This window comes from Chelmon rostratus, chromosome 3 (assembly GCF_017976325.1).
Source record: "Chelmon rostratus isolate fCheRos1 chromosome 3, fCheRos1.pri, whole genome shotgun sequence".
Taxonomy (NCBI): domain Eukaryota; kingdom Metazoa; phylum Chordata; class Actinopteri; order Chaetodontiformes; family Chaetodontidae; genus Chelmon; species Chelmon rostratus.
Window position 1 is genome coordinate 20,384,226 of NC_055660.1, and position 104,966 is coordinate 20,489,191.

Below are 104,966 nucleotides of genomic sequence, written 5' to 3' on the forward strand. Positions count from 1 at the left end.
CTTCTGGTCAAATGTTATAAATACTGAGAAAGAGCTATGCCTCACTTAGCATGTCTTTCAGCCCCTGTCATGCAAGCCTATTGCTTTTTCAAATGTTTACATTATCTCAAATGCCACCAGCTTTTAAGTAATATTTCCGTCTCCCAGTTGTCAGATTCAACACCTACTCGTCATGCCATCCTGCTATCTGTCAAAGTCCCTGTAAGTGGCAAACATAGAGTAAACAGTACTCAGCATTTTTCCATGTACAAAGCCAATGAAATGAACATATAACATTAAATGTGTTATGATTACTGAAAGACAGATGAAAGACACACCTAAATCCTGATTGTAAATTCAGTAATGTAACTGGATAAGAATACGTTATTTTAATTTAAATTTTTTAAGTCAAACGTGTTTTATTTACAGCACAGTATGTACAAAACAATGGTAGCTAAGACATTAGCAGCGTACACTGTAGGCATAGAATAAGGGTTTTAGAAGAACAGAAATGGAAATGAGGAGAAGTAAATGGAATTTAAAATGATGATGAAAATGAAATTTCATGAGACGGTATCACTGCCAAAGCCATTTTATTGCTATTTATAGTGACTACATCACATCAGATAGCCCTATTAAGTTAAAATTTAAGAGCTACAAGAAATGAGTTTGTGACAAATTTTACAGCTTAATGTACCACTTAATTTTTTAAGATCTAGAACTTTCTAGAGCAGCTATAGAGTGAAACGATTTGTGAAGCAAAACAAGACACAAATCAGCAGGTATCGGTAAATAAGTTAATATTGCTCATAATGCTCACCATTTAGTTAAAGTTAGGAAGACAGTTTGCAACCATATAAAAAGCCGGTTTAAAGCAAATTGAATAGCAATGGATTCACTGTGACTAACAAAAACATTGAGAAATGCAACAAAACATCCCCCACTGCATTAAAAAAGCACTACCTTAACAAAATATTCTCAAAATGCTAACCTGGCTTGCGTACCATACAAAGCCTTGTGCTATATCGCTTTTCTAACAGGACACTTAAGCAACCACGAGTTCTTTCTTGGTAAAACTGTATAAAATAGTTATCATAGTATCAATCTGAAAAAGAGTGGTGAGTGGCACATGAATACAAATTATCACGATATAATTACAACATTTACAATTCAAGAAAATATGTCAGACATAGACATAAAATGTAGCTTCAAAAAGCTATGTAAATCTATAGCAACATCATCTTGAAAAATGTCCTCAAAAGGCACAGACAGAAGAAAATGTGAACCATGCAAAAGGAAACAACTTTTTTTTGTGCAAGGAAGCAAAACTCAAGTTTAGAATAATTACATAATACAGCAGATTGTAATTGTTTCCCCTCTCAAAAAAATGCCCTCTTCATTACAGTACTGAATACTGTACATGTGTGTTACAACGATTCTTAACCAATTACAGCGATTTTATGTCAAAAAGCCATCTGGCCACACAGAAAGGGAAATATCCAGTTGTACATTCAGAATATTTACAGTATTAGAGAGCTTCAGAGAGCTATCTGGGTTTAAAAACAATCTGCAACCTGTAGGCTTCAATGAGATTGCTAATCCAGTCTTTTGTACCAAAAAGTGAGTCTCCTGTGCATGCTCACGGACAATATCTGAGATGATTTCGCTGAGCATAGAGAGATTATTCAGTGAACCATATTACAATGGCTACCAGTCACGTCAACCACACATCCTGTACATTCATAACATTTCTGTGCAACATCATTGGGTCTATTGCTAGCAACAATGTACCATTTTTTCAAGCTCATGTACTGCTAGCAAACAGCAGCCGTGGAAGTTACAGTTTAAAGACACTCCTTGGTTGCACCTTCTGCTCAATAAAGTGACACTCGACTACTCACCTGAACCATCTAAGGGCCACTTCTAAGTGAAAAAGATTCACTATTGGACTGATTGACACTGCAAGCGCTGTTGCAAGGTTACTGGAAGACATGTTCTCAAGAATAAACACAATTCTTCTCTTTCGATTAGCCATCAACGACTTCACTGAAACCCTCCTTTGCTAGCATACCTGGTCTATCATCTGACTTCCCACCTCTTCAAGGGAAGGGATGCTTTACTCTTTCTTTCTGACTGAAAATCTTCGGCTTCCCTCGCAGTTATAAGGGTTCACATTGTTTTCTTTCTCTGACCGCTTGCCACTTTTCTCTAACTTCTCTTAAAACGTGCCTGTCCAAATACATCATCAACATGCATTCTTCAGAGAACACCTACATGACAGAGGAGAAAGGATGGGCAGTATAGGGATCAGGCGACACTCGACTGGTCTGCCTTCATGCCTCTGAGAGTCTGGTTTACAGTCTGGTTGCCAACTTGTTTGTCCGATCATCCGATCGCAGCAAACATTCTGTCTGTGGATAAAACATCTAATACTACACCAGGATACAGAAGACCCACATTGGGTTTGTTATATTATTCCAGTCTCTATGCTGAGGTACATATGTCCAGTGTACTACATCGAGCGACATTGTTGATCCTCAATACACGTTGAGTGCAGGATATTCCTGCAAAAAAGATCACCAGTTCAAAGTTGTGACAGTAGCTACAGTTCACAGCATCGACAGCGAATAAAAACAGTGCAGGGTAGATCAAGTTAATGAGTCATGGTAGTATGATCTACAGTCAGAAAGCAATCACTGGTTGAGAAAACTCCCTTTAGTTCTGCGCAGAATCCCATTTTACCTTCTCTGCAAGATAAGTTCTTTTCCCTGACACAAACAGCAGGGGGCGATGCATGTCTATTTATATGGTCCAGTTTCTAAGACTGGCTCTGGTTCTCTCTGCTTTCCTTTACAGATTCCTGACCCAGGTTCTGCTCTAAACAACTGGAATGATCCTCATTCTCCTGAGACCGGGAGCGATTCTCATTCCAGTTGAGTTGCTGCTAGTTCTTGATCTCCAGGATGGAGGGGTTGTGGTCCAGGATGGACAGGATGATTTTGTCCATGTACTGTCGCAGACGTAAGTTGATCTCTTCCTGCTCCTTCAGGGCTTCCATTAACTGAGGAGAGAGAAGTCCGTCAAACGCATTTTCACTATAATCTCATCAGTTGTAAAGTATTATAACACAAGTTTCTTAGTTGTACTTTGGAAATTTTGTCACAGCTGGAGCTAATATATTTTGTTAAAGCTAAAGCTAGGATATCCTGTTGGCTACATGCAACTTTTACACGGCTACAACTGCTATGATCAGGTGCATGAATTGTTGTAATTAACAATTATTATCACTATGATTGAACAGTCAATTATTGGATGTATACAATGTCACAAACTAAGAAATGATGCCCATCACAATTTCCTAAAGCCCCAAGTAATGTCATTATTTTGCTTATTTTATCCAACTAACAGTCCAAAACACCAAAAAATTCAGTTTTCTAAGCCATAAGACAAAGAAATCAGCAAATCATCAGTAAATCCCCACATTACAGAAGGTGGAGCCAGAGAATTTGGGGCATTTTTGCTTAAAAACTAATTGTTTCAGCTCTAATGCTGCTACACGGTAGATACAATGTTCATGGTTATTCGTTTTAGGCCTGGCAATCTGTGAGCCATATTAGATTCAAATCTACAATAATGCAACATCTAGAACACTGCTCTGCTGTGATATGTCCTAGAATTACAGTTATGCTGCTCCATGCGGTTTTACCTGGTCTCTGGAGGCATTATCTATCTCAGCAGCTAGAGACTGGGCCTTGGTCTGTGTTGCAAACAGGGTCTTGGCTTCATACAGACTGAGGCTGAGGATCTGACCGTTCAGCTCATCGTTCTGCTCCCTCAGCTTCTGGTTCTCCTAAAACACAGATTCAGGTAGAGGTAGAGGAGAGAGGTAGGATGAGAATGTAGTAAATATATAGACCACACAGTTATCAGGAGTGATGATGCTGTTTAAAAAATGGCCGCTACTCAAGCCTCACTCAAAACATAGACAAAAACACTGCACTTGGTGCCTCATCCAGCAGCAAACACAGCATCTATTTTGGCAACACCTACAGGACACAGCGTGGGTTATGTGTGTTACAGAACAAACTGCTCCCCTGCTTTGTCTGGTGTGTTATGAAAGCTCCATGATTAAGTTGCCTTTCAGTGCTGACCAGGGGTCAGTTTGCTTTTCCCTTGTTCTATCCTGAACCATTAGTGAGGGAATTGCAGCACTGACCCTAATTCAGCTCAGGCAAGTTCACTCTACTCCATTGTGATTAGTGGTTAATCGGGCGGTCAAAGGTCACAGAAGCAATTTTACCATCAGACCAGGACGGAGCCGAGCCCCAGATAACACCAGGTGCTGGAATTCAGGGGGGAGAAAGTCCTGGGACACAAATCGCTGGACACACACACACATATACAGACATTTACAGAGGTGCACAGGCAAGCATAAGATAGTGAGCTTATCCCAATGGGTGTCACAGGCAGTGTCTCTCAAATTAGAGCTACTGCCTACACAGAGCTACTTAATTTGTCCAACCACGGGCCAACTTGAATTGTTCAGTATCTAAAACTGTCGGAAGTAGCCCAGTATAGGAAGTTGATATACTGAGAGAGAAAGACATAGACAAGAAGTATCTGCAGATTTAAGAAGGTGTTAAACAATTATTAATATTGCCATTCTTGCTGCCTGCAACGAGTGTGACAACTTTGGTCCAAGGCTGGACCTTATCATCTCAGTCCCTGATAGGACGCACATACACTGTGTGTGCACACACTGTGCAAATCAGCAATTCTAAGTGACTAGCTTTGCAGAGGCTTGCCCAGTTAATTAATGGCTTGGTGGTTTTAGTAACTTATGTTCTTTGTATTGTCTTTTCTGTTGGGTTAAGAAAAACTAATGTCTAATGCAAATCATCACTTGTCATTAAAATGAGTGCGACACACTGAGTGGTCTGTACACTTTACAGGACCGGAAACAGTAACATGGCATTTGAATCTCTCACTGTGGAAGGCAGAGGGAGGTGTCACTGTATCTATGCTTACTGAAACTACTAAAACAAATGTACTCTGCAGCTATTCCCATAAACTGTGATGGAGCACAGTTCAGCTCCGCTGGGCTCCTCGCTCCATTACCAAGCTATCAGTACAACACGTCGAGTACAGTGGGCTGTTTTTAAAGGGGATTTTAAAGGAACAAGAGGTGTCAATGTGATTGACTGTGATCAGCCCCTAACCTGACTCAACCCCCCCTTTTTCGGTATGTGTCCCAGGTCCACCTAGAATCTGCAGCCACAAATATAACAAACATGTGGCCTGATTTATGAAATAAGTGCACTTCCTTTGGCAGTACATAAACCAATTAATTATATCAAATGGAAACTGTTCTACTTCCTGTGAAGCAAGGTTAAGTGCACTGACTTCTGCAGGGACAACTATAAATTGAATATAAATCTGTGAAGTGTTTCATCTTAATCCATCTGAATCATCGTGCAGGTACGTCCTCCCAGGACCTTCACAATGGCTCAGAATATAAAAAGTGTGCGTGTGTATTGTGTTGCTATTCTGCGACTATACCCTTTTACAAAAACAAAAAAACACCCCAAACACATCAGTGACAAGGCTCCATTTTGGTGACTGCGTGTGAGTTAAGTGTTCCTAGAAAAAAGGGCAGGGTTTATCTGAATTCGCATTTATTATGATGATTACAAAGATGCCAATTCCTGAAGGTGCTGACAGAGAGTCAGAGACTTGGAGTAACGAGCTTGATGCTCAGTCAAACATGTCAAACGGTGAAAACAACACTTAAAAATGTTTCAATTTACGACACGCTTTAGAAATCAAGCATAGGAAAACAAGTTATTTGTGAATGTTTGAAATGCTGCTGATTTTAAAAAAAATCAACCATCATGATAGCCAGTATTCAATCTGTGAGGGTATAATTATGTAGCTTGCTCTGAGACTTTGAGACTCTGTGCACTCTTCAGAACATCCAAACCAAAGCATCATCTTCTTATAACAGCGCAGCCTTTCCGGTTCACTGTGATTACCCTCTGATGAAGTCTTATGCTTTTCAATGCCTTTCATTCCTTATGCATGGCGGCCTCCCTGTAGACTCGTAGTTGTGCAGACACCAACAGACTTTAGACCACAGGCGCCATGTTGCTTACCACTCTCTAAAATCAATGTGAAGGTGTTTTATGTGTATCTCTGCATCTTAATACACACTCAGTTGCTACCGTATTTACTGAACCATGCACAACAAAGACATTTGAACAGAACCTCTCATCAGTACCTGCTTGAGCCTCTTGACCTCATGCTCCAGCTCCACCTCCCTGCTCCTGCAGCTGAAGTCAGCCAGCCCAGAGGAAGAGCTTCGGCTTCGGCTCGGCCTTTCCGTCTCCAGCTTGAAGAGCTGCAAATGCTCCAGCTCTCGACGCAGGTCTTCTATCAGCTACACTCAGAGAAAGGACAGATGAGCAACGTTATATAAGGCGGCTGCAGTATTTTGTGGGTGTATGAGCCAGCATGATTTCAGTGAGAGAGATAAGAGTGAAGGAGAGGAAAGAGAGTGAGCAGTAGAGCAAACAACCCACTCTGTGCATGTGTCTGATTGCATAAAATAGTCCCTCCCACCTCCTGCATTTCTTCCTTCTCTTTCTGGAACTGGTGTCTGTTCTGTCTCAGTTTGTCCATCATTTTCCTGTAGAGGTCCATCTCATCCTTCAGGCGCAAACTGGTGTCCTCCAGCTTGTCTGTCATCCTTTGTTTCTCCTGAGGAAGGACACATACAATCAGTTTGAAGTTAGCTTTGTGATATTTATGTGTTTCAGTTATGTCAAATCAGAAAAGCACACATGCACTCACACATATTTATTCCATGGTTATTTGGTTTGGTGTCATTAACATAAGACAGGGACTTGGAACCTCTGGAGGAACCCAGTGTGTCTCTATCGCAGGGACCAGGGTCTAAATTAAGTTCAGGGGACATGATTTCACCCTGCTTGGGGGTAGTATATTCCAAAGGTACAGGAAGTTTGGGGGTGGAGTTTCCAGCGCTGGACATTTCTGATTGGTCGACTACTCGCAGAATTTCATTTAAAAAGATCTGCAGCTGCACAGCAGTTTGTTTTTTTGTTCATTAATTGTTCAATCAGTGTGGCTTAGTTGTATAGTCACATGCAAAAATGACGTGTGAAAACATATGTCAGCAGACTAACTTGCCTCATCTTCGTGGGTCTTAAGACTGCAGTGGAAATGCAGACAAACAGGACGAAGGAACCTTTTAGTTTTTTAAAAAGATGCTCCTTGGACTAAAGGTTGTGGATACTTTGGGTTGAAACGCAGCTATAGGTACAAGAGTGGTTCAAAACCAGAAGGCTGCTTCTAACACCTCCTCTTGTAAATAAAATTACAGTTCCTCATTAATCTTTATGTGTGTGTGTGCACACGCACATGTTGAACTTTACTTCATTTACGTCCTTAATCATTTTTAAAAGGGCATTTGGACTAGGTTGACAAGTGTGGATATGGAAATTACAAAGACCTTGCATGTTAGAAAGGAAGAGCTTCAGCTCAGTACCTGATTTAGCACTGCACTCTTATGAAACTCTGACTCATAGATTAAAAAAAGCATCCAAATCGATGCAGCGGAACCAGAGATGTTGTCTTTTTTTATTCCAAAGATTGTTGTTTCTTGTCAAAACCTGGCACCTACGTTACCCACAATGCATAGCCCCTCTATCACTGACAGTTCAGTCTGAGATTTGGATGTGTTATGCTAGTAGCGGCTAATGTAGCCTTGAGCCGCTAGACTCAAACAGAGATGAGGCCACAAAGGTCTGTTAAACTCACTTCTTTCTAGCTTCACAACCCAGATTTCTTTCATCTTCAAACTTGTAGTCACCTCGTCTGACTCAAGTGACATCACTTAAGGCAATTAACCAGATTTCACACAGACCCTCTGGAGCCACAAAAGGCTTTATACACCTTTTACACACAATCTGGCTTTGATGTATAAAATCTGAGGAGTTACCCATTAAATGTACACATAAGGCCATAATAAAGAAAATACAAATGAGATAAAGGACAGCAAATATACAACGAAAGACAAAAAGTAAATATGGCTTACCTCATCCAGTTTCTCTGTCTGTGATTTGAGGCGGCACATGTTAACAGAAAAGTCATTGTTCTCCTCCTCCAGCAGCTTAACTCTAAAAACACAAAATCCTGTTCATCAGTTTATTTTTACATAGAAGCTGAGTTTGGCTCATATTCCAAACTATATGGTGCAGCTCCAGCGGCAACTGACTAACCCCTGGAAGAATTTCTGAGCTCTGTGTCGTACTCAGATTTACATTCTGCACTTTCTCTTAACAGGCAGGCACCTCAATGTCCACATCCAGGGGATTTTTGAGATTTATGCTTGACTATTTGTGTTTTTCTCACCGACTGGTCAGCAGCTCTATCTGTGTGTTCTTGTCTCGCTCCATCTTGCTGTAGGCCTCTCGGTGTCGTCTTAGCCCCTCTTGCAGATTTTGCTCTGCTCGCGTCTCCTGGTCTTTCAGCTGCTCCTCCAGCTCATGAACCCTGAGATGATGAACACATCACACACAATTCAAGACCTTTCAACAATGAGAAGTTACAAAGAATGATCTGCATAACATGGTGCTTGACTGGTCATTTATTTCTTCTAAAATAGACTGTGTTTTTCTGAAAGCCAGTTCTCTGACTCTACCTGTGTACTAGTTGTGTGTTCTCCTGCTTCAGCTTTGACTTGAGATCACCGTTCATCAGAATCTCATTCTCCAGTTCTGCCACCTTCTTCTCCAGAAAAGTCACCTGACACAGACAGAGACAGTTTCCTAAAACTCGAATTTACACCATAAACATATTTACATTGAGGGATATCCCTCAAAATAACAAGAAATATCACAATAGGTAAAACTAAAAGCAATTCTCTAGTTTTCAAAGGATTTAAAATGGTAAGCCTATTCCTTGAATTTGCAAATGATAAGAGGAACTGACAGGGCTCATCCTATGGATTATCATTCTCAACTTAAGCTGTGCATCCACCATGAACAACTCTTAACCTCTGTGATTTAGAGCATTAAATATGCTGAAGGTGAGAGATATTTAATGGTTTATGAGTTTGAAGTAGTCGCACAGAAACAGGAAGGGCTAGTATTACTTCCCATAAGCATTTGTTCAGTGCTTGAAAGTTAAATAGTAGTAGTTAAATTATCGCATATGGACACACGAACACATTCATACCTTCTCATTGATGTCGATGTCACAGGAGTCGATGCTGTCTCGGAAAAGGTCCTCTGTGCTGCCGTTACTGCTGCTCAAGTTGCTGTTGTGAAGCAGCTGCCTGCTCAAACACACACAGAGACACACAAACTTAAAGAATCTGCCAGGAATAGATCCAGGTGAAGACCAGCTGGTCACACACACAGTATGTGTGTGTGTGACCACACACTCTCACACACACAGTATGTGTGTGTGAGAGAGAGTAAAAGGAAGTGTGCTCTATCCTTCCGTGATGCAGATGATACAGGACTGTAAGGACAGTACCGAGCAGAGAAGCTGGCGCAAACAGAATTAAAATAAGTACACACAAGGCAGGCCTGCATGCACGCACGCACACTATTAGTGTGACCGTGTCACTCAACAAAGTGTGACATTCAGGCTGTGATGTGACTACAACTACACCCCTATTTCACTGATGGAACTTGAGAACAGCAAGCTCATCCATTACTTTAAATAGCAATATGGAGAGGAGAGGAGAGCTGAGGAGAGGAGAGGAGAGCTGAGGAGAGGAGAGGAGAGGAGAGCTGAGGAGAGCTGAGGAGAAAAGAGGAAATGAGAAGTTTTTTTGAGACGTTCAGAACAGGGTTTATAAGCCATTAAATCTGTCAGCACTAGTCTGGGTGTCTTCAGCATTTGGTAAATGTCTGTCAATATACAACTTGTATGCTGTTAAACTGCCCTGTTGCTTGACCTACCTTAAATATGAGCAACAGGACAACAGCAGCACTGTCTTTGCTTATGTTGTTTTTGTGAGGCTGTTCTGTAATTTGCTTGTCATGTCTGTCCTTACTTGTGTTTGTTTGCTGTATTGTTTGTTTTTGTTTTGTTGAGCCATAATTTGCTCTGCTGTTATTGCTGCACAAGTCTGTGTTCTACTTATATCTGTCTGTGTTCTGCTTATATCTGTCTGTGTTCTGCTTACAACTGTCTGTGTTCTGCTTACAACTGTCTGTGTTCTGCTTATATATGTCTGTGTTCTGCTTATATATGTCTGTGTTCTGCTTATATCTGTCTGTGTTCTGCTTACATCTGTCTGTGTTCTGCTTACATCTGTCTGTGTTCTGCTTATATATGTCTGTGTTCTGCTTACATCTGTCTGTGTTCTGCTTATATATGTCTGTGTTCTGCTTACATCTGTCTGTGTTCTGCTTACAACTGTCTGTGTTCTGCTTATATATGTCTGTGTTCTGCTTACATCTGTCTGTGTTCTGCTTACATCTGTCTGTGTTCTGCTTACATCTGTCTGTGTTCTGCTTATATATGTCTGTGTTCTGCTTATATATGTCTGTGTTCTGCTTACATCTGTCTGTGTTCTACTTACATCTGTCTGTGTTCTGCTTATATCTGTCTGTGTTCTGCTTACAACTGTCTGTGTTCTGCTTACAACTGTCTGTGTTCTGCTTATATCTATCTGTGTTCTGCTTATATATGTCTGTGTTCTGCTTATATCTGTCTGTGTTCTGCTTACATCTGTCTGTGTTCTGCTTACATCTGTCTGTGTTCTGCTTATATATGTCTGTGTTCTGCTTACATCTGTCTGTGTTCTGCTTATATATGTCTGTGTTCTGCTTACATCTGTCTGTGTTCTGCTTACAACTGTCTGTGTTCTGCTTATATATGTCTGTGTTCTGCTTACATCTGTCTGTGTTCTGCTTACATCTGTCTGTGTTCTGCTTACATCTGTCTGTGTTCTGCTTATATATGTCTGTGTTCTGCTTATATATGTCTGTGTTCTGCTTACATCTGTCTGTGTTCTGCTTACATCTGTCTGTGTTCTGCTTATATCTGTCTGTGTTCTGCTTACTGTAACCAACATGCCTTAGATCATAATTATATATATATAGATCATGATTATTGTAATAAACTTGTTTCTTGAATTAAGGTTGCCAATGTCACACCTGCCAGGGACTGCAGATGAAAACTTGCCTCTTGGCTAATTCTGGCCTTTACAGTAATGTTTAAAGAGTAGAGGAGAGGAGAAAAGCAGAGAGATGAGGAGAGAAACAAGAAAAGGGGAGAGGAGATACATGGAAAAAGAGGAAACAAAAAGGAGAGAGAACAGAAGAACGGATAAAGAAAGCAATAAAGTGGAAGAAGTAATCAAACCAGACAGAGAGGACAGTAGAAGGAACAGGGGGAGAGAGCCAAACCTTATATTGAATACATAGATCAAGTCCGACAGGCCACTTTCACTCTGTCACTGTAACTCAGTTACTGTGGGTGGAAATAGGACAAAAGCCTGGAAAACATTTCACCCAGTACAGACCAGCAGGCCATGAAGAGGGCTACATGGCTGCCACTGAAGAAGAGCGTGTCCGAACTCCTTCTTCTCAACTCAAAAGCAAAAGATTTTACATTCTGCTTGGTTTCAGATGAGATTAGTTCCATCCAGATGTTAGTTAGTAATTAACTGGCTGTTAGAGTACAATGGTCGGGAAGCTGACTGATAAGGAAGCAGTAACTAATCTTGCTGTGTGTGTTTGTGTGTGTGCGTGTGTTTCCTTATGTCAACAAATAGAGCAAACACGTGCAACACAGGTTTTATGATTCATAAACACACACAAATGTACAAATGAGTGACAGATACACACACACACAGGTGAGTGGCCTACCTTCCAAAAGCAGTGCTGGAGATTTTCCTGTTGGGGCTACAAAGTGAAAGAACAAAATGACAGACATTTTTATTACAGAGAATTGCCATGGATCCACAGCTCAACAATGCACTGGAACTAACTGCTGATGGCAATAAAGATTTTGGCTATTCAGTGTGGCAGACATATAGGAAATAGAGAGACACACTGAAGGACACGTCAATGATAATACAGTTTCACTCCTGGTTCAGTGAGCGGGGGTTTCTGTCAGCTCAGCAACTGTCTCAGGGGGACAAAAGCCCAAAGACTCTTTCAGTCTGATGTGTCTGTCTGTGCTGGGTTTCACATCGGATTAACAAAAATGAGCAAACACACTGCTGGGTCAAACAATGACAGCTAAATTAATGCAGTACAGTGAAATATACAGTATGAAGCAGACGCAGCACTATATGGTAAAACAGGCAAGTCTTACATAAACAATCAATTACCACTGTTGCATCCATTTGAAACACCTTTCAGCGTGTTTGATCTGTTGCGTCAACCTAAATTTGTTAGATGCTAATGATTATGGGGTTCGTGGTCGAGCATGTCATATACTGTTCTCATTATTAAAAAGTACGAGAGTAGACTACACTTTCTAAAATTCACTCACCCTGCCTCAACAGCCATATAAACTGTGAAGCTCAAAAGAGACGTACAACCCTGATTCCAAAAAAGTTGGGACGCTGTCGAAAACTTGATGGATGCAATTTGAAAACAGTACAAAGACAATATATTTAATGTTCGACCTCATCAGCTTCACTGATTTTTGTAAATGTCTGCTTATTCTGAATTTGATGCAGCAACACTTGTTAGAAAGTTGGGACAGGAGCAACAAAAGACTGGGAAAGTTGTGGAACGCTCCAAAAACACCTGTTTGGATCATTCCACAGGTAAACAGGTTGATTGGCAACAGGTGATAGTATCATGATTGACATACCATCAGAACCGGTGCTAAAAATAAAAAATACATTCTAGCCATATCTTGTTTCTGCCCACAAGTTCAATGTGCAGATTTTATCTTAAGTTAATGCACAGTGAGATATACTACACTAGCCACACAATATTTTACATGAATGCATGGACAATGTTTTTGTCAATGAGACCAAATATTCAGTGTTTTACGTGGACTTTGGTTTGGACGATTGCATGCACGTCTTCCTCATTCTTGCTCTATTTTCAGACGAACCAAACTCCACTCATTAATTTCATGTGTTTATTAGCCAAGCTTCACTGTGGCCAGTTTAATTAAATTAAGGAGCTTAACATGCACAAGTGATCCTTTGAATACTGCATACTGCTTAGTGGAAAAAGCTCTTCTTCTGTCCTTTCTGAATCCATTTAGTCTTGCTTAAAATCCTTAATTCTTTGGATTAATCTATATGGTGCCTTGTTTCATTTTTTCAGACAGTTTCATATTCCTCCACATGAACTGCTACCCATGCATTAATATTAATCCTCCTTCCTCATCAAAATCTCTTCCCACCACCATCCTATTGGGCCTGTATCCACTTCCTGTGAACTCACTCCATTCAATGTAATTTTCCAATTCTACTCTCCAACTCTTTCTTTCTGCCCATCTCTACTTTACATTATTCACAAGGGGAAAGCATGGGTCTAATTAGGAGAGCCATGCTGGATTATAGGAGCATTTCTCTCTGGGGAGAAATCCTGCTGAGTCAGCAGAGTCCATGTAACAAACTGACTCCACAGTTCATGTGCTATTCAAAAACATTATTCTAAAGCATTTAGTCCTTCAGAATGTGTGTGTGTGTGTGCGTGTGTGTGTGTAGGTGCACAGTAGAGCTATTAATGGTCACCACGGATTACGTTTCCAATAATAGAGTCCCTATTACAATGGTTGGAGGTTGGAGGTTGGAGGTAAGCACAGCAGTAACAGCCGACAGCCTTATATAACAATCAGTTAGTGTTTGTGTGCATGTTTGTTTATGCATGAAACAGGAGGAGGGACACGTTAAATGTCTCCTTAACAACATTACATCATTCATATTAAATTATAATGAATAAGAGGGCACAAGGCAAACAGTGACCTCCAAATCAACTTCACCAGCCCAGTGTGAGTGGACCAGTATGCTTCAGATCCCTCTGTGTGTATCCTGTACAACACAAATAATAGCTGAGAGTGTGGCACAATGGTGTGCCGTGTAAGTTATTGTCTCTTAATGTACCATGGCTGTGTCTAAAAATTACCTGCTAGGATAAGTACGCTAGTTTTTCACAGAAATAGGTCACCCTACCTGTCTTCAATTAAAAGCTTTTGTATAAGGAATTGGGTATTGTGTGGCTGCTGCGGTGTTTTTTCCCCATGCAAAGTTAGATTAAGTTTCATTTTAAGAGAAGTGGCAGGAAAAATTATCGTTCAATACATGCTGGTGATTTGATTTGATTTGACTGGCATACAGTCACATTAAGAGTACGGAGGTCAGCGGGAAAGGTTTGAGGACAGGAAATAAGTTAAAAACTGTGTAAAAATGTCTTAGCTTACTAAGTTACACCTTATTGTAGTTGAACTAACAACTGGCCTTTAGTGGGTGCAGATCTTGTGTAATACTGCGTTGTGTGTGTTTGTGTGTGTCCTACCTGTTAGCCTTGAGATTTTTGAGGCGAGCCTCCAGGTCATTTAGCAGGTTGACCTTTTTGCTGCACTGTGAACAGTAGACATCCATCAGTTCACCCGTGTAATGCTGACGCACCTTACGAGGAGTCTGGCCCGCACTGTAAACACACGCACACACAGTTTTTATCTGCCGATACACTAAGAAGTAATCACATTAAATTGAACTGATTTTGATCACATGTGCATGTGTGAACATGCAACCATTTGGGACACAACTTGAGTGTGTAGAGAAGTGAGACAGATATAAAGCCATGAAGCTTGTGCCAAGAAACATAGAAGATTGATGTGGCTATCCACTAAAGAACAACAATAAAAACTGAAATTGAAACTGAAACACATGTTTCAAGTTCTTACAGTCTGTGAGATGATGCACATTTTCCGGGGCAAATCCGTTGCTACACAGGAACTCAGATGAACTAATAACACTTTGTTTAGAATGAACACTTGAATCCATAAATATACCTTGCAGTCTCCACTTTGTTTATTGCGTTGTAGTTTGTTGGGAAGGTGTTGACACTCGAAACAAGACAGCAAAACACCTGACACACATGACCTCATTATAAAAAAAAAATCTGTAATGTTCAAGGTTTTCCATGAACATAAAAATACACTGCTCGATTTAGTTTTTTGTAATTCCCCAAATTATTTTCTTCTAGCTCAATGTTTATATAAATCAACACAGTTGAAATCTCTAACAAATGTTTGGTTTAAGAGGCTCCGTACCTAAATGAGTGAGAGCACCTTTAACCCACTTTGTACTGTACTAATTCAAACTTCTTTCCCATGCTGAGCCGTCTAAGACTTCTTGCAAATCTGGGCCTCATTTTGAATTTAAATCTCCATGCCAACTCCATTCGGTGAGTTTTGTCTGCTTGGTATGCTTGGAAGGAGCACTGAGCAGTATTGCCAGTCTATCAGCCGGGAGACTTAATCCCATTAAACACGGGCCTTTGATGAATATTAATGTGGCCTGTGGGGCAAAAACTCCTAAACTACACTTCTGCAGTCAAGACTGAAGAATAAAACGAGTCAGGTACTGATTCTGGTGCTTGCAGACTGTAGCCTCAAGTCCATAATATTTAATAGAGTTGAAGCTACATGAACTTGTCAATGTCTTCAACAGGATTTAACAGCAAAGACGCCTATGCACAACTGAAATGTATAATGATCTGCCCTCAGTAATACAGTGGTTCCTAACCACTGGTCTGCTGACAGTGCTGGGCTGCCAAACATTTGCTACTGGGAAGAAATTTTCAAGAAATTGGAATAATAATTACATATAATGAATATCTATTTACATCTAATTAAGGCTCTCTGTGAAGTACTTGCCTTGACCTTGCAGTGTACCTGTACTGAATCACTTCCCGTCACACCCAAAAACAAAGTGACACTGCTTTTGAAGTAGGTCATCAGTACACGAGGTATTCAATTCATCATCACATACTTATGTAGCTACACAATTAGCGTGTGCAATGTTCCTATTACTGATGCAACACGCTAACATGCTAGCGTTAGTGTGAGAGAGTTTGCAGAAACTTGAGACTTTCTTCGGTAGTGGAGGTCCTGGAGACATGTCCAAATGTTTGACTTTTATTGCGGTCATGACTGCGGCACCGTTTCCACAGCACCACTGTACAAAACAGTCAACTGTCAATATATCAGACAAAAACTGAAAAGATCTGTAAAATTACCAGGCTTTACGAAGTTCACTACAGAACATTGTTTAAAATCCTGGAATAACCACGTGATGTTTTTGAAAGGTAACATGAATGGATTATTTTGATGAATTTTATACATTATAAATTATGATGGATTCAGCTGGGTATCATTTAAAACCTTTTCAGTTGTACTTTTATTCCAGTACTTAGCATTCAGACATGAAGACCGATGTTTCTGGTCACTCTTACCTGGAGGGAACAGATGAGCCAAGGTCGGAGTATCCGTTGGTACGAGTCTCGTCGTCCGGGCAGGGGCTGCTGGGAGTGTAGTCTGGTTCCTCCCCTTCTCCGTAGTCCTCAAACTGCTCCTCGTTGAGAGAAGCAGAGGAACGCGTTGATAGGTCCGATGTCACTGAGATGCTGGTGTGACCACACCTGAGAGAGGGCAGAAGACTGTAGTGTTATGCTGATTTACACTCTGCTTTCATCATCTTCAGTTCAACAAAGGCACTCCATAAGTCATTTGTTTCAGATTTGTTTCAAAATTGTGATCTGAAATCATTGATGACTAGATGATTAGAAAACCAGCCCATGTATATCATACCTTTATTTGAGTTTAGAGGACACACTTTGCCCAAAATATTACTTGCAGACTAATATACAGAAAAAGCAGTGGAGAGAGGAACTGAGGACACCTAACAGTTGCTATAGGACTTTGGCTTTTATGAACAATGAGGACCATCAAGCTAAACAGAAACAGACATTTTGTCCCCATGAATGAAGGTCTCCTCTCCTGCATGCTGGAACAAGGAGCGTGATGAAAAGACATCGAGACAGACAGAAGGGAAAAAAGACGAAACAAGGCTTACTTCTCTCCAGGGAAAAAGAGATCCCCCAGTACGTCTTCCTTGTCCCCCGGTCTGATCAGGCCGTCAGACGTGTCTGACCCTTGGGTGCTTTCCACGGCACTGTCTCTGTCTGATTCCCTCTCCCTGCCCTCGTCTGCCACCTCCTCCTCTGGCTCCTCCACCTCTCCCGGGAACAGCTGGCACTCAGGGACGGGGTCAGGATAGGCCCGCGTGCACATGATGACCGGACAAACCGGCTCCTCCTCTCCACCCTGGAGAACGACGGGGAGAAAGGCAACAGATTTACAGGCACTGACCTGTAAAAACAGACACATTTCAGAGCTTGAGTGCAGCTGTTACTATCATCGCGGCGATGTTGCCAAAATCTCAGTGAAAACCGCAGACCTACAAATTGTTCTTTTTAGTGACAGCATTACTTCTGTTACAATTACCTTCTATTGCAAGCAAACATCCATAAATCCACTTTATTTTAAAAAAAAATGCTCCATATAACTTCATTTCTTGCCTCATAACTACCATGTTAAGATGTTTTCTTTTAATCTTTACCAAAACAGTGATTGTAGCATGACTTGTGCTGCAAATTCACCAAAATGTAAAGAAATATAGAGTGAAAACATGCAGTTCACATAATGACAAACTATTTTGAGGATATAGGAAAACTAAATAGCTCACTAAAACTAACTCACCCATTTGTAAGCACACAGCTAAATAATTAAAATAATTTTTAAGTTGCTAATGTTTTTAATCAAGACTGACTTCACCGACATGTCAAATGATGGAATATCTGAGTAACCTAACTTATCCTGAAAATAACTAAATAAATATATATTGTATTCTAAGACATGCACTCATTCTGAAGTAAAGAGATTAAACAGCCAAGGGTTAAAAGGATAAACATTTTACAGTGTTTCAAGTGTGGAGAAACATTTTGATCCATTCAAAATACATCACAACATCTTGCAAATGTATATTTCTGGACAATGGAAGCCTTTGGAATTCATCAAAATGGCTTTGTTGTTTAGTTCTAGCACACAAACCCTGGTTGTTGCAAGTGTTGTGAGTAACAATTGTGGATTATGTTTTAGGGTGGGTTTCCCATTTAGTAAATTCCTTCACTGTGGGAATGGTCTTAGTTAAGGTTAGGGGTCTGGAGGACCAGAGGGGTGAAAGGGTCAAAGGTCACAGGTCCCACTCCATCTACTTTCACTCTTCAATGGCTCAAGTCTGGTGTGACGCAACCGAGAACAAGGACTTATCTCAACATGACTGAACAGCTGAAACACACGGCAGCATGAAGGAGGACAGGTGATGGGAGGAGAGAGAGCAGGGCAAGTGGTGTGTAGGCTAGTGAGTAACAGAAAGGTGGAGAAATAGGCATGCATGGTGGTATGGATAGAGAGGCGAGGAAGCTGACACATGAAAAGAAAGAGAGGGCAGAATGAAAAGGAATTAGCAGTACAGCACGAGGGTGAGATTAGACGAGTATGTGAGAGCTATGAAGAAAGACGTAGGAGAGGCAGGGAGATAACAAGGTAGCTTAAGGACAGTCAGGTCAGCATGAGACAACATGAAAGACTAGTGAAAGATTTCAGCAACTAAGATCCAGACACACTCTCACACACAACCCAGACTCAGCCCCACTGCCATCTTGGCTGAACTCATACACTCATACAAAAGATTGAATAAATATAGAAACTGTATATGTGTTAAGGTTTGGCGGCCAAAAAATATACAAAATGATGTAATATTCCATGTACCTAAATAATCAAATAATCCAAAAAAATGATTTGTATTTGACCTGTACCCTCACAAAAGAAAAAAAGTCTACTTGTCGAGAGCTGGAGGTCTTTAAAGTGGTTTAAAAATGTTTTTTTAAAAACTGGACGTTGTTTATACAATGGCAGGAGGTCCAGTGGAATGCAACACTGGAAAATTGTGCATGTAGATCCATGACAATTAATGACAATAAAGTTGATCTGACATGTCTATAAGTGAAAAAAAAGAGCAATCCGCAAAAATCCAAAAAGCTCTCTTGTTCACTTTGCATGCACTTTTGAGAAGTTCTGCATGTTATGTAGTGGGATAATTTAAATGCTGTTCACATCTGTTTGGAGTGGTTTCTCTGTACATATCTGAATAATGTATTCATATTTGTTTACATCCCAATCCCACATCCCACCAAACACACAAATGTTCATGCCTGTGTTCAACTAAATTAAAAAGTATTCATCTCATAAACTGAGGCTTTGTATCTCTACAAAGAGCCAACATGGGGGTCTGGAGCTGAGTCACAGGCAATGAAAGGAAGGATAAAGGTCTCCTTAGCATTCCTTAGACCAGTCTCCTTATTTCCCTGCAGCAGAAAAAGAAACAGCAGGAGGCCAAGAAAATAGGCAGCCCCGCCCCTGTACGACAATTAAAAAAACTAAACGAGCCAACACAGCGGGGAAGTTTGACACCTGTTGTGCTGGTTCTGAAAGAGCGAGGAGGTTTTAACGTGAAGCGCTAGCTCACATAATATAAACAAACAATGTTAGAACTATAAAAGTATAGAACAGAATATGGGTCGTGAAGGTGAGAAATCCTGTTTATGCAACTCATTTCCTAAAGGATTTTTTAGTCGCTAATATAATGAAATACCCTTAGAATAAAATTAAAGTTAAAACTCCAACTATCCAACCTATAGCATTATTAATACCTCAACTCTCATTAACTGTGCTATGGTAATACAGAGTAAAGGCTGGTAAAGAGTTTTATCACCCTCTGTTCAGGTGAATGAGTGTCAGGGACTTACTCAAAAGTTCAGAAACAGGAACATACAGACCAAGGAGTCAGTCAAGATCCATTTTAAGAAGAACAGAGGCACATGTGCCGTCATTTAGACTGCCAATTAAAGCCTTTCTGACAGCTGTTGTTTCAGGCAAAGACACTAATGGACAGTAATACCCTGCGGCGAGTGTGTGTGAGTTTGTGTGTTTTCAAACAGCAGTACTTTGAACTCTGCTGAGGATAAAAAAGTGATGATTGAGGAAGAAGCTGTGTATGTGTGTGTGTGTGTGTGTGTGTGTGTGTGTTGACGGTATGCATCTCTCCCCACATACCTGCTCCAGAACAGCCTGGGGGTTGTAACTGCCAAATCATGAGCCTGCAGAGTGTTTCCCCAGAGAACAAATACAGCCAGCCTGCCAAACAGTGTCCGACCTGCCAGTGGCTTTGAACTGAAGATGCCAAATTCAGCTCATGCTTTTAACTGCAGCGGCTCTGCCTGAAGCTTGACGCGCCTTCACATCACCCTTTGGCCATATCACCACTAAATGTTTGCTTGGTCCAAAACAGCTCTGCTCTGGATGGTTTATCAGCAGGTTTTATCAGGTGATGAAAGTGCCTGAAGCCTTTCACCGTTTGGTGGTACACCTAATGTATTACACAACATTTGTTTCATACTTCGGTGTATTTGTTTTTCAGGGTGGTGCTTTTACATATCAATTGAGCCTTATAGTCAAAATTGACTCTAAATATCAAGATGATTAAAAACATACATAGAACTGGACTACATGAAAGCAAATCTATACTGTGTCTGACTGATCACCAATCATGCTCACGGATTTGTCTCAGACGTAAACAAAACTCTTACCAGACAGGGACAGGATGATGTAAGAAAACATGCAGCTTTTCATCTTCACACTGCACAGCATGCATGCTGTTGTACATATTCTGTCTTCACATTTTACTTTAAATAAATTAGGAAAAAAGATTTCTGATCTCTCTGAGTCTGTTGCTTCAGGGTCTGACCCAGTTAAAATGCAGACATGCTATCAGTTCTTTGCTGCTTTTCTACGCTCTCTCCCAGGTGAGACGAATGTCAGAGAAGAGATGGAAAGATGAAAGAGACAAAAGATGAGAAAGTCAGGCTGTGTGGACAGACCTGCAGTGTGTCTGTGTTCGATCTGCACACTTTAATAGGCAGAGATTTTGAGCGTTTAGACAGTATGTTATTAGCCGAATGTGTGAATACTCTCACTGTCCAGCGACCCCCTTAGCCAAGCCCAGCCCTGCTGCTGAGTGCAACTGAGCTTCTACATGATCATCAATCATCACAGAATCACTCACATTTATTACATGTAATTCATCATTTGTCGTGTGTGGCTAAACAAGCATGTGTACGCTGCAAACTGTCTCTCGAAAAAAAAAAGGTCAGACACTATTTGGTGTAGACACAAACACTGTCAGGCCTGATTTTCCAGGTACAGAAGCAGTCGTACAGCATGCAGAGTTTCGTATGAAAGAGACTCTAACAAAGCCAGGCTCTCTGGGAAAAATGTATTATTTACATCCACTGCAGCTGCGATAGAAATGAAAGGAGGAGTGAAGAGATAAGAGAAAATCAAGTGGAGAAAAATAGACGGAAAGAAAAGGAGAACAAGAGACAGATGGTTGAGCAGAGAAAAGATCAGCAGCTCTTGAAAGTAAAATAAAAAGCACAACAAGCACAGTTATACAAGTGTGCAACACTTAAATCTGTCTGAAGTCACTGGAAAATTATTTGACCTCCTAATTAACTTTCAGTTCTTGGCATCCTGAAACTTAAAATGTTGCGTAATATATTTGCCATGCTGCAGCTGCTGAGCAACACTGCAGGTGATCACAGTATAGAAAACGGTGAGATGCAAATGACGTTACTGTATTGCAATGACGGCCACAACACTGGCTGCTAAAGTTCAGTATTTTCTCGTTACAAAGTGTGTGTTTGTGCAGCGAAAGATTTGGAACGGGGGAGGCAAACATGCATTCAGAGACACACTGAAAAGTTTATCTTCAGCTCCTCCTACCCATATTCACTTCTGTATCCTCTTTCCTTGCAGTCAAATCATTAACTGATCTGAATACATAATGCAAATTCCTCATGGACATAAATATCACAGGGGTGAAGGTTATTCTTAGGAAGTCAAGCCAAATTGACTTGGTAGTCAGGAAACTAGGCTCAACTAAGAAGTAAACTTGGACAGACCTTAATCTTAACCAGGAAAAGCAAATGTAATTAATACTAAAAATGACCAGACCACATGTCCAGGGCTCTTTTACCTTTCTAATGTTTACTGTCTTTCACTGTGTTTATTGTTGTCCACCAAATCACAGAGATAAATTCCAGAATCTGATCATGATAACTGGCCCACTGACGTGAAATTGAGCTGAAATTAATGTGAATAGTCACACCTGTGCTTTTCTGAAGCAAGAAGAAGAAGAATGACAGCATCAGTTCTTTCAGCAAGTGGCCCAAACAACACGTTGACATGTTCAGGTGACAACGCCTTTTTTACACTGACCACCAATCAGAGGGTCTGTGGTTCAATTCCCAGCTCCTCCATGGTCAAGATACATTGTGCTGTGCCATCAGGAGCACAGCCATCAACACATGCCACGTTCATGGGTGAATCAGCCCAAGGATTGGTACATTGATTGATGTCACCGTCATATAGAAGCGCTGTGTATGGCGGTGGCGTCGCTCACTGATCCTTAGCAGCTTCAGAAATGCTTGGGAAAATGTAGCTTGTGTGGTTGCGACTGTATTACTTGGCCAATTAAAGAGCTGAGCAGCTTAAAAGCTATTTGATTCAGAAAACCACAACGCTACTGGGAAATGTAGTTAAACTAGTAACGCCACTACTTGTAGTGCCACTTCTGCCTAACACTAGTGCCAGTATGCTGTTGTATACAATTAAGCTTACATGCAGAAACACAAAACACACACACAGAGTGACAGGCAAAGTGACATGAACTAATTAGCTACTGAAAGGCCAATTAACTTGAGATTAGTGTTCTCTCTCGAAGTCATCAAAGGCCCAAACTCTTTATCAGGTTGGACAACTACAACAACAACAGCATTGTTGCAGCTGTCAGTAAAAAGACAGACTCCGGATCCACCTCTCCTCACACCCCTTCAGTCTATGCTGAGTGCGGCGGGTCAATAACATTTTAGTGCTGAACAAATCATTAATCTGGCCCTCTGGCACACTGGAGAATTATGTGGACGACCATGCATTTCAAAGCCCTATTGATCTATATGTAAAAAGTGAGAGATGGCTGCCAGACCGTGAGACTGTAAGAGTGGTACAACCTGAACATCCTATTTTCAGCTGAAAATGCTGCTAGTAGAGTAAGATTCCCACGTTAGTTTGACTTGTTCAATATATAAACTTGTTTCTTTTCAACTTTTGCAGAATTTTCACATAAACACATCTCAATGTACAATCCCAGAATACAGGAAACAATGCCATAGACATTAGTAAAAGACATAAAAATCAGCATTGATGCAAACTGATCTGCATTCGATATTTTATCACTTAAACTGTAAAAAATGTAAGCCTGTTCCTTTAAAAGAGATGTAGCAGATCTAAGATCTCTCCTGAGGATTGCCCTCGAAGAATATTTGAGGAACGTGTTTGTGTTTGGTCATTTGAGCAGAACTAGTCTAAAGGACTTATACAGCTTATAGGGTTTTAAAATGTGTTGTTTCTGTCGTCTATTTGTTGTATAACTAGTTGGACAGTAACCATCTTGTTGCTGCACAGTCAAGCAAAGAAGTGTTGTGCAAAAGGCAGACGAGACACAACAGAGATGGAGTGCTACACCAGTGTGGGCTGGGACTGGGTGAGCGGACGCATGAACTGACATCAGCTGGATCGATCCACACTGATGAAGCTTTGATTTAGTGTGAGTCAGCGGTAAAAAGGGCCGGGAGGATGAGAGAAAGAGAGAAGGGGGGAAATACAGAGAAATGGATCGAGGAGAGAGAGCAGAAAGAGGGAGAGGAAGGAGCCGGAGAGAGAAGGGCAGCAGAGAAAGAGCAGCAGTCTCTCTGCTCGTGTTTGTCAGACTGAGCTCCAGAGATAAGAGGCGTTTCTCTGCAGAGGCTTTACATCTCTCTCTCTTTGTTCTTTTCATCCTCTCTTACTCTCTTTCTTGCCATTCTTCTAAGCCCTGAGCTGCTCTACTGCTGCCACCACAGAAGTATTCACCTATAAAGTGAATCTCTTAATGCTTCTGCTTTGATATTCAGCATTTTGGCTCTGTGGCTTTTCTGTCACTCTGAGCCTCAGATCTCACCGGAGGGTAAACCAGAAGCGGTGAGGCAGGGCACACGTGACTTTAGAACCTATAAAGGATATTCTAACTCAAAGAGCTGAAAAGATTAGTTCATTATTGATTAGTCACTCATTTGAGTCATTATTCAAGCAATAACACCAAACATTAACTTCTCAAATGTGGGTATTTGCTGCTTTTCTCGATCATGTGCTATACTAAATTGAATACTTGGGGCTTTTGAGCAGTGTTGGGGAGAAGTGAACATGTGATTCAACTAGAAGTGTAACTACATTTTGCAGCATGCTAGTAATTCAAATACATGTATATTTGCATAGTGATATAAGTGTAGCCATTATTTGTGCAGTTTACTAGTGAAGCTAAAATATTGGAAAGGACTAATTTTGTATTTTTGGCTTCTCTACTGTAAGTGAACCCCTTTAACAAGCCCTGCCACCTCCTTCTTCCATCCTGACGGCTGTGAAGGCATGCCCAGGCAATGCATTTGTCAGGCAGCCACCACCGCACACTTGACCTTTGTGAAGTGCATGTGCAAAAGGGCGTAGCTCTGTGCTCGCACAGTGACAGTGTCATCAGGGATAAACCTCCCAAATCTCAGCCTGAGGAAGAATCGTCATGGCTATACTTAAGTACATGTCACTGACTGGCTCCACCAATGAAACCTGTGTTTTAACTTGCGAGCTCGTGCAAAGATATAAATCTAAGAGCACATCGGTACTGATTATTGCTATTTATTAACAAATGTTCACAGAAGGTGTTGCGTGCTATTTTCTAACTGAGTAATTCTGCTTGGTGCACTGCCCCACCTGGACTGACCTAAACCTTGAAAACATTGTTCACAAAATATTCCTTGCACTTTCCTATGAATAGTGGGTTTTTTTATTTGTATTTTTTTTGGTATTTTACTGTATGACTTGTGAACAAGTGAGACCTTTGTGCAACAAACTTTTGCTGGCACGTGACTTATTTGTGTTATATTTTGCTCACTTTTGCCATTTTTTTGAGGTTTGAACTACTTTTTCTAAGTATCTAAGGTTGATTTCTCCGTGATTCACCATCTTCAAGAGTGAAGTAACTTGTAGCTTGCAAAGCCATGCTTTCAAAGTATCTTAACCAACACTGCCTTTTGAACCTGAATTTAAAGGTGTCACCTTGCACTCTGGGAAACTGTGACTGACATTTTTCTTCAGTAAAAACAACCCTAATTTACAAACATTACCTGTAAATAGTCTTTATTTGTTCAGCAGTGATCATGATATAGCTTCTGCAAAAATACCACGGCAGGAGACGAGACACACTCTGTTTGTGTGTATGTGCATGTGTCTGTCTGCATGTCTGTATTATTCCGCTCCAATGATAAGCGATACTCTTCCTACGCATGCACACTCACACATTGCACAAAGGGGAAGTAATGACTCATATTTCAGCAACATTTTGTTAAGTCAACACTGTGAGAAGCAAATGAGACACACAGCAGAAACACTGCATACAAACACGAAGATTTTTAAATAAAGCCTCTCCTCCTCTCTGCTCATTCATCTTTAAGTCAAAACGGTGAAGTCCAACATCAACACCGGGGCTTTTAGACACACACACACCGACTCTACTATAAAAACATTAGCATTCTACGCTCTGCGCAGTGCTTCAATTACAAACACAAACACTCACGCACACTCGCTCTCACAGACACACACACACACTTGTTTCCACCTGAGTCTCGAGGGAAACGGGTCGCTGCTTGGATTACCAGGAATGCTGCGCTGGACAAAGGACAATATAGGGAGGGACTGGAGCAGCACACTGGAGACTGTGTGGAGGTATTCCCAGTGAAACCCAGTTTAGATACAGACGGGAAACCCCAAGAGGTGAAACATTGTTTGTGTGAGGAAAGTACTTCAGAGCGAGTTTATTTTAGTTTGTCCTGACTTCATCAAGGGGGGAGTTCAGGTCAAAATTTCCATTATTATATATTAACATTTAGAATATCCAGACTAGAGTAAAGGGTTAAAGCCAGGTACTGACAGTTGAGATTAGTGGTTAAGAAATGAGCGTTGTGTCTGTGTGTGTGTATGTGTGTGTGTGGGTGGGTGTGTATGTAGAGAGGGCCCGTTAAACAAGGAGAACTTGAAATACACCCCTTGCTTATGAACAATTTAAGTGTCCTAAACTGAGAATATGAGGAGACAATTTAGCTCTATTAACTGTAGATCACAAAGCCGCACGCAAAGCGATTGATGTGTCCTGCTGCTGCTGCATCCTGCTGCCGGTGCACACTCAGTCAATGCTCCACATGTAGAAGACACAAACTATTCCAAAAGTTTAACCCAAAGGCTACGTTGCACTTTTATTACTTTTTTTTTCTGCGTCCATGTGTTAGCGATCCTTCAGATAAAGAGACACTACAGAGAAAAAAGAAAGCTAAATGTCTGTGAGGTGAAAACTTAAATATAGGTTACACAGTCACTGTCATCTTGAAGTGTAATTAAGAGAAGCTGTCACACAAGTAGAGATGTGTGTGACTACTGTATCTGTAGGTTTATTTGTCTTTTTGCCCACGGGGTGTCACCCACATGTTCTGAACACTTAAGTCTTTAACAACTACTTACAGTACGCTGGAACAAAACACACTACTGCTTCATATCAAAACAAAGAAGTGGCCATCAAGCCACAAAAGTCAAACCAAAGTTGTACAAGAGACAGCGTATCATAGTTAACTGCAAATAATTATTTATTTAGTTACAGTTTCCCAGAGCCCAAGGTGAAGTCTTCAGATTCCTTGTTTTGTCTGACCAACAGTGTATACAATGATATAAAACTGGGAGAAGCAGCACATCTGCACATGTTTGCATAATAACTTACAGTAAGTGTACAGTTTAGTCATGTTTCCCTTGAATTATCATCATCCGTATTACTAGGGATTGCAATGAGACAAGTTAGATTCATCTTCAAGGTAAAGCACAACACCCTGAACTGTCTGTAGCAACACAAAAGCTTAACGACCCTCCTTCTCATTCAGTGTTCAAATCCGTCGTCCTCACAGCCAAAGGGTGTTGTGTCTAGCGCATTGATCGTCCTCTCTGAGTCATCAAACTCATGTCCGGTGAAGAGAAAGGAAAGGACCTCGCTGTCTTTCTTTAACAATGTGCATTGTCTTTCTCTTGAGCGACTGTTTGCCAGTCCTCTTGCTGATGTCTGTTGAATGGGGGCATTTCAGCGTGTGGTTAGAGGCAGACCCTCAGCAGGTGGTCAGGCCCCTGCCTCTTGTCAGCTGTTGCGTGTGCATAGCAATAACTCCTTTAAATATTTTCTAAAAAGGAAAACAACAAGGACCAAGAGAGCCTCTGCAGATGCTCACACATCAACTCAGTGAAGATATGGATTAAGATAAGAGAGATAATAATTTGTTTTGCCCAGAGAATATTCTTCATTCAGTATCAGAAAGTATGGAAAAAATAACAGAGAGGAGTAACTGCGGCGGATTAGCCTCCATTCATCCAGTACAGCTAACTAATCTTGTTATTCTAGTCCTCGTGTACAAACTGTGCACTGTCAAAGACACTTGACTGCACTTCAGTCTCGTTTAGGAAAAAAACAAAATCACTGCAAAAAGCAACTGTGTTCAACTTAATGCACAGTAGCAAAAAGATTTTAGTGTAAAACACAAGTCTTCCAGGAACGTTTTGAGCCGGGCACAATGAACAGGGAGCTTCCTGTTGGGCTGAAGAGGAGTAAATCTCATTACGTAATGTCCAGTCACAGACCAGGAGTATTCAAAACGACGACAGGGTCTGACGTCACATGTTGCTATTGTGATCCCCACAATACAAATAAGACTCAGCTTGCCTTTCTATTTTAGGAGCAATGAATGAATATTAGAAGGAACAAAAAGCACAGCGAGTACCTGTTGTATTGTCAGCAGTACACGACTTAAAGGCTCATATTCCTGTACTTTCGACAACACATAGTAATTACACTTTTTTTAGATGACCTTAATATCTGATCCAAATTACAGGAAAACGCTGTTCTTAAAATGATGACGCTGGCCTGCTATGCGTGTATTGTGTCTATAGTACACCAACATTTTCAGTGTGTTTGGTTCAAACCACAATGTGACTGTTATGGTATAAACTTGTCCATTTTCACTGAACTACGGCCTGAATAAACAGACTACAATAACTTGAATTACACTTACAGAGAATAATGACTTCAGATGAATTCTAAGTAAATTAATATTAATACTGAAGACGTTAAATACACATGACAGACCCTGAATCATAACAGACTACAATGTCTGACATTTATATTTACCTCAATCCTGATAGACTGCAAACCTGCTGTTCTCACATTTACGCCATTTCTGTATCTTTTCTGGATCTGTCTCTACCTGGACATGCTGTGTCTGTTCTGCATACCTCTCTCTCTCTCTTTCCCTCCTTCCTCTCTGTCACTCCCTCTTCTTCGAGCTACCCAGATTTCCAATTAATCCCATTACCGTCAGAGAGATGTTGAGGCGCAACAGAGCCACCAGCGACTGAGGCAGTGAGAGAAAATGATAAGGAGGGATACTGGAGAGCAGACAGGGAAGAGGAGAGAGCGAGCGGAAGAGACAGGACAGTGCAGTGTGGTGTGGTGACACAGACGCCAACAGCTGAGCGAGACAGGCAGGGAAGCCGCGAGGCAGGGTCAACCGCATGCAACACACACACATCCAAACACAAACTGGGGGACAATGGACTCCGCACTGCCGCTGGACTGCCCCCCCTTTAACTCACCCCCTTCTCTAAAAACTACCTCTGCTTTCTTCATGTGTTCGCCTTTCTTTCACTAAACCCTCACGTCTCTATGTCTGAGTCCTTCCTCTGTTCCCATTCTGTCAAGTACTCTTTCATCATCCCCATTTTCCGGCTGGTTGGGTGCAGTCTGGTTGCTTACCCCGTTTGCTAGTGAGGGGAGTCCATGGTCAGCAGTCCCCCTCTTTCCCCCGGCCAAACCCTCATCCACTGAAGTCATCCAGGGCTAAGTCCGTTGTCTTGGCTCACACACACAAACACACACACACACACACACACACCACACACAGGTGTTCCCTTCAAAGGCAAGAGGAGGAGGAAGCGTCGGGATAGTCCAAAGGGTGAATCCCTGTTGGTGGTATAATCCAAAGAGAGGCAGAGGAGCGGTGCAGGATGTGCTGTTCACTTTAAAACACGGCACCGGCTGCCTGGTTTCTCCTACACCGACAGAGACCGCGACTGTCTCTCTCTCTCTCTCTCTCTGTAACACACACACAATCACACTAACACACACAAACACAAGCACAGACTCTGGACCTCACACCCTCACACTCACACACTTTCCCCTCTCTCGCTGACTGGTTCGCCGGCTGACTCGCATTCACACAGTGAGAGCTCAGATCAGGCAACAGTTGTTGAATTCATGGCCCCTCCCTCCCCCTCGTGGGTGGTTGCTTAGCAACTGGCTTCTGTGGGCGGGGCTTGCGAGAGTCCTCACATTGCTGCACACTCTGCTCTGGGCTGCCGCCTACTCAGGCTATATTTGCATATCAAGCCCTGCCTGCTCTTCGTCTCTGTGCTGTAGAAGAGGCCAGTGCCTGTGTGGGCCGTGGGGGGACGGGGGGGGGTGAACGCTGTCACTTAAACTGAAACAGTTTGTCTTCAGTGATGCAGCAGATTCCACAAGATGGGTCAAAAAGAAAGAGACATACTGGTTAGTAACAACTAGAGGAAGAAAAGGGGGGAGGAGGCATTAGAGAGAAGGAGGGGGTGATGGCAGAGCAGCGACAAGCATTTGTTGCCCTGTTCACTCAAATAAGTTCAGTAAATCACTTAAAAACAGGAGAAGACACAAATTAATCTAACATGTTAGAGCGTAAACAATTTGTCAATCAATTAGTCGATCAATAGTGAATTAATTGGAAGCTATTTCAGTAATGAATAAGTTCTTAAAGTAATGTCTTAAGCAGTAATGTCAAATACACGTTCAAGCTTCTCCAATTTGTTGGCTTCCTTACACTTTAATCTTATTAAACTGAATATCTTTGGGTTTTTGAATGATGGCCAGACAAAACAAGAAACTTTAAGATGCCAACCTGGGCTATGGGCCATTTATTCTTAAATATTTTCGGACATTTTATGGACAAATAATTGATTAATAGAGAAAACAACTGACAGACTAATCGATATTGGAAATAATCTAAAGTTGCAGCCCAGCCCAGCATTGAAATAACCACAATCTAATCTCATATCATTACTGAGACTGTATCCCACTGCTCTAACATAAACTCATTACAACCCAGTTGCTTCTCACCTCCCAAACGAGACGACACACTGGACTGTTGGGTAAAACTCTGGTTAATCCAATGAAGGTGGTTCACATGTTCGCAATTCATTTGCAGGATCATATGATTCAAAGTTGAGAAAAGCTTCAAATCTCTTGTGAAATCCTTTCAAAAATGCACAGTGGTCAATGTTCACATGAGGCTGTGTTTCATGGTTCCTGAAAAGTTGACATTTTAGAGATACAATGTGTGAAACTAAGATAAACAACATATCTTAACATCCTTTCAGAATTCTACAAAACTAACTTGTTTCTGCTGTCATTTCTTCTTTCTAAATAATTTAACAGTACTTACTGGTCTTACTGATGTTCCCTGAAGCATATAATTTACTCCTCAAAGAGTCTACTGAAGTTTTAAATAAATGTAGGGAAATATTCTCTGAGTGGGCTCTCTGCAATGTTTACCATTACTTCTTTTTCAGCTCTTATCTCAGCTCTACAGGGCATTTCAGTCATTCTTTCAGCTGCCACTACATGCTTTACTCCTCCACTTGCATCTTTTAAATGGCTCCTATTCTAGTTGGAGGCTGACCAGACTCTCTTATCAGAGTCAGGGATACAAAAAACAACCTGAAGTCTGCATTGAAGGGCCTGGACGTCTTCTAATTAGAGCTCCAAAAATGTGATTATCATGTTTGCTACTCATGTTGGGTGGCGCCAGTCCCTTCAGTCCCTTGTGGAGCTATTTTGCATTCAAAACTTGTTTTAAAGATATTGTTAGTGAGTGTGGCCAGAGTTGAGGCTACAAATGAGGACCATATGGACATTACAGTGATGTGATGGCAGACAGAGTGCTGTACACTAATTGCAGACTGACTTAGACAGCACCATGAACATGTTTTAACCACCAGTAGACAGTATCTTTGTTCATGTGAAGCTACACATTTTCCACAAAGACGTCAAGATGACCTGGTTTCAGCTGTGCTGCACAAAGACATACAGGCAACGGATAAAACACACAGATTACCAGAAGCAGTTCTAAATGCAACATGAAGTGCTCTGTTACTACTGCTCCTTATGTTTGGTTTAGAAAGGGCTCATGAGTTGACATAATAATTCAGGTTATTTAAAGGTAAAAGTACTCAATGCAGAAAATGTAACAAAAAAGCAGCATTTTAATGTTTTAGTTTGTTGAGAACTATATTGAATTGGACTGTAACTAGTGATTATTTTCATTCGCTATGTGATGCTATTAGTAATGCTTAAAAATAATTGGAAGGAAAATCACTAAATTCTCACTTTTGGGAAGCTGGAACCAAGAAAAGTTTTTACATGAAAAATCATAAAACAAAAAATATTCGCCAATGAATTTTCTGTCAATCAGCTATTCTATTAATCAACTAATCATTTGAACTTTGCTTCTGGGCAGTTTAATTCATAACAATCATATCTTATAAGCTCTTGTATGCAAAAATTTAAATGTAAAGTGACTAAAGTGGTCAAATTATTGTAGTGAAGTAAAAAGGATCTCAGATTTGTACTGTTATTGAATAAATGTACCTAATGTATCCTAAATGTATCTATTTTATCTATTTTTCTTCCTCTTGTTTGTTTTTACTTTGTTCTGTATGCTTGTTTATATATACTAATAAATGAATCATAAAAAGAACAGATTTCAGTGCAAACAATTTCTCAGATATATTTGCAATATTTCTTCATTATCTTGTCTGACTGAACAAGCTGCTATCACCGTATGATCCACTTCCTCCTCATACTGTCATCTGAGAAGCTCCCTGACTCCCATATTGCTGTTGTCCTACTTATATTTGAAGGACCTGTTCCCCATGCTGTGGAAACATAAATCACACACTCTACTGCCATCATAACAACACTCCTCTAGTCTCCGTGCTACTTGAAATAAAAGGAGAAGGATGATAGCCTCTGTATATTTTTGACTAGTTTTTGCTATTTATTTATTTTTGCCGTATGTTCCTTTTATGCATTTATTTCTTGATTCTATCAAATTTCCTCCTCGCTATGCTTCACCAGAATATTAGATTAATCTGCCAAATTTGTCATTGTACCTATGATAAATTCTCATAGTTTCTGGGAATATGTTGCTATGTTTGTGTGGTGTTGGCTCAGGTCTCACCACTTCATGTCTTGTTCCAGTAAGTGGACACAGCAGCCTCTGGCAAGAGCTGATGACATCTGAGCCAAAACTTAATCCTGCTAAAATTACAAGGCAATGTCAGGGAACATATTTCCTTCTCTCTCTCTCTCCCTCTCTCTCTCTCTCTCTCTCTCTCTCTCTCTCCATATTTTCAGCGTTTCAGTGTTAATTTCATGAGTCATACTCTGCATGCAGGCCAATCTCTGTGCCTCAATAGGCGTCACAGTGTCATCACTGCTTGAGTCCAGACACTCGATGTGAGTACTCCTCTGCAGATGGAGTGACAAGAAAAAGAGGGAAAGGTGGTGAAGAGATATGATCCAAGCTGAGGGAGCCAAATAAAAGCTAATTGTGTGGAAAGGAATGCACCCTTCCTATAGTCTCCTCTATTTCTCCCTCCCTCTTGCTCTCTTTCTCCGTCACCTCTCAAAGACGTTGGCAGTGGCTCAACCAATGGCCTGTGGCTATTTGTTTATGTGCAATTTGTTAGAGGGCTGGCCCCTTTCCCCCCTTTCAAAGAAGCCATTTACAATTCTATTCATGTCTACCTGCCTCATTCACACTGCAACACACAGTTATGGTCCAAGGGGTTTGGACAGGTTTTCACTCCGTTCTTTCATAAAGTGTTAACACAGTTATGTTAATGCAATTCAGAGAGGAGAAGACATTATTACATTACTTTCTATAATGGTGTACAGTATAATGGAGTGAAGGGAGCTGCAGTATTGAAGCGATGAGGCTCAGTGGCAAAGAGGAGGTGGTGCTTTTGCATTATAGTCCTCATAGATGAATGGACACAGGGCTGAAATCAACACATACACACATCTTGAACTGCACATACAGTAGTGTTAAAAAAAAAAAACCTAAACAAATGTGCATGTAGCAGAGTTCAGCTGAAGCAGCTCTGCGGGGATTCTCAACCAGCTGCTGGGGTTCGCAATGCAGCAAGACGAATGATAGCGTGGAAGAGGGTGGGGGTAGAGATGGATAGAGCGAGGGAGGGAGAGGCCCCAAAGAATAAGAAATTGAAGCACAAGAAGCTTAAAAGAAGAAAATGAGGCAGGGATACTCCTCAAGGGGCAGTGGGTTGGCAGGCTGCTCATTTGCTGTGAATGCTACTTCAGCAGATATGGAGAGCTTTGGACATGCGTGTGGACCGCCACACCTGTGGCTACTTCAAGGCTTCCTGTGGCAATTAGGGTTGGGCAGCAAACTCTGTACTTTTAAGAGCGTCAACCAATTAGTACAGAGTACTAATTCAATTCAAATCAGTCAGTTCCAAATACTGGCACCTGGTGCAACACTCACTGCTTTGTGATGTGAAGTGCAAAGTTAGCCAGGGCAACATGTCTAAACGTGTAAACCCATGACGGCGCCACCCATTGGTTTGTGGACTACCATTTTGAAGCCTGAAGTTTGGCATTGTGGCCATTGCTTTCTTGGTTTTTGGAGACAGAAGCGACCATATTCTGATGAGAGGGTGGAGCTTGGGGAGGACACACATTGCTACACCTCTATAGGTGGTGCCTATATTGACTATTTTACTCTAAATAGATAATCATTTACAGAATGCACATTCTTGCTGTACTGAAAAAGACTTGAAAATAGTGATTGAGAAAGTAGCTATTACGACCAAAAAGCTTGGCTTAACCTGAAGAAACACCTGGTCAAACACAAAACATTAACTAAAAGTTGAAGAGTGTACTGTGTTTGAAGCAGCCGCTTTGTTGACTTTAGCTTAGCGTTTGTACTAGCATTTGCCAACATTTACTGGCTATGTCCGAAATTCCTTACCAACATGCTATTTAGTATGCAAGATGCTATAGTATGTCTGAAAACTCAGTATGAAATTAATAGCGCATCAATTCTATACTATTAAAGGGGAAATATTACAGTATGCATGCAATGCAGTCGTGATGACAGCAACAACATAATCACATGCGCTTCCTCCGAGACAAACACAAGAACACGCGTTCTCGCACTGCTCTGGGGACAGACTGTGACAGGATGGAGGTTGTAAGGACGAGTTTGGAAGGGGAGAGGGAGGGAAGGAGAGGTCTCATTTTGTGTGTCGTGTAAAATGTTCTAAATAAATAAAACATTCTAAATAAATAGAATGTTCTTAATAATTAACAATGTTGAAATTGAGAAGTTTGGATTTATTTTTTTAAACTGATATTTAGTTATCACAGAGAGAGTAATGTACTGAAAAAAGGTGCCGTTGGGTAATGATACCAATTTCCGGATACCAGGGGTCCGTTTCACAAAGCAGGTTCAACAAACTCTGAGTGTAACCCTGAACTCTGAGTTGATCTACTCTGAGATAGGAAACTCTGAGTTTTCGATTCCACAACAGCAGATTTGAGTTAGTTTGATTAACTCAGAGTAGGTCCACCTCGAGTTAAGCGCGTGCACCGCAACTTTAAAAAGACAGCATCAATGGAACCCCGATTTAAGGATTCACCATGGCAACGGGGAAGCGGAAGGCTGCGTACTTCACGCCACTGGAAATTAGACATTTTAATGCGCTCATACAGCGAATATGAACACGTTTTTAGACGGAAGTCCAACACCGCTGCAGCTGCGAAGGAGAGGGAGACGGCGTGGGAGAACATTGCTGCTCGGGTCAATGCGTGAGTATAAATGTAGTCCTTTGAAATCACAATAATATTACAGGGCAAAACTGCTTGAATGGTTGCCTATTAATTTATTTCATTTAGGTGCAATCCCGCGGGGGAGAAGCGCACTTGGCAGCAGCTTAAAATGAAATATAAAAACATGGTTGAAACAGGTAAGACCTCGGCATGATCTCATGGAGGTAGCTACCTCATTTTGATCATGTTTTACATTGTAAAGTAAATATTAAGTGGCTCCCTTTCATTGTAAAATTGGTTATATTGTGTTCATATAATGTTTTGTTTTTTGTTAACGAATGAAATAAAATTTAAAAATGAAAAAAGTGTTCTCATCTATATCATGTTATGTTAAATAATTAAGCCTATATTTAAACTAACACAGACTTTTACTCAGCCAACAGAAAGAAGGCAGATGCACGAAGAACGGGTGGTGGCCTAACACTGGAAACTATCTCCCGACGAATATTTAATTCTCTGCGCAGTATCGCTGCACCTTCATCCACGGGATCATGATCAAAAGACGTTAACATGCCATGTTAACGAAAAAAGTCACCACCTACTGTGCCTAATGGACTTCCACTGACTGATATTTTTAATGATTTTTTTTAATAACAGACGGCAGAACTATGCCAAAACTCGTCTGCCGACTGAATGAATGAATGAGGAAGTGAAATACGGTGTGTGGTTGAAAGAGGGCGGAGACACAGAGGAACTCGAGGTTCCTTGAGTAAAACCTGGTCCCGACCAGGTTAGGTTCATAGAGTCAGTTACTGCGGTAACTGACTCGGAGTTTAACTTACCTCTGTCTGTGAAACAGGCTTGAGTTACCCCTCTTTCTCTGGTTTGACTTACCTTCCTATGTGAAACGGAAAACTCAGAGTTTCCCTCATTTCAGGGTTAACATACTCGGAGTTTTCAGTAAACCTGCTTTGTGAAACGGACCTCAGCACCGATATTGGTTCAAATGTAAACAGGACCCCAACTCTAGTACCAATGTTGTTAGTTCCCATTCAGTTTCATTTCAGTCCATTAACTCTCTGAGCTGCTTTATCCCACTAGCCTCAGTTACTCAGTACTGCACCCTGCAGCTCATTCTCCAGTATTCTGAATTGCTCCTGCCTCAGATAATTTCCGTAACCTCAGTCTGCATGATGGCACGGACAGATCTGACTTCTGACCACGTCACATTGAAAGATTTGACTTTTTTTTTAATTATGTGTAATTTCTGGCTTAATTAATAAGTACATATAATTTGAAATGTTGCATTTAAGATGCCATTTATCCTCTATCATTACACGGGGTTAGGGTTTGGAGAGGTGTATTTGAAGTTGAGGTCTGTTGCAGAGCCAAAGATCTGACAACATGCAACCACTAACTGCACAACGCTAAGAGGCTCACTTTAATAACAATGTAGGCAGTGGAGGCAGTGAGAGGAAGGGGTCGGCTAGAGTGTGAGTGAGCAAGCTGGTGAGCGAGTGAGCAGGGGGAAGATTGAAAGGGCTGAATTGCGCAGTATCTTTTCTGTTGCTATCTTGATTTTGCCAGTCTTGACAGAAAGAGTGAGACCATGAGTAAATGAGTCTCAGCGCGTGTGATTGAAAAATGTAGAAGATTAATTTGACACGAGCAAAGGAGACATGGTGAGGAGGGGGAAAACACAAAAGTCAAATGACGAGAATGACAAAACAGAGAAATACATGTACGCAATATGAAATTTAAAGGAGACAATGCACAGAGACAAATGCGAAAGTACACGAAAGAAATAAAATATCAAATAACAGTCAGAAGTATGAATTCTTTACACAAAACCATCAAACTGTCAAACAAAAAGCATGAACAGTGATTTACAATCAACTTCCTTAAACTTATTCTTCATACAGAAGCAGCAAGTAACAGAAGTATAGTATTGCATAGGCGTATGAAATATTATCTCCTGCTACTGCAGGTCTAGTGAGAACAACAGCTACTGTTGTCATATTGAAATGTGAACAAAAGCTATAAAAGGGTTTTTGCAGAATTGTATTTAAACTGAAATATAAGTAATAGTGTATCCAGTCACAATGAGAAAATTTTGAGGGAATCCTGCAGGTGAAATCACACAGGATGCAGCACTTCCTCCAGCAGGACACGTCTACAAATCTGCTGGTGACTGTATGGCTGTCACATGAGTGAAACCAGGCTACTGGGTTAGTTTTGCCTTCAGGGAAAACTCACACACAGCTGTGGAGGTATTGATTACTGTTCATATGCTGAGAATGCATCTGCATATGAGGGGTCACAGTATACCCTTACACACTTATGAATGACAGACAAGTATCTAGTATGCAATCAGATTTAGACTCCACCAAGAGAGAATGGTATATACTTCAGAATGGCATGCAAATTCACATACACATGTAATGACAGTGTACTGTATGCAAAGGGCAGTGTTATTAAGTGCTCCAATGCAGTGGAAACACGAATTTTAATATTTCCCCAGTCATCCAGTCATGAAGAGTACAAAAGACAAGAATTCATTTTTTTCAGCTCAACAGATCAATGCATCCAGCACCATGCAGTTCAACAATTGAAAACCCATTTGTATGATGGTTAGAAGTTGTTTCAGTAAAACATGGTTCACAAAAACAATCGTCCACTACCTGCAAAGTTTTCTTTTCTTTTCTTTTTTTGCTCATTTAATTTGGTGTTTTAAGTTACTTATGATGTTTATATGAGCTAGAGTACTGGCTGCATATCAGAACAGTCTTGAGTGTTATTTCAAACAGTCATGCAGGTATGGGTGACAAATGGATGTGTCTTCATCTACATTATGTACAAACTAATGAGTCAGTTATGTGGCTCATAATTGGAGTTCCATCCATGTTGGCCTGTCTCCTGACAAAATGGTTGTTAGACAAGACAGAATGTAGGTACTGTTGGATGTTGGATGAATGTATACAATATTAGCAGTGGTGAGCTGATGTTTGCTATATTGCAGCAATGGAAACCTATGTTACCTTATACTGTAGAACTTTCTGATTCACACTTTGCATATATATCGAAGCTTTCTGTCTTTTAAGGCTATCTTTGTTGTTATGTGATGTCTTGTATATATATCTCCTCCATAGTGACAATGGTTGATCTCCTCTGTCAGCATGCTGAGCATGCCCAGCTAACAGGTGACTGACAACAAATCAAAGCCTGATGATCAATACACGACCTGACAGTCCATCCATCAAATCACCAACAGCCAGTGGGACAGCAAGTGACAGAGGGATCAATGAGGAAGATAAAGACAAGTCTGATTAAAAGCTGAGATAGGAAGGTGAGAGAGAGACAAACAGCAGGAGAGAGACAGCAGAAATACTGAAAGGACGATTCGCACTGTAGAAGAAATCTGATGATTTGTGTTTCAGAGTTTTCTACAGAACTCGAACCATTTCATCAAAATCCCAGGTGTATTTGCAGCTCAGAGCTGAAGAAGTGCTACAGAGCTACAGTAGGATGTTTAGGGTTGAAAGGAGGTTTTCACTTCATCTATTAAAAGGTTACAGTGGGTAGAGAGGGCACCGTGTGTGAGCTGAACCGAAACAATTCAACTAGACAATGGCTGCTAATTAGCCTGACAGACAGGAGGGAAAACACTGAACCATGAAAGGAGTTATTGTCCAAGGTCATAGAATATAAATGCACTTTGCAAAGAGATGAACAAACACAACAGATGCACATAGATCACACACAGTGGACGAAGGATTAGAGTTTAATGAGACAGATAAACTGTATTTTCAAAGCCTCTATTGTTCACAAACATGTTTTCGTCTTTTATCCAGAATGGACACATAATTCATTAGTAATTATACTTAAACTGCTGGTAAACATGAACAATCCTTCAGAGTACTTCACAGCTGCTGCAAAGGATCACAACAGACACATTGTACTACTACTGGAACCAATACCAAGATCACAACAGGATAGTGAGTGATAACCTGTTCAACATGTGATGAACTGTTATATTTTTTGTATTATTCCAATCGCACAGAAAGCAGTGCTGCAGCGTTGTGGTTCTAAGACACCTGGGTGCTGACACAGGAAATCCTTTCTTTCACTCACAGTTCTCGTTTAAGTGGAAAAAAGATTTGAGCCAGCTGTCAGGTTTACTGTGTGTCACCTTGTTGTGAAACTGTGTTTTTTCTTTTTACTGAAACACCTGTTGAAACAGTTTGTGCAAGCATAAACTTCCTTTAAGGCTATATTGTAACACTGAAGTGGAGGCGACATTTATGTGTGAAATTTCCTTGCAAACTCTCTATGCTGTTCATCAGTCTCTCTCCTCAAAGCTGCAACAAGTTGCTGCTAGAACGGTGTTCAGCCACTTTCATCATTGATAGTAAAGATAATACCACAGATGGAAATATCAGCAAAACAAAAGCGTGATGATATGCACCCTGCAGCTGAAAAAGGAAAAAGAACATAGGAGAATATCATATGTGCTGGATTGATCCTTCAGATCTCCAGGAGGCCTTTCTAACTCAATTGGCCTTTCTATTGAACTGGTAGCATTATTTATCTAATATTACACTAAAAACTAATAGTCGACCACTATTTTCTTTAATACTTTCATAGTGTGAAGAAGGCATGATTGTAATTCTGAAACATAAATGGAAATGCTGTATTGTCCTTCTTTCCTCAGTTAAGTTTTATCGCATCTTTTCTTACATTTTTCAGCCAATATTGCAATTTCAGGAGCAATCAACTGTGCTCATTCACATCATGTTGTTAGTTATGAAATGTCTCAGTAAATTCAAAACAATGCAGTCCCTTAAAGGTTTACAGTCATGTCCAGTCGGTTTGGTGAATGCAGTGCCACAACTCCCACTACAGTGGGAGTGTTGTTTATGAAAGAGGGAGAGAGAAAAAGGGAGGGGAGGAGCCAGTGATCCAGAACTGAGCTCCTGTGACAGCTTTTCAATTCAGTCCACACATCACAGGACAATCAGCGACCTAATTAAACAAACAGAGAGAGAATGAGAGAAAGAAAAGAGAGAAACAGAAAGAAAAGATGAGGGGAAGAAAGAGAAAGTGGTGAAGGTGGAAAAGAAAATGGGTGGACTGATCGGAATTTAGTGAGAAAAATGGGTTGAAAGGAACAAAAAACTGCAAAGAGAGGGAGGGAATGAGAGGATCTAAAGAACTGGTGGAGAAAATCAATGATTAAATCAGGGAAGGCCCAAAACATGAGCAGCAGAGTAGAAAGAATGTAAAGTAAGATAATGGAAAGAGGGATGGCAACAGTAGTGAGGAGTGGTGCAGTGTTTTACACACTGGCCTTGAGCAACAGAAGAAATGCTGGCTCAGATTTGGGGGCAGCAGTGCTGGTACAAGCAATTCAGTTTATCCACTTTGAAAAGAGGAAGACAGGGTCTGGACACTAATTATGGATAACAAGACAGACAGACGGACAGCGGAGCTTAGCCAGGACCTCCAACACAAGTCAGGAGAGATAGAGAAAGATGAAATTACAGAGACAGCAAATTAAGGAGTGAGGGAGAAAAGTGAGACAGAAAGTGAGAGAGAGTAAAATTTTAGATTTAATAAGACAAAGGGTGCACGGATGGCAAGGGGTCTCATTTTTCCCACTACCACAAAGACCTTGCCTGCAGCCATTACATGGCCAACAGCAGAGTATAAACTGCAAAAAACAACTGTGGAAAAATCCCCTCAAGTATAAGAGAGAAAAAACGACAGTTGGATACCAAAGACTGAATGACAGAGAACGTATCCTGTTGGTCACACTGATTCAGCTATCTGACAGTTTCCTGTGAGGCATCACTCAGACTCAGTGCAGTCTGTGCACATATTAGTATGTGTAACTGTTCCTAAATGCAGTACAATCTCTCATTTCAGCTGTGATTTGTACTTTGAACAGTATGGAACACTTTTCTGTATTCTGCTGAGTACTGAGACGCTTCCTTCTTCATTCTCTGCAGAAAAGACAGTTGACAGCTGTGCCAGTTCACATGTTGTCTGTTCTGCACTCTGTTCTGTCTTGCAGGGAACGACGAAAGAGGCACCCAGGCAGAAAGAGAAGTTGTTCGGAAATTAACAGCTAAAAGTGATGGCGAAGCAAAGTGTTAAGAGAGTGTCATCAAAAAAGGAAGGGCCAGAGGAGATTACCCACGCACATACTGAGACTACTGAGACGGACAGTGAGGACAGACCAGTTAAACGCATACAGGACTAGATAGCCTCTATTTATCCCAACAAGTCCTCCAGATTGAACGACCAAATATGTCTTTAGTCTATCACCTGTACAACACATACAAGAGCTTTCTGACCTGATGGCCCTAAAGTAGGGATGCACGATAATTATAACAGGAAATTATGATGTCATTCCGATAAGTCCGATATCATGACGAACAGCCCCAATAACATATGTGTTTTTGGTCAATCTCTGCGTCCTCAAGTCTTTTGTGTCTTAATATCGCTCCTCCTGTCGGTCCAGCGTTGTTCTTTACTTTTCTTGTCTTTTTTGCTGGAGACATCATTCTCCAGCCAAGTGTTTGGTCCTCTCCAAACAAATTAAAAATAATGTACGGAAAATGCTCCATATTTTGCCACTCAAATCAGCTGGCGATTTGTTATTGAGCTTGGTACATTAAAGGATAACTTTCGTTTTTTACAACCTGGACTTTATTTGTAGCATTAAATACGACCATTTAGACACCCTGACAACTTTGGTGGCATTTGGAGTCGTTTTGAAGAAATTAGCCCTAGAGGAGCGGCGTGTATATCCGTACAATGCGAGTAATCGGGGCACCCGTGCGTAGCCTCTATAAACGCATAATCTGTGGCGAAACTCGTTCATATTCCAATATTTTGTTATGATATGCTGGCGCTATTCCCCTCTGAGCCCGTGGTGGCATGTTATCAATATACAGCGTCTCGAGGAAACTACCTCTAACGTGGATGACGTCATTTTCGAGCGACGCACGCTGCGAGCAACCAGCCACAACACGGCTAACTCTGCGGCTGTCGGCTAGTTTAGCTGTAGTTTGCCACTGTTATTTTTCACAAAATGGATGAATATTTTTCCGACTCTGAGGTGGTGGACGATGACTTTGTTTACGATGGACGTCCTTACCGTTTTGAGCCGGAGTACACGGACGAGGAGCTCGTTTAAAGGAGGATGCGGAGGCAGAGAGAGGAACAGCTGGCCAAACAACAACAAACGCGTATCTCCTGGCCGCAAGTCCCACTCTGAGCAACAGAGGCATTCCTCCTCTGTTGTCATCAATGAACATTGTCCGCAAGAACACCACCAGTTGCCGTTTACTCGTGGACGCGCAGCCGTTTGTTGTTGTTTTGGCCAGCTGTCACAGTGTGATGTCACAGTGTGTGATGTCACAGTGTGTGATGTCACAGTGTGTGATGTCACCGTGTGTGATGTCAGTGTGTGATGTCAGTTTGTGATGTCACCGTGTGATGTCACAGTGTGATGTCAGCGTGTCATGTCACCGTGTGATGTCACTGTGTGATGTCACTGTGTGATGTCACTGTGTGATGTCACTGTGTTATCTCTGATGTCACTGTGTGATGTCACACTGTGATGTCAGTGTGTGATGTTAGTGTGTGATGTCACAGTGTGATGTCACTGTGTGATGTCACAGTGTGATGTCACTGTGTGATGTCACAGTGTGATGACACATATATGTTTTTGTCAGCACGGCAGTGCCTCGCTCCCACTATGAGACCCGAATGGCCTGCAGTGAATGCTGCGTTCATGTGACGTTGGCATAATCAGAAAAACTCCCTCACTGGGAAAAATCAAGAATACCCCCTCATGCCAGAAAACAACTTGTTAACTCGGTCATAATTTTGCTAGTCGCTGACTTGAATTAATATTCGCAGTATTTTTTCACATGTTACACACAAAAATAGAAACATGAACTTAAATAGGCCAAAAGAACGACTGGCAAACGAGGGAACGGGGGAATGTACGTTATACCTGAATGCAGCATGCGGCACAGCGTGCTTATGAAAACAGAGCTCAGACTTCTTCAAAGTTTCCGAAGAAGACTGTTCGCTGTTTATTTGTAACAAATGATCCAAGCGAGTTCCACTAGGAGCGAGAAATTGCACGAGCTTTAATACCTGATTAGTCACCTGAAACATAACCACCGCTTTGACGGAGTTCGGAAAGCGTATGAGGACGCCCGGCCTGCTAAAGACGCTAACATTAGCAAGGCAGCCGCAAAGAAGCCACCGGGACTTGCGCGTCGGTGAGGCTTTCGAAAAGTCCAGGAAATTTGCCAAAGATGACCCACGGGCTAAGGTTATTGACGATTTAATCATGGACGTGATGGTGATGGTGACTTACTATGGACTGCCCTTCTTCAGTTTGTTTACATAGATAAGTCTAAGTAAGGGATCATGTATCTTCCTTCAGGATGACATAGAAGCCCGACGCAACGCTTCTCTGTAGGAAACTGCTCACTATACATTATCCTGCTTAGAACATGGCTTATTACTAAAGCATTCAATAGTGTGACACAAAATACTGATTAAAACATATTTTATTGATTTAAAATGAGCCTACGCTCGCCTGTCACCGCTCTCACTGCGCAGCGGCTCTGAAAGTAAACACGTACGTTGCATAGCAACCGCCTCTCATTGTGCGCCGGCCGGCAGGAAAACTTATTTCTTTACAGCTATTCAGCGAAATCATGTCAAATGTGGAGAAGTGACGGGATATCCCAGACCTGAGAGAGACGTAGCTGGAGACAGAGTTTGGTTTACCGCTATTTTTTCGGACTGATGGATAAAAGTCCCACATCAGCTGATTTCTGCTTTCAGTGCAGACACTAAAAAATCTGTCTCCAGTTTTGTCTCCACTCAGCAGTCTTTTAGCAGACTGATCGTCCATGCTGTGTTTCTCTTGGTGTTTTTTTGTGTCTGTCGGCTTCAATCTGGTCAATCTCTGCGTCCTCAAGTCTTTTGTATCTTAATATCGTTCCTCCTGTCGGTCCAGCGTTGTTCTTTACTTTTCTCGTCTTTTTTGCTGGGGACATCATTCTCCAGCCAAGTGTTTGGTCCTCTCCAAACAAATTAAAAATAATGTACGGAAAATGCTCCATATTATGCCACTCAAATCAGCTGGTGATTTGTTATTGAGCTTGGTACATTAAGGGATTGCCCCTTTAGTCTCTTACTGTTAGGAACACCACTGAATTTTCGCGATTGACCAATCAGAATTGAGTATCTAAGACTGCCGTCTTCTAACTTCTGTCAGTACGATATGCACTGTGCATTATCTTTGTTGTCATTGAGGAATGCACTTTTTCAGTTTGTTTAAATAGAAATGTTTGAATCTAACTTGTGCCAGTGCATTAATTTTCTATGTAGATTTTTTTTTTGTAAACTTCTGGAATGCACTTTTTCAGTTTGTAATCCTGATGCATGTATTTGCATCATTTCAAGGGGCCTTTATTTTTTATATCAGTAAGTAATGCACCTTATTTAAATTGATGTGAGATATCAAATAGGTTTGTTTGATAGCTTTAAGAACATGTTTGAGAGGCTTACCAATAGTTTTTCATTGGAAAAATAAATATCTCTTCATTTAAAGAGTCAAAACTGTTTTTGGTTTTGTTCATGGTATTGATGTCATGATGTTAGGTATATGTGTGTGTTATCGGTTATCGGTTATCGGTATCGGCCTTTAGGAGCTGAAAGTTATCGGTTATCGGTATCGGTTTTAAAAAACAGTTATCGTGCATCCCTACCCTAAAGGCAGAACTACATCATTTGTCTGTGCTGAAGCTTACTGTTGGGAAGCTGGAGTACTTGGGAGTACACAAGTAACTGAACTTTTGAAGGTACAAACGTGTACAAAAGTAGACTTGCTGCAGGAAAGGATTTTTTCTTAGTGTCCTTGCGTAGGGCACTGCACACTTAGGCATAAATCACTGTGTTTTTATTTATCTACTACCACTGTATTACAACACAACTGTACTCTCTTCATCTGGCAAAACCCAACAGAGTGCAGAGAAAAGAACATTTTCTGGACAAGGCAAGAGCAAAGCAAAACAAAAAGTGAGGTAAAACTGAGTTGCCAACTGACTGCCTGTACAAATGTGAATATCAGCACTATGAGAACATACTTCATCACATAATTTATTGTATGTGTGTGTGTGTGTGTGTGTGTGTGTGTGTGTGTGTGTGTGTGTGAGATTGTAAAAGCTCATGCTGCATGCTCTCCACCCAGATGCTCCTGACAGGTGGTGACCTCTGCCCACAAACAGACGGTGTGGAGCTGTGGCAGCACACTCACACACTCACAGAGGGATAGAAAGAGAGACTGGAAGCCCTGCTCAAAGTCAGACCAAGGTCATGTGAACTCACAGAATAACTATCTGAAGAGGAACAGCAGCAACAGCAACAATTTCTTCAGCTTCCTCTTTGACTCCAGCCTCGCTCACATTCATTGCAGCTCTCTTCCAAATGCTAATTCTTCTCACAACACTGCCTCGAGATCAAAATGTAACGAGATGTAATATTCTCATATCAGCAATATGAACGTTGGTATAAAAAGTTTTTAAGCACCTCTTGTGGAGTTTGTAACTTGTTAAATATTGCAACTCTGTTTTGAATAACAGAAAGGAAACAGCCATGGGACACACACACACACACACACACACACACACACACACACACACACAATACATCAACATGGTGGGACTATCTGAGGTAATCAAATGCCAGTGAAAAGCATAATTTATCATAAAGTTGAAAGAGAATTACTTGCATGTGTTTCAGTGTGAACCGATGCTCTGGAGGGGGAGAAAGAGGTGGAAAGATGGGGTGGTTGACGACACATACTGTATGAGGTTATTAATGCAGAATAACAAGGCTGAACAGGAATATGTAAATGTACATGTGCAGCACATATATGCACAAACATTAAACTGGGGAATTGGACAGCACAGCAGAAGTGAGTGAGAGCCAGTTGTGTCAAGATTTATTGCCATTGCTAGTCAGTGAGATCATGGGAGAAAGGCAATTCGTATGTGCATGCATGAGAAAAAGAGATGGAAAAAGAGAAAGAGAGAGGGGGAAAGAGGGAGGGAAACAGAGAGAGGGAGGGTCTCACGGTGAGCGAGTGATGTTTCTGTTCATTAGCAGTCCTCCCTTATAGCCGGACAGTTACATGATAATCATGTCTGCTTGGTGGCAGTGTGTCCTTGACTGTCATTGGTGGGACTCTGCTGGGCCTTGTCTCTATTCCAGACTTTGTGTGAGTGTGTGTTTATGTGTGTGTCTGTCTGTGTGTTTGTTTGTATGTGTACGAGAGACTTTCAAAACTTTAATTAACCAACAAAACTAAACAATGTGGTGCCAAAAACTGTGAGGCAGCAATGCTTGTGCTCTTCCAAATCAACAAAAAGTAATTCCCTTCCTTTCCATTCAGCCTATTGTGTGCGCATCCTCCAATCTGCTGAGAGTTTGATGTATAACTGAGACAATGGGAATAGAAAATTAAATATTCTTAATGGTATTTTTTGGGAACTTTCAGTATGAAGCACCAAGAAAAATGGTGGAGACATAACAATGGTCACAGAATATGTTCAGTGTTGCAGCTACATGCACCGTGTCCCATTTTTACCAGGATTCCTCGCTGCATTTCTTTATTGATACCATCTATTGATCACTCTCTGTCTGAACAGAGTTGGAATAATTTTGCAACTCCACAATACTGAGTTGACTGGCAGTTCTTCTTAAGGGTATTTTGCAAACTTCTGCAGCTCTGTGATCGATGGGTGAAAAATTTAACATATTTTCCACACAGCTGCATTACATTATTTTCATGTGACCAGATGAGGTTTTCCAAATTCTGGAAATGCAGACAGCCTCTCTGTTTCAGTAGTCAACGGAGTGCACAGAGATATAATCTACATCAGATAAATAATGAACAAAAAGAACAGACTGTATCGAATGAGTACTCAGACACTGAGACCACAGGCTGCCTGCAAGTGAAATCTAAAACTTTCAGTCTTTTGAATGTCAGACAGAACTTCATTTAATTTGCAATTTAGATAACTGACAACAATGTAAAATCAACCAAAAATTAGTGCATGTACCGTTTCTCTCACTCTAACCTGTCAGAACCCCGAACAATAAAAATCTTGACGAATAACATAAATGCAATGTTCAACAGCATTTAAGATCATCATTTAACATAATTTCATGTTTTTTCAGGACCTGCAGACACCATGTTTATCTTTTTGAGCAAGGCAGCCCCAGTGCAGACCACACACGCTTGTTTCTGGCTTGCCCTGTGCATATCATCCATTCCTGTTCCCATCTGAACAAAGAAAGGCTAGTGACTGATTCAGAATTGAGGCCTGATGAGCTTCACCTTCACTAATAGGCCGCGTCATTCACAACCACAGGCCAAATGGCTCACCCATTAACTGATGAGATAAAGGTGCTGCTTAGTTTATCTGACTCAGATGTTTTTCTGTTCTTTCTCTTCTTATCTTTTCTTTGTTTTCGGTTTCTTTTCTGTTTCCCTTCATCTCTCTTCAGACTCCCCGCCTCTGTCTGCATTCCATCTAGAGCTCTTATCTCCTTCCAAACTCTCCTTCCCTCACATCCATCAGTTCACACTCGACCTACTGAATCCCATCCATCTTTCCCTTTATCACTGTTTCCTCTCCTCCGGCTTCCTTGTCTTTTGCCCCCTTCATTTTTTCATTGCATCTTTCTTTTCCCTCTCCTGTCATCACGACCCTATCATTTTCTCCTCCCTTGCTCAGATGAGGTTAAGAAAGCTCACATAGTCAGTATTCACATGCACACTTGCTTTCCACAACCTCCTTCAGATGTGCTCAAAGTCAATACACTATCAATATAACAAACAAACGCAATGAATACCAATTGATTTTTGCTCTAGGCGATGTGTGCTACAGCTTGTTAATCCACATGCTATGATCCTCCTACAGACGTGGTAGAAATACTACAGTATCTTAATCACTTAACTGCGTGTGTATATGTGTGTTGTGTTTGTATAAAAAGATTAACCTTCTGGTCCGCATAAAGGACTTATTACAGGCAAAATATTGAGAAATCATATGCCAGGTAGGCAGAAAGGAATTGTCAGTATGGCCATCAGCAAACTAAGTGAAACTACCCATTGGTAACATATATCCTGAATATGATCCAATTAATGCTTAAAGATTTAATAATAGTGACACTTATCACACATATGTGTACAGTTTGCTGCCTTGGCAGGCAAACCAGAGGTTTGGCCAGAAGTCAAGCTGACTGATACAAATTGGAACGAACAAAAACTTAATTTATTATCTAGGTTACAAACATTACATAGATTTCTAGCTGACACGGTGTGTTTTTGCACCTGAGTGCTACAATTCTTATAATAAAATCAGCTCGTCTTGTGAATTACTCTAGAGGAGGAGGGATTGAATCATCACATATGCAAATGTAAATTACCCTCTGTTTTATCTCTGTGATGTTCGACAGGAATATTTTGAAGCTGTACTTGTATGTTGCATATTTTGAAAATGATGAGTAATGTTTGGTGTAGGATGTCGACTACAACATACAATGAAAGCTGTCTCGAATCTAATTTCAAAATGACATTAACCACAGCAGCTGAGAAAGGCCTGGGTCATTAGCAGACATCACAGAAAAGACTCACACTGCCAGCTCTGTCCTCTGATCACAAAAAATGGTAAATCCGAAAGACAGCTTGTCATAATTTGCTATCACATCACATCACACCAGATGGCTCACAACATGGCATCACATATCTTGAGGTCTCCATGGCTGTCAGCGGGGCTATCAGTCACCTCTGTGGCTTTGAACGTGGCCAGAAAGTTCACTATGTTGGTTCTGAATGTCTGCAGGCTTTCACACATACAAGGCACTTGCATTTATATGCACATGCTCCACATGTGCCATAAACAGAAAACAGAAACTCACAGGCAGAAATACACAGAGCTGAAACATGTCAACCTCTACAAATCATACAGGCAGTCTTGGCCCCAATCTGCAGCAAAAATCTGACACGAGTGGATTTAGTTGTAGTTCTTATATTCTCATATTTTTCCACACATATTTCTAGACAGAACATACCAGAACATACTGTAGCATTTTCAGATCTGGTGCCCCAATCAACAGGGCAACGTCATTCATCAGTGCCTTCCAAAATGCATGTCACATTAATCTTAATCATGATTTTTTTCTGACATGCCACTGCTATGGTTAAGGCAGGTTTAAGCAGCAAAACTTCCTGTTTAAGGTAAGGGAACAAATGTGGTCACGATTGAAAGAAACTAACTTTGACTTTTGGTAGGAAACAGGATGCAAAAAGTGGTTTCTCATGTCAAACTCAAACGCTTTGTCTAACCCCCATCCATGACCTCCTACCGCAGAGGTTTTGAGGTACCATAAAATATCATAGTTGGCCTTTGCTTCTGCATGGCCACTAGAGCTCCTTGCCAGGTAAACAAATGACTAAAGCTGCTGTTCTTCTTCAGCAAAGACACAGATAGAGCAGCAAACACTTACAGTTCTGATGTGGCATCAAGCGATACTGCAGCGCTGAACATTTAGCCCTAGAGGGATGCAGCTGTTAGCTATTCCATGTGGTGTTTGGCATAGATTACATCTGCATGAAATGATACTGTGATATGAACCATGAGCCATTTGCATCATTATATTGCTGAGTGAGAAGGATAACGCTACCTGATGTAAACTGCAGCATTGTCTGCAAATGACGCTGACCTTTAGACAATCAACTCAGAGAGCCACTTCGCTAACAGACAGCCAGCACACAGCTCTGAGGAAGGCTTGTTGATCGGTATCATGAGGAAGTGTTCATGTTGCAGACAGTAAGAGAGTCTGCAGTGCAGGTCGGCGGGCAGATTTTCCCATCGTGCTCACAAACAATGATAAACAAACATGCCCTTTCTACTCTCTCTCTGTTTCTTGCTGGTTCCTTTTTTCTATCCCTTTTTTGTTTTTTGTGGCTTCAACTTTCACCGTTACTACTCTCTCCTGACATGCATCTCGATTTTCGCCTCTCTGCCTCAGTTCCCTCCCCGTCTCAGTTCTTTAATCAGACCATGAAATGACTGCAGAGGCTGGCAGAGCAATCCCCTCCTCACTGTTCATCTGATGTGCTAATGTGGAAGGAGGGGGAAGTAGAGAAAAAGGATGATGGAAGTGGGAAAACAGGGAGAAATTAAGGCGTTGATAGAAAGGGAGAGAAAACGAGTGGATGGCTGAAAAGAGAAATGAAATAATAAATGAAAAAATAAGAGAAGAACAAAGTGCACGCAAGTCAGAAAGGGGTGCAGCAGAGTGTTGGGGAGTGATGGATTAAAAAAAGCAAGAGATGCGCTCTAAACAACGGCATATATGAAACAGAGGAAGGAGGACAAAAATAGAGCAGGGCATAGAAAATATAGATGAGGGTGACAAGATGAAGTGACATCAGTTTTTTGTGCTTACGTCTGACCTGCAAACCCCACTCCTGCAGCCGTAACCCATACACAAAGAAAATAGTCGCCCAGGGAGGATGCGTGCTCACTGAGAGCACAGAGATCAAACAAAACAAGCAGCAGATGATGAAAACACACAGGGAAAGAAGAGGCAAGCTCTGACAGGAAAGCAGATTAGAGGCAGAGAGCTCAGACGAGTCCTCTGACCTGCTGGAAACCCTGAGGAGAAAAAATTAACATCGCTCCATGTGACGACAAATGAGGTGTAAATTATTGATTATATTTCTGCAGCAGCAGTAAATCTGGGCCACCATGCAGTTTTCACATATTTTCATGATCACGTTCTACGAAGTTCCCTGCTGGTTAAGGACTGGTACGTCTTTTTACAGTTCTTTTCAATGCACGACTGGTGTACAGGCTTATAATAACCTCGCACTGAATGTGAGGGGATATTTGATAAAAAATATAAATATATAAAGATACTACATATATAAAGATATTGTTCCAAAATGTGCACTCTGTCTCTGGATTGATAAGTATTTTTTTACGACAGATTTCTTGCCTGCCTAGTTATAATTCCCTAAATCTTGATGCAGCGTTGCAGAGGCAAGATACGTGCTGTGTTTAACTCTGAAACACGATGATTGTTTTAGGGAAGAAAGCCGCTGCTATCGCCTCTATTGAGTGAAATCTTGTAGGCTATGACTTCAGGAATTTACACTGCTGCAACTGGGAAACCAGGCATGCTCTCCATCATAGAAACAGATCATTAGATAGTGATTAGTTTATAACAACCTCAGCATACAGCTGCCCTCCCTCAATGGAGCAGCTCCAGCCTCTGCCTCTCTGTGGCAAAGTAGCCTTCAGTGCTGATAGGCTATTACTTGTGACGTGTAACCAATCAGAGAGTACGGTGGGCCAGACATTGAGCAAGACTACAGAGTGGTGACTGCAGACAGAGAGAGGCAGTTACAACCCAAACCGACCTGTTTTTTGGAGGGTTTTTTTTGCGAAAAATTATCCGATCCATGACTCCAAACCATCTATGATCCATTGCACCCCTAAATGCACACCTGTATTCTGACTCTAAACTGACTCTAAAGAGATGAATTGAGTTTAACTGACCTGGGCATGCAAGAGAAATTAGGATAAGCAGGTCACAATTAGCTGGGACAGCATTATTATCTATTAGCATTATCACGTTAGGTCAAATGTGTTATTCCTTTTGAGTGCGAGTGTGATATCTCTGTTTTTTTCCAGATGATTAGGAGTAACAACATTACATTAAACAGGCTAAAGCTTGACTTAATGATTTTAAATTAACAATAGGTCAAATGTGTAGTGTGAAAGGACGGACTTGCAGTGACAAACCCAGGTAATTATCATCCAACTGTGCAGATGCCCCAGCTCTATGGAGCATTTTAGGATCTTTCAGCCCATTGTTTTAGTTTTTGTTTTAGCAGCAAAGCTCAGACAAACCTACAGTAGACTACCTGTCCATCACCAACAGCAGACAGACAAAGTTACACCGTGTCTACACAGGCTGCACGTTTCACTCCCTGCCAACTTGCAGGTGACATTGAGGTGACTACACTGAATACTGTGCCTGAACACATCCTGTGTATACACAGATGGAGGACTGAAGCTGCTGCTCTGCTAACATGCTGCTCATGCATATGCCTCCTGTACAGACAAGGCGTCAGCGACTAGCTTAGTGGAGCATTTGGCAGGTAAAGAGTCAGATATTTCTCTCAGGAGTTGCTGGGGACCAAAAAAATTGACATGTCTAAACATCAATGCTGATGTTGCTTAAATCTGCTTAATATGAATGGCTTTCTACCATATTCCTCATTACAGCTGGTAATATATCAGTGATGTGTTTACAGCTTGTTGTGAAGTCCCCTTGTGGCAGAAGAAAGAGAAAATAACTGCCATCACTTGTGAGTCCTGAAATGTTCTGAGGGATTCACAAGGAGGAGCATTTGTATGTGCACATTGCAGGAAGGACGATAGATCCACGGGCAGCTGCTGTAACTATCATCAAAAATGTTTGCCTGACTGAAGGTCAAATTATACAGATTATTATTCATTATCTGTCTTTTGCTGCAGTCCAAAACATTTATCATTTATCCTTTCTTCTATTGATCATGCTATCCCTGCCTTTTTTACCCTGGAGCTGAGCATCTAGCCCAAGACATTCTCACATACATAAGCACACACACACACACACACACACACACAGACACACACACGTATGCACAAGATGTATGTGTGCATCCTTCCAGCTGCTCAGTGCACCAGTTTAATCTGTCTTTGCTCTGTGCCAAAATTAATTTCAGCACCTGCCTTGGCCATGCTGAGTCTTTCCCCTGTACTTACTAATATGTGTGTGTGTGTGTGTGTGTGTGTGTGTGCATCCAAGTGTGTGAACCCAAACAGCAGGAGAGAGCAAGCTCATAAATCCTCTCCTACAACATATCTTGTAATAATGAGACACTTCTCACCTTTCCTCTCCCTCTTCTTTCTCACAAGACACACAGAGACCAGTATGACATTAATAACAGGGTGAAACCTAAAATAATACACACACACACACACACACACACACAGACACAGACACAGACACAGACACACACCCCGCTACCATGGAGAGCTCTGGGATCCCCCGTCCGCCAGCCCCTTTCCGTGCTATGGCAACACAACTTCACTCTGACACACTTTTCGCACAAGTGGACACCCTTGCACTCACATAAGTAAGCTTCTATGGATCACAGATATAAACATAAAAAGCATGCAACATGTCTTCATCTAGCAAAAGACAGAGAGGTCTCTCTAACGTGGAAATTAGATAAGGACCCATTTACGAAGAGATGTTAGATAACAGATGTTTATAAAGTGGTTGCTATCAATGAGAAGGTTCAATAGCTGTTATTAGTTTCTTGTTATCTCCATCCACCACAAGAGGGAAACTCCTTCCTAGAGAAAAATGGGAGAAGCTCTGCAAGGACTAAGATCAAGGAGATGGAACAGAGGAAGTACCTGCAGATAACACTCTGTAATCAACATTGCAGCGATGACTGCCTGCAGATTTCGCTGGGTCTAAATGCCGTGGTTGCTCGCTCATGGAGCAGTTTAGAGCTCAGGAGTATTTCACCCGATGGTAGACATTCAATAAAACAAAAAAGAAACGAAAAGAAGAGATGCTTCATGTAGAACACAATATTTCAACTGTAATAGAAGAGCTCTTCACCACATCTCTAACAGCCTCTGTAAATGACCATCTATGCTGCTCAGGAGGACAAACTTGATCTTACAACAGATCAATTATGTATACAGATCAGCCAAGTTGTTCTCATATGAACAGCAGGGTTACCATCACTATGAACAGCACTTAAACAAGGTGAAGTGTACCCAACGTGTCTATGTTGTAATTTTAGCCTTCTGAATTTTAGCCTTTGCTGCCCACAACAGCATCATCTCAGTCATCTTCATTAACATCTGTTCCTGCAAGTTAGGAGTGGGTGATCTGGATAAAAAAAAAAAATATGTGAACGTTTATATTGCAGTATTGAAATATATTGTTTTCTGAGGGCCTAATAAACCCAGAGGGATAGCTGCCATGGTATAAACAGCATGGCAAGATCTCTGATGGGAAAAAAAGTCCAACAGGTTTTTCTGTATGTTCTCATTTAAATTATCATCTTTTTAACAGCTAAAGTTGTGGCAAACACACATTGCATAATATATCCTTAGTCTGTCCCTACACTACAGAAAATACATGAAGTACTTTTCCTGTCAGTCATCTCAAAGACATTTCCGAGGATAAAACACAATGCATTTTTATGCAAACAGACAACTAAAACCAAGCCTGTAACAGCAAATCACACCAACCTGCCACTGTGTGGAGAAAATGATTAAAATAAGCAATCTTGGACAAAGCACTCACCTCTTCTTAGAGTAAAAGATGATATGACTGCTACCAGAAAATCATTTGTAAGCCATGTTTCACAGGGAAGTAAACAAATGAGACAGCAGTTCCAAAAAAGAGAAGTGTTTTGTATTGGCTGTCAAAGACGCAGTAGGTAGCAACCGTATTGCATTTCACCCTTAGTGAATATTTTACAAGCACTTCTCCACTGGTATAGTGAAATGTTATACTGAACCAATGGCAGTGAAAAGGCTTCACTTCCCTAAACCTGTGGAGTCAATTTAAAACAAAAACAATCTGAAGCTAGAATATTGATGCAAAATGCTGCACAGAACAGCAGCAGTTATTTCTCAACTGTGAACTTGAAATGATGTGTATTTGACTTTGTTGCTATGCAGAGGGCCGTGTTATGAACGCTGGAGGGAGCGGTCTTGTACAAAGTTTCAAATTTCCCAAGAGAAAGCCCCAGGACTTCGTGAAATATGTCACATGTAACACCTAGGGATCTTTCCTGTCAGACTGTGATGCAACAAACCAATTATCTCAGCATACCAAACAAAGTCAGACAAAAGGTGCAATACTGTGTGGCAATGAGACCACATTACTACATCTAAAAAAACTTTCCATCTGAAACACCTCAAAGAGAAATAGTAAAATCATTTCAATTACCGTGAAGCTATCACAGTAAATAATAAAATTAGGAAAACCTTTAACTGTTTTAATGAATACATTTAGAAGCATAAAAGCAGCTTATAGAAATATATCCAATCCAATAACTGACAATATACAAGTTTGTGTGTAAGTGGTCTTGGTTTGCTTTATGTGTATATAGTGAATTTCTCCATTGTAAGATCAATAAAGTCTTATCTAATCTAATGTGCTCTAAGTTTCTGCCGCATACGTACACAGCTGAACACTACCACCAAGTGGACACAATGGTGAATTACAAGCTACTAGGAATTCACTTCTGCATTGTTGCTGCTGTCATTATGACTCTCAACATGGCTGTTACTTTCTTGTTCAACTGATGAAACTGCCCACAGGACATATTGAAGATCAACATTTAGTACATTTTCTTCTATTGATTACTGAAAACTATAGTAAACCGTACCTGGAAAATTAAACATCTTTGTCATTATGGTAGAAACAAAGAGGTAGTCACAGGGAAGTTGCCAAGTATTATCTGTAGTTTGTGGCTGTATCACAATTCATCTGCTGCTCACTTAATGTGTTGCAGTTCTTTTAATTGCAATACTACCTAAATACCGATAGATAATTAGGATCGCTGTCTTGAAGGCATAATTCGGTTGGTCAGTGTATTACCTGGAGCAGACGGTGGTCAGAATGTCCCCATCTTGGACAAGGAGACATGTGTACCAGCACTGAAGCTAGGCTAATGTACTGCTGTGGACACGGTAACCAGTAAAATGTAGTTCATTGATCTAAAAAAGGCTCACCTAAAATCATCAATTTCAGTTTGAATGCTATCAAGCGCTCTATTTGAAATATTTTCACTGCTTTACCTTGCCGTCAGACAGGCCTTTACTTTGGCACTATATTTTCCTATACTATATTTTAATATAAACAACACTCCACGCACTGGTCTAGACCACCACTGAATAATTCAGCTCAATTTAAATTGTATTTGTACAGCACTATCTCATACAAAAGCAGTTCAAAGTGCTTTACGTCACAAAACGAAAATTTAACAGCAAAAAAGTGAAGATAAATAAGAACATCCATGCAAAATACTTATAAATAAACATAAAGATACACACATACAATCCTACATACTGTACAAACATGGAGCGTTAATTTAAGAAAATGCTTAACTGAAAAGGAAGGTCATTAGTTTGGTTTTTAAAGAACAGTGTTGGGACAAGTCTAAGATCAGCAGACTGTTCCCGTTCTATTCAGTAGGTACATAAATGCTGTATACCAGCTCACCAGACTTTGAAAATGACCTGGGTACATGGAGGAGATTCATAACTTGTGATGAAGAGATCTGCTGAGGTTGTAAACTGACAGCATGTCTAAAATGTATTGCGAAGCCAGACCAGCAAGTGCTTTGTAACCACAGAGGAGGATTGACCACTGAGAATTGTATTCTGAAAACAACAGACAACCAATGAAGGTTAAGGAGGAGTTACGAGGTCTGACTTTTTTCTCCTGAGTTCTGACAGATTTGTTTGGTAGACCCATAAGCAGAAAACTACAAGCCTGGTCATGATAAATAAATACATGAGTTTCTCTGATTCAGACTGAGAAAGAAAGCCTCTGATTTTAAAACTCTGTCGGTTGGAAATAGAAACCTTAGGTATGTTATTGATATGATCAATAAAACTGAGTTCACCATCCAGCAATAAGCAGTTAATTTGTTTTTCATGATCTGGACTCCCGTAACTCACAGACCAGCTGTCTCTCCGCTTTAGCACCCACAACTAAGATTGTGGTGTTCTCTCTGTTCAGCTTAAGTAAGTTTGCCATCATTCAGTGGTTAATTTCTTACAAGCCGCTGCTGCAAGCAGTGCAAGGCACGGTTGCGCATAGGAAAAGAAAGATCAACGGTTGAAAAAATGTAATGCCAAAGGAAAGGCTGTCTGACGGCAAGGTAAAGCACTGAAAATATTAAAAATGTAGCATACACTTATACTGATATTTAGGTGGGCATGCCTAAAAAATCTACTGTAGTTAGTACACTGACTATGCATACAACTCGACTATCCCTTTGATTTAGGATTGGGGGAGATCATATAAGTGTTAAAGACTGACAGTTGGGGGTGATAAATCTCTGTGGACACTTAACAAAGGATGCATGCACACACACACACACACACACACACACACACACACAGATTAAAAACTTACCCGATAGAAACTCTTAGTTGTCTCATATGGCCCGATGATGAACTGTGCCCCACTTTTCTTTTTAAGGATCCCGACATAACCTACAAAGGAAAAAACATGCATGACTCATCTCAGTCTGTTCTCAGTCTGAGATTCTGCAGAGCATTCACTTCCTATCCGAGACGCTAGAACTGCATGTGCTGCTACATAAACAATATATGTGCAGATACAAACAGCTGTGCATTGTGTCCTGGTTAGGGATTGTTTTTGTGGTGCACAGCGACTTAATATGTTGGGTTTTCAATGTATGTTATTCATCTGAATAGCATTACTTTTATTTACTCTTACAAAGGCAACTTTGTAGAGAAGAAATTGAAAATGTCACATCCATCAAGCCAATATTGAACAAACTCGTCAAACTGTCTGTAAACATTACGCAGCAAGACTTACAATTTTTTCTCCCACACAAAATTCCACACATTAGACTTGTTATATTAAGATCTATCCCACATTCAAATAATGTCCTACTGGTAAAGTATAAATAAGTTTTAATTTTCAACATGACTACGTTCTGCAAATCTTTCAAAAGCCCCAACAACCACACTCTCCTGTGTGGTTTAGAGAAGTACGAAACTTCTCTGATACAGCCAATCCACTTCAAAAACAGTGGGTCAATATCAGGACAAAAACGCAAACGCTCCCTGTGATAAAACTTGAGAGCAGATAAATGGTGTAATTTCTGAAACCACTCTATTATTAAGGAACGCAAATCCATCGAGAGAAACACAGCAAAAGAGTTGAAGAGTGAAGTTGCACTGAGGGAAGGGCATGCAAAGTTGACATGAGGTAGAAGATGCCAAAATTTCTCCAGAGAAATGCAAAAAAAGCTGATGTATGGACGGAAAACTTTCTCTTAAACCTGCAATAACTGACTTTTTTTTGGCCACATATCATCAGTTTCAAAAGGTCTATTGTGTAAGATGTGGGAAGATATAGTGGCAGAAATGGAATATAATGTTCATAATTATGCTTTCATTAGTGTACAATCAATGTGAAAATAAGTATCGTTGCCTTTTCGTAATCTAGGAATGAGCTCGTTATCTCTACAGAGAGTGCAGGTCCTCTTCCACTGAGTCCGCCATGTTGCACCACCATGTTTCTACAGTAGCCCAGAACAGACAAACCAAACACTGACTCTAGAGAGGGGCATTTGCATTTTTCACGATGTTAGTGGCCACCATAGGGGGGAGCGAGATGAGGAGTATTGAGTTGGTTGAGCTGCAAAATGCCACTAAATCCTACCCACTGGACATTTAGGTTGATATGATTAACTTGTTAACAGTAGTTGATTATTGACACATCGAGCACCTACAGAGCAGCATTATCCTTCATTTGGAGTTGTGTTTCTGCCCCCAGGGCAGTCCAAGTCCAATATCCCCCTAAACAGCTGCAGCCAAAAACAATGCTATGAGAGTAGATGAGAGTGAACCAAAACAATACAGCTATGGAGCAGCGAAGCAACTGAAACTCTTTATAATGATCTGAATCTGCAGCCAATGGGATAACAGATAATTCTCTGTAGGTTCATCCTTAACCCACGCCTTTGGAAATAGATCATTAACTCACATTCAGATGTTAAATGAACATCTTATGCCGCACAGCAATGCAGAACTAGAAGCCCAATTTCTTCCAGTGTAACTTGTGTTAACCAGGCTCTGTCCCTTCCTGTGTCCTGGTTGGCCTGAGTCCACTGCAGTGGGTAAACTGACCTGGTTTTACAGACTCTCAGTCTGTGCAGAATACAAAGAGAGCGGGACTGCCAAAAAGAAATATGATGATTCACACGTACAAAAAATACACAGTATGAGTTCAGAATACTCTGAGCCAATGAGCTAAATGTATATAAGAAGAACATTACCTGAAGTCTCCTGATTGTTGTTTCAAAAACTGTGAAATACTAACTTGCATAAACAAGTTTGCTGTCAGTGTTCTCCAGGAATGCCTACAGGTAGCTGAACGGACATGACAGCAACATATTAAAGTAAAAGGTTGGTTCATCCCATTCAGAAACTACCAAACACACTTTTTAACTTTGTGGTATCTGGCCATGCAGACAGTTTTGGCTTCATGTGCTCAGATATGAGCCAACAGTCAGGCTTTACTCTGTCAAGTTGAACTGTCTTCAAGGTATAGTTCTGTATAAAATGTGGAGACTTGGTTCAGATTGGTTGGTTCATACCACCCCTACATGCATGAAGCCACTAATCGCTTCTGCATTGAAGTGGTTTAGCTGTGAAGCAAATCACATGTATAACTGACTCTGCAGCAAACTTTGGATAAAAGCACCTGAACAGGAGAATGTATTTAAACAAAAATGAAGACTGATGCCACTGCTGATCATGTTCTGCTCAGTAGTGTAACAAAAAGTACATTTTCATTATTGTACTACTTTGAGTTAATGCAAGTGGAAATGTAGCCAATGTTAAATTGTTCCCAAAGCTACAATAAAAGGGAACAAGACCCTGTGAGTTACAGGCTCAACATGTGTGTCTCTAAACCAACACAACTATTAATTCTCTACACTGCGACTAGATTTTTCTTTCATGATTTGTTTGTGATATAACCTGCTGGTGATGTTGATATGCACACATTTCCAATCATAACACTACCAGCAACAGTCAGTCATACACACATAAACACACACAGGAAATGTGTTCCCTCAGGAGCAACATTTGAGCTCATTCTAACCTTTCATGGTGAGGACACCACAGCAGAAGTCTTTGAAGTCGATCCTCCCACAGGCGTCAGGGTCCAGACATTTGGCCAACTTCTTCACCTGTGGAAAAGTGCAGAGAAAACATGAAGGTGAACTCCGAACACATTTCTGTTAAAGCACAGAGAATTATTTACAGCATAAATGAGATTATTTTGCTCCCTGTATCACTTAAAAAACATTTCTGTCTGTCTGTTTGAGGTCCTGCAGAGCACTCATTTGTAATCCACGATGCTGAAACTGCACATTCTCAAAAATGTAACCTTTTGCACAATTGATACCATAAGAAGTACATGTATATTCTGTGCTGGCTGGGGGTGATGCACTGGTTGGTAGCATGGCAGTTTATGTTAAGACAACATGATCCATAAATTTGAGAGATTAGTGAGAGATTTGTTGTATGAAAAATGGGTTTTGTAGAGAAAAAAAAGCACAGGTTTGATTTAATACCATTAATGATGGTTACGTTCCATTTAGGCATTCCACTGGTTTAACAGAACAGAGCAATGCCAGAAATGGTATTATCAGTACAGAAAAACAGGTACAGTATCTAATTGGTGTCAGTAGGCTATGGAAAAAACACCTATGATATCCAGCCCTATTCAGACATTATATATTTCCCTATGTGTCTGTGTGTGTGTGTGTGTGTGGGAGAGAGAGAGAGAGAGAGAGAGAGAGAGAGAGAGAGAGAGAGAGAGAGAGAGAGAGAGAGAGTGTCTGTGTGTCTGTGCCTCTCACTGCCACTTTACAGCAGTAGGTTTTCCAGATAGAGAGGTGGCAGATGAGTACACAGCAGTACATGACTCATTGCACAAAGGCTCTTTACAGACTTGCACAGTGCTGTGAAGGGTTAGTTTGATAGTCAGAATATTCTGCCATGCTGCATCTATCCTCTCTTTTCATTGTTAATGCAACCAGCATTGTATGGTTTTTAAAATACAGAGCTTCACTATGCGCACCATGGTGTATATTAACAACAGCTTATCTCTCTCAAACAGACTGCCTGAAACCTCTTTCAAAGAAATGTTTAACTTTTCCTCCAGAGCATCTTCTATGCCATGTCATGCAAAAAAATACGAGATGTTAAAATATCATAACCCCGTAGGCTTATAACCCCAACAATAAATGTCTGAATGACAACACTTTACTTCCTTTATCATCTGGAAAACCAGACAACGTTGATAGCCCCACTGGAGTCTGCAATGTTTATTTACATGGCACCAAGTGCTCGTTAGACATAACTCACACCAGTAATGATGTTTTTGCTTTCTTAGAGCCTAAGGATTACTGCAGGTTAAATCTGTCTAGATAATGACAGTAGAGGAGTCATTAAAATCAAGATGGTTTATCACATTGGGATTTTGTGGCCAACAAATTTATTGTAATCTGTCTGTTAGATTAGGAGATAGAGAATGTGCAAAGTTGACATTTTGGCCTGATGTTGGTGCACAGATCTCCAAACGAACAAGAATCATCTCCTGTGGGTCCATTATACTTTGTTTTTTCAAGTAAAAGTAGAAACTGATAATGATGCCAGATGCAAGTGCAAGAGGTCACTGACATCATTAGCAAATATTCCTGTGGGAACCCCACGATATACAATACCTTAAACAGACATTTGGCCAGTAGGTGTATTCTCCACAGAGCTGCTGGCAAATGAACAGACGGATGAAATGGCATCACCATCCTCAGGCCCTCACTGAAAAAACTTTTAGCCTGAACGAAGGCTGATGGCAGTGGGATGGTTTACTAAACGAATCTAACAAACCATGTGCAATATTACGCATTTCTAAAATGAAAATGGCCAAAGCATGCTCGCCCTGACTCATGATCCTCCTACATTCACAGGACTGAACAGGGCTGCTGCCTTTAAGCACTCTGCACCATGGCTGAATAATGCATTATTCCCTTTGCAAGCTACCCACAGCACAGCCATTTCAATTTTAACAGCACTAATTTTAGCAAAGTTCTGTGAGTGCAATGGAAAGAACTTCAGGGTTTTCTCAGGTTAAGAATGATAGGGCTACAATAACACATCTGAAAAATAGTGCACTGTGTATTATTATAACAAATGGCACACACACACTGTCATAGCTCCTCTCACACCCTTGTAATTATTATCTTGGCAACTGGGTCACATGTATAGTACAGCTGATTAAAGCATTTTGAGGTGTATTAAATTGAGGTCACTTGAGGACTTAGATCAATCTGTCTATTTGGATCAAACCCAATTCCTAATTTTAGATTTGTATAAATCAGCTGGTCCTGTTAAAACCTGTTGACAGCCTTGATTATTGTGTCTGACTTGCCCTCAATTTTGAAGGACGAAATGAAGGGGACAGAAAAGAGGCCAGAAGAAAAAACGTCACATTGTGTGTGTGCGTACATTTGCATGTGACTGTACAACTGGGAGAGTGTCACCCGTTGTGTACAATAGTAGGTCAGGTTGTCACGGAGCAGCCAATGGGATTTGCTCATAGAGGACAATGACATGAGAGGTCAAAACGTGCAGTGGAACTAGGAAAATGCTTAATATGGTACATTAAACGGTGGAGATGTAATGAGCATGTGTTTTTTAAATTTGTTTCCAATCTTATTTGGGTGTTCATCATTACATATTCATCATAATACACATATTGTTTTGTTTTTTTTTTTGTGTAAATTTTGAATTACTTTCAATACAGTCTCAACTACATAACTGCATCACAATAATGGATTCATGGATGGATTTAAATAATGATTAAAAATAAATAAAATGGTAACACAGTGCACTGTGATAGGATCTACTAACATGGAGGTGCTTGAGATACAAACTGCATTCACTTCATCCTATCAATTGATTTCCCAAGTCAGTGCAGAGCTTCCCCCAGGAGCTAATCAGTGCCTCCACAATGTTCCTGCTGAGCAACACAACACTGGGGAGCCAATCAGCGACAATGTTCAATTACCCTGGTATGCAGTGAGACAGAGAGGCACTGTGACACAAGCATGAATGAAAAACATCTAAAATACAACCAATAGTATCCCCTTTTCGTCACAAACAGCTCTCTGAGTGAAACAGGTTACAGAAGATGCCACAGTACTTTCCACTGTTTTGTGGTCATGTCTTTCATAATAAATAAACCAATACAATACATTACAAACCCAATAATAACATACAGACTGTAGAGTTTGTTTCTAAGCTACATAGTCATTCAGTTACAACCTCAGCTTGGCCTCAGAGCTGGGGGAGAGCTGATAAAGAAGAAGACAGTCTGTCCTGATCAGTTCCAAACAAAAGTGACCAACTGACCAACCAAAATACACTCATATACTAAGCATTTTAGTATATAATATCCCATTTCTATCCCCCCTGTCAACATACACACCAATAGCATTATTTCAGGACTAAGCTAATATGACTCAATATATCAGTGTGGTTGATTTATCAGTCTATAGCACTGCTTGCTCAATAGTCATCATCCACATGTCAGCATCATCTCATCTTAGTATTGCATTTTGCCAAATCGAGGGAATAGTGTTTTTACCTGACTTACCACATCAGTTAATAAATTTTCTTTGTCTAATATTCAGCACTTGCAATTAAAATGCTGGAAAAATGTTAAACATGAACATTTCCACCAACATTAAAGTCACTTTCCAGCTCCAGGACAACTTAACAACTATCTTATTCCACACACAGCCTGCAGGTCAGACAGGTAAAGGGGCAAACGGCTGTTTTACCTGAGTGTCAAAGCTGTTCTGCATTGCTAAGGAATTTAACTTTTCCAGCCTGGAAAAGTTAAATCAGTGACCTCCTCTGTCGCAGTACAAAAATAAAGGTGGAACTTCGCGTGAGCCTTTTCATCACATAACAACGTGAAAACCCGCATTTCTATCGTCTCAATAATTAACATCACTTCACTACTTCACTATAATGGCAGAGGGTAGCCTATAGTTTAAGAAAAGGACAGTAAATAAAAAATTAGTGAAGGTCCATCATGGATGTCCTCACCTGTTCTGCTTGACCAAACTGAGAGCCCAACTGCACCAAGTGTTCAGGGTGGATAAAACCGTCTGAGTCCTCGTCACACACGTCAAACACATCTTTGAGTTTCCTCACAAATGTCAGCAGATGCTCCCGCTCAGGAAAAAAGTCTTCCTCCATCTCTCTATTGCTTTCTTCTTCCTCTTTCGGGATGTTTTATCCCGGCGTGACTCACGGCGGCACCATGTTGTTTGGAAACAGCTCGCGCGTTTGTCACAAGAGCTCGTGGGTGCTGGCTCTGCGCGAGAGGAGGAGTGATGCTGATGAACAGAGGAGCCAACCCGGAAGCGAAGGGAAGCACCGCTGAAGAAGTTTTCTTTCTCTTCCCTCTCAGCCTGCCGTCATTTGTTCAGCTTCACTGAAAAGTTTTGTTTGTAGAATAGTTCATAGTGTCGAAGTGAGCTCGGCATGGACAAAAGTCAAGGGTTAAATCTACACATAGGCTATTATAGGCCATATCCTGCCATTTAATTTCACCAAATCTTAACACAACAAAGTAATTGTAACAAAAGGTCAGATGGACATAAATTTAAAAGTGGTGTTTAATCTGGTCTGGACAGTCTTCAGGGTTTGAGATATGAACATGAGAAAGGGACTACGGCCATGCTAACACCTCTGTGCACTGTTAGCATGGCTTAAGCAAAATGCTATCGTAAGCATGCTAGAATGCTCAAAATGGCAGTGTCAACAGGTTGATGTTAAGCAGGTCGACCATGTTCACAATCATAATTTATCATGCTCGCATTTGATAATTAGCCATAAACTTACCGCTGAGACTGATGGGAATGTCATGAGCGGAAGATATGGACAAAAAAAAAGCTCTGTTCTTGAAAAAAAGTCAGAAATCCCCAACGTCTGCAGGGCTGACTGTCTGCTGGCCATTAACGTCTGTACAAAGTTTGGTGTTAATCCATCCAGTCGATGGTGAGGTTTTCCACAGGAAAACTGTAAACGTGCGCTAGAGGACGAGACCTTTTCACCAATTTAATTGCATTGTGTACATATAAGTAAGTTATTAGTAGCTTGCTTGTAGTTTGCTGTAACTTAAGCCCCTATTTATTTAGGAATATGTAATATATGAACTGAAATAATTAAAACTTTTTTAAAAACTAGATTTTTAGTCAGGGCCACTGAAGGAGTAGGGGGTCTCAACATTTTGTAAGGTGTCGCTTTTAAGGCCTCTTGTTAACACTCTACTTTAGGTCCCCCTATTTAGTATTTACAAGCAGTATATAAACATTTCGTAATTATAACTTCAGTAATGAAGACATAGAGTATTTAATATGATTTCAACTGTGCTATATTATATTGGCATTCATTATCTGTTTATACAGCAGCAACCTCCACTAATGGTATGTGTAACCACAGGAGGAGTCACAGTTGTTGACAAATACATTAATAAACACTTGAGTCTGCTCACAACCATATTATAGACAGTAATAAACAATTTACGAGATATTTATATACTGTTAGAAATGCTAAGGCTTGGGTTTATATTCTACTGAGCACAGTGTTATGGAAAGAATTTGGACAAATTTACCACAAACTCGTTGTTATGTAGCGCCTCATAACTGACTCTTAGATTTAGGTCTTTAATTTGCATTAAAAAAAGAAGGTCAAGAATAAAGCTGTGACGTTAAGAAAGTGGAACAACAGCTGCATGTGACTCAGTTTCATGTGTGAATATTAGTTCACATTTCTCTGGTTTACAGAAAATGGATAGGCATGCATTTTACAGAGATAAGTTTAGTGGTCTTGAAGGATCTACCGTCCTCCTGTTTCTGGTGTCATCTTTGTGTTCTTAACGCTGGACTGTATTTTTCAACACATTTTGATTTTAGGATCTCATTTGAGACAGTTGTACAGCTACGGTTCGAAGGTGAATGCTGGTAATAAGATAGAGGAACAGAAAGCAGCAGTTCCTGGATTGCATGTATGTAAAATCCCTGATTTATGAGGAATTGCTGTGCTGCTGCACCACATTTTGTTTTGTACTGTGTGTTGATTGTTGGGATTATGATGCTGAAATAAAACCCACTATTTGTTTTGTAAATAAGCAGTGTAGTATATCCAGTGGTAAGCCTGAAGATTGTCTGCTGGTGGATTTAAAGGGCGGTGCGGATGCATTGCAGTTGAAACAAGTATGTATTTTTGGGCACCAGTATGTCTTATAATGTCTACTCTGCCATGTTTTACACAAAGGAAAGAAGCTTCTCTCCTTTTTTTGTCTCTCTTCTCACACCCTCCTGCAAATAAGCATGGTTACAACAGGGAAATTTGGGGTTTTATTTAGAGATTACGCAGAGATGGTGATTTTTAAAGAACAATTACTCATTTTCCTCTTCAAATATGCACCACCCGCTCACCAGTAACCACCAGATGTTCTCCTCTGTATTTGACATGCGTCATTGTTTTCGCTTCCCTGTACATACTTCTTTATATATTAATGACACGCTCAAACAAGCACTCATACAATATTATCCTCAAAGGAGACTCTTGAAAGATAAGTCGCAAATGTTTTTTTTTTTTAAGTGGTACAAAGCCCACTTACAAATGCAGAGAATATGCTTTTAAAGGTTTTAAAATGAATTTGCAGTGTTTCACCCGCTCACTCTTTATAAGAGGAGGCTCCTAAAGAGACGGTGATAGGCAGGGAACTCTGCACGAGAACATTTTTATGATAGATTAGATTCACTACCCCTCTAATACTGGCTTTACTGTCAATGACATACTATAAGAGCCAATCTTCGTTTTTGGAGAATTGATAATTTTCTACTCATTCCTCCCCAGGGAAAGCTGTCTGGACTTCGATGTCTTAATGCAGGACAATTTACCGATGCTCGGCCGAGGAGAACAGAGAGATTATCAACACAGTGTGAACCCTGCCTGATGCCACCTCAGTTCTGAGGGATGCTTCCTGTGATCAGTCCTTTATCCTAGCTGGGAGCGCTAGATCTGGTTCATGCCCAATTATGGTCATTCTTTGGGCAGTTATATTATGTGCGATCAACTGATTGGCTCTCCAAACCTGAAACAAGGAACAATGCTCGTCCACCTTCCCCAGTTCACGTTGCAAACGTCTTCAGGTCGCCATCAACACATTCCTCTAACAGAAGACAGTCTGCGTCGCCACGTCTGGAGGACAGCACAGCTTATCACCTATTCCATTGGTTGCCTCAGCAATGGAGCTTCTCTCCATATCCGAAGGGCACCAGTCTCCCCAAACAACCCAACAGCTGCATTGCACTCCAGCAGAGCAAAACATACCTCTCCCTTCACCTGGATCCTGAGCTGGCCTGAAGACGACCCCTTTGCCTGACCCCGATCCTGAGGCCCCCACTAGGAGACAGTAGTCGAGTAAAAAGAAAATTCCTTCACAATAATGATATACGACTCTTCAATTTTCTGTGTGCTAGTGGAAGTTCCAAGAATAATGTTCCAGACTAGTGTGATTGAAATCACCTTCTTTATGGTTATTTACCTCCTTCACATAAGTTAAATTTATAATGTGCACTTTAGTTCTCCGTTGGGCTGTCGTCCCTCTGGTGCGCAAACTGAACTACTCCTGCTTCACAGAGGGTCAAGTTCCGAGTTGTTGATATACAGTTTATAAACATCTTGTTCCATTTAACAGTGACCAAAAACTTGGTCACGATTATCCAATTTCTCTTTTCCTCCATTGTCTGGAGACGTAGCTGCTACAATTTTCTCCCCACAATTTTAAGCCTACTTCTAACGACAATGGACCAGCTCTTGTGTGGACTCTAATAAACCTGTTTTCAGACCACTTTTTCCAAAGAAAGAATAAAGAAAAGAAAAAACAAAGAAAGAAAAAGCACATAAAAAACTGTCCATATTTCAGATTTTGCGGAGATGCAGACCAGTTACAGCAGTAAGAAAACAATACAAACACACACACAGACACACACACACACACTAATGGGAATATGGGGCCATCAAAAAACAACAAACAAATAAACAATGACGACTAAGATTTAATCAATGAGGAACCAGAAACAATGCAATAATTCATCACCTTGATAATATTTGAGGACTCTACTTCTTTAATAAGAAGTAATATCTGTTATTTTATCACAGAAAAGGAAGGTTATGTGACAGGGTGACATCTTTCGCACTGAATTTCAGCACAAGTTTGATTTAAGATTGTGGATTTGAGATGACAGTTGATACGTTTGCAACTTATTCTCAACCACAGCCATCACATCATAATGGCACCAGGTGTCATGTCAGGAAATGTTTTCTTTGCTGTGTCTCCATTAATTTTCTGACAGAGAAATATTTCTTACATGCCGTTCAGTGAGAGGCAGGCCTGCTAATATTTATTCTCATCATACCATGCAATTGGAGCAGTGGACTCCAAAAAAGGAAGTGTGTTTACACATTACTTCCCCTATCATTCTGTCTTCAAGAGGATGTCATACGTATAAAGAAAACAGAGAGAGAGAGCGAGAGGGAGAGAGAGAGAGAGAGAGGGAGAAAGAGAGAGAGAGAGAGAGAGAGAGAGAGGGAGAGAGAGAGGGAGAGGGAGAGAGAGAGAGAGAGAGAGAGAGAGCTTTTACTTGGTTAGTCTTACTTCATCCATTCAGTCTTCTTCTTGGGTCAAAGATGCAGGTTGTTCGTGGTGGACAGTCACTTTGGATATACACTCTGCTATTTACTTCTCTACAACTTTGTGGTAAGTATCATCCTATAGCTCTTCCTTAACACATTATGTCCTTGTTTTGTCTAACAGCTAATAAATAAACAATATATTTCCACTATTTAATGGTTTTTGTTCAATAAATAAGAAGTAAACACTGTTGAAAATGCTATAAAATGTACACTCATTAAAACAAACAACTCTGTCCGCCGTGATTGCGCTTAATATTTAAGTTACAGGCAATGTTTCTATTTCGCATTTCAAGTTCCATTGTGAATTTTTTCATCAGCTGCAATCAGCGGTTTGGTACATCACGTCGCCTCGTGTCGCAATTTACAGCTGCACTGCTGCCACAGCTCAAACGGACTTTGTGAAACTCAACAGATTCCTGCTGTACAACATGCTGTTCCCTTCTCTCTCTTGTCTAGGAAGACTGTCAGCTTCCACTTCCTCTCCCATTCTTCCGCCACCTGAACTTAATATCTATTTGAGGTCGAAGGGCTCAGTGGCTCTGGTCTGCCGGGCCCCAGAGGGCCAGCATGGGGTCCTGTTCATGTTGTACCGACACACGGAGAAGGTAAAACTTTTTCTGAGGGTTAGTGTGTGTGTATTCTGTCATGTTTTGTGCTACTTTTTTTACTTTTTTTTTTATTATTATTCATTGAGGTGGACTCTCAGGAGCTGAGGTCTGGTGCCGAGGAGGTCCGGTTCACTGTGAGGGTAGAGGAACTGGATTCAGTCCAACCTGAACTCTTCTGCTGTCTGTACAAGACCCAGGAGGGTCATTACAGTGCTTTCAGTCCCTATTTGCAGCTCGAGCACCAAAGAGGTGTCTGTATTACTTGCATTTCAACCAACTACACACATTTCATGGTTGCATTAAAAATTAAAACCACATCACACAAACCATTATTGTAATAAATCGAAAGAAGTGAGTGTAGCAAAAGCAGAGCGAAGATGTGGTCTAAGCTGTAGCGCCACATTTTATTAAAAGCGTAACAAAAGAATAATCAGAGTTAATCTGTTCAATCTGCACTAAGTTGTGATTCTGCATGTGGTATAAAACAATAAACACTCCCATCCGTTCCTCTCCAACCCTCCAAACACACTGCTGCATGCAGGTGCACTCTGTGGTCTCTTATCGTCCTATGCTCTGTGGGTGTGTGTAGTGGTAGTTACATCCTGCCCTTCATATAGAAACCACACACCCACACACACACCCACACAAGAAAACATCAAACACAATGTGCACAGTGTTGACAGTTAGAGGGGGACGTATGTCTAGACACTGTGGCGTCGTTAGCATTATCGCAGGTTTTTAATGACTTTGCACCATTGAATGAAATATGCGAAAGTAACGAGGTCACAGAAATGTAGAGATAATTGTTTCATTTCCCCCTCCCTTTCTGTGCTTCCCCAGACGCTGCCCCTACTCGCTCCATACCCTCTTTCCCTCCTCCGGTCCTGTCTGTGCAGCCCTCGTCTGGTGCAGTAAAACGTGGGGACATGCTATTCTTCAGGTGCACGGTCCCCTCCCTTCTGTCCCAGCCTCAGTCCCAGTCTAGCTATAACAACAAACCAGTGACCTTCCTTTTGCTGAGGACTCCTGAGGGAACAGCCCTAACATCCATCGTCCCACAACCTCAGGCCAGTCAGGTATCAAACTCTGACCCCCAGCTGGGAGTCTTCACTGTGGGCCCAGTGAGGGGAGGAGAGGAGGGCGAGTACACCTGCATCTACCAGATCACCAAAAAAAGGGGACTGGTTAATTCAACTTTGAGCAACACGGTTCAAATCACTATTACAGGTAAGGGGGCTCAGCGTGACGTTTTGCTCTCAGGGCCCACAAACTATAGAAGAGCATCCCTGCTGAGATTTACCTTGTTATGCCACTGACTTTTAAAAAATCTTTTCTAAAAGCTAATGTTTATAGACCTGTGTCTTTCCACTAAATTTGATTCTCATTTGATTAACTCGGCCAAGCTCAATTATTCAAACTAGCAACGCTTATTTTATTATTCTGGGATGTTTTTTGTCTGTTTGTTTTGAGTTTATGAATGAAATATCTGAGCTATTGTTATGACACAAGTTAAAAAAATATTGCATTTGATTAATTACTGTCCGCATCTCTAAAATCAGCCAAGGGGGTGAGTGCTGATAAGTGTTGCAGTGCTCACAAAAATTTTGAAAAGATAATAATTATTTTCATTATGTATTAATCTGCTTATTTTTCTCAATTAATCAGTTGTTTTTAAAATGTCAGAAAATAGGTCCACTATCACAATATCTCAAAGTGGAACGTGACATATTTTAATTGCTTGTTTCGTCCAAAAACTCCCAAATAGTCAGTTTAGTTTCACGTAAGACAAAGAAAACCATAAATATTCACACTTCAGAAGGTAGAACTGGTGTTTCTTCATCAAGATTAGTGAAATGATTGTGATATACATGGCAACACCTTTCACTCTGGCTAATGTTTGCTCTGATTTTGTCCACTGCCAGACGCGTTGCCCATGCCCACCCTCGTTCTCCAGCAGCAGACAGACGTGTGGCATTTGCTCTGCACAGGGTCACCAGCGTACCCCGGTGCTGTGTTCTCCCTCTACCTGGCTGATAATGAACTTCCCGTCACCACTCACCATGCCACCTTGACCCACCATCAAGCCATCTTCCCAGTACCCGTCCAGGACGCTCCACTGGCTTTGTACCAGTGCCAGTACAGTGTCCTCCTGGAGAGGAAATGGGGCAACTCTGAGCGTAGCCTTCCTTTGGCTGTAATTAAAGGTACAGATAAAAGGTTGTACTATATGTTTGTGGTTTAGTTAGAGTGTAATTTAACAGAATTTGACAGTCTGCTTCTTTTCACGTCTTTCAGGAACTTCCCTTCCATCATCACCAGGTAGATCTATGTCAATATTTCACAAGAGGTTTTACCTAATGCAAATTTTCAGTGGCAGGAAGACAAAAAAATGACTCAGACTTTCTGCAAAATTGTGCTTCTACTCCAGTGACCATGAAAAAACAATTATATACGTCACTTACAGTCCTTCTTGTATCCCACAATAATGCCAGTGTGGTGTCTGCAGATGCGTCTGGTGTGGACTGGCCTCTTGTACTGGGCTCTTTCTCTGCTGTGGTGCTGTTCCTCTGTTCAGTGGCACTCATCGCTGTTGTTGCACACAGAAAAGGTATTTCAAACGTGAATCTTTGCCTTCTGAGAGATTCGTTGCCTCACTTTGTGAAATGTGTCATTTCCTCTCTGTCATCTCTTTGACTCATCTTCACAGTAAAGGCAGCAGCCGAAGAAAAGAAAAAAAGGTAATGTCCTTTTAATGCTAGTAAAGCTCAGACCATTAAATGATTGTGTTTGTCTATGCAGAATAAATTTGTCTAACTAAAGTTACCGAGTGAGATTTACTATGAGCACTGTGACAGCCATGACACATGAGCAAGTGTTAACTGAAAATATTTTCCTAAACATGGCAACACAAGAGGCTGTTTGAAATTGTTACAAATGTGCTTTCCATTTCCCATTATAGGCATGTCTTTACTTTGCTCTGATTTGTGGCTATCAATTTGATTTTCATACACCTTGATATATAAAATGCATAACTGCATGACTGCACTGATACTGTGATATAAAATGTTGCTGTGTTGAACTGTTTCAGACAGGATGCACAATTCTGGACTCAAGTTCATGCTCATGACCATGTTGTTGGTGAGTTTATGATGACATTCATAGCTAACTGATTGTCTGATTCTGTTTCCTCTAATGTCTTCAAGCTAATTTGCATTGTTGTGCAGAACAATGCATGAATATTCCAAGTGAAGACACATCCTTGTTTTTGTTTGTTTGTTTTTGCAGACCTTACACTGAGGCGTACAAGCTTCACCTCTCAGGTAAATATGAAACAAGACCTCAATCTGCAATTGCTAATAAAAATGATGTTTAAGCTTGCTGTAGCTTCCCATTCCTTTGAACTATTACAACGCTTTGAATTAAAACCCTTTAACAGTGTTAAATAGTCTGCCCTGACACAACTACGACTACAACTACTTGCTACATTTCAGTTTGTGCTCATGCCATTGTTGAAAAGCTGATATTCCTGTGAATTGATTGATGCAAACCATTTCTAGATACAGTCATGACAGCAGGTACAATCAATGGCAACAACGAACAAAGACGCATTTATAACAACTAGCAGCTTGCAGATGAAGTCTTGTAGTAATCCAACAATTGATGACAAAAAACAGTGTTACACTGGGAAAGTCCCAGATGATCCAATCCAGCAACATATTTAGTCTAAAACGCTATAATAATCCATGGAAAGATGTTTTATAATTTGACAAATTAGCCAGCAGACGTGTTAATCTTCCGTGTTTTCTCCATTATAACTCAAGTAAGCACCCACACATAGGCCACATGTTGGTCTCAGGATGGCTGCTGCACTCTGACGGTTCGATTGACACATCACTTGACCAATTCATTTCATTTCTACAGCTGCCAATAAGGAAGAGCCTTGTTGTCCTCTCTGCACCTATGAAATCCCAAAAATGAGGATTTGTTGCTTCAGTGGCTAATTTACAGCTCAATCGAGGAATTTGGTGCAAATAGGGATATTAAACAGAGTTTGAAATGATAAATATAATAAATGACCTGAATGCAAAGATAATCAGCCTAAATATGAGAATAGATACCCAAAATATGAATATAGATGGCCCTAAATATATATAGCCTCAATATAAATATAGATATTTATCTAGATGGATATAATAAATGATCTTTTTTTCTTTTTTGGAGAGAGGCTAGACATACCATTATAAAAATATTCATTTTCTGTGGTATTGTCATCAATTTTAATGAACTTGGCTTTATGCGCTGGTCCCATTGTTTTTGCAGCTAATAAGGCAGATAGAGAGTTATCCGCAGGCATCTCTTTGCAAAAAATAAATAAGTAGGAAGGTGGAAATAAAAACCTTCTACTTCAGTGTGTGCAAACTTCTATTACTCAATGCAAGTAGCACTTACAGTGATTCTGACTGCTGGGGATAAAACTTCCATGTGTTACCCTTGCAGTCCAAATGTTTCGAGAGCAACTTTCAGTTTAGTTTGGGTATATCTGGTATATGCATTTCTGGCTAATTTTACAGGACTGTTAATTAAAGGATAAGGCTCATTGGGTTTTTGTTTTTGTAGGCAAATCCCATGAAGAGACTAAACCCAAGAAAAGACCAAAACCAACTGTGTAGGAATCCGTCTCTTTTTATTTTATGACTCCCCCGGGGGGTTTGTCGCACTTAGTCTCAAGCCCATTGAGTCCTACAGAAGACATTAATCTTCGAAACAGGTTACAATTACAGGGCTTCATCTTTGAAAAAGGTTAAATATTTTCCTAAAACAGCTGGACACTTGAGCTGCCAGTGTCCCCCCCAGGAGTATCTGTAGGAGAGCACATTTACTCCCATTTATGTAAATGTACATTTGTTGGAGACTGTTTTCAGCTGTGGATTAATGTGCATTTGGTGTTTTGACTGTTGAAGACATAAGAAAGAAAGACTTTATTGTCATCCATGTGTATACAGGCCAGCACAGTACATTTACTGCAGCAGGACAGTGTGTGTGGGGTTGACTTAAAATTACCTGCAGTGCCCATGCTCATTGTAATGAAGAAATCAGACTTTGGATGCACAGCAGTACTGTGCATTGTGGACTGAAAAAAAAAAAAAATAACAGACATCCTTTAATGTTAAACTTTGCGTCAAATGACCAATTAGTCTCTTCTTCTCTTCAGCTTCCTCTTTCTTTTGGTATTCCTGGTATTTCTGAGGCCACGATGTTTCTCCTGTAGATTTAGTGTGACAAACAACTGTAAACTTCCCTGATCCCTTAGCTGTAAACACACACACACACACACACACACACACACACACACACACACTGACATGCATGCACACACAGCTGAACATATGTACGCACAAACCACCAACAACCAAGCATACTGTCAACCCACGCATATTCCTTATTAGTGCTGTCGTGCAGGGTTGGATCCGCCTCTCATTAGCTGTAATCACTTTCATTAACTGGCTTGACGAAGGGCTCCCATTAGACTAAAGGCTCTCTCCTTCTCTCTGTGCTACTGAACAACCATCTTAGAGGACAGAACGCTGTCATCGCCAGCTGGTGGAAAGACTAACCGGCTATCATGGAAACAGTCATGACAGGAACTGAATATTTAAAGGTCCACTCCTCTGAAAATGTGTTTTTCTTATGTCCCCTAAAATGTCTGGCCTTTGCTGCACTTGTATCAATGCAAAGTTTGTCACCAGAGGGGCGTTTTCACATTCCTCCATTGAAGGGGGGAGATGCTTATGCACTTCCCTAAAATCTGAGATTCAAAACACCTTTCACTCGACACCCACTAACATCTGGCTTTTGTCTTCAGTGTGAAAGGGTACAATTGGCATTGATTCCAAGGTCACATGACTCAGAAGGAGTCACGACTGGCGCTGATGGGAACTGAAGCTGAGCTGAAGCTCCGGGCGTTGATAAGTAAATAAGTAAAAGATATGCAAAAGTAACTCTAGTAACATTGCCTCCGGCCTTCATGCTGCTTTCTTTTGTTCCCGGTCATCAGAAGAATAAACAGAAAGGCAAGCACGTCTACTGGCAAAACGCATATACACGCAGATATGCAGGTTTAAAAAACCTGCATATTTGCGTGTATATGCGCTAATTTTGGTGTAAAAGCTTCTATCGAGTTATCAAGAAAATCAGATATTACACATTAATGTAAAAATCTCAGCAGGACAGAAATTTTCTTTATGCAAACTTTGATTAGACCTTTGGAATATGATAACAATATGACAATGTGAACGCATTGTAGCATTGTTTGCAGATATTATTGTATGTTTCACATCCACTGACGCTGTCACCTGCTGCCAGTTACAAGCTAACAAACAACATGAACAATTAAAAGATGCTAACCACACTTAGCATTCTGATACGTCTGCTAGTCGTCAATTTGGGTGCACAGCAGAGGCCTTGTGTGAATCTGGGTCCTGCTGAGGCTCTGATGTTTCCTCTTCCTCTCGTGCTTTCAGCAACCGTTTTTAAAAAACTTTTTGTGCTAAACACAATATTCATCATAGCAGAGTATTTTTATATACTTTAACGTGTGTCTGGAAGGAAACTTTAATATTAGATGTCCAAGTCGGAGCAGTGATCTGGAGTGTCCTCGTCTTACTTAACTATTTTTTGATATTAGCAAGAACAAAGACTTTGGTGATTCGACTTCATTGACCTTCATTAAGCGTAAGCTCGTGTGAAGCTGGGCGATAGGGCAGGATCTCTCCGTAGGCTGGATGCTGCTGGTGGTAGAGCAAAGCCTTCATGTGGTTGATAGAAGCTCTCGCTTTTAATCTTACTGAACCATACTGGAGGTCGCGGTGACACCAGAAATTGTGAATGCAGGGACCTTGACAGTGTGGAAAAGAAGAAGTAACAGATGAGGTTGGAGCAGGAGGAAATAGCAAAAGTTCACCCACGGAGGAATAAAGGCATAACTACCTCATTTTATTTTCACTGAGGCGTTAATACAAGTAGATTTTTACCTACAAGAGAGACCACACTGTCCTGGGATTAGCAGAAAATGGGAAGTATTTAGGATGACGTATCAGCAGCTATGAAAGTGATACTCAAGATATGTGTTGTGCTGTTTTTACAACCCAGACACAGGGAAATGTATTTTAACTGTAAAAGTGATATGAATTATGCCATAATACTGATATATATGACATATAACAATGATGTGAAGCTGAGATTTTTAACAGCTTGTACCTGTGTGCTTATGTGCAGGAATGGTCGGGTCTGGACACAACTACAGAGACAGCCTCCAGGTCCCCTTTATGGAACCCAGTGTCCACATTCACAACCCCGATCCATCCGATGCGTTAGACGTGTTTGTTTTCTCTCTCTCTCTCTCTCTCTCTCTCTTTCTCTCTGTGTTTATACTTTATTTCAGTTTATCAGTGTAGCATCAGCTGGGGTTACACAGCAGGACAGGAAGGGCTATTTCCTCAGTTCCTATTTCATGTGTAGCTGTAAAACTGTACTTTTTGACAGGACAGGATGTTTGTTCGATCTTACGTGTTACTTAACCAGTGACTCTAAATACAGATTTTATGATTATTATTCTAAAGTTCGCATGTGTTTTGTGAGTAACTTACCTTAAGCTTTCTCTTGCACACCACAGTGTCCTTTTAGTTGCCACTCTGGAGCTTTCCATGATATAACAGGAGCTTCAACAGCAGATGCAGAACAGATGTCATGGAATAACAGCTACCACACGGACTTGTGGTAGCTGTGAGATTGTTTTGTGAAATATTCTACCTGTTTAAGTGTTTTTAACTGATATTTAATAGTATTTCATAGTGCCATTTGCAGATTTGCAGCACAATCCAGCACCAGCAACATTATGTAAAAATGCTCATCATAACTCAATAAGGAGCTTTGAACATTACTGTTCTGCAGTTAATGATGATAGTGATGATAAAGTTTATTTATATAATGCTACATCAAAATCAGATTACAAAGTGCTTCATATAAACATACATGCTGTACCTTGTACTAGATACATACAACACATACACCAACCTACATATGCATATGCAACCAAAGTACCCAGTCAAATAAGGGCATGAAAATAAGTCATAAGATTAATAAGAGTGATTTGTAAAGGGAATGCATATTTTGCAAATCAAGCAGGTGCTGAGGTTCCCTAACTTGAAAAGCTTGATCATTTTTGGTCTTCAACACAACACTTAGTGAGACGGGCCCGCTGTAGTTTTGCTAAATATTCTGCAGAGGGCACCGTTTAGATATAATTTGAATGTGAAAACACACCTACTGTACAGCATACAAAACGGGACCTTTGTTTAGTGGAACAATGTGACTGTGACGTGCATGAAGCCAAGCAAACCTGGTGCTTCCAAGTGATACGACAGCCACTGATAAGTGCTGCGGCCGACCGTGTGATCGTGGAACAAGCGTCAGCCCTAAGGACGTTGTGTTTGAGGTCTTCTATCTGTATTTGTTTTGTTTTTCTCTACATTGTAAGAGATGTGCTGAGACTTCAGTACTGTGTGAAAGTAAAAAGGTAAACAGACTCAGGGAGATACACCTCCCACCTGTTTATGTGTTTTTTTTTACTGGACAATAACTCAGCAGAGAAGGGCTGTCATTGTACTTCAGGAAGCAGCAGAAAGCCAACTCTGGATTAGTGCTGAGTTTTATTGCATTTTACTCGCCTCGATGGCAGCACAGTGCTTTCTATCGGTGGCAGACGTAGGGACACAGGGAATATATTTATTCATTTCTCTTTCATACACCAGACAAAAACAAGATGAAATGCGCGGACGGACTTTGATGAATTTAAGGGTTGCAAACTCTGCATGATGTCTGGCTCATATTCATGTCTGAGTCATAGTTTACTCTTTCTGTGTGGTCGCACGCAAGCACACACACACACACAGTAAAGATATTCAGCTCTAGATAATGGCATTAGTCAGATCTGTTTGAATAAGAGGCATAATAACGATAAGAGGGCTGAGCGATGTGAGTTCAACATGCTGATGAGCTCGAGTGGCTCACTGGTTTGCGGCGGCCTCACCCTGTGCGCCTTTGTGTGTGCATACGAGATATGCTGAATTATGAGTCAGGTCTATTTTAAATGACATTCGCAATCTTGACGCAGTAATTGCACTTTTAATGCCACCTCATGCTGTATCTCCAATGCATTAGCTGTATATGCAGAACATGAAGGTGTGTGCTGAAACCTAAGACTGTGGGAGGTTTGGCATTTAATCTATAGCCTGAAAGTTCTGCTGTCTGATTTGGGTTCATAATTTGATTTAATCTGATGCAATGCACTTCATTTATTGAGTAAATCAGGATTAAAGCGAGGATTTAGGTTGGGTAGCTAATCATCATCTTCAGTCATTTATGATGAATGCTTTGTCCGTTTTTCTGGCTATACCTCACACCCAGGTTTATCTGTTGTCCCTACAACACCATAATTAATGCTGCTCCAGAACCATCGTTGCAACTGAGCAAAAGCGATGGATGAATGGGTCAAGCCTCAGCCTCAGATTAGACTCAGCTGACTTTTTATACCCAGTTTCTTTTTTTATTTTCAGTTTTCTGCAGTTTGTTTAGATTTAAGCAACAAAAGTGCTTGGTTAGATTTAGGAAAAGATCATGGTTTACGTTAAATAGACCCTTTCACAACTTTAACCATGTGTTAGAAAGGCAAAATTCTCCCATGTGAGTATTTTTCTGATCTTTTCCCAAATTGCAAAGATGCAACATCATTGGTCAGCTGGTGGTCCTGGAGAAATATTAATTATGATGTTGTAAGAACAGCGACATGGTGATATCAGGCCCTGCTCACACATTAGATAAAGGCCTTGGTCTCACTTATATAATATGATATAAATCTACAGCCTTGGAAAGCTGCTCACATTTCAGGGACAAAAGGACATGTGAATTATTGAGTGCAAAATTTTTCAGTAAATATACAAAGCATGAAATGCGAGTACAATCTTTAAGATTACTTGTAACCTTTTTGCCCTGTTCACCAGCTGACTGCCGAGCCGACTGTATATGGCAAAACATTCAGACACAAAACAAAGCCTGCAGTACAGCTGTCAGGCTGGTTTTTGAGCTCCTACACATTTATCAAGTGTTTTCAGAGTCACTTTGAAAAACTGCCTGATATACACCTCGACTCACTAAAACTGGAATGACACGTGTCCTGACAGTGTTAGTTTGAAACCTGGTTAAATAATGCCAATATAGAAACACCTCCAGTTGTAATCAGTGACAGTCTGGGACATGTGCCAGGCCACATGACAGAGTAAGAAATCAGAGTATAATGTTGCAACAACCTCCGTCTTAAGAAGTCATTTTGCTTGTTGCTGTATTTTCTGTTTTTTAGTTTCTCTTAATATCTAGTTTAGTCTAAAGATACTGGCACCGGCTTCCAGAAACACCAAACAAGCTTTATGGAATTGGAAAACCCTCCCCAACCAGGTTTTTCTCACTTATTTAAAAAAAAGACATTTTTTTAGAAACAATAATTGACCAAATAACGTAACAATATACTTGCAAAGATCGAGATGTGTGTATGCAGTGTACGATTGGACTCCTCACCTCCTCTCCGTACAATCAAACACAGACTGCATAAAATTTGCTGTCACAGGCTTATGTTGATTCTGTGTGACTCAGTTCTGCCATTTTATTCCCCTGGCCTCGAACATCAAAGCAACACACCCACATCGAGCATTATGATATGCAAACGGACCATATGTGAGGACCCAAAAGAATAATCTCTAAATCTCTTTTATTGTCTGTTGACAGTACACGCATTTAAAATACAGTGACTGGAGACTGGAGGCCTCTGTCCATAGCATCAGACACACACTATAGTGACTGTATAAAGTATGGTTGCATAGACAGGTGAGAAATTGACTGATTGGCTGATGGAAGAGGTTTTCATATTCTTTACTGAAGTAAAAGTAGTAATACCACAAAAAATAACTCAGTTAAAGGTAAACATCCTGCTTTTAAATGTTACTTTGATGCTGGCGCTGCTGTGGAGCTAATTTTCACTTCATTATATACTGTTGGTATAAAGGTATTCGCATATTTTGTGCGACATTTATAATCTGTAGGGTAACTACAAAACATACCAAAGACAATATATTTAATGTTTTATGTCGAATTTGATCTAAGCAACCCGGAAAGTTGTGGAACGCTCCAAAAACACCTGTTTGGAACATTCCACAGGTAAACAGGTTGATTGGTAACAGGTGATAGTGTCATGATTGGGTATGAAAGGAGCATCCTGGAAAGGCTCAGTCGCTCACAAGCAAGAAACAAGATTGCATAACGGATATTACTATATGGGCTCATAAAACTGCTGAAAGCACAGTTCATTTGCAAATGATCAACGATTAAATATAGCTGTCAAATGTAGTGGAGTAACAGCACAGTAGAAGTTAAAAAGTACAATATTTTTCGAAAAGCTTTATTTTATGGGCCTGTTAAGTGTAACATGGTACTAATTATATGGAAAATAGAAAAAATGTAAATTATTGTGACCCAGACAGTCTTTACATCAGAAGATCAGACAATCATTTTCATTGATTGAGTGTTGAATAGATATTTATGTGGGTTTAATTTAAACTTTGATTTGAAGGAATACAATTAAGTGTTTCCAATATCTCTCTATGGAATGTAGTGAAGTAAAAGTAGCATAAAATGCCAGTAGGATATTCAAGTTTGTACAAGAACCATAAAATTCTACTTAATTCCAGTGCTTATGACGCCACCACTGAGAAGGACAGTTTATTTCAACACACACACACACGCACACACACACACACACACGCACACACATCCCCTCCACTTCCTCTCAGACTTTTGTCCTCTTGACAAAGAGGCATTACAAGAGCAGCTGCTAATCCTCTACACGCCGACTGTCTCACACAGTGCTGCTTCGGTGACTTCGTGCCAGCAGGACTTTGGAAGACAGTGATAATAAAATATCATGGAAATGAGTCAGGAGCTGAGCAGGTGATAGACAGATAGTCTTATATGCTGGTCAGCACATCTGAAAATGCAGCCAAATTAGATATCAGTCAGAGACAGAGAGAAACTGGAAAGCACAGTTTGTTTGGCCTGTCTTGACTGGTTGCCATGTTTGAAAAAAAAAAAAAATCTTCATAGGTAACAAAACAGAGCCTGTGTGTTACAGCTCCTCTGTGCCAAGCCATGTGTGGGGAGTGTAGTTTGTTTGATGTATCTCATTTTCAAATATGCTGAAAGACAATACATCACTGTTGGTAATGTCCCATTAGGCCTGGCAAAGTGGTAATGTGAAGGAAGTTGCCTAGAGAGGAATGAAACTTATTAATAATTTTGAGCACTTAAGTTGCTGCGGCTCTGCCATAATAATGTGTGGCCAATGTCACTGGGCTGCGTCCAGTCAGAATGAGGCGATGAATTATTCACAGGAGATTGGGAGGTCACTAAAGCGTGGTCTGCTGATCTCCCCAACACACGCACATATACACACACACATGCACAAAGGTCCACTGGGGCATTTATGCTGTTTAATTGTAGCATAGAGCATCTTCCAAAGCTGTATCCATGGTGACACATTTCTCGTTGACCCCTGAGAGTGATGGACCCAAATAAATGTAGAACATAGAGCAAAATATTGTGGCCAGAACATAGTGTCAGCACAAATAGATCTAGTCCCACATGCACCTAAACAGTTTAATTTTATCCCGCTGTGCTACATGAGTCAGCAGAATAACACTGAATGTATCACAGAATTGTACATTATGTCTCACATACAAAGGAACACAAGAAAAGAGAATAAAGGAGACAGCCTTAATTATGTTTTTCAAGTGTCAGTTCGAAATACAATACAAAGTACGCCATTTGAAACATGTGTAACAACAGAGCCACTGTTATTTAAGATCTAAGTGTTTATTATGTAGCAGCATCCAGCTCTGAAATCCAGCTCAACGCTGCACATTTTTAAGCAGGTGCTTTATTGTACTATAATCCATCTTTCAGTAGGGAAATTAACAAAATAAGTAGATACCCAGAGCTTAAGACTGGGGCAATAATTCCGATCCCTGGCCTATATAGCCTCAGTCACCATCTGATAAGGAACGCCTCAACGACGCGATCAAATACAGTGGCGATGAAATAAATTCTCTTTGTCACAACGGCCATTTGAGGGGGCTACATGAGTGCTGATGCTGCACCGGACACCATTACGCTGAAAGGTGTTTGCAACTTTCTGTCCCTTCATATATGTATAGACAGCACATGTTAGAGGTGAGTTTTATTATAATGCAGTCAAATAGGTACAACCCCATCAGTAACTATAGCCTCTAAAATGACCACAAAGTTGAATCAACAACTCTCTGACACTGTGTCAATAAAAACTGAACAGACTGAGCTATACAAAGGTAGGGTTTATTGCATGGCTACCGTATGGGATACCATTAGATTGTACAGGTGTAGTAAAGCAATTCATTGTGAGACGTCAGTAAAGGCGTAAAACTGGTGATGACACATTGTTGTTCAATCAGAAATGGTATCACTTCAACAAATGATAGCTGATTATAATTCTGCAACTGCATTTTCCTAAATATGCATTTTCTGTTTCTCCAGTTCAGTGTTATTATTATTTTTTGCCTTTTTACATTCATTAGTTTAAGAGTTTTCCAGTACCAGAAGCAGGCCAAGTGCTTATCCTCTAATCGTTGGCCCTCCTCCTCCTTTTCTCTCCTCTTTGCTCAAGGATTCTTCAGGGTTTTCGGTCCACCACCAATCCTTTTCCTCGCTCCCAATCCTCCTGACCCCCTTTGTAGCCTCAATCCCTGACCCTCTTTCTCGCTTCACATTCTCTCTTTCTGCCTCCTCGTCCCTCCTCCCTCCTCCCGCGTGTTCCCACTTTTCCTTATGCTGCTCTCCTTTTTAGTAATCATCCAACTACAGGTCTCGGTTAGCTGTCCTCGCTCCTTCGGCTCGCTCCGTCAGCATCTCCTCCCTCAGTCATCTTCCGTGTTGTGTCCGTTGACCAGGCCCGACTCCCAGCGTTGCACCAGAGGGGTCTTCTGTCTGGGGGTCCGGGGACTGTGGAGGACCTGGGGGAAAAGATTTCAATGAGGGACAACATGAGTGAGTGGAGATTGCAAGATAAAAGAGGGAGGGAGGCGGAAAGTTGGGTGTGAAAGTGGAATTGGAAAAAGAAAGAGTACAAAAGAGCAGAAACATCAGATGTGTGCGAGCAGGAGACGAAATCAAGAAGCCAACACATGAAAAAAGGAGCAAAGAGATAAAAAGAGAGGGATGAATGTATTTCCTCAGGAGGACATCTCCTTGGATGAGCATCATTAGCTCTGTTAGTCAGAGGGACGTTAATGCGACTGTGATCCAGGGCCATGTTCAGTATGACTAAGTCAACAACTGAGGCCAATTTCTCCTGCAATCTCTCCGCTTATTCCTGAACTGTAATCAGGAACCAGGTCTGTGCAGAGAGCCGATAACCAACCAGCAGAGAGAGACAGGCAGAGAGGGAGAGAGGCAGCGAGGGGGTAGAGAGCAAAACGTTACTAATGCTAACGTCACACCGGAGTGTGCGGCTAAAACCCAGCATATCAATGCCAAACCGAATTAAAGAGCTAAAGCCACGGAGCAGCACTCAGCCTTAATCAGAGATACCACAGTTTCAAAGAGATGCAGGACCCACAAGGCAGGTAACGGAAATCAGTGGGATTTTCAATTGACTTTCCTTTTTCTCCACTATTGACTGCAAACACACACACACACACACACACACACACTCCCACCCACTCAACACACTCAGTCTCTCTCCCCTTCCTCTGTCTCAGAGCTGTTTGCCTTCTTTCCTTATCTATAAAGATAAGCTCCTTACTGTGTGTTCAGTGTGTTATCAGATGTTTGTGGCCCATATTTGGTGCAAAAGAGATGCCGACATCCTCCCAAGAGCCTTTTTTCATTGGACCCTTTACAATCCAGCACAGTTTTAAACATGCGTTCACATTCATGCTGCTGAGAGACTAATTGAGCCCCCCAAGCAATGCTGCAATTCACGTATGAGCCCTCGGTTAAAGAAGTCTCTATAATTGTGGAACCTGATATCTTCTTAGATGCATTTGAGGGAGAATCAGGAAGATAATTTGCATGTATTTTCATATACCCAGTGTACCAGAAAGGTGGGGTTGGTGTGTTAATTTAAGGAGTGAAAAATATTTAATAAATGTCCCTAAGAGGCCTGGTGTTTTTCCACATGGGTCAAATTTAGCAAGCAGCAGTATAAAGGAATCTATTTACTTCATTGCAATAGGAGGACTGGCATCACTGACTCACCTCTGGCCGGTTAATCTTCTCCTCTTCAGCCTGGGCCGGGGGCCACATGCCAAACTTGCCAACTGACTGGCGTGCTGCAAGAGACGGAAAGAACAAAAAAGTGGCTGACGGCAGGATGAGCAAGAGCAGGGCAGCAATGAGGCAAAGATGTTCCTGTGATTTTGTTTGGCGCTCCACACTGTGAGCAATAAAGCCTCCTCGAATCAACTTAAAAGCGAACACGGTGAAGCAGCAGGCAGAAATGGGAAGACCCTGCAGAGGGAATTAAAGGAAAGAAATGTACTTGATTGACTCTGATGAGTGGTGGTGAAAGTGGGCAGGAAATGAAGGAATATGAAAAAGGTTACATGACTCATTGGCTGCAAAACAATGCATGATTGTTCACTGAATCATGGTCCTTCAGGTCCTGCAGTGGCACACCCTGGTCAGTTTGTCACACAGTTTTCATTCATAATCACTCACTAAACACACAAACAGGAGGGTGCAGCAGTGGTTCCCAAACTTTTCTGTCTGAGCTGCCCCCACAGCCCTGCTCAGCTCAAGCACTCGACACCACCCATCATGTTCCAAATGTGTTCATCTGAATTGGCTTTAAACTGGATGTTATTTGACTCTATCAATTAGGGCCTACATAAAAGCTGCTATTGTGTCATTCAATTAAGAGTTTAGGTCTGTTTGCTGAAGTTTGCATTCATGTTATACTTGGACTGGAGGGCATTTGTTATTTTTGGCTTTCTATTTCAATACTAACCAGTACTTTTAGCTGCCTATTTCAAAATGTAGGGCCTATCCTTTACAGTTATTATGATATATATAAAGATATATATGAAATCACATAGAGATACACGTGAATAACTTGTCCTCTCAGCAGGTTGTATAGGCAGCGCCGTATGTTCTCTTGCTCTTGTTGTCATTAATCTCTACACTGACTCTACATCACCACAGAAACAACAAAACAAGTTGTATGCACTTTTTGAATGCTGGATTTAGACTTGCACTGCTTTCTTGCTGACACAGTGTCGAGATATGAGTCAGGACTTTCCCTCATCTCAACTTTTGCAATTAATATGACAGACTAGATGCTTTATTTACTGCGAAGTTACAGAATTGTATTTCCTTGTCTGCCAGCTTATGGTCTCCGGTGCAAAATTATTGCTCATAACCACGAACGCTGGTTTCAATGGCTGTTTGCGGTTTTCCACTGACCATGAGAAAAATGAAATAATGTGCTCACTGGGCTGTTTCAGGGGGTTTTCATCATCTCACCACAGATATAAAAACGACACACATCCCCACGCACAAGCAATCTTATACACAAACACGTTGTCTGTGTGCGCATGTGGGCGCAAGCAGAATCAGGCATACCCCACTCACACACTTCTAGTCCTGGACCAGCACTCAGCACTAACCTGCTGGGGGTCCAGTTCCTCCCCTGGATGATGAGCCAGGTAAGTCAGGAGCAGCCAGTCCATTCAGTGAAGGTGAAGACAACGTAGGACTCTTTCCTTCTATGCTGGCCGGCCTCAGTCCTCCTACCCCTCCTCCTCTCCCCCCTCTATTTGCACCCTCCGTGCCCCCATACAGACTGATCCTCTGCTTCTGAAGCTCCTTCTCCCTCTCTTGAGCCTCCCGGATGTCCTGCTCCACTTTAACTAAATTTGTTGAAGAGCGCAGCTTGAAGAAGGGGTTCTCCTTGGGGGCCACCTCTGCCTCTTCCTCCTCCTGTTCCTGCTCCCTCCCTTTAATCCCACCATGTTCTCCTGTCATGGATGATGAGATGTTCGGGCTTCCAGAGTCGACTACAGTGACAGGTTCTGCCTCTGGTTTGGGGTGGTAGAGCTTCTGTGCTGGGACACTCAGGTTATTCTCCAGAATGATGACCTGACAGCCTGTTCCCTCAGAGAAACCTGGTCCTCGGGGAGTCAGAGAAATGGAGCCCCCTTCATTCGCTGAGCTTGGGCTCTGGGAGGGACTCCTCTCTACATGTGAGCCTCTTCTGGTGGATGCCTGTGATGAGGTCTCCTCCTGGTTGTCTAAGGTTGAAACGTCACTAGCATAGGACCAGGACATGGGCATACTCCTGGTTGACACAGTCAAAGTTGACTCATTGGGTTTTTGAAAGGCCTCGAAAAGCTGTTTCTTCTCTTTGAGTTGGCGTACCGTGCCTTTGTCGTACACCCCTGGAACTTTCCCAAGCTTGACCAGATCCTGTTCCCTCTGGACCTCCTCTTGGATCTCATTCTGCATCTTTATGCCTGCAAACTGCCTGTCTTTGCCTTGACACCTCTCAGACTTAGCAGCTGGCTGGTAAAGAACATTTTTCTTTAAAGGGATCTCTACATACTTTGGTGAAGTGGGTGGATTCGGAAGCCCCCTGGACCTTCTCAGGCTGTGTTCACGCTCCACGGCCCGTCGGATCTCCCTCTCAATGGGAGTCTCTTTGGGCACAGCTGCTGTAGTGCCTGTGGAGATGGTGGTGCTACCCTCCCATGTGCTGCATGGGGAGAAGTCAGCTGAAACTCCACTGTCACTCTGGCTGTCATCACAAGAGTCGCTCTCCATCCTGGTGTGCTTAGAAGACACAAATACGCGGTTTTCTGTCTTAAGCTCTTGTGTTTGTACTGTTTTTGAAAATATTAACTGTCCTCCGCCGTGTTGCTGCCCAGCCACCTTGTTCTTTTCACGTCCACCTGCTTCCTGCCCTTCCTCTCCACCTGTTTGCTTGCTTTCTCCCTCTGTCCTTCCCCCCGCCGTGCTGTGCTTTTCTCTCACAATTACAACACAACCAGAGCCTTGAGAAGTTGCCCCGCCCTGATTGGACAGCTCCATGGCAACGGTCGACAAAGGTGGAGAGGCCTGGCCAAACACCTGTTGTGCAGCTTCCTGGTTTGCTTCCCTGGGGGTAAGTTCTGGTTGGCTCTGGGCCAACAGCTCCCCCTGTTGTTTGGCTGAGGGAACTGCAGGCAGAGTTGAGGTTTGTTCAATTGAAACAGAGATATTGGCAAAATATGTGGGCTGCAAAGGCTCGCTTCTGATATCTAGTGTGGAACATTGCTGCTGAGAAGACATAATACCAGCGCGCACTTCCTCTTCTTCCTCACTTTCATCAACAAATGGAGGGGAGCACACTGTATATACGTCATCCGAGTTGTTTGTGTCAGAGGGAGAGTGATGATTTGAATTTATTCCAGCAGCTGACATATTATTTTCAGGTTCACTGTTGTTGGCATCTGGTAAGACGTTCTCCTCTGTTGTCATTTTACCTCCTGTCATCTCCTCAGGTGCTGAATCTACTTCCCTATCAAAGGGCTCAGTGAGAGGGGGCGTCTGTGGCCAGTCTTGACTGTTCTGGCTATCAGGAGACATGAGGTCTTCTGTTGGGTCTGAGATTGTCTCAGCATCACTGATCCACTCAGCCACCTCCCCATCTAGGCCGGAAAAGCCATCTTTCTCAAAGTATTCTTTGGTTGATAAAGCACTGAGGGGAGGAGGAGAGGGGACACTATCCCCACATCGATCTACAGGCTCTTCAGACTCCTCTTGTGTCTGTAATGCTTCTGATAGCTGGGCAGCTTGTTCTAATTCTGTCACCATCTCTCGTGTCTCCCCGGGGGTGCACAGACTAATTCTTGTTGATTCCTGATTTTCCAATTTGTTTGCATGAGCTGTTTCGGTTTTTGATAGTGTTTGGCTCTCTGGCAGAGTTTCGACTTGAGCTCCTGGCTCCAGCATGTCTATGTCCTCCTCAGGTTCGGCCCTGGGAGCCTTTTTGTCTTGCAGAGGGGAGCTGTGGCTCATGATTACACCCACTCCACCTTGTAGCGAGGACTCATTGACCCACTCGTCTAGCGAGTCGACGTGACCCTGCTCCTGCCAGGCCACAGGCTTTGTTGCCACGGTGAAAAGTCTGCTGATGTAAAACTGTTTGGAGCAGTCAGGATGTTCGGCCTCCGGCCAGTCAGTCTGAGTGAAGGCGGAGGAACACGGAGGGGAAAGGGGAACAACACAATGATTAACGGAGTTCAACGGCAAACATGGCCACCGATTTTATATCCCATTATTTCAGCGCAGATGAAACTGCTTGCTTTAGTAGTATTACCAATAGAATGAATCATCATACTGTGTTTACTGTGACATTTACGGTGGAATCGCTTTGAAATGTTAAGTACTATGTTTTCATTTCTCTTCTCATACCTCATTCAGCCTGTGCCTCAACACTACAGCTACACGACAGAAAGGAAGTCACATTTTAAAAGAAATGTCAAGAATAAAAAAAAAAAAAAAAAAAAAATGGATACAAACTGTTGCTTTTAGTGTTGTTTAGACAACTGGCATTTGCTTGGTACACCAGTCTTTAGCTGCATACCATTTTTAGGCTTGTGCTAGCCCAACACATTATGACACTTTATGTAGGCGTTTCTTTTCATTTGTCACTACTTTGTGTATTTGTGCAAAGAATTGTGTGTGGTAGCTGGCGCAGGATTAGAGCAGCACTTGAAGTGCATCTGTGCCTTTTAATGGCAGAGCGCTCTTGTTATTGTGTGACAGGCAGGCTGTTTCTAACTTTGTGCTTGGCTTTGGCTGTGAGGCAGTAGCTACTGTGCTCCGCTGTGCAACATATAAAGTTTTCTGCTGAACACACCTTTCTTTAATCAGCTTATAGGCTGGAGAATGGCTCAGTCCCGCACACACAACACGCACACACGCACACACACACACACACACACACACACACACACACACACTCACAATTCGAAATAATAATAGGGATTGTCTGCAGGGTATTCTGACTAAAGTCCAAGGAGTCTAGCCCCTCTAATATCTCTTTTTTTAATAGACACACTGTCTCTCTGTTTGCTATTTCCTGTATCAATATTATTGCCCTCCCCACCCCTCTCTTATCCACACAAAACTCCTCTGTCGTCTTCTGTTCAGCCTGCAACTCCCATTCCCATCCACGCTGATTCTTGCCAAGCCAACATGGCTGGACTCCAACACGGCGATCATTAATGGGAATGTAGATCATAGCACCAGGGATGACTAGTCTCTGATTAACTGGGACAGATGGACAGATACGACAGATAGACCATTAGATAGCTGCAGTAGATGTGCCCCTTCAAGCACAGATGATAAGGACTGACAGCATGACATGGCAGAACGAATAGGGAACACTGTGGTAATCATGATGGCAGAGCATGTAGGCACCACAGCAGAACAACGTGGCCTAATACGAGTAAATGAGGATGAGAACAGTGAGGGAACAGTGAGTCATTAGAGCAATGACAGACACTGTTTACCATAAACAATGGCTGGTTTGGGGAACCACTTACCATCTGCATACCATCACTATATTTGGACTGTTGTTGGTAAAGTCGCGTACTGTGATCCACCTGCCACTGTGGCAGGCATAGTAAAGTGCTATTATTTCAACATTATTTAAAAAATTAAAAATAAAAGATATATATACATGCAGTCTGCGCCTTTACAGATTTCTGACACAGAAAATATCTGGAGAGGGTATGTACTCAGGTACTGTATTACTTTAACAGGGTAAACTACTACCGGCCTTGTTGTACAATAGGCCACGTGTTGACAGACTCACCTCATGCAGTTTTCATAAAGTTAGTGTAAAATGTCACTCATTGACTGAGAACTCTCAACACGAAGTTTCATTGTGAAATGGAGCTTGAAAACAAGTATTTTGTCACAGCGAGCAGGCGATTGTTAAAATGATTTAAACTCTGGTTAGAAATCTACTGCAAATCTCTGCTTAATCAGTTTTATTCACTCACACCTGCTGGTTCGGTTCAAAATCGTGCTGAAATCAAACAAGCTTAAATCAGTTAATACAATGATCCTGCAATGCTTGAGCAGTGGAACAATCGCCTCCTTTATACTGTGGCTTGGTACTGTAATCTGACTACTCTGAGTGTAAACTCAAGCATGCCCTAATGTAATATTTCCCTTCTGCACCTCAGCTTCAGCAAACTAATGGCATTATATATCTAATATGACATGCTGTTTCATTTTATTTTCAAAGATGATCAGAGAAAGCTGGCAGAATTTAAACAGAGGTTCTTCAACTCTCTCATTGGGTAAGTAAGGTTGCAAGAGATTGCAGATTAAAACTCTGTTACATAACAGACTTATGTTTTGCTCATTATCTACAAAGGGGCCTCAGTTTATCAAAAGAACAGCAAAATCATGATCATCATTAAAACTATGTCTGTGACGGGCCTTACATATAAACGTGCCCTCCTTTTTAGGGTCAGAAGTGTCCTAAGGTTCTTTAAGATCTTAGGGCATTTGACTGAAATGCAAATTAATTTAAATAAATGCAGTCAACTTCATCGCTAATTAGAATTTGTTCTGTTGCTATCTAATGGGTGCTGACATAGTTCTTTGCACATTTTACAGTCACTTAGTTTGCTTTAGTCATTGTGGTGAAAGTAACACCAGGAAAAGCTGCAAGCCTTTTTTTCAATCTGGTAATTGTTTACCTGATTGGAATATAATGGATGTATGTGTACAAGAATTTCATGCTCAACAAAAGCAGAAATCAAGAATACTAGAATATAGTTGCACATACCTGTTAAAATGCTTAGAAGATGCCCTTCCAGTGACAAACACACATTGTCTTGTTTCACTGGTAAAAAGAAATCTCTTTGCCCACAGCCTCGCTGCCTGTATCTCCTCCCTTGTGCACACTAACACCCTCAGTACACCGTTTCTGCACGGCCACATTTGCATACCATGCTCAGCCTAGCAAACATTCACTAATGCACACAATACACACGACTGAGCACGTGTGTGTGCACAAACACGTGCTCGAGGCTTACCCTATTGTTGTGGATTTGAAAACGTATAGTACTAATCCAATTAGTGAGCAACACACATTAATTATTACACCGTGCAAGTGAATGGAGAATGTACCAGAGGGATTATTAGGTGATTATATCACTGCATGCTCTTAATTTTGTCTTCTTATACGTGGGAAAAAACAAACAGCATGATTTTCTTAAGCATTCAAACATTTTATTTCTTTTCTTTACATTATATTTTAGTATGAATTATGAGTTCAATGTGAATATTTACAAAATGTAAATTGCAGTACTCTGATGAACGAATCTGTTCATTTCAAAATTTTCAGTTTCATTCATAAAGCCCAACATAAAAATTCATAAATTTTCCTCAGAATCTGAAATTCCTGAGGAGGTTGGCAAAATAATTCATGCGCAATAAATGCACTCACACAGGTGTCCACATCTTGGCAAACAAAAATAACTGATTATTCAAACTGTCTGCTGCATTACATCAGAGATGTGTGTCTGCCAAAGGACAACACAGACATAAAACAGAAGTAGTTGTTGTAACAAAATAAATCCCATCATGCCATGCTGCACTGGCAGCATGCAAGGGTTGATTTAGGGTGACATCTCTCATGATAAAAAAACAACAACAACACTGCATTCATTTCCCTTTGAGTCAAGATATTTAGATGAGTCTAAGGAAATGTGTGAATATATCTGTACGAAGCACTCATACCGTGTGACGGACTCATGTCCCTCAAGACTTTTGTTCCTCTGTTGTCTCCTCAATCTGAGCTGCTGCTGGCGTTGGTTGGCTCTGGGGTCGTTCTGGACAAAGCTCCTTAGTAGGATCCATCACAACAGGTGGAGGCAGCTGATAACACTCCAGCTGAGCCCTGAACTCCTCCATCTCCCTCTGCTCCACCTCCCTCCTCCGGCTCAGGAGGTACAAGTCTACAGACAGCCTCCTCCTTGACTTCACAACCCACTGCATCACCACGCAGTCTGGACAGGACGTGGAGAGGAAAGCCCCGGTGAGGTCGAAGCGATTCCCCACGTCAAAGGCGAAGGTGCTGCCTTCTACTGAGATGTTGTAGGGCAGGCGCTGGCATCGATCACCGAAGCGGTTGACTTGGGTGTAAGAGAAGTTGGAAGTGTCACTGGTGTTGGAGAAGTACATAGTGATGCTGTCTCGTAGTCTCAGGGCCTCCATGGATGGCAGGTGGTTGAGACTGCCTGCTACTAAAGCCCATCTGCCTTCGAAATGATGAGGATCCATCTGATCCAAAGGGTGGACCAACTTCTCACAGACCAGAGGAGATGAATGGCTCGCAGACGCCAAGCAGATCAGAGCAATGACATACACAGCAAACATGTCTCTGTACGTTGAAATTCTACTGAGCCTGCGTTAAAATCTAGTCTTCACCTTCAATCTATGGTCTCAGCTGTTGTTTCCCAGAGTGGAGCTGGGTTAGGAGGCTCGTCTGATTTTAAGGTATAGATTCCATCAAGAATGTCCAGTCTTGCAACACAAAGCTGGTTAAAGATCCCTTATCTAAATACATACTATTGGGCAATGGAGGAAAGTTTAATCAGTAGTGGTAATGCTTTGTGATTCCCCCAGAAGAGATTTTGTTGTGGGTTATTTGTTTATTGAGATATTTTCCTCAATGTTGTGTTTGCTTATTGCGATATGGCAATAACGCCTAAAGTCATCTTATCTTTTTTGTAGAGTCTAGTAAAAAAAAATGCACATGGATGTTAGTTCGGAGCCCATTGGCTCTGTGATTCTGCTAATAATATTCAAGGACTGTTCTTCCGTGTGTTCAGACATGTGCATATTCATATTCAAAACAATCTATGAACAACCGGTGCATTAAAGGAAAACATTAATTAGCGTGGATATGTGGTGAAAACATTAGATATCACAGAGGAAAAGAAAAAAAGACCCCTGCAGTTTGCAACCATGGCTCCTAAAAATGGTATAAACGCTCACTGTACATATTACAAGACGCTACAGTTTCTGCGTACAGTATTAACTACTTGCGTGCCGTCTCAAAATCAATTATAACAATACCAGGAGTGATCGTATTTGCATTTTAAATATGATTTTAAAAGGCTGTCACATGTAATGACTTAAAGTTAACTGAATGAAAACAGAACATTCCCTGATGATGTAAATGTGATGTATTTTTATGTAACTTTCCAAACCTGTTGAGGGATTTCTCATCCTTGTCTACAATACATTTTTAAGACATGAAAAAACTGCATTAATTATTACACCATGTAAGTGAGGGAAGGTGTCAGCACCGTTATGCATGCTTTAATTTTGTTCGCTCATATATGGAGAAAATGCTGTGCGATTTTATCAATGTCATTGCTTCTTGGGATTCTTGGGACTGCTGGATCGCTTAAACTGCCCGCAACCAAAGCCCACCTGGCCTCTAAATGATGAGAATCGAGTTGATCCAAAGAGCGGGCCGAGTCTTCACAGGCAAGAGGAGCCGACTGGCTCACAGACACGCAGCAGAGGAGAGTGATGGCACGCACGGCAAACATGTCTCTGTGCGCTGAAATCATACGGCTGTATATCTGGGCCAAGTTGCACTGCAGTGTGTAATTGAACAGGATGCTAATAGAGACTTGTCTGGTTTTATAGTTAACCTCCAGTTTCATAACACTGAAAACACCAGGGAGCAGAGTCCCTTCTCCACCTGTGGATTCTGTGGTTGTGAAATAAAAAAAAGTACTGTGAGTCATATTTGCACTGGAGCTATATTTGTTTTTATGTGTCATTTTGTTGTGAGTTCACTACTGGTGATGTAATATAAAGAAAACGCAGTGGCAGCACTTTTGGTGTTTTTCCTTTGTTTGTCATGCCTGTCATTTGAAATAAAACCTTGCACAAAAATACAGTGTTTTTCCTGGAATAAATAGCCTTTAACAATTACTAATTGCAACTGATTGTGGAGAGCAGGCTTTAATTCATTGTGTCACTGGAACTGTAGACTTTTCCAGTGGTCAGTTCTTTTACTCAAGTCATATATTAAAAAAGCAAAGAGAGAATACAGTTATTTCATTTGAATTTACTGTAGATCATGCCATTAAAAGGTAAAGCGCTTGACCATTAAACCTGCCAGTTGATAACTTATACACAAGATAAAAACTTTGGCTTGGATAGTTTTGCAGAAATGCAGGTACTGAACTTTAAGTGCAATCTTTGGTAGAGATCCACATCAAACAAAACTTTCCATTGCCTCCTAATGGGAAATCTGATTCCCATTCTGATTCTGGATGTTTAATATGATCACAGTAAGCAGGTTTCCTCCAGTAGCTACATCCTAATGTAATCTGTATAAATAACGTTGAAAGGAAATATGATAGGGACACACATTGCAATGCAACAGAAAGAACAAAAGGGCCATCCTAAAAATAATTTTGAAAATTCAACTTCAACAAAAATTCAACTATTATTCATTTACATGCACATTTTTCGAGCAATTACATGCAAATTTAAGCGAAAATTTCCAATATAAATATTTTTGGCTTCATTTATAAAAATTTGTGCATGCCAAGTTCACATTGGTGGTTTCAATAACAACATGCATTTTTGTAGCACATATTTATTATCATGTGTCTGTTCTATTCTTAGATTTATCTGTAGGGAATGATGGAAAACATCTGGCACCAAGTTAAAATATGAATAAAAGTATAACGAGTGACTGATACGATGCAATTTTAATCAACTCTACATCTTAAAGGTTGATCCAAGCAGCTGAATAATATAACAATGTTTGCTGATAGATCTTGGACAGTTGAATTTCAGCCCTGAATCAGCTATAACGATCAAATGAGTGACAAAGATTTACAAGGTAACTAATACAAGCTGCTGATTTGCTTATATCTGCATTATTATTGTATATAGCACAAACATCAAACTTTCTCTAAAGTAATACAGTCAAATCATGTGATGCTGGCAGTGTCTGAGGGCTGATTTAAGGAAAGCATCCTTTGTTGATTGTTTTTTAGTCACTCACTGATAATTGGTTTTCATTTTATTCAGCCTGTGTGTTTGTATATCATGAGCTAGAGTCTGTTAGGCCTTTTTCCCCTCTGTTCTTTCTTCAGTATGAGCTGCTGGCTCGCTGGAGATCTGTTCCGGACAAAGCTCTTTACTAGGATCCATCATAACAGGCGGAGGCATGTTCAAACACGCCGCCTGAGCCCTGAACTCCTCCATCTCCTTCTGCTCCAACTCCCTCCTCCCGCTGAACAGGTACAAACGCAGGAGTTCCTTTGCCTCGTTGTCAAAGCGCATCACCAGGCAGTCTGTACAGGATGTGTGGAGGAAGGTCACGGTGAGGTTGAACTCAGCCCAGGTGAAGCCGCTGCCCTCGAGTGTGATGTTGGCGTGCAGATATTGACAGCTGTCACCAAAACCGAAGATGCGTGTGAAGGAAATACTGGAGGTTTCATTGGCAAAGTTAATGCTGGTGCTGTCTCTGCGTTTGAAGTTCTCCAGGTGCGCCGGATTGTTCAGACTGGCTGCAGCTAAAGCCCGCCTGCCCTCCAAATGATGAAGATCAAGTCCATCGAAAGGCCGGGCCAGTTCCTCGCAGGCCGAAGGAGCTGAACAGATCACAGACACCAAGCAGAGGAGAGCGAGGACATATACAGCAAACATGTCTTCTTATTATGAAATACAGTATTGTCTGCAAGCAATATTGATATCAACTCTCAGCCACACTGTAGTGTCTAACTGAAATTACTGTGGCTTTTTTTATAGTTGTTTTACTGTTTCACAATACTGCTAGTGCCAAAAAGCAGAGTCCCCTTTTCCATCTGTGGATTTTGTGATTGTGAAATGAAGGAATGTTTTGAATGTACTTTGACACTTGAATATTAACCCTGGTTGGCTCTCTCTTTCTGTGCCTGTGCTACTGTTGATCAAGTGCAGTTGTGCTGTTTTTACCTTGTCCAGATTATAGCTGTTACAATTGTGTTTTTATACTGGAATACATTTGGGTTGATACAGTAAAAGAAATTGCTTTCATTTTGTCGGTCCAAAATGAAAGTTGTATACACTAATTTTCTCACGATATTTCAGGTCGTTCATGCGATGGAAACATCTAAGATAGAGAAAGGCAAAAATAAAGGGCTATCAAATCCCATCTCCAGCTTGCACACAGGAAGTATCTGGCTGTCAACGTGCACAAACAAGGGTGTAAAAGTATGGGCAAAATCTGTGCCAACGTTCAAGTAGGTGTAAGTTCAAAATCATGATTTGGATCAATCTAATTACTAAAATGATTAAAATTATGTCAGAGGTTAATTTAACTTACATAGTTCGCAAATTTAGCTTTAAACTCTTCAAGGCCAGTTTTCTTTATCCTATTGAAATAAAATTTTGTCTGAATGGGACTGAGCTGTCAGAGAATGACGTCTGGTCATGAGGGACTTTAAGTCCCTGAACATCATCGGACACCACAACGCATGCTGCCAACAGCGATGCCACACCGATCCCCATTAAGACAAAACACGTGGCACTCTCTCCTCCAAACATTTACTGATTCAGAAAGCAATAGGAAGCTCAAGCCAGAAATATTATTTAGAACATGCTTGTCAAGGTGATGAAGTTTTGTGTCGGTACATTTCACTGTGTATATTTTTTTCTGCTTATATATTTATTCTGTTGGCACATTTCACTTCCATATTTTATTGTTTATTGTTTAGTATATTTTATTGCCTTAGTATATTTTCATTGTGGTATATTTTTAATTGCTTTTACGAATATTTTTTATTGCATGTTGGTTTATTTTATTGTAGTTATCTTAATTTTATTCTTTCTAATCTTTCTCATCTTTCTTATTATCTGTTTCTTACATGGGGGTTGCAATGAAAATTTCATTGACATGTCATGCTCAATGACAATAAAGACTCTTGAATCTTAAATCTTCTGACCCACATTAACGTTTATTGTTAATCTGCGACCTCAAGTGACCTTTGTAGCTGTGAGCAAAGGAGAAAGTCAGAGCAACAACATCAGCGTTGGGTAGGAGGATGGACACACAAATTTCCAACCAAGAGAGCGGAGCGTGCTTAATTTACATCACATACATAACGTTACGTAAACCTGCTCATTTTAACTCAAACCATGATCTTTTCCCAAACCTGACCTGCAGAATGTATGCATGCACTGATTTTGACAAACAATTGATCACAACTCTGTGTCTATACTCTCAACATCTTTCAGTCCTTCTGTCCCTCTGTTTTCTCTTCAGTTTCAGCTGCTGGACCGCCGGCCCTCTCTTCTGGACAAAGCTCCTTGGTAGGATCCATCACGACGGGTGGAGGCATGTTCAGACACTTCACCTGAGCACTGAACTCCTCGACCTCCTTCTGCTCCAGCTGTCTCCTCCTGCTGAACAGGTAAAAATGCTGCCGCTTCCCCGACTCTACATCAAAGCTCATTAGTATGCAGTCATGGCAAGATGTGTGGATGAAGGTTGCGGCGACACTGCTGTTAAAGGTGAAGCTGCTGCCTTCCAGAGAGATGTTGTAGGACGCATAGTGGCAGTCGTTACCTAAACGCATGCTGCGGCTGAAGGTGATGTTGCTTTCACTGGCGTTGCCGGAGAAGTTAGTGGTGGCGCTTTCTCTACGTCTTAACCGCTCCATGAAGGGTAGGTGGCTCAGACTGGCTGCAACTAAAGCCCGTCTGCCCTCCAAATGATGAAGATCAAGTCCATCCAAAGGCCGGAGCAAGTCTTCACAGGCCAGGGGAGCTGAATGGCTCACAGACACCAAGCAGAGGAGAGCGAGGACATAAACGGCAAACATATCTGTGTATGTTAAAATCAAAATCTGTAGTCTACTGTAATGTTTGCAGGCAGGTCCCAGTTGTGCTGAAGTATCTACATTATGTGGTTGGTTTTCTGGTTTTATAGCAGTTTTATAAACCTTCAGTTTGGCAACACTGAAAGAGAGCAGAGTCCCCCTGTCTCCTGGTTTTTCTGAGATTGTGAAATGATTGACCGGTTTGAGGGCTGTGCCTTCTAATTGTTTACACTGGAAGTTAACTTGTTGGCTCTCTCTGACCTGTGGTGATGTTGTGGGTTCACTGCGTTCAATCAAATGCAAAAAAAAAAAAAAAAAAAAACACTATTCTGGTGGTTTTGCTTTCCCTGGATTGCAGGTCTGCAAATAGTGAGTGTCCGTACTGGTAAGCTTGTGGTTCAATAAACTGCAAATTGAAATGATAATCACTGCTAAGTGATTTTTGTAGAACATGGATCCATGACTTTGAGGTAGATAAGATCAAAGCATGATATCATTAATGTAGCCATCATGTGTATCGTACGTTTTAGCACTGGTGAATACGGATGCTGAAACCCAAACACGGAGGCAGGGGTGTGTAAAAAATACAATGTTTAATTGGTTTAATGAAGGTTCAAAAACGTCCGACAGATGAGTTTCTTCTCACAAAACTCCTGAATCTCTGCTCTCCCAAACTCTTTTCAGCACTTTGGCCAGGCTGAGCAATCTGACAGTCTTGTGTATAGCATACATGCTCATGCATGCTTTTTCCCTGATAAACTTAACTATTTTAGTTAAAACATGAATAACATGATTCATTTTCAGCAGTGACTTACACAACACCTCCTGATGTGTAATGCAATGCAAACATATCAATTTCAACAGTCTGACATTTTTGGACAACCATCGGTTGTAACACCTGCCAGTTTGTCCCACTTCAGTCCCAGTTTGTGTGTGTGTATGAATCGACCTCTGTGAACAAATCATTCCCTGTGGTCGTCCCTTTGACTGCATTGCTGCCAGTTCCTTCATAATCTCAAAGTCTTCCGTTATCCCTCGCACAAAGATGAGAAACTGGGCAGTGTCGTAACATCACATCAAAGAAAAAGTTAAGATCCTCCAGATTTCCCACAATGCCTTCGATCCAAGTTACGGAAAGGGACACATTCTGCTTCTTTTTTTCTCCGGGCATATTAGCGCTGCAGAGTCCACCAAATGCTCTTTGAAAGACTGCCATCAGAGAATGGCTTACTGTTTTTTGTGGGACATCACAAAGCCGGTCTTGACTGCACCGTCCCAGGATGTGTAAAGCTTGCCAAAAAATACCTTGATGCTTTCACAGTTTGTAAGCTTTAGATGTCTGTGCCCCCTCTGCATTAGTCACGTTCTTGTATTTTCTCACCGTGTTTAGTCTCGTAATGCCGCTTCAAATCGTAATCCTAGACCTGAGCACAAAAAACAGGAGTCAGGAAAGCAGGTCAGCAGGTGAGGCAAACAGCAAAAAATACTTCAGCAGATCGCTTGAGACTCAGTTGTTACCACAAGGATGAACAAATTCGACGCTTGTACTGTGTACTGTGGCAGCAGGTGAGGCTTGATTGAGTGACAGGAGTCAGGTGTGCTCAGGAGAGGAGGAGGCCGGGCCAGACCTGCCCCGCCCTGCAGCTAGACACACACACAAGAGACAGACAGGAGACAGAGGGACAGATCCCAACGTATCTTTAAAGCACCTTCACAGGGTTTTTGGTTTGAAACGAACCAGCAAGTCCGATAGAGAGGAAATTTCCAGCAAACTCACGGATTAGCATTAGCACTAGCTTACTCTAGCTACTGTAGCTACACCTGCTAGTTAGCCAGAGTCGCCTTTTTAGCCAACAAGTTCACGGTCATTGGTTAGAAATGAGTAACTTGTTTTTGTTCCCAACTGTGTGAAATTGAAGACACGTTTTTTTAAAATTACAAAGACTTTTGATTGGGAATTAGGCCCCTTTTATCCTTTAAATGTGAATATTTGCTGTGTAAGAATGGAGGGGATTACTGACCAAAGGGGCCGGGCATTCATGACCAGTGAACTGCTGAATGTGGCGCCTTCCAGTTTACACTCAGGTAGCAAAAGTCTCTTCTTGACTGGGGCCAGAATTTATAGAAATTAATTTGAATGATTAAAAACGGAACAAAAACATCTGGAGCGATCAAGGCAACAGATCCAGCTCAGTTTATTTAGCATGTTTTCTGCCATTCATGATGCTCAACCCTCTCCCGTCTCCTGTCTTACCCCTCTCTGTCCAGCATTTGTCAGCTGCCTGCATTCCCCCCAATCATCTAACCAGCCCTCCAGTAAATATACCTGTCCGCCAGCAATCTCCTTTTCCAGATTGTGAGCTCCAGAGCCACAGTATTCAGAGCTGGTTTACCTGTGTGGACTTACTTTAGCCAACTGATAAGCTCTGCCTTCCAGTACCGAAGTGAATTTGTGTGGTGCATCCTATCTCTGTTTCTCTAATGCAGAATTCAGTCTCTGCAGCATTATCCTGTTGTGTCACTCAGTCATGTTATGTGTAGCATGTCTGACAGATTAGTGTTTAACATAATGCATTGGGGGAAGGTCAGATTTAGCAAGGTAATCTCACATGAGCTGAAAAACAAACTCATTAAAAAAATTGCATCTTAAAAGCATATTTATTTTCAGTTTGAAAGTAATTAATAGAAGTGTGATGGTTTCCAGTATTAGATTTTTTTGACATGTTTGCTTAATGACATAAGAGACTAAATTAATCAGATCAAATCTTTTTAAGCAGTTTTTTTTTTGTGGTTCCATGTGGATGTTGTGCAGGAACATTTAGAAACATACAAAAGAGAAATTTAACATCTCCACAAAACATCCACTTACACTGACATACAACTTATGAACACTGTGAAGCTAAATGTCTTTTCTCTGTCTCTCAGTTGTCTCCCTCTGTTTTCTCTTCAGTTTCAGCTGCTGGACCGCCGGCCCTCTCTTCCGGACAAAGCTCCTTGGTAGGATCCATCACGACGGGTGGAGGCATGTTCAGACACTCCACCTGAGCACTGAACTCCTCCATCTCCTTCTGCTCGAGCTGTCTCCTCCTGCTGAACAGGTAAAAATGCTGCCGCTTCCCCGACTCTACGTTCATTTGCATCAGCATACAGTCGTGACAGGATGTATGGGCGAAGTTGGCGCTCAGGTTGCTTTTATCTGTCCCGTCAAAGGTGAAGCTGCTGCCTTCCAGGGAGATGTTGTAGGAACTATACATGCACTTGTTGTCTAAACGGAGGCTGCGAGAGTAGGAAATGTTGGTGTCAGTGGTGTTGCTGGTGAAGTTTACAGAAGCACTGTCTCTTTGTTTGAATCGCTCCAGGTGCGGTAGGTGGCTCAGACTGCCTGCAACTAAAGCCCATCGACCCTCCAGATGACGAGGATCCAGCTGATCCAAAGGCCGGACCAAGTCCTCACAGGCCAGGGGAGCTGAATGGCTCACAGACACCAAGCAGAGGAGAACCACAGCACATGCAAGGACACACATATCGTACAGTTTGAAGGCTGTCGGTCACACAGTTTAAATGGAGAATGCGGCTAATGAAGAGGTCTGGCTGGTTTTATAGCTGTTTCAGAAACCCCCAGTTTCACAATGCAGAAAAAACCAGAGAGCTGAGTCCACTTTTCACCTGTGGATCCAGTGATTGTGAAATGAAATAATGTTTGTAGGAGAGTCTGTGACTGCTGATGTTTACAGTGGAGGTTTACTTGTTGACTCGGTCTTGCCTTTGGTAATGTTGTGGGTGTGCTGTTTGCTGTTCTCTTCACTTCTCCTGGATTTAGGTTCTGTAGCATTAGTATTTGAGACAGAAAACCAGCAGCTGAATAAAGGGCAGATAATAACAGGAAGTGGTCTGAGAATGCAAGTTGCACACACACATTTTCTGAAAATCAAGGACCTTATGTATATCAAAATCATATAAACTGTCACGCTGTAAATGCAGTGGTAAGGATGTTTACTCTCTGTGGTAACACGTGTCCAAATATTTAGTTGGATCAGTTGATTATCCGTTTTGCAACAATATTGATGCCAGAGGGCAGAGTCCTTCATCCACCTTCAATAAAAGTTATACCAAGTTAAAACATTTTCTGCCTTCATCCAGTGGTTTATTGATTCAGCATGCATGAAATCCAACAATGAAAATCAGTATTGTCTTTGAGACAACATATGAGGGCTCTTCCAGCAAACAGCAAGTGGCTCTTTTCCCTGCTGTCAGACTGGTAGGCAGTAATGGAAGAAGGAAGTACTCAGATCCTTTACTCAAGTAGAAGTGCCAGTACAACAATCTAAAAATACTCCATTACACGTGTAAGTCCTTCATTCAAATCCTATTTAGGAGTTGTTAATTGTAACAGTTTTATATGGAGGAACTAAGTCATTTTGGACTTTTCACTAGTCTGAAATACTGAATAATTTGACCTCTTTGTGCATTGAAGTGTTCCTTGAATAAAACTCTCAGAGAAGTTCAGAAGACAAATCTCACTTTGTTAGAACTGCAAATAAGTCATCTGAAACATGACAAAGGGTCCGAACTACACACTGTTTTTCTAAGAGAAGTCAAAAAGGTTAGAAACCCCTGATTTGATTGTTACCAATGTGTTGTGTATTTTGAGATAACCACACCGACTGTATATAAAGATACAGTATGTCTTTGTAAAGTCTCCATCTGTAACGCGACTACTAACTAAAACTGTCAGATAAATGTGGTGGAGTGAAAAAAACTCAGAACATCTCATATTTTTAAATTGGTTTATTTTTGTCTGATAAAAAATAAATTTGAAATGAAGCTGCCATGCATCAACAGTTATGCACGCGATGTGAGCAGCTCTCATGTAACAAAGTCTCTTAAGCCTTTTGTCCCTCTGTTTTCTCCTCAGTTTCAGCTGCTGGTTCACTGGCAGTCTGTTCCGGGCAAAGCTCCTTGGTAGGATCCATCACAACGGGTGGAGGCATCTTCAGGCACTCCACCTGAGCACTGAACTCCTCCATCTCTTTCTGGTCCAACTCCCTCCTTTTGCTGAGCATGTAGAAGTCTGCTGACTTAAAATTTGGTGACTCAATATCGAGGGACAACACCAGACAGTCCGCACAGGACGTATGGAAGAAGGTCCCAGTAAAGTTAAAGGTCTTCACCCTCATGGTAATGACAGCGCCTTCCACTGACACATTGCGGAAATGATGTTGGCATTGGTCACCAACACGGTTGGCCTGGGTGTATGAGGAATTGTGGAAATCAATAGTTACACTGTCTCTTCCTTTTACGGCATCTGCAGCTGCAGTGTTCTTCAGACTGCCTGCAACTAAAGCCCATCGACCCTCCAGATGACGAGGATCCAGCTGATCCAAAGGCCGGACCAAGTCCTCACAGGCCAGGGGAGCTGAATGGCTCACAGACACCAAGCAGAGGAGAACCACAGCACATGCAAGGACACACATATCGTACAGTTTGAAGGCTGTCGGTCACACAGTTGTATTAAAAGGAGAGTGTGGCTATTGAAGAGGTCTGGCTGGTTTTATAGCTGTTTCAGAAACCCCCAGTTTCACAATGCAGAAAAAACCAGAGAGCTGAGTCCACTTTTCACCTGTGGATCCAGTGATTGTGAAATGAAATAATGTTTGTAGGAGGGTCTGTGACTGCTGATGTTTACAGTGGAGGTTTACTTGTTGACTCGGTCTTACCTTTGGTAATGTTGTGGGTGTGCTGTTTGCTGTTCTCTTCACTTCTCCTGGATTTAAGTTCTGTAACATTAGTATTTGAGACAGAAAACCAGCAGCTGAATAAAGGGCAGATAATAACAGGAAGTGGTCTGAGAATGCAAGTTGCACACACACATTTTCTGAAAATCAAGGACCTTATGTATATCAAAATCATATAAACTGTCACGCTGTAAATGCATGATGGTAGTGGTAAGGATGTTCACTCTCTGTGGTAACACGTGTCCAAATATTTAGTTGGATCAGTTGATCATCAGTTTTGCAACAATGTTGATGCCAGAGGGCAGAGTCCCTCATCCACCTTCAATAAAAAGTTATACCAAGTTAAAACAATTTCTGCCTTCATCCAATGGTTTATTTATTCAGCATGCATGAAATCCAACAATGAAAATCAGTGTTTTTTCTTCGTCTTACTTGTTGACTCGGTCTTACCTTTGGTAATGTTGTGGGCGCACTGTTTGCTGATCTCTTCACTTCTCCTGGATTTAAGTTCTGTAACATTAGTGTTTGAGACGGAAAACCAGCAGCTGAACGAATGGCAGGTATTAACAGGAAGTGGTCTGAGAATGCAAGTTGCACATAAA

General features: G+C 41.2%; 2 protein-coding genes across 7 annotated transcripts; one reads left to right on the top strand and one right to left on the bottom strand.

Moving 5' to 3' along the window:
• Positions 1-561: 561 nt before the first annotated feature.
• rab11fip4b (RAB11 family interacting protein 4 (class II) b) lies at positions 562-64,470 on the bottom strand. Of its 5 annotated transcripts, none has more exons than XM_041932998.1 (15): positions 64,318-64,470; positions 60,299-60,386; positions 57,572-57,651; positions 17,069-17,319; positions 16,449-16,634; positions 14,505-14,639; positions 11,886-11,921; positions 9,235-9,334; positions 8,699-8,802; positions 8,410-8,550; positions 8,093-8,174; positions 6,598-6,735; positions 6,257-6,415; positions 3,686-3,829; positions 562-3,040 (listed from the first exon to the last, which is right to left on the bottom strand). In XM_041932998.1, the coding sequence occupies exons 1-15, from the start codon at positions 64,468-64,470 to the stop codon at positions 2,924-2,926; spliced, it is 1,914 nt and encodes a 637-aa protein (XP_041788932.1). In that variant the 3' UTR covers positions 562-2,923. The 5 variants fall into 5 exon arrangements, with proteins under 5 accessions (XP_041788932.1, XP_041788933.1, XP_041788937.1 ...); XM_041932999.1 differs by having other exon boundaries at positions 17,069-17,364; positions 64,318-64,362; XM_041933003.1 differs by lacking the exons at positions 57,572-57,651; positions 60,299-60,386; positions 64,318-64,470 and adding an exon at positions 54,722-54,793.
• A 4,465-nt stretch (positions 64,471-68,935) lies between these two features.
• On the top strand, positions 68,936-78,174 carry LOC121604217. 2 transcript variants are annotated; one of them, XM_041933670.1, is made up of 11 exons: positions 68,936-69,046; positions 69,439-69,587; positions 69,677-69,839; positions 70,431-70,817; positions 71,513-71,794; positions 71,886-71,909; positions 72,097-72,198; positions 72,298-72,328; positions 72,679-72,728; positions 72,876-72,910; positions 76,866-78,174. In XM_041933670.1, exons 1-11 carry the CDS (start codon positions 68,977-68,979, stop codon positions 76,962-76,964), a joined length of 1,392 nt encoding a protein of 463 aa, XP_041789604.1. In that variant the 5' UTR covers positions 68,936-68,976; the 3' UTR covers positions 76,965-78,174. The 2 variants fall into 2 exon arrangements, with proteins under 2 accessions (XP_041789604.1, XP_041789605.1); XM_041933671.1 differs by having other exon boundaries at positions 68,970-69,046; positions 69,443-69,587.
• Positions 78,175-104,966: the final 26,792 nt, after the last annotated feature.

Coding starts and splice junctions, on each gene's coding strand:
- rab11fip4b (XM_041932998.1), bottom strand. CDS start 64,470: ATGGAGGAAGACTTTTTTCCTGAGCGGGAGCATCTGCTGACATTTGTG. Junction 57,652..60,298: donor TGGTGTCCTCACCATGAAAG/GTTAGAATGAGC, acceptor TTTCCTTTGTAG/GTTATGTCGGGATCCTTAAA. Junction 9,335..11,885: donor TCCAGCACTGCTTTTGGAAG/GTAGGCCACTCA, acceptor GTGTTTGAGCAG/GCAGCTGCTTCACAACAGCA.
- LOC121604217 (XM_041933670.1), top strand. CDS start 68,977: ATGCAGGTTGTTCGTGGTGGACAGTCACTTTGGATATACACTCTGCTA. Junction 69,840..70,430: donor GCAGCTCGAGCACCAAAGAG/GTGTCTGTATTA, acceptor GTGCTTCCCCAG/ACGCTGCCCCTACTCGCTCC. Junction 72,729..72,875: donor TGCTCATGACCATGTTGTTG/GTGAGTTTATGA, acceptor TTGTTTTTGCAG/ACCTTACACTGAGGCGTACA.